Source organism: Hylobates moloch, unplaced genomic scaffold, assembly GCF_009828535.3.
Source record: "Hylobates moloch isolate HMO894 unplaced genomic scaffold, HMol_V3 SCAFFOLD_8, whole genome shotgun sequence".
Lineage (NCBI taxonomy): Eukaryota > Metazoa > Chordata > Mammalia > Primates > Hylobatidae > Hylobates > Hylobates moloch.
This window is the reverse complement of record NW_026652283.1, coordinates 13666248-13810426: the sequence shown is the minus strand read 5'-3', so window position 1 is coordinate 13810426 and position 144179 is coordinate 13666248. Positions and strand designations below refer to the sequence as shown.

The following is a 144179-nucleotide window of genomic DNA, read 5'->3' as shown; positions in this document are numbered from 1 at the left end:
TGCTTATACCTGTACTTCTCAGTTCTGCCTCAAGTATTCCAGTAAAAACTGAGTTGATCTGAGCTGATGTGTTTCTTCCTTTTGGCCAGGTGCAAAAGTCTGCAGTCTACCTCAGAGGGCAAATGTGTTTAGTCATTTTTATAAGAGTTGAAAAAAATAAGCACTAAATCTTTCTTTCAAACTTGAACTGGTCCTCAAAACAATTTTAGGAATTTCCAAAGGATCTTTTTGCTTTAGTGTCCAAGCTGGTGTTTTCACTTGTTCCCATTTTGTTTACTAGACAACCTTAGTCTTAAATTTTAAAGAAAAATGCTTTGAGGATGATTTTATCAGCACTCCATATGGAATATGAGAGAAAATATCCATGACTTTCTGTATCCAGTTTACCTAAAATATTTTTCTAAGTTTTTGGTAGGCAGGTATTCTCCTTTCCACCATAGAACTCAAGCAGTACAGACTGTACTATGGCCTAATGCTAAGATTTACTGAGATGTCCACTTTTGGAAACCCCTCAAGTGTAAATTGAGATTAATAAAAATTCCTTGGTATGAAAGATGCTAACAGTTGAATTTCACTCTCCCATCTACTCGGATATTACTTTGTACTCCTGGATACCCCTCATAACTGCTCCTGATGCCCAGGCATCCAGGGTTAGGTGAGGAAGCATGACCTGGGTTTTCAACAAATTGCATGAGGCCACTCTGGCCAAGAGCAGACTCTCTATCCTCAGGCTCTCAGGAATTTTGAGTTACTTCCTCTCAGCTGTCTGACTTATACGTGAAGCACAACTGCACAAAAATAGCAATTCTTGACACTTTTACAAACACATTTACAGAGTATGTTCTCAGGTATCGCCATAATACAGTAATCTGAGGTAATCAGGTCTGGAAACATAGCCACGTTTTATAGGTAAGGAAACCAAGAATAAGTGATCTAAAAACTAATAGGAGAGTGAAACTGAAACCAGAACCTTGGTTTTCTGACTGCCCGTTGTGGATTCCCCCTCTGGTTTTCTAGGAAAGCCCTATAGTGAAGGCCATATTGCTCTCAATATTTCTTCTTCCTTTCAGTTACCTTTCTTTATGCCCCTCATCCCCGTCTGTCTTTTCCTCATCCAATCTCCTTGTGACTCTCTGAAAGTCCTTACCCTGTGATAGCCAGTTCAGACCTACCCTTTCTAGCCATTTTCTGATGCTCCCTGAGCTGCAGATTTTCCTGAGCTTCAGACACCTCTCGTTCTCTCAATGCCTTGCTAGACTGCTGCAATTTCAATTTATAAGGAACTGATGAGAGATAATAGTTTACTGCAGTGTTTCTCAGTCAGGGCAGTTTTTCTCCCCAGGGGACATTTGGCAGTGTCTAGAGACATTTTATGCTGCTGGCACCTATTGGGTGGAAGCCAGAGATGCTGGCTGCCATCCTGCAATGCACAGGACAGCCCCCTAAATACTAAGTAGAAATACTTTGTGCCAAATGTCAATAGTGCCTCCAATGTCAAGGTTGAGAAACCTTGGCTTAGAGCAATAATCCATCTTACAATGTTTATAACAAGCATTTCCCCAAAGGAGTAACCAATGCCGAGACTTTCTGTCATCATGGTGGTTGAAGAAGATAATAGGTTTCAAACGGGCATGTACAAAAGAGTGGGGTGGGTCCATTAGTCAGGTCATAGAGACAATAGCCTACTTTGAGTGTGTTAACTGATCATTCTTGACAGAGTAAAGTCGCATAAACTACTTTGTGGCAATATAACTAAGACTTGCTGTGAGAGGAAGGCAGAAAAGAGAACGTGAGCACAGAGTTCTTCTCAGAATCACTGAAGGTTTGGTCTGAGTATGCCGCACAATGCGACGCCTGCTTTGAGAGGTGAGCTCGGGGTATATGTGTCCCAAGCAATAACATAAGATTATTATGCGCTGGAAAACAGACTTAAGAATAAAATACACTAAATATTTTTGATGTAGTATCCCACGGTGGGTAACACATGTCAGAGATGTGAGTGCAAATGTGAGATGCCTGATCTGCTCTATCTAGTTCTGTCAGAGTCATGGACCTTCTAATTCCATTCCTTCTGTCAAAAATATTTTTACATTCATTCTGGGATCTGTGTCATGTAAATTTTTAACCAGCAGTGCAAATTTTCATTTTATCTCAAGGACAAAGAACAATTTGCTCTCAGCTACAAACTTCCTTCCTTCCATCTGTAACATCAACAATTCTGTTCTTGGTTCCTCCTCTTCAATCATGTGGGACTCACTCAAAGAACAAAGAAGTCCTTTGACCCTTTGTCCTCCCAACCACTTCCATGTTCATGACATATATTTGTGATATTTTGAGTGAGTTATAATCACTTAATTCTAACATGTTTTTTGAAAGAACATTTTCCTTAGACTTCTTACTTTCCAACTCCAATTCTCTCAACCTAAAGAAATCCTTTCTTTCCCACTTAGCTGAATCCGAGCACCCCTCTTCATTTATTTTCTGGTCCCTTGTTTTTCACTGGACACTTTTCTACACTCCACTTGGGCACTTTCCAGCTGCCGAGGCACTATATTTTTATCTTTTCTCTCTTACTACTTTTTTATGTTAACAAGAACATTATGTGTACTTACATCACTTCTTTTCCTTCCTTTTGTGCTGTAGGACCAGAACTATATGAAGTTCTGAGGACATAATAGCAGTTACAATCTTGTTCATCTACTGAGATAAATGGGCCTGAGCTCTCCTAGCATTTCTTCTTTCCATAATCAATTGTGATTCTTTCCATAATCAATTGTGGTAAAGCTCTCTCTCTCTTTCTGTCTCTCTGTCTCTCGCTCTCTCTCTCTGTCTGTGTGTGTGTGTGTGTCTGTGTGTGTGTGTGTGTCTGTGTGTGTGTGTGTCTGTGTATGTCTGGTTTATGACTATCAGAGGAAGAGAGACAGCTGTAAATTGTTTTCAAGTATTTAAAGGTGATAGAAGTTCTTTTTCTTAGATAACATGCTATCCGGACCACTGGCTAGTGTAGTATATAAAACGTAAAACAATTTCCCCTTGGTCTTTCATTTCAAAGTTCAAAACTTAAAGATCATGCTAAGAAAAGAGGAGTTTGGTGCTATATTAGCTGTAACTTAGTCTTGGGGTCTCTTCCAATGGTTGGCCTTATTTTCCTTTGGCAAGGAAAAATTTATTGTTATGCTTGGAAAATATTTTGCTGTTAGCAGAAGAATAGTCGATATTTCAAAGAAAGATAAAGGGGGTAGAGAGAACTATGTGACAGAACATTTTTCTTGATTGTTTTCAAAATGGAAGGATGAGGGGTATTCAAAACCAGAAAAATAAAGTACCATTTTGACCTCCACAAAGCAGATGCTACATCTATTTTACCTTCCCACAGATCCCAGTAAAATATTCTAGACCTGGTGAGTGTGAAGTAAGTGTTGTGACCTGTTTTGTCCTGAAAGTCTAATTAACATAATCAACTAAGAACTTCATGTGAAAGTATACATGTTGCCTTTGTAATAAATTAGTATTTAGAGATTAGATGAGTCTACGTAGTAGAAATATACACAGTGGCTTTAAACCTTTCAGAGCACTGCCCCTAGTAAGCATTTGTTAAAAAGAAAGCATGGCCTGAGCACCTTGAAGCACAAGCCAATGTCAGGGCCAGAGCCTGTGGGCCAGGCTAGTGGTGATGATGGTGTTGGTCATGTGTGGCCGAGAACAGGAGAGGCAAGAGATCTACCAGGGAGCCTATAACAGAAGACCAGAGACCTGAACTACAGAAACGTCAACTGGGTGTGGAATAACTATTTAGCAGAAGTTTCTCTGATGCCGTACTAGATTTTTGTGGACTTAGCCAGGCCCAGGCCTAAGCTATGGCAAATTCCAATGGTGACCCAGGTCCTCTAGTTTGGAAGCCAGGGACTAAGATAAGTGACTGAGAGGCACTGAGCAAGAAGCTGACCTAACATCTGGTGGTAAAAACCAACCAACCAACCTGACGGTCAGATCCTGCCCAGCTGGGTTGGATGCCTACTTAGAAATTTTCTACCTTCTACACATCACCTTATTCTTCTAAGTAGCACTTTCTCATCTCCTTTGAACCTTTATGATTATCCTGCCTACAAATCAAAATTGTTGTGGGAAAAGGGAGGGCCAGAGTGTGGGATTTGTGCCACGTGAGGGCAAAGCTAGGCCTGGTCCAGGAACTTGCAGGCTCAACACCACACTTTGCCACAGCTAGGATGAAGGTCTGCTGAATCACAGCTTACGGGGGATGAGGAGTCTGGGGTGGGGTGGCCACCTCAGTGAATACTGACATCTTGTTTCAGCATCCAAAGGTAGTCCACTATCCCCCCCCCTTGAATTCAGAGTATGGGATCAAATTTCCTCAAAAATATGTGAAAATGGAGATGTATTTTAGATGCCATCTCTTTTTGCAGTCCTCTTACTCTTTTTTTGCAGCTGTATTATTATTATTAATGTAGATGTTTTTTGAATATCGACTGTGTCTTCCCTTAATCCTCAAAATAACCTTTGATGTAGATTTAATTACCCCAAAACTGCTGCTGAGAGAGCATGATTAACAATCCTATGATTAGTAAACTAGTACATGGCAGCACTGAAAATTGAACTTAGTTTTGTCTGACGCTATAGACCCAAGTCTTTTCACTATGCTCAATTTGCTTTCTGTTCTTCTTTTTGGCAGTTTTTTTTTTTCAAGACATGCTTAATTCTGTTTGCTCTTTAGGAAGATGATTAGTGAAGTTGGTGAATTCCCCTGGCCAGTGGTAATACTCCATCTTGTATCAAGTAAAATGGGCATCTGTCAGCATGGCTTTTTAGAGATAGAGTCAGACCTAAGGAAGTCACTGGACTTTTACAATCGGCTATAAAGTAAGGCTAAAACTATGGCAAAATAGAAGATGTAGTAATTCTAGCCAGATGGAACCATACAACTTCTCTTAAAATAAACCAACATTTGTTCAAATGATAAAGCTTTCCCTCCTGCCTTCTCTTATTAACCCATTGTACTGGGCTGAAGAGTATCTCCCCAAATTCCTGTTCTCCAGGAACCTCTGAATGTGATCTTTTTTGGTAGTTGGGTCTTTGCAGAGGTAATTAGTTAAGATGAGGTTTTACTGGATTAAAATGGGCCCTAAATCCAATGACTGGTGTTTTTATAAGAGAAGGGAGAGGGAGATGCAGACACAGAGACATACAGGAGTCATAGGGGAGAAGGCCCTGTGATGACAGAGACAAAGATTGGAGTGATGCAGATACAAGCTAAGAAATGCAAACAATTGCCAAAAGCCACTAGAAGCTGAGACAGGCAAGGAAGTATTCTTCCCCTAGAGCCCTCAGAGGAGCACAGCCCTGCTGACACCTTGACTTTGGACTTCCAGCTTCCTGGACTGTGAGAGAATAAATACGTTTCTGTTGTCGAAACCATCCAGTTTTGGGTACTTTGTTATGGCATTTCTAGGTAACTAACACACCCATTATTCCTGATGCATTTATGTAGTTATCTCCTCAAACACTCTAAGAGACATAGAATTTAAGAAAATAAGACAGAAAATAGTGAACTTTCAGCGGCTGCTAAAGGCATAGGAGAAGGCATTTCAAGCAGTTAGAGGACAAACATAGTAATCCGGGGACTGAGGGAAAAACAGACAAGGTGAAGAGAAAAGGTCAAAAGTATTGAAGAGACCATGCACTTTTGTCTAAGGGCTCAGGTAATCAGCCTCACTGATTTCCTAAAAAGCATTTGGAAAATTAACATACTTGGAGGAGGTTTTAAAAATTAGCTTAAGTATTTCTCTTAAATTACATGTTAGATATTTTATATAAATAAAACCAATTTTCCTAATAAAAACATTATTTAATGAACTTTGATTCTGATATATTAATGTAAAACATACACTTTAGGTAAATGAATGAATTTTTAAAAATAAACTTCAAAAAGTGATATTCATATGAAAGCCTTCCTAAAGTCAACAATAAATGTACATTTATATTAGCTCCAGTCAGAAAATTATTTTAAAATGGTATTTGTACAAACAATTCTTTGCTTAAAGTTCCATAAAATTCTTAGTGAATACTTTCAAGGCTCTTTAAAAAAAACAAAGTTTGACTTGAAGTTGATTACTTTCTCAGAGTAAGCAAGTAGGAGTCTTATATGGAGTATTGAAATCACTCCTAGTCCCATTCATTATTAAGGAAAAAACAAAAAAATACTTCACAATTTAATAAACGGAGCCTTGTGCTGAGAGTCAGGAGACTTCAACTGAATTATAGCCGAGGCTCTGACTTTGATCTACTCTATGACTTTAAGTCAAATAGTTCAACTCCCACTGTCTCGGTTTTCAACTTATTTATAGCATGTAACGTTTGCCAAGTTATATAATATTGCTCCACCTCAATTTTCTCAACTATTAAATGAAAATAATGATGACATCATTTTGCAGAGTTGCTATGAGGGTTAGATGAGTTAGTATAGTCAATGCATTGAGAGTAATGCCTGGTATACAGTAGCTAGTATCGGTACTTGCAGTATTACGTATCTTCTCTCGCCTTCTAAATCTTATGCCTCTTAAGGGCAGGGATCACATCTTATTTATCTTGGTGTCTCTCAAAATACCTAGTAAAGTATCTTGTATACAGTAGCTGCTCAATAAATATTTATGGACCCAAATTTGCACTTAAAGGACAAAGGCTATATATTATCTAGTTGTTTTGGATAATGGTCATCACGTTTTTTAAAAAAAATCCATTGATCTGGGAAAATAAGAGAAAGGATCTTTTGGGAAAACATCAGTGAGCAAACCATTCCCATGAGAAAGTTTCCATCGGGTTGGAAAAAGCTTTGAAAAATCTTCCATAGTAGAAGAAGAGAATTGGTCTCCCGGGCGCTAGTCTCTGCCTTCTTAGAACAGCCTGGAATATAACTACTGTTTAGAAGAGCTGAGCCTCTCTTCCTTCTTTTTTCGCCTTCCCAGCTCTATACCTCACCCCAACCTCTTTCCCATTCCGCTGGAGACCTCTTTGTCCCAGAAGAGCTAATAGTAAATTCTTTATTGCTTTAGCTTTATTGCCTTTAGCTCTGGAAACTGTGTGCTTCCAGGCTGTAATTACATTCCATTTATAAATATTATCTCTAAGAGAATAGCTAATAGCTTTTTTGTAACGCTATCTGTAATTCTGTTGCTGCTAAATTTATGTGTCAGCTAGAATCTTGAAGTAAACAAAGTTTATAAATTGATTCCTGTAGAATGATGTAAGATCTTACTAAACTCTAATACTGCTCAGATGAGAACAGCTCAGTTAATCAGCTAATAAGCCAGCAGTGAAATTAAAAATATAATTGAACATTCAGAGCAGTCTCCAAGAACCATGACAAATTAAAAATAAAACCCAACATGCAAGTATCAGTTGCTTTGTGAAAAAGTCAGGTTACCCAGACTCCAGAGGTTCATGTAGTTAGGTCAAGTTAGCTTTTCCCATAAAACAGTTCAGATAGAAACAGTCTTTAACCTGCACATCAAAGTTTCAGGAAATGGAATGAAGAACATAAATCATAGTTAGCTCTTTGACTTCCACATAGAGTCAGTAGATGAAAATGTTTCTTGAAAAGAGGTGAATGTCCACTCTGATGTCTTAGTTGTAATGACAGTGTCATAATGAGGATAGGATGGTGGCTGGATTCTATCTTCACACAAAGGAGTTCTGACGAAATTATGTGGAATCGCCTTCCCAAAAAGAACAAGCACAGTAGCAAATATTAGCAAACATCTGCATAGTTTAACTGAAGAGATTCACTTTTTCTCAAGAGGCAGGTAGTCTTAGGTAATGATAAACGGCACGAGCTCTGAGGACGGAACTTCTTGGGTTTATATTAAAAAAAAAAATCCATTTCATTTGGACAATTTGTGTCAGTTTTTTTATTTATAAAATGGATGGAAGTTATAAAGATTAAGCGAGTTAATACAATTAAAGTGACTAAAACAGGACATAGGACATCATAAGAGATCAATAAAAATTTGCTATTATGTTACTATACTTATTATTTAGAATTATTTTATTTAGAATAATTGTTGGGATTGTTTTGTTTCGAATTCTTACATCATTTAGAATTATGAGTCAGCTCTCTCTCAATTTTTGCTACCTTCTTTTATTCTTTTTCCCTTTGGTCAGGGGTTAAAGTGTTGACAAACTTTTTCTTTTTTTTTCAACTTCAACTTTTATTTTAAGTTCAGGGGTACATGTGCAGTCTGTACAGGTTTGTTCCATAGGTAAATGTGTGCCCTGGTGGTTTGCTGCATAGATCAACCCATCACCTAGGTTTTAAGCCCAGAATCCATTAGCTGTTATTCCTGATGCTCTTCCTCCTCCCATCCCCCAACAGGCCCCAGTGTGTGTTGTTCCTCCTGATGCATCCATATGTTCTCATCATTCAGCTCCCACTTATAAGTGAGAACATGCGGTGTTTGGTTTTCTGTTCTTGCATGAGCTTCCTGAGGATAATGGCTTCCAACTCCATCCATGTCCCTGCAAAAGACATGATTTCATTCTTTTTTATGGCTGCACAGTATTCTACAGTGTATATCCACACCATTTTCTTTATCCAGTCTATCACTGATAAGCATTTAGGTTGATTCCGTGTCTTTGCTATTGTGAATAGTGCTGTTCTTGCTACCTTTATATCTAGCTCAGGAATTGCCAAGCTGTGGTCACTGACACTATTGTCTTGAAGAGATATTCTGACAACCTTGTCTCTAAGACCCCAGAAAGACAATTCCATTAGTCCTATGTGGGAAATATTTTTTTTTAACTAAGGACCAAGCAAACATAAAGATGATTAAAATCTGAAAAACAGATAATGCATAACGTTCTGAAGTGACTTGCTACTACTTCTGAGGAAACTGAGGTCCCTGGGGATTCTTTGTAGTCCCTGGGGCCCCTCTATTCCTGGAGGCACAAGGAACACAGGCAGTGTGTTCCTCCTCTGAGCCGTGACTTCCATTTTCGTCTGTGGAGATTCCTATTTCCCAAGGCTGGCTTCAAAATGGATTGCAGTTCTCCCCAGCCTTTTCCTGTTTGTGCTATCTTCCCAAACGAACTAACAATTTTTCATTCAACAATTTTACTACTAATCACTGTAGAAGAAAAGATTGGTGCTAAAGAATAAAATTGGGAAGTTACGGAGTTCCCAAAGTTGTGGTGGAAATGTGAGATTTAGAAACCAAATGCTTTTCTCTGATGGAACAAAGACCCCAGCATCCTCCAGTTTCTCTCTGACAGTCTTAAAGGTAAAATTTAATAAATAACATATATTACTAAACCTCCTCCAAATCCTTTTCTTTTTGAAGATCTCTCAAAATAGGGATAAGAGTATAATTAAGGTAGATTAATTAGGCACTCAAGTGAGTGCCTTGCACGTCAGAGGAATTCCAAACACATATAATCCCTCATTTTGAGCTATTAATATCTCCCATGTTCTTCTACTTCTGTACATGAAAGTCACTTGATGAAGCCCATTTATTTGAGGACTCAATTCCTACCGTTAGTCAAGCAGGTCTCAAATTGTGGTGTACACAACAATCACCTGGAAGGCTTATGAAAACACAGAGTCCTAGTTCCTAGTGTCAGAGTTTCTGATTCAGTAGGTCTTGGATAGGGCTCAAGAATTTGCATTCTCACCCAGCTTCTAGGTGATTCTGATTCTGCTGGCAGCACACTAAAGAAAACCATTGACTTATGGTCCTTCTGTCCTGGTCCTCCCTTTTGGTCAAATGGTGACAGCCTTTCTGCAAAATGAACCCAGTATGAGACACATGCAAATAAAGAGAGAAGGTGGGACACACCAAGAGAGACCAGAACAAGGTTGTTTGGCTCTGGGATCCATTAGGATCTGAAGCCGGCTCTATACTCCATTTTCCAAAGTTACAACTATACATTTTGCTAAGTTAGTGTGAGTTGGGTTTGTGCCATTTGCAACAAAATAAGACAGCCAATAAAATTCCAGTAAAATGCAAAATTATAAAAGTATCCACTCAAGAGCATTTCTCATTGCTCCTATACATCATCAGAGAAGTTATTTCTCTACCTCAGTTTATCACCTTAATCAACAACAAATATCCATTACCAACTTGACAACCACCATTTGCTTGTTTAGAGAGATTTGATGGTGGTTGAAGCAGATGGAAATTCTTCCAGGTAGAGGTAGGCACAGAAGGCAAAGTTGAGCATATGTTTGGCAAGCCCAGAATCATGCATTCATTTCCTTAACAAATATTTGTTAAACACCAATGTGCTACTCACTATGCCAAGTGCTGGAATGAAACAGTGAAAATACCCTGTCTAGTTGGAGTGACAGAAATAAGCAGTCACAATAGAGTTAGATCAGATATGTGAAGTCATCAAGATGGTACCACTGGCCCTGGAGTGAACAAACAGGGGACACCAGGGCACCAGGCCTGTGCTCTGCAAGCCATCACTCTGAGACAAGTTTTGAGTGATGGTAAGAAAACAGTGGATGTGAAGGGCAGATAGATGTTAGTGTTTAGGGCACAGGCTTTGGGCCTTGAATAGACTTTGATTGGAGGCACAGCTCTACTACCCATTAGTCTACTTAATTACATTGAACAGTTAACTCCCTAAGCTTCAATTTCTCTTATTTATAAATTATACTCTTTATGTTAGCTATTTTAGGTAACATTCTGATAAGAATTGCACATTGTTCACAAACATATAAATGTTCTATCCGTGTTTGCCAAATAAAGTACTCCCAAATTACATAATTTTAGAAATACAGTAAAGGAAGCCCAGTCTTCCACTGGAAAGCTACGTACAGAGGAAATGTGAAACCTAAAGTTTCAAAGACTGAAGTGACATGAAAATTAAATAAAGGAGGAACTTTTGAATGATCAATAGCTTCAGAGCTGAACCTCTAAAGGACTTCTTTAAGAATCAATACTGATACCATAACATTGATCCAAAAAGATAAGAAGTGGCATCCTAACTTTTTATGAAAATGGAAAAGTTATATAAATTTAAAAGAAGCTGTGAGAACTGTGCGAGATTAGACACAGTAAAAGACACAAATCGTATTTGGCCCTCATTAATGTAAAGCAGGGGAATTGCCCTGCAGGTTTCCATGTGAGAACATGTTATGCTTTACGGTGGAAGGAGGGGGAAAAAAGTCAAAATAACCAGACTTTACCCCTAGATTTGACTAAGGACTAGCTCCACCACATTCTAGTTGTGGGGCATTTAATTATGAGCTCAAGACTGATGATCAGTGCTCTTATTATAATACCTACTCTACAAGTGTGTGAAGAATCAAGTGCCTAGGATCCTGCCTTGCACCTCGGAGGCACTCAATAGATAGGAGTTAAAGTCATTGCTGAGAGGAAGATAAATGAATTTGTAACTTCTCTGCAGGTCAAGCAACTCACTATACTGATGGCTTCAACCTTCCCGCTGCATCATTTCTTCGTGTTTTGCAGATCATGAGAAAATGCTGTCATTAGCAAAGTCAAACTGGCTTCTGAACCTTAGGTCAACAACTCTGCCACAGAAAGCCTGCTATGGGCATAATCGCGAAATTACACTGAATTTCTGCAATCTCAGATGGCACTTTCTGTCCTCCCTCTGGTCCCACCCCGGGTGTTCTTAATGAACGATCAGCTGTCTGAAAGCTGCCCTAATTCTGCCCCACAGGAAAAGAACAACTTCTTAAAGTGTGGTTCCCAAACTCCGTGTGTCAGCACCCCCTCTTGCAGTGAGCAAACTCCACAGGAACAAGCAAGTGGTCTGTTGAGATTGGAACCTCCTGGAAACTGCTCAAAATATTCCACATGAAAAAACAAAGAAGCATCGTACCTGTGCGGGGATAGGACTATAGTGCCACAGGAAGTTTTTCTCCACTCTACTATCACAGAAAGGGATGCTCTGAGAATTCATGAATGATTGGGGTTTCTGTTTTGCATGTTTAAAAAGAGGGAGTTTGAAAGTAAGAGAACATTGATGGAAATGTGTTAAAAATTGATAAGTAAGACTGGGGCATTTGAATTTTGTGTAAACCTCTATTTGTTTTATGTGTTTAAATACCTACCAATAGAAAAACATTTTTAAATTAAAAGAAATCTCACTATCATTTTAAATTAAATTAAAAGAAGTCCTGCAAGTTTGTGAATTGTTAAGAGCTTTGAAATATAGAATTTGCAGAAACACACATAGCTGTAGGATAAAGAACATGATCCATCAGAGTCCGGGTCAGGAAACTAGAAAGCATAGTAATTATTATAACAGATGGAATGTATTATAAATTAATTATAATCAGTTATAAGGAATTGGCTAAGCTAAATAGAGAAGGTAGAATAAAGGGAAGAAATTGAGGTTCCGTCCCAGGTGTTCCTAACAAACAATCAGCTCTCTGAAATCTGCCCTAATCAGAGAAGATGCCCGGTAGAGCCATTGTCAGACCCGGACCAGATCTCTGAGGAGAGGGCACTGCCTGGCTGCTATGGGTAACTTTGCAGAAAAAGTGTAGAAAGAAGATGGAGACTAGAACCAGACCAATTGCTGCTGCCAAGAGAGGGCGGTTGTTGCTGGGGGATGCCGCTGCCAGGAACAGGGACTTCTCCCTCCCTCCCTCCCTCCCTTTCTCGGCCTCCCAGCAAGCATCCAGTGCCTCCCACTCAGAGAAGCCTCACAGGCAGCCAAAACTCTATTTCCTATCATCCCAGCCCCAGTGCTATAAAGCTGAGTATGGAAAGGTGGGTTTGAAGTAGAGAGACAATAGCTTCATAAATCAGCACACTGTCTTCTTAGGAAACCCTTCAAGTAAACTGAAGTAGATTAAAAAAAAAAAAAATCACAGCAGATGCTTCAACTGGTAACTGCAGTTTGCAAACAAAGAACCGCATTGCTGTAACCCGGGTGGGGAAGCCTCTGCTTATGCCATAGTGATCTTTGCAACTATCCATGCACACAAATAATTTTCTCCTGTATTTACTCACCCAGGAAGTATTTACTGAGTTCCTTCTATTTCTAGGCATTTCCTAGGAAATGGAGTGGGTATAACAGTGAACAAGACAGGCAAATTCCCTGTCCTTGTGGAGCTGATGTTCCAACAGGATAGACAGACAACAAGCATGCTAAAAATAGCCGGTAGTGCTAAGTGTAAGAAGACTGAAGATATGTGGGAACAAAGGGGTATCCAATCTACATCCTTTTCCTAATGCAACAAACATGGGCTAATATTTTACGTTAACTTTCTTTCATAAGCCATCATTTCATCTGTCGATGGTTCATACTAAGCAGCCTGGCTCACATCGTATCTCTTAAAACAATAAGACCCAGAGCCCTAAGTTTCACCACTTGTGGTGAGAGCCAAAGTACATATACATGAGCTCCAGCCCTGCACACTGAGGTGGATGAGCTGCAGGACATTCTCTTTAAGACTGTTCTTGTGTCCCAGACATAGCATGTAGGGGTCTGAAATAATCCCTCTCAAAGAGCTTTAATGATGAACTTTGCAGGAGAAGATATTTGGGAGAAACAGAAAACCAGAGGACACGTTTCAGAGACTGGTCCTTCTTTTCAAACTTCAGGGGAAAATCACCTGTTTGTATCTTAGTGTATAGTTGGTTGCCTGAATGAAATAATTTCAAATGATGGTTATTCTAATTCTGTCATATTTTTTACTTTAGGCAAAATAAATATTACAAATGTCTTGACTCCAATTTGTTTTGCTTCTTCAAGGCACCATAACTACTGAAATATTGAGGATAGTAATCAAACCTGTTGTGTGCATACTTCTTGTGGTGACCTATGTTAGAAAAATAACCGAGGCTCTAGCATGCATTTACTAATCCTTCATTTAAATGCCATGCAGCAGCTGCAGGTTATGTATACTGAATTGTTGATCATGCTGTGGATAGAAACTTTAATTATTTGGGGAGGGGGATTTTTTAAAACCACACTTCTCAGTATGTTCCTTCCTAAACCTGACATTAAAACATTTTTCACTCCTTTTCTGAAAATCTAATAATACTGGCCTCTGTATGTAAATGATCTCTAAAGTGACGCATGCGCTCAAAAGTGTGGCACAATCTCTGGTTTCACATAGCTGGCTTCACTCAGTTCCATCACCTACTTGCCTTCGGAGGCATTTGAGTTTTGCAAACTCTGTACTTAGTGAATAGCTCAGAAGAGATATTAAATATATTTAATAATCAATAAGGCATGGGCAATAAATGGGTGAGGTCCTAGAAGTCCGATGCAGTGTTAGGCATTAGCCCATTAACTTCTAATTGTGAGAAGAGGCTAAGTTGAAGGGATATGGGGGATGCCTGGGGGATCATGACAGGAGTTATTAACCCGTCATTGAAATATCAATATCTGAACTACCTATATGGCCGTATCAACTGAATATCAGATCTAGGTGTGTATTCATTAGGTGAAGAAGTCGTGAAACTCCTTCATGAGTTCAAAATATATAAGATAATTTTGACGTAAGGAAATATATTGAAAAAACTGAGAGGCGAAGTGAAGAAAGAAGGGATGATGCCTTCAGATACACAGAACTAGAAGCAGAGGAAAGAGTATGTGTGCATGTGCGTGTGTGTGTGTGTTTGTACCAAAATCTAAGGAAAGCCTGTAGAGATAACAAATAATATTGTTTCTGAAGGCCTGAGATTTGAATTTTGAGCTGTTTAAGATGCTACATGTACAAAACAGCTGATTTTGCCTTTAAAATGGATAAGAAAAGCAATGATTCCCTCAACCTGGTTCATAGTTCTGAAGTAGTAATGGAAGAATTAGAACAACAGGAACCTCTATCAGATCCCTTATCCCATTTCTCTGTCTCTTTCCACTGGACTGAGAGTTTCTTTCGTCTTTGTTTCCCAAAACCTAAGACAGTGCCTGGCAGATAATGTGCCTTCTCTGGCTCCCTTCCAACCGCAGAATGATTCAGGCGCTCTTTGTGCCAGTTTATCTAGCTCAACTGGAAGGTCTTTAAGGGAATGGGCCATGTTTTCGTTATTTAACATTGTGCATAGTGCCTGACTCAGAGTAAGGCTTAATATATCTGTTGAATAAATAAGTGAATGAATATCAATCAATGAACCACCTTGGCAAACACTTGTGAGAAAAATCTGTAAGACTAAGAATTTATTTACTCAAAGTATCCTGCCAATGTATGAAATAATAGGGCAGACATTGGTGACTGGCTACGCAAAAGTCATTCCTGATCCCTTCATTCTTGTGGTCTTCTTGTATAGCACTTAATAAGTGCATATTACATTCCAGAGCAAATGGAGATCCTCAGTTAGCCCTTGATTTATTGATTGGAAGGAGCAGAAACTATCTCCGAGTTCCTTTGTAAATTCCTACTCTAAAAAGTAGACGTACAATAATTTCCATTACATGAAACCAACATCATAAAGAACATGAAGGAAAGAGCACTTAGTGAGAATCAGAAAACCACATGAGCACTAATGAAATAGAACAATTTAACATCAAAAGAAAGCTGTCAAGTTGTTCAAGATGCTGGACTGGGTACAGACATTTATGTCCTGTGCTTCCCAGGACACAATGAAATAGTTTAGAAACACACACATAAAGTCAAGAAAACAGCAGGGATGGGGGCAAGAGTAACCAGTAGAGGAGAGATTTCAGTAAATCCCTGCAAGACAGAAAACAGATGGGAGTACATTGATGGACCACAGCAGAGAAGTTATAGCCTGGAATATTCCACGAGGGGGCTGAGTGGGGACTGGAATGCCATGATCTGCCAACTAGAATTCTAGAGGGGCTCTGGGCTCAGGAGGGAGGAATTGGTCTGGAGCCTGGAAACAGGCGGATTTATTGAATATATAAACAGAGAAGAGGTATGCCAGTTAAATTCCTCTCTCTCCACCTCCCTCATTGCTTACATTTGTAAGCCATCTGGGGAATTAAGCCTTCGAATGGGATGTTGGCATACTCCAGAGTGAAGTCACCTCATTCTGACTTTTGGGGGAACCCCATCTGACAGCCACCTCCACATTTTCTCATTTTAAAGCTAAACTTGCCATTCCACAAACTCCCCCCTTGTAAACAAAGCTCCCTACCAGAATTTCCGCTTGGTGGAGCAGCCTATCTGGACATCAATACTGGACACCAGTATATCAGAGGAGATGCCTATACCAGATCCCCATCCTTCATTCTTAAATAGGAAGAGACAAACCCAAAGATGATTAGACACGTGAGAAAAACCAGCACCATTAAGAAAAAAAGAAGAGAAAAAGAAATAATGGCTGCAGGAGAAAAAAAGAGAACTCAAGCACTGAGAAATATTTTACATTCACAAACTTTCTGGATGCTAAGAAAATGGGGCAAGCAGAGAACTGTAAAGAGACTAAAAACAGGACACAAAAAAATCAATGGAATGATAGGAAAACAAAGTCATAAAAATATCCCAAAATATGAGCAAAATGATAAGGAGAAATAGAACATGACAGAAAACACAAGAGAACTAGAGAAACCATCACTTGACTTAGAATCTCAGAGAGAAAAAAACAGAAAAAAATGGAGGAGAGGATATTATTAAAGAAATAGCAGGGGAAAAAAATCCCTAAACTGAGAAAAACAAAAGTTTTCACCAGAAAAGAGACCACTTATTGCTGAGTAGGATGAATTTAAAAAACTATAAATTTTAGAGTGCCAGTGATAAAAGATGATTATAAACAATTCCAGAAAGAAAAACACAAATACGATCTAGAAAAAGAGCATGTCTAGGATGACATAGCTATTCCACAAGCTTGGAAAAAAACAATCCAGAGTGGGCCAGTGAGATAGAGGCTCTAACAGGGATGTCTCCCCAAGAACAGTTGGGGGATTTGGTGCAATAGACCAAATAATCGTAAAAGTTGAAAAACTTGAAAATATGATAAAGACATATTATTCTTTTGGTAAAATATTTTTAAAAGAATCAAAAAAATCAGAAAGAAGTAAAACAACAAACTTGACAAGGCTTTACATAATTGATGAGGTGCAAGGAAAAATATTTCATTTGATCTTGGTACTGAAAAGATGTTCCACTGAGGAGCCCAAAAGTGCAGATATTGAATGAATAGAGAAGGGTCCTGCTTTACTAAAAAAAAAAAAAAAAGAAAGAATGCATACGTCATAACAATGTAACTGCTATTGATTAGTTTTGCTTTTATTATAGAATCCAACTATAGGGAAACCATGGGAGGTTTATGTATGGCTAGTGTACAGAATGTTACTACCAATAACCTGGAGAAGGTGGAAGAAAAGTGACTGACAGAATGGGGAGTATAGAGGTTTAGAATGGGGAAAGTTAGAAAGAAGGGTTAGGGGTAAAGGCACTCATCCTAAATAAGCAAAGATTCAAGATAACGGAAGAAGAAAATATCAGTTAAAATTATAACCCATAGGAGATCTAAAAATAAAAATAAAATAAGTATCAAATTTAGGAAATGAGAATATATAGGGAAAGTAGCCAGGGTATAAGTTAATATCTCATTTTTATATTAAGATATAAATATTGTTTAAATAAAGGCATAAGCCTATTATTTAAATTTATAGTGGTAACTATGAGAAGGTTAAAAATAGAAACAGAGCTGCCCTCAGGAGATGGAGAGAATGGAAAAGGTATAATGGAGACTTTTGCTATTTATAAGCTCTTCTTTAGTTTTATTAAGAAAGTATTTTTACACTGCCTTTGAAACACTAATTTTGTAATAAAATAATTACTAAGAACCATCCATCATCCCATTTCTGAGTCTCATCCTATTCCCACTCCAAATCTTATGTCTGTCCAATCTACATCTTACCCCTTCTTACTCCACTACCGAGCTCAAAAGGAAAGCATAGCTGATGTATCACAATGGCCCAGCAAATTGACCAAATCATTTTATTTCATGGGTGACCAGTCATTTTATCCTCTCAGCCTCAAGTGTTTTCTTTTATAAAATCAGGGCATATAGTGAATAATATAAAGTCTTTTCTAGTTTTAGCATTTTTTAAGAATATACGTGCACCTCTCTTGGAGAGAATACAAATTAGCATGACCATGTGGAAAACAATATGGCAGTTTCACAAACAGTTACAAAGAGAACACCATATGGTTCATCAATTCCACTTCTGGGTATATATCAAAGGATATGAAATCAGTATGTCAAAGAAGTATCTGCACTCCCATGCTCATTGCTGCATCATTCACAATAGCCAAGATATAGAATCAACCTAAGCAACAATCAATGGATGAATGGATGAATGGATGAAGAAAATATGCTATATATACATAGTGGAATACTATGCAGCCTTAAAAAAGAAGGAAATCCTATAATTTGCAACCACATGGATGAAATTAAAGGACGTTATGTTAAGTGAAGTAAGCCAGGCACGGGAGGACAAATACTACATGATCTCACCTCACCTGTATATGAAGTGTAAAAAAGCTGAACGCATCAAAACAGAGAGTAAAATGACGTTTTCTGAAAACCAGGGGATGGGAAGAATTGGGGAGATGTTGGCCAAAGGATGCAAAATTTCAGGTGGATATGAGAAATCAGTTTAAGAGATCTATTGTAAATCATGATGACTTTCATTAATAACAATGTATTGTATGTTTGAAAATTGCTTTCTGAGTAGATTTGCAGTCTCACCACAGAAAAATAAGTATGTGAGAGAATGCATAATTAAGTTACTTGACTTGGCTATTCCACAATGTACACATATATTAAAACATCACATTGTACACCATAAATATGTACAATTTCTGCTTGTCAATTTAAAAAACAATGTGTCTATTTCTCTCTCTCTCTCTCCGCCCCCCCCCCCCCCGCGTGTCTCTCTCTCTCTCTCTCTCTCTCCCTATCTCTCTGTCTCTTTCCTCTCTCTCTCTCTCTCACTCACTCACTCACTCTCTCTCTCCCTCGCCTCTCTCTCCTTCCTCCTCCGCCTCCTCAGCTCTTGGGCTAGAATATCTATGGGTCGAAACGTGATGCGATGAATTCGAGAGAGAGCGAAACTAGGACGAGGAGTGCGGCGGAAGCGGCGGGACTCCCGGGCATGGGGGCTTCACCACAATAGAGGCAGCGCCCCCACCTGCCCCCGCCAGCCCCTCCGGAGCGAAGCCCCCAAACCCCCTCGGGAGAAGGATGGCGGCGGCACCTACCCAGATCCAAGCCGAGCTGTATTACCTGATCGCTAGGTTCTTGCAGTCTGGACCCTGCAACAAATCCGCTCAGGTGCTAGTGCAGGAGCTCGAGGAGCATCAGCTGATTCCGCGCCGCTTAGATTGGGAGCGGAAAGAGCACCGAAGAAGCTTCGAGGATCTGGTGGCAGCAAATGCACACATTCCTCCAGACTACCTCCTTACAATTTGTGAGAGAATTGGTCCTTTACTAGATAAAGAGATCCCTCAGAGTGTTCCTGGGGTACAGACATTATTAGGTGTTGGTCGGCAGTCTCTGCTACGGGATGCCAAAGACTGTAAGAGTACACTATGGAATGGGTCTGCTTTTGCGGCTCTGCATAGAGGCAGATCTCCAGAACTACCTGTAAATTATGTGAAACCTCCAAATGTGGGCTGGAGTATAGTCAGCTCGCTGCAGACTCCCTGCCTCCGGCTCCCGTTATTCTCCTGCCTCCGCCTGCGGCCTGCCTGGGATTGCGGGCGCGCGCCACCACCCCTGCCTGGTTTTTCTCCTTTGGCTGGAGGCGCGGTTTCGCCATGTTGGCCACACTGGTCTCCAGCTCCTGACCTCCAGTGGTCTGCCCGCCTCGGCCTCCCGAGGTGCTGGGACTGCAGACGGAGTCTCGCTCACTCAGTGCTCGGTGTTGCCCGGGCTGGAGTGAGGTGGCGTGGTCTTGGCTCGCTGCAGCCTCCGCCTCCCAGCCGCCTGCCTTGGCCTCCCAGGGTGCTGGGATTGCAGCCTCTGCCGGCCGCCACCCCGTCTGGGAGGTGGGGAGCGTCTCTGCCTGGCCGCCCATCGTCTGGGATGTGAGGAGCGCCTCTGCCCGGCCGCCCCGTCTGGGAAGTGAGGAGCGCCTCTGCCCGGCCGTCCCTTCTGGGAAGTGAGGAGCGCCTCTGCCTGGCCGCCCCGTCTGGGATGTGGGGAGCGCCTCTGCCGGGCCGCCCCGTCTGGGAGGTCTACCACGGAGGCCAGACGCAATGTGGGGGCTGGACGTGGTGGCTCATGCCTGTAGTCCCAGCACTCTAGGAGGCCGAGGCGGGTTGATCACTTGAGGCTAGGAGTTTGAGACCAGCCTGGCCAACATGGCGAAACATATGAAAAATACAACAGACAAACCAACCAACCAACCCAGCAACAACAAAACAGGTCTACCCTGGAGTCATACTCTAATTTTTTCTGTTTTCCTCCCTTTCTGATCCTTTATCCCACTTTCTTTTTCTTGCTCTTCCTTCTCCTTCTTCTTTGTCAAATAAAGGATTGAGTTATTATCATTGATCCATACAAAGTCCCTCTCTCATTTATTTTCTTTAATTCCCACCCCCCATTTCTATTCCCCGTCTTCCCATGTGCAACCTTCCTAATATGTTTGATACGCATCTTTTTGTTTGTATGTATTTTTAGAAAATGTTTATTGTTTTGTGTGCAAAAAAAATTAATAAAAAAAGAAAAAAGAAAAAACAATGTGTACACTTTTATCTGTTTTTGTCATCACTAGACTATGAAGCTAAATATCCACAAGATGGCAGCCTAAGCCCAGTTCTAAGAAGAATCCATTTTTTTTTTTTTTTTTTTTTTTTTTTTTTTGCTTTTTTAATTCTCCTAGTCTTGCTGGTAGCAATTACTACACAGCATAAAGAACTAAGAGAAATATTTTCAGGAAAATTTGAGTAAAGCCATAAGCAACACTCAAGAAACCAGGCTTACTTCCTCACCTCCAACCTCTAAGCAGTAGCTAAGCCTCTCCTATAGCATATGAATTGCCTTGCCACAAGTCACAGCAACCCAGATTTTTGCACACTTTCAAAATAACAATCACAAAACCTTATTTCTGGGGTTTGGACCTCCGTCCAAAGTATTGGTGAAAGCTATATCTTATGGACCCTCCCAGTTGGGGTAAGGCAGGTTTTAAGTGATAAATCCACTCCAGCCTTCCCATCTCCCTAAGCCTTTGAATCCCTTCCTCTATGGTAAACCAAGGGAGAGCAGGCTTCGCCAGCTCCCTCATAGTGGGCCACCTTTTTATCCGTGTTTCAACCAACCAACCAAACAGATTGTTAGTGCCTTTCCTAACTCCTCAAGCTGCAACATTAAATGCAGAATCTCTGCTTAGTGGGCCCAAGTAAATAAGTTCAGCTAGATCCAACTTTGTGTTCGTTCTACCATTATCCCACACCCTTAATATCCATTCCACACATGTTCCCTGGATTTCTGCTTGTATAAATTAGAAAACTCAAGTCGTTCTTTTGGAGTGTAGTATACCTTCTCGTGGGTCACACTTTCTATCTCACCTTTAGGGGCCTGCTGGGACTTGAGTCTGGTTATGCGGCTAGAAGCAAAGAGAAGAGATGAAGGTGTGTCCTGAGGAGAATCAGCCTTGTCTTGCTTGGAAACTCCCTCAGAGGAGGCCATTACTGTTTATTCAGACAGTGAAGGGTTAATCCCCTCAGACACAGGTGGAAAGGCCAATATCACTGGGGGTGGGGGTTGAGGTGGGGGTGCTACTGCCACTAGGGATGAGGGTTCATCAGAATTTAGGAGCCCGATGTCTCCAGCCTCATCAGGGTTCTCCCACACATCTCCATCCCAACTTAATAAAACAAACAAACAAAAAAATAGTCTTTCCCAATCAATGTCCTCACTTTAACAGTAGACACCCTGAGATGCTGAGCTTTTCTGTTTATTGTACATCAGACCTTTGCGTGATGAAGGCTTGTTTGATTTTCAGCAATTTCAGCAATTTCCTGTGGTTACAGGAGAGAAGGTTCTTCTTCAGAGTACACTTAAAAGCTCTTAGGCTATTTATGAGCACCTAGAGCCAAGAATTCAAATCCATGAGCTCATCACTTTCTTCTCTCTTTTTTTTTGTATAAATTTAAGGGGTACAAGTGTAGTTTTGTTATATGGATAAATTGCCAAATGGTGAAGTCTGGGCTTTTAGAGTAACTGTCATCTGAATAATGTACATTGTACCCACTAAGTAATTTTTTCTCCCTCACTCCTCATCCACTTTCCTCCCATTTTCTTTCATCACTTTGTCCAGTGGTGTTAGGAGCAACCAACTAGCATTGTTATATTCCTTCGTTTTTCACAAATGTTTGAAAGTATCAGGTACAGGGTTACCAAGTGTCTTGCTTCATATATGTGGTGAATTAGGAGTATCAAATATATTTATTTTCTGTACAACAGTTCATTCCATGGACTATCTGTGCTCTCTGTACTGTTAGAAGCAGAGTCTTTGGCATTTTTATATCTAATCAGATTAGACAGCCCAATTCAAAAACCCTAAAACCAGTTAAGAAAGTTTATCCTTAAAATTCTGTTTCTCAAGAACCACTCCTGGTACCAAAATCTGTGTTATTCAGAGTTCTCTAGAGAGACAGAACCAACAGGCTACACAAAAGGGGATATATATGGGGAGAACTGCCTTACACTATCACAGTGGTGAAGTTTCACTTAGACTGACTTCGAGCTGCAGAGCCAGAGAAGCCAATAGCATGACTCACAGCCAGTAGCGTGGTCAGTCCGTGTCCTAAGCCTCAGATCCAGGGAAGCCCATAGTGCAGCAGTGAAGACTGAGACCACCCCCTACCCCAAACCTGGAGGCTGCTGGTGCAAGTCCTAGAGTCCAAAAGCTGAAGAAGAACTTAGAGTCTGATGTCCAAAGATAGGAAGAGAAAAAGCATCCTGCTCTAGAAGGGAGAGAAGGAGATAATTTTTCTGCTCGTTTTCATGAGCAGGGACCCCAGATGACTGGATGGTGCCCACCCACACCGAGAGTGGGTCTTCCTCTTTCAGGCCACTGACTCACTCACCAATCTCCTATGGAAGCACGCTCACAGACACACCCAGAAACAATGCTTCACCAGCCATCTGGCATCCCTCAAGCCAGTCAAGGTGACATCTAAAATTAACCATCACAATGTCTTTAACTGACATCTCTTGTGTAAGTCTGGTGACTTTCAGAAAGAGAAATAGTATATATGAAAGTTTCAGCTTAACTTACAAACGCTACATTTACAGATGTCCACATCAGCATTACCAATTTTGCCAAGTCAGTGGCCATGAAGACATGGTCAATGTGCAAGAGGGTGCCTTTAGGCAAAGATAGGCATGCCAGGGCACAGTCTTTTAAATCATCACTTATTAATTCAGTCTACATATATATTAATATATTGAGTGCTTGCTATCTGCCAGACTCCATGCCAGACATTGACTACACAGTCAAGAATGATATAACGAGGTCACTTTTTCTCGCTGTTTACATTCTTACTGCTGGGGGAACAGACACGATGGCTACAATTTGAAGGACGAGTTGGGGAACAGGTGTGAAAACAGGAATATTATTTGGAGGCTGTTTTAATAGTTCACCCATGAGATGATGGAAATGGAGACCAGTAGAAAGATTCACCTAAATTACTACTCTTCCTGACTGCATTGCTCACAGCTACACACGTACACACACAACAACCTCCACCAGTGCTGTCGCGTAGCTAATGGTTCCCTTCAATGTGATCTCATAACAAACTATATCTCCATGCTAGGCTATCGTCATGCTGAAAGCAAGAAATTCATAATTATAACAATGGCAAAGAATATAGCAATCATAAATGTGATCACTGGACATTTACCATGAGCCAAGCATTACACGCTTATTTCACGTAACTTTCAAAAGGCATTCTTATGAAATAGATGCTATTTCCTCAACATTGTAGATGAGAAAGTGCATTTGGAGCATTGCAACTTATTCATCTCTGGAGTCCATTTGTTTCTTTTTACTTTTGTTGCCTGTGCTTTTAGTGTCCTATCCAAAAAGTTATTGCCAAGACCAATGTCAAGGAGAGTTTCTCCTATGTTTTCTCCTAGTTTTATGGTTCAAGTCTTTAATCCATTTTGAGTTGGTTTTTGTGTATGGTGTAAGATAAGAATCCAATTTTATTATTTTTTATTTTTTGGTAAATATAGAGATGGGGGGTCTCACTATGTTGCCCAAGCTCATTTACTCCTGGGCTCAAGTAATCCTCCTGCCTCGACCTCCCAAAGTGCTGGGATTACAGGCGTGAGCCACCACACTTGGCTGAATGTCATTTTTTTACATGTGAATATCCAGTTTCTCCAACACCATTTATTGAAGAGACTATCCTTTCCCCATTGTGTATTTTTGGCACCTTTATTAAAGATTAGTTAACCATACATGGGTGGGTTTATTTTTGAGCTCTCAATTCTGTTTCATTGGTCCATGTGTCTGTTTTTACGCCAGTATCATACTGTTTTGATTGCTGCAGTTTTATAATATAATTTGAGACCAGGAAGTGTGATGCCTCAAGTTTGGTTCTTCTTTCTCAAGATTGCCTTAGCTACTCAGGGTTTTTGTGGTTCTATGCAAAATTTAAACTTTTTTTTCTATTTCTGCTAAAAATGCCATTGGAATTTTGACAGTAACTGCATTGAGTCTGGAGATAACCTTGGGTAGTATGAAAATTTTAACAATTGTAATTTTTCAAATCCACAGATACATATCTTTCCATTAATGTTTGTCTTCTGCAATCTCTTTCATCAATGTTTCAGTTACAGTTTTCAGTGTACAGATCTTCCATTTCCTTGATTAAATTTATTTCTAAGTATCCTATTTTTTGAACATTTTTATTTTAGGTTTGGGGGTACACGTGAACGTTTGTTACATAGATAAACACATGTCACAGGGGTTTGTTGTACATATTATTACATCACCCAGGTATTAAGCCCAGTACCCAGTAGTGATCTTTTCTGTTCCTCTCCTTCCTCCCACCCTCCACCTTCAAGTAGACCCCAGTGTCTGTTGTTTCCTTCCTTGTGTTCATCAGTTCTTATCATTTAGCTCCCATTTATAAGTGAGAACATGTGGTATTTGGTTTTCTGTTCCTGCCTTAGTTTGCTAAAGATAATGACCTCCAGCTCCATCCATGTTCTGGCACAAGACATGATCACATTTTTATGGCTGCATAATATTCCATGGTGTATATGTACATTTTCTTTATTCAGTCTATCACTGATGGTAATTTAGGTTGCTTCCATGTTTTCACAATTGTGAACAGTGCTGCAATGAACATTCACGTGCATGTGTCTTTATGGTAGAATGCTTTATCTTCTTCTGGCTATGTACTCAGTAATGGAATTGCTGGGTTGAATGGTAGTTCTGCTTTTGGCTCTTTGAGGAATTGTTGTACTGCTTTCCACAATGGTTGAACTCATTCACGCTCCCACCAACAGTGTATGAGGGTTACCTTTTCTGTGCAACCTCATTAGCATATGTTACTTTTTCACTTTTTAATAATAGTCATTCTGACTGGTGTGAGATGGTATCTTATTGTGGTTTTGATTTTCACTTCTCTAATGATCAGTGTTATTGAGCTTTTTTCATATGCTTATTGGCCACTTGTATGTGTTCTTTAGAAAAGTGTCTGTTCATGTCCTTTGCCCACTTTTTAATGGGGTTGTTTGTTTTTCTGTTGTACGTTTGTTTAAGTTCCTTATAGATGCTAGATATTAGACCTTTGTCAGATGCATAGTTTGCCAATATTTTCTCCCATTCTGTAGGTTGTCTGTTTACTCTGTTGATAGTTTCTTTTGCTGTACAGAAGCTCTAAAGTTTCATTAGATCCAGTTGCTTTTGGGGTCTTCATTATGAAATCTTTGCCCATTCCTATGTCCAGGATGGTATTGCTTAGGTTGCCTTCCAGGTTTTTTTAGTTTTGGATTTTACATCTAAGTCTTGAATCCATCTTGAGTTGATTTTTGTATATGGTATAAGGAAGGTGTCCTGCCTCAATCTTATGCATATGGCTAGCCAGTTATCTCAGCACCATTTATTAAACAGGGAGTCTTTTCCCCATTGCTTGTTTTTGTCAGCTTTGTCAAAGGTCAGATGATCATAGATGTGTGACCTTATTTTTAGGCTCACTATTCTGTTTCATTGGTCTATATGTCTGTTTTTATACCAATACCATACTGTTTAGTCACTGTAGCCTTGTAGTATAGTTTGAAGTTGGGTAATGTGATTCCTCTAGCTTTGTTCTTTTTGCTTAGGATTGCCTTGACTATTCAGGCTCTTTTTTGGTCCTATATAAATTTTAAAATAATTTTTTCTAGTTCTGTGAAGAATGTTATTGGTAGTTTGATAGGAATAGCATTGAATCTGTAAATTGCTTTGGGCAGTATAGCCATTTTAATGATATTGATTCTTCCTATCCATGAGCATGGGATGTTTTTCCATTTGTTTGTGTCTTCTCTGATTTTTCTGAGCAGGGTTTTGTAATTCTCTTTGTAGAGACCTTTCAACTCCCTGGTTAGCTGTATTCCTAGGTATTTTATTTTTTTGTGTGGCAATTTTGAATGGGGTTGCCTTTCTGATTTGGCCCTCAGTTTGGTTATTGCTGGTGTATGAGAATGCTAGTGGTTTTTGTACATTAATTTTATATACTGAAACTTTGCTGAAGTTGTTTATCAGCTGAAGGAGCATTTGGGCCAAGACAGTGGGGTTTTCTAAATATAGACTCTTGTTGTCTGCAAACAGAGATAGTTTGACTTCCTCTTTTCCTATTTGGATGCACTTTATTTATTTCTCATGCCTGATTTCTCTGGCTAGGTCTTCCAATACTATGTAGCTGGCTGGAATTCCAGGCCAATGGGTCTTATCTTGTGAGGTGCCATGGACATGGGGCCTGTGGGCTGTTGTTGCTCAGCCCCCCGGATTCAGCCTCTTTTCTAGGAGTATGTAAAGTAATTCAACCTTCCACTTTGCCAGATCTGTGGCTATTTTGCCAGAAAGCCCAAGTATCTAAGGCTCCAGGGTCTCCATACATGTCTAAGCGGCTGCTCTGCCATGACTCCACATAGCTCTGCTGTCAGACTGAAGACTGAAGGCCCTGGTGGAGTGGGTTCACAAGGAGATCACCTGACCTGAGGGTTGCAAAGATCTATGGAAGAAGTGTGGTTTTGTCACTCATTCACTCGCCACTTCCCTGGGCAGAGAAGGATCACCAGGCTCCATGATGCTCCCAGGTGGGCCGTTGTCCTGTCTTGCTTTTCTTCATTCTCTGTGGGTCAATTTGTTTCCTTGATGAATTCCAATGCAAGTACCTGGATGTTTCCATTGAAGGTGTTGTATTTACTCAACCCTTCTTTTCCTCTCCATGAGAGCCATGCACACTAGTTGCTGATAATCGGCCATCTATCATCTTATTCTTTTGATGCTATTATCAACAACTTTGTTTTCTTATTTTTCACATAGTTGATTACTAATGTATAGAAGCATAACTGATTTTCATAGGTTGATTTTGTATCCTGCAACTTTACTGAATTTGTTTGTTGGTTCCAAGTCTTTAGGCTTTCCTATCTATATGAATATGTCATCTGCAAACAGAAACAGTTTTATTCTTCCCTTCCAATTTGGATGCATCTTACTTCTTTTTATTGCCTAATTGCTCTGGCTAGAACTTTCAATATTATTGTGTTTTAGTTTGAGTTACACAGGTATATTAAGTAATGCTGAGATTTGGGATATGAATAATCCCATCATCCAGGTAGTGAGCATAGTACCCAATAGCTTTTCACCCATTTCCGTCCTTCCTTCCCTCCCCCTTCAGTAGTCCCCGGTGTCTATTGTTGCGATCTTTATGTCCATGTGTACCCAATGTTTAGCTCCTATTTATAAATAAGAACACGTGGTATTTGGTTTTCTCTTCTTGTATTAATTAGCTTAGGATAATGGCCCCCAACCTGCATCCATGTTGCTACAAAGGACATAATTTTGTTCTTTTCTATGACTATGTAGTATTCTATGGAATATATGTGCCATTTGTTGTTTTTTTAATCCAATCCAGCATTGATTGGTACCTAGATTGATTCCAAGTCTTTGCTATTATGAATAGTGCTGTGACAAACATGGAAGAGCATGTGTCTTTTTTGGTAGAATGCTTTGCTTTCGTTTGGGTATATACCCAGTAATGGAACTGCTGGGTCAAATGGTAGTTTGGTTTTAAGTTATTTGAGAAATCTCCAAACTGCTTTCCATAGAGGCTGAACAAATTTACTTGCCCACTAACAGTATATGAGCATTCCCTTTTTCCTGAAGCCTCTCTAGCATCTGCTGTTCTTTGACTTTTTAATAATGGCCATTCTGACTGGTGTGAGATGGTGTTTCATTGTGGTTTTGGTTTGCATTTCTCTGATGATTAGTGATGTTGAGCAATTTTTCATGTTTGTTGGCCACTTGTATGTCTTTTTTCGAGAAGTGTCTGTTCATGTCTTTTGCCCACTTTTAAATGAGGTTACCTGTTTTTTGCTTATGTAATTGTTTCAGTTCCTTGTAGATTCTGAGTATCAGACCTTTGTTTGATGTAAAGTTTGCAAATACCTTCTTGCATTCTGTAGGTTGTCTCTTCATTCTGTTGATAGTTTCTTTTGCTGTGCAGGAACTCTTTAGTTTAATTAGGTCCCACTTATCAATTTTTGTTCTTGTTGCCATTGCTTTTAAGGGCTTAGTCATAAATCCTTTCCCATGGTCAATCTCCAGAATGATGTTTTCTAAATTGTCTTCTAAGATCCTTATAGTTTGAGATCTTACATTTAAATATTTAATCCATTTTGAGTTAATTTTTGTATAGATAAAGACAGGAATCCAGTTTCATTCTTCTGCATGTGCAGCTATCCCAGCACCATTTATTGAATAGGGACTCCTTTCTCCATTGCTTATTTTTGTCAACTCTGTAAAAGATAAGATGGCTGTAGATGTGCAGCTTTATTTCTGGGTTCCCTATTCTGTTCCACTGGTCTATATGTCTGTTTTTGTACCATGCTGTTTTGGTTACTGTAGCCATATGGTATAGTTTAAGTTGAGTAATGTGATGCCTCTGGCTTTGTTCTTTCTTGCTTAGATTTGCTTTGGCTATTTGTACCACAGATATAAGGCAAACCAATACTACCTTTTATACAGATGACACTGATGGGGGAGAGATCTTACAGTTCAATCCAAAGATCCGCTGTTTCATAGGAAAACAGACAAAGCACATGAGCAGACAATTTACTGACAAGAACATAACAGTGACTTTTAAACTTATGAAACGCTGTTCATTTTCAGGCAAAATAAAAATGTAATACTATATGTAAAGGTATGAGTGTTTGGAAAAGTATGCATGAGTCGTATATGTTGTGTTAATGATTACAAATTTTTCAGAGGTGAATGTGGCAATATCCTTCAAAACCTGTCCATTCTACTCCTAGGAATTGGTCCTAGAGATAAACCTGTACAACTCTGGCATAAATATGGAGGCATTTGAGAAAATATGTAGAAGTCTAAAAATATCCAAAACGTCCATCACTACGACACTGGATAAATGAATTAGACCTCAATTATACAAATTAAACATATGCTGCTACTTTAAAAAATGAGGTATATCAAAATGTACAGACAGAGTTTTCTTCAAGAAAAAATAAGTCAAAAATAGTATAGAATAGCAAATATAGTATGTTATTACTGTGCAAAAAAAAGTGTATACATATAAGTGTGTCTATGCACAGAATGCCTCTGGCAGGATTCACAAAAAGCATTAATAGGGATTGACGGAGAACGAGAGAGGGATGTAGGGCACTGGGTGGAAACAAGACTTATCTTGTACTGTGCTCACTTTTATACCCTTTTAATGTTCATCCTCTGTATGGATTACTTTTCCTTAGCCAAGCAATGCAACAGTTTAAATTAGTGAATGAATGGATGGGAAGAAATTCAGAACTAGCTATGTGGATTGAAAAGTCTAATAGAAATGGTTGTCTCCAAGTGTTGAAGTGCTTATTTGTTGCAGCAGGTGGCAGTACTAATACACGATTTGACTTTGTTACTGGACCCTGGAGAAATGTGGAAAAAAAAAAAAAAAAAAAAAAAAGGCGGGGGGGATTAAACAAGCACTCTAGAAATAATTGGAAACTGAGGCTCTGTGCTTTAGGTCTTCTGGTCTAAAGGGAACAACTGAAATATATTTAGATGTATTAGTTGTTTTTTGGAATTTTTTGCTGAAAGGAAACTTGGCAATCATTATGTCTAAGATCCTGTTTTATTCTCAAATATTTGAGGCCAAAGAAGAAAAGTGAATTAGCTGACTATCTAGCAGGTACTTTGTAGCAGATCCAGGCAGAACCCAGGCCTCTCAATTGTTTTTGCCAAAAAAAAAAAAAAAAGATACTGTGTCTGATGTTGCCAATCAACTTGATTGTTGCTTTTTTGAATTTCAGTTTTCATCAATCTGACTCTGCCCTCATATTGCAAAAAGCATCATGCTAGTTTATATATATATATATATATACACAATTTTGTGGCCTGTACAAGCCTTTCCCCCTAGCCTTTTACAAAACATAGTTCCTTTCCGATTTTCCCCTTTAAAACAGTTCAGTGTCATTCTTGCATGGTTCTCATTATATGAGTTTTATAGTGCTCAATCTTGTGTGATCTTTTTTTCTCTTGTGCTAAATATTGGTCTAATTGATTATTCCTCTGTGCGTGTGTTTTCCTTCCACTTCTTTAGTTGTTGAGAAACTCCTCCTTTGTTACCCAGCTTGGGGTTGTCATCTCTTTGCTGCCAGGACTCAGATGAGGACAATGACTTACTTTATCTCTTTCATATGTGTTGCCTATATATTGAGGGGTTTTCTATTTTTTATTTAAAATAATAAAATGATAGGAATAGAAATAATAGGATTCTAGATATTGGAAGGGCTTTAAATTATGTCTACTCCAGCCTACCCCCAAATGCTAGACCGTGGCCTCAAAGACGTCTGCTTCTTCCTGCTTCATCATTACTTTTTTTTTTTTTTTCAGACGGGGTCTCACTCTGTCACCAGGCTGGAGTGCAGTGGCACGATCTCCGCTCACTGCAACCTCTGCTTCCCCGGTTCAAGTGATTCTCCTGCCTCAGCCTCCCATGTAGCTAGGACTACAGGTGCACGCCACCACACCCAGCTAATTTTTTTTTTTTTTTTTTTGGTATCTTTAATAGAGACAGGGTTTCACCATGTTATCCAGGCTGGTCTTGATCTCCTGACCTCATGATCTGCCCACCTCAGCCTCCCAAAGTGCTGGGATTACAGGCATGAGCCACCGCAGTCTTCACCTACCAAAGTGCTGGGATTACAGTCTTCACCACTACTTTTTAAAAAGATCCGGTGTATTCAGGTTGTTACAGCTGTGGGCCGTGACAACTTTTCAAATATTTGCTGGCAATGAATGTTTTCTTCTCTCAGCTAAATGTTATCAGTTCCTTCAACAATTCCCCATGTAACATAGTTTCTAGATCCTTCTTTATGTAGCCTTTGAATACGTTCTTTTGAGTGCATTTTATTTTGTCAATGCCATTGCTTCATTTTTAAAGAAATACTTGAAAAGTAAGCCAAATGTGAACCAGAGTCTCACCCAGCTGGAGAAGAAGCCAGTCCTCCCTAACTGAGATGAACTAAAGCCACTGGTTGTCAAACGGAGCAGCTAACTTGAGAGGCAAGGGTAGCTTTGGCAGGAGAGAAAGCAGGTGCCTGGGTGGAGGCAGGAGTTCCTGCTGAAGGAGGAAGCACACATTTCCACTGGGCCTCTGCGTGTCGTGGTTCCACTTCCGAATCGATACCTCAGTTTTTCTTTTGTACTTCTAATTTTCTGGCCAGAAGGTAACCTGATCATTCGTGCAAAATGGTTAACACAGGCCCTGTAGCAGCCACAAGTCTTTGAATGCTGCACTCCTCCAAGACCACAAAGTCACAGAATTTATCACTACCATGAACCTTAGATTGTCTGATTCAGGAAAACATGAAGGTACAAAGGGTGAGATCTTTGCCCACAATTTTATTGCAATTTACTGGTAGAGACAGGATTAGAACCTGAATCTCTTGCTTCTCTATCATCCTGTCTCTCTCTTCGGTTAATTTACTCCATTCCTTTACCACAGATTTCAAAACTGAAATGAAGAAATTCATACTGTTAGTTCCAAAGCATCCAAGTCACATAGAGGCAGCATTTGAGTTGCACTATTGCCTTGAAAGTATTGGGAAAAGATAAGTATGAGCACATTACATTGACACAACTTCAGGGGTGAGGCAAACCATCATTTTATTTAGAGGGTCAACTGCCCATACTTTGCATATGAATCTAAACCTTATAGCATATAAATCTTTTCAATTGACAGTTTAAAGGTTAGATTTACTACAGATGTACACAAAGCAGTCAATGTATGTAACTCCTGTGACTCCCATTTTAAGTCTTTGGACAAAATAATTTCACTGAAGGGATGCTGTGGAAGGAAACCTTCCTCAAACAGAGTACCAAAAAGAAGGCTCACATTGTCAGAATTCTGAGTTTAAATCTCAGTTCCTCACCAACTTAGAACTATACAACTTAGAGCTGCATGAGACTTCTGGAATAACCTAGTTCAATAAAATTTAGACCCAGAAAGTATGCAATTTACAAACTTACAGAATTCAAATCTTAATCCTATGCTGTTTTGTAAGCACTGCACTTATTTCCTGTATGACTGTGCCTTCTTTGTTTAACTGGTTGTCAGAACACAGCATCAGATATTTCCATGTAGCATTTAATATAACTTCACCAACATTCAAGGTAAGTATCTCCTTTATTAAATAAGAGGAGGTGGGGAGTGACATAAATGTTGTCTTGAAAGTCTACTATTAATCATAATGAATGCCTAGCAAAAATAGATTTAAAGGACTTACACATAAAGAAAACGTAGAGAAATATTGATGACTCCTAACTAGCTGGTAGGAAAAGGTGGTCAAGTTTGAAATGCATCCACTATTTTGAGCTGTACTGCAAGAGAGATTCTGACAGTAAGAGAACTCTTAGTAGTAACTGATAGGAAATGACCTTGAAAGTCAAAGAAACCACTTCCAATCAGCTGAATTTCAAGATTCCAGCAGATCAACAGGGCAAAAGCAACCAAAATTACAGCAGATGTCATTGAGAGTGGCAGAACTTCTGGCACTTCAAATAATCCCAAACTGAGCAAGCTCATGCAATTCCAGGTGGCTGAATGCCTCCCACGGACAAATCACTGTGATATCTGCAAGAGATGGAAGAAGAGCATGTAAGCTAACCTCACCCCAAAGACAGCCTCTTCACAGAAAGACACCCTCCAGGCAGAGACACTTCACTCCTCTCTCCTGCTCACTGTCCCCTGACTGGGAAGTTCCCTGGTGTGGCCCTGTGGCCCAGGAAGGATCAGACCAATTGCTTAATTGTTGCGCCAGGCATCTCTGTTGGTTTCATTCTGCTTCCTCTTTGCGGAGGTGATCCACAGCTTTTGACTGGGGGGTTCCCTGTGGGGTACAGCCCACTGATCATACAGAGTCTCCCCAAACCACAACCACTAAGGAGGAAGCAGAAGTGGAATTCTAGTCAGGCCCAGGGTTAAAATGAGAAAGAGGAGAACTTTGAGTCTCCCTCGTCTAGGTATCCACAGTCTTCCCTACCAATCTAGATTGGTTTCTTCTCTAACTGTTCTTCTATTCCTTTACATTTTGAATTGCCTATATCCAATGACATATTGAGAAATGATCACAAGGCATCTTTTAATCCAGCTTCTTGTTTTAGACAATAAGATATTATTATCCCTGAGTTACAAAGAAGCTTGCTGACACATGGAAAGATGAAATAATTAGCAAAAACCACATAGTTGTAGAGCTGAGACTAGAACCAGGTCAAAGACCTCAGACTTTCACTCCCTATAAACCTCTTTACATTATTCCAAATACACTGTCAGAGTCAAGCATATCTTCCAGATCCCAAAGCAAATTTGCTGGTATTGTATGCACCTTGCCAAAATACGGAAGCAGTTGATCTAAGAGAATAACAAATTTGCTTTATAACATGGCTGGAAAATTCATTCGAGACCCCAGGATTGGTATTTGCCTGCAGAAAGATACACTGAGGATTGCCTAGGAAGGACACTGATTACTACAAGTGATACTGTTTATCAAAGGTGTGTTGGATGAGTTGAAAATATGTCCACACAAAAGCCTGCACATAAATATTTAGGGGTATTTTATTCATTATTGGCAAAACTTGGAAGAAACCAAGCTATCTTTCAATAGGATAAAAAACTGTGTATATCCCTACAATGGAGTATTATTCTATGATTTTAAAAAATGAGCTATCAAGCCACATAAAAACATGGAGAAACCTTAAATGAATATTGTTAAATGAAAGAAGCTAGTCCAGAAAAGCCAAATACTGTATGATTCTAACTATATGACATTCTGGAAAAGGCAAAACTATAGAGACAGTAAGAAGATTAGTGGATGTCTGGGGTTTAGAGAGACAGAGAAGGATGACCAGGTGGAGCATAGGGCAGCGAAACTATTCTGTATAAAACTATATGTACTACAGTATGTACTATAATGGTGGGTACATGGTATTTATCAAAACCCTTAGAATTTTACAACACAAAGGATAAAAATTCTAACACAAGCTATGGATTTTAATTAGCATATTCCATCAATATTGGCTCATCAAATACAATCACACTAATACAAGATGTTAATAATAGAGGAAACTGTAAAAGTGGAGACAGGTGGTAGAGAGGACATATAGGAACTCTGTACTTTCTGCTGATTTTTCTGTAAATCTTAAACTCCTCTAAGAAATAAAGTCTATTAATTTAAAAAAATACAGTGATTGCATTCACTGTATGATACATAAAAATCTGGTAGCCAATTTTTAAAATTATATTGCAGGCATTCAGTATGTAAGATCCTCCTCTGGGTGCTAGAGGATGTGTAAAAAGAGGAAATTGGTAAGGAAGTGGTTTGCCTGGTAGAGTGGAGAGATCTCCAGACCTCACCCTTATTTCCAATAGTTCACTTGGTACAGACAAAAGACTGCCAATTCCTCTATGTCTCAGATTTCTCCCCTGAAAAATGAAGTTTGGTGAGATGAATTATGAAACTCTTTCTACCATAAAAGTCTGTAATTTATCACTGTATGCCCTCAAAAGTTGTTTGACAAAACAAGGTTTATGAAATTTTGGGCCTACCCTGATTTCTTTTAGGGCTTTTGTATCTGGGCACACATGTACTTATTTCGGAGGGTAAATTAAATCCCCACATTTCTATGTCTTCACAGATCTTCTGCCTTGGGTATTTCTCATAACTTTCAACTGCCCCTTGAGGCCTGAAGTATATAAAAAGGCAGAACTCCAAGTGCAAAGTTCTCACTTAAATCAGTGGATGGCTTACCTGTTCCTAGCCCCTCCATTCCTGGAATGTCATCTCCAAATCTATGGAAAAGAATAAAGGGGAAATTAGCTCAGATTAGAGCCAAAGAATTTTGGAGTCACTCACATGGAGAGTTTCTTGATTCAAGGGGAAAGAAGGAGAGGTTTAAGTGTTTGTATTTGAGAGACTCCTTTTGTTTGCACTGAACTGGAGCAAAGAAAATGTCACTCAGGCAGGTTTTGGTGTATCCCAGTGGAGAGATATTTCTCTCCTGTAGGAACTTAACCTAAAACAATTAAGAGTCAGAAAGAACTATCAGTGGGACAACTTAGTCAAGTTTCACTTTTTATAATAAAAATTGAAATGAGAAAGCAATACAAAAGGCATTAAAAATGATGAATTCATCCATTTGTTTATTTATTCAAAATCATTAACTAAGCATCTATTATATACCAGGCATTTTGTTAAGCACAGAGAGTTAAGAAGAAAACAGACAAATTTTCTGAGTGGTCTTAGCCTCAGAGAATAGATACAAATAAATAAATATAAGATAAGATAATGTAAGTTATGATAGCTGAATGTACAAAATGCAAACATGAAAGTAATGATAGTTTGTTAAAGAGAGTCAGGGGTAGCTTCAAAAAGAAATTAGCACGTGAGCTGTGGGTTGAAAAATGAGTAGGATTTTGCCAAGGAGAGGAAGAGGAAAATAAAGAACTGAGGATACAAAATTGGAAGACATAAATATAAGCTATATTTTCTGGAAATGGTCAGTGGTTCAGTGTTACAGATTAACGTAGAGGTTGTGTCATAAAGAGGAGTGGTCATCAAAAGCCTGCAAGGCAAAGTCAAAGTTTATTGTAAAAAGCCTCCATTTGCCATGTTAAATTCGGCCACAGACCTGGAAGTTGAGAAGGAAAGAATTCCAGCGATAAAGACACAATTCATCAAAGATGGAGTTACAGAGGAAAAGAGAGGATGGAGTGGAAATGTTTGTAAGTCTGTTTAATATTGTGAGCACTAATTTCCCAAAACAAAAGCAGTCATGTGGGAAAAAGAAAGTAATAGAAAGTTTTTCTTTTCATTTTGGTCTTACCCTTTCACACCTTTCTTTGGAGGTTTACTCTTGAATTGGCGAGTCTGCCTCTGCTTGAACTTGGGAGGGCCTTTGCGTGGGGTGGTAGGACCCTGATTTGAAGCTGGAGCAGCCAGAGTAGCATTGTCACTCATTTTAACGCCCCCGGGCAGCTGATGTTTCTCTTTCAGCCTCCTTAGACAGTGAAAGATAAAAAAAGAAGATCTTTCAAGTCATGGGGACCATTGGTTATTAGATCTTTATTTTAGATTGGAGAAGAAAAGTACTTCAATAAGAAAGCTCAGTATTTTGTGTTGACACAAAAGGGGAGAAGTTATCATCTTTAAAACAGATTTTTAACAAAACAGAGTATAAATCAATGCAGGCACTTAATGTAATGGAATGTTAACTTACCTTCTGCTATATTACTTATACAATCTATCAGTTATGTAAATGGACAACTGATAGATTTTAAAACTCAGAAATCTAGGTAGCTACGCTGTTCTCATAGATCTGCCACTGAAAAAAATTTTTAAATAAATAAATTAAATTAAAGCTTCACATTAGGTATAACAAATTAAAATTTAAAAATAAATAAATAAAATAGATTCGCCACAAGTGTTCTATGTGAATTTATTATGATTCTGTACTTCTCTGTGACTACCAGTTCTATCAGTTATAAAGAGAGGGAAATGGACTCAGTGATATCTATAGTCTTTTATAGCATCTGCAATTTCTTTAAGCTTTACATATTCTTCCATCCAGATGTAAAATAACCTGACTCAAAATGTTTATTGAGCATTTTTTATGGCCTCTGTTTTTTTATAGTCCTTCAAGTCCTTATAGTCTAAGATAGGATTATTTTGTTTAATCCTCACATGAACCAGAAACTTTTCTCTAGTTCTGGGAGATGACAACATAGTTGTCTGGACAGGAGGACCTCTGAAGCAGGAATACCAACACCCATGAATATATTCAACACATCTTAATACACACACACATAGAGAAGTTAATGAAGGATAATTAAGTAATAAGTTTGTGCTTCAAGTCTACATCGAGACATAAGGTTCTTCAGCCTCCATTTTTCACTAATCTTCAATGCTTTCTTCTATCCACACCATGGACCTATCCAATATGGTGTTCTCAGACTTTAATTTGGCTACAGAAACGCACATTGCCATTCTTCAAATACAAATCAAAGAAAATTATTGAAAAAGATAAATGTAAAGAATGCGTCATTGTGGATGACATTATCTTCTTTCTTCTTTTCTTTCATAAGAGTTAACAAAACTTGCTCTTGGAAGGAAGATCCTGAAAAGCCCCCAAAGAACTCCAAATTGCTTTCGCCTCTTACCCTGAGCCAATCTCTTCTGTAAAATCTAGTGTGTGGGGGCTTTGTCTCCATAAGATTCCTTATTTCACCCATTACAGATTTATGCTAATATTCTTTTTTTTTTTTTTTTTAAGAGAGACAAGTTCTTGCTCCGTCAGCCAGGCTGTAGTGCAGTAGTGCAATTGCAACCATAGCTCACTATAGCCTCAAACTCCTGGGCTCAAGTGATCCTTCCACCTCAGCCTCCCAAAGTGCTGGGTTTACAGGCATGACCCATCACACCAGCCTATGCTAATACTGTTAACTGCAAACCTCCCTGACAGTCTTTGGCTCATGCTAACAATGACTCTCTTTACTGGCTACACTGCATATCCCTCAAACCTCATATTCTATAACTTCCAGTTCATACTGTTTTCTTATTTCTTTCAAAATTGAGTTGCAATTATTATCCTCGCCTCCAAGATTTAAATTCTGATTATTACTAAATCATTATCCTTGCCAGTACCAGGGATGGTGAGATTGGCCAGGACCCTGGGCCACCTGCTCATGCTGTGATTTCTTCCTTTATCCCCTACTGGACTAGCTTCATGAGGCTGCCCTTCCAGTCTCAGAACCTACAACAGTGCATGGTGTATGGTAATTACACCCTATATATTGTATTTGTCAAATGAGTTAATAAATTAATTTAGAAATTGAACAGGCTGGGTGCAGTGGCTCAAACCTGTAATCCCAGCACTTTGGGAGGCTGAAGCTGGCGGATCACGAGGTCAGGAGATCAAGACCATCCTGGCTAAGACGGTGGAAACCCCGTGTCTACTAAAAATACAAAAAATTAGCCGCGCGTGGTGGCAGGCGCCTGTAGTCCCAGCTACTTGGGAGGCTGAGGCAGGAGAATGGTGTGAACCCGGGAGGCAGAGCTTGCAGTGAGCCGAGATGGCGCCACTGCACTCTAGCCTGGGTGACAGGGCAAGACCCTGTCTCAAAAAAAAAAGAAAAGAAAAGAAAAAAAGAAAAAGAAAAAAACAAGAAATTGAACAAATACCGTAAACCTTAGGTCATGAGATCCTGACCCTTTGACTTCTCCATCAGAGCACAGAGAAGTCATTAGCTTTCAGGCTTTAGGAAATGCACTGCCAGTTCCTCTGCTCACTAAATTCGGTTCCTGTTCTGTGGGCCCTCTCTACCCCTGGTGGGCAGGCAAACTTTGTGCCTGTCCCAAGTGTGGTTTGGACCCTGGAAATCGCTGGTGAGCAGCCAAGATCTGCGCTGTGCTCAGAGTGGACCACCAGTAACTGACACATCCCAGCCCTGCCAGAGTCACAGAGGGCAGCTAGAGAATTGCTCTCAGATCAAGGTTTTTGAACTGCCCAGGATTTTCAAGGTAGAAGAAATAAAAAAGTTTCTTTTCTCTCATCTAAAGAATCTATTACGGTTAGAAATGCCAGATTAAGCGAAAAAAAAAAAAATACAAGACACCCAGTTCAATTTGAATTTCAAACAAATAATTTTTTTTAGTAAAGTATATCTCAGCTGTTTCATGGTACATATTTATACTTTAAAAAGTCATTTTTTTTCTGGAATTCAAATTTAACTGGCATCCTTCGTTTTTATCTGGCAGCCCTAATAAGATCCAATTATGTTGGATCCAGAGTTCTATAATGTAAGGGCCTAAAGTGACCCTCATGGGTCAAATTGCCCTTTGATGGTAACATGGTAGAGAGTACTTTTTAGAATCAAATTGGAATAGTTTTATGTTTCTACTCCACAGAACTGACTACGTGACTTAGGATAAGTTTTGTAATCCTCTGTGGGTCTTATTCCATCCATAATATGAATCAATGCCTTCCTTTTAGGGTTATGGGGAAATTTTAGGAAGACAATATAAGTAGAGTGGTACAAAGTGTTCAAAAAGAGCAAATATATGCTAGACCTACTGAGAGAAAAGAAAGCCATGTAAACAAATCTGTGGTTATGACACTTGTTCACCTGGACTCTGCACCTCCTTCCTCTGGGCCAACTGCTGAAGAGCCCTTGCCATACACCAGAGGGGCAATTGTCATCCACCCTTGCTGGGTAATCCTCTGCTTCCTTCAAACACCCCAACTGTTGACTTATTTGTGGTCTTAAAATTCTGTCTTAAGAAGCTTTCCTTGAATTCCTTTGACACCCATCAGCAACCCCGAAGAATTTCAAAATCACACGTGACATCCATATTCCCCAATGATACATCCCCTTTTTTCTTGAAAGTTTCTTCTGCATGTTTACATAATTTTGAAGTTACACCTCTAGGCTTAGAAAGTGTTCATGTCTGAGTTTGAGGCATTACATGAAAGAAGCCTCCTCAGAAAGAGTTACATAACAGTTGCCAGGTTAATCCCTTGATCCTAATGGTGCTCAGGATTTGCACTAGGTAACCGGAACAGTCGACTAATCCCTATGCAGTTTCTGTCATAGATTTACCCTCCAATTCTCTCTGCAAAACCTTTAGGAAGGGTAGAACACCTCTGACCTTTTCCTGCATTGGAAGCCAGTCCTGTTGCCCATAAACATCACCAAAGGCTAACCTCATCCTGACCACACTTTTCTAGAAATTCCAAGGGCATCTGGAGCTGAGTAACCCTAAATGTATTATCAGACTTGATTTTAGCTGAAAGAAGTTTCACATTTTTTTCCTCCAAAAGCATTAAGCAATTTATTCTTTTGTGAGGCAGAACATTTTCCTGTTTTTAAAGCAATGTTAGCCCTTCCCCTTTTGAAGATTACAAACTGTTTTTCTGCAGAAATAAGTGGATGCCACAAAGTAATATTTCAAGGTATACTTTTGTAGGGGACTGGGACTAGGGTCAATTTAACAAAGTTAAAGATTTGTATAAAGCAAAAAATCATCTTCTGTTGCTTTATACAGCAAAGCCCAGCTGTATATAGTGACAGGGGATGATCTTCTGAAAAGCAGTTTTAGGAGGTTCCTGAGACAGCCTCTCTGATGCTGCTGTTATCACCTTACACTTCCAACTCTCTTTTTCTCAGCAACGATATAGACAGATAGACCAGTCCATTGTTGGTGGACAAAGAAAGAGGCTGGAAAGAGCTGGGAAGGGAAGTACTGCTGGGGTTGAGCCCATAAATATCACCCAGGGTCCTGCTGAGGCAGAGAAAATCAATAATTTGAAAAGCAAAGCAAGACCCAAACCAAAGCCATAAAAAAAAATTACCAAAAATCCAGCCAGCACCCTGCTTCAGAATGGAACAAACAAACACTTTGACTCAGGGCTCAGCCACCTGCACTGCCCTGCGGTCATTCTCATGCTCACTCTCAGCTCCCCTTCTCCTTTTCCTCACACTCACACCAGCCTACCAGTGCCTGGGCCAAGTTTGCAAGCACATCCTGGGAGTAAAGAACTGTTTTCTCTGTGGTTATTTAGTGCCACAGATTCCTCCTTCTTCAGAAAACTGTTTACTATGAAGCTGCAAACAGGGAGGTCACTATTGGGCTCCTTCTAAATGAATTCAGTAATCAAGTTTTGCAGTGACCTTGTAATCATCAAGTTTCACTTATCTGCTTGTCCCATGGCATAACAAGAAGGTCTACATGTATCTCCTTCATATTCTTTCCCATTTTCATCTCCAGCCACAGCCCAGGCCCAAAGGTCCAACATGTTGTCTTCTGCAAATTTTCTTTTAGAACCTGACCAACCCCCCAAAGCCCTTCGATTATCCTGCTCAAATTCACCAGAAGTTCAGAAGTACTCACGGAGCTGAATGTTGTTCCTATCAGCTGCCCAGCTGCCTTCTTTGTAAAAGACAAAAGGATCTTTGCATCCTGATTTATCTCCCTGTAATACCCTTATGCTGCTTAATCTCACCGTCATAAGCTCAGAACAGCAACCCAGGTGCAAAGAAGTTAGGAGAACATGGGTTGAGGCTGGGACAGGCTTAGGAGTTTTCCAATAATAGAGACCCTTTCAAAACTGACTTGGGTTCATTCCAGTCAATAATAAAATAGGTATTGTATTCACAAAAACACAAAAAGTGTTGACATCTAAGGGTAAATTTCAGTTTGTGATTCAATATCTTCTGTCTTTTTTTTATTCTCACCTTTAGTTTTCGCTACCCCCATTTCTTCCCTTTCCCTGACAAACACACACCTATGTTCACAATCACACACACACACATATACACAGTGACATCATTCTTATGGGGCTCTAGATAACTGGAGAGAAGAGAGGGAGCCACAGTGCCTCCTGCTATATAGGGACATTGAACATGCGGGCAGTGACATTGGGAAACACACAGTATCTCTCCCTTACTGGTATTGTGTGTATTTCCTCAGAGAAATGGAATCTCAGAGTCAAAACTGATATCAAATTCAGTGATATCTGACACAGAAAGGGCCCAAATGACAGCTAGGAATTGTTAACTGAGGACACTTATTTGAGAATCGATTGCCGGATCTTCCGTACCTAAATGTTTCAGGGTGTAGGGTCTAGGGTACGATCCAATTTACTGAGACTCCTTGACTCAGTCTTCTTATTATATTGATCCACTAGTATTAATTATTAATAGATTAATACTTTTTCTATTTTAAATCGATCTCAACCCATATGCTAGTTATCAGTAAGCTCTTTTGATAAATTTATCATAGAAAGATTAAGTGACCTATTCAAGGCTGCAAATAAAATTAATAGTGGAGCCAGGAACTGGGCCCAAATCTGGAAGTACCTTGCATATTCAATTGTCTTTGTGCTATACTACATCAAAGCAGACATGGACCAACATGTCTGTTTGCTGGTCACTTCCATGCCTTGCCAGTGAATTTCAGTGTTCCTTCCCCAGTTGTTACCTATTAGAGAATTACACTCCATAACATCATAGAGAAAGAAGGTCAATTTATCCTTTCTAGACAGGGAGAGGTTCTTAACCTGCAGCCCTAAGCAGATTACATGAGCAACTAAACAGCTCTAGAGTCGTTCATACGCTCTCCCCTGGTCTTTACCAAAATTCCTCTGAGTTATGAAAGCAACAAATACCTTGCAAAGCCAGGAAAGTGTTTGGTCTCTGGATGGGTCCTTCTGCTCCCTCCTCTGTATCTCCATTACCATTCACATCTTCCTTTACTGTTACATACCAGACACGTGAATGTTTAGATGCTTATCTGTCAAACTTTTACATATTCTCCATTTTCTTGATGAAAGAATACAAATTTTAAGGACAGTGGAAAGCGCCAAAAGCTGAGTGAATGTTCTAAAATGTTGTTACTCAAAGTGCAGCAGCAGCACCACCATCTGTGCACTTGTTAAAAATGCAGCATTTCAGCCCTGCTCCATGCTTACCGAATCAGAATCCGCATTTTAACAAGGTCCAAGATGATGTGTTTGCATATTAATGCTTGAAAAGTACTGTTCTAGACCCATATGCAGGTTTGGGTTTACCACTTATCTGCTATATGGAAAAACTGTCACCTCTCTGAGTCTCAGTTTCCTCATATGTAAAATGAATGATTTAGAATGTCAGGGTTCTCAACTTTTTTTCATCCCAGTACACTTGAGAAAGATAATCTTGTGATTCTCAATGTTGAATATGGGGATGGTTGTGCCATATGTCTTCTTCCTCCAAAGAAAATCCAGGAGAGAGAAGAGTGACAGGTTAGGGGTGTGGAGAAAGTCTAGGTGTATAGTTTGAAAAATTTCTCCTAAAGCCACCCTAATATGGTTCTCAGGGGTTTAGAATTAGAAAATTCTTAAATTACTCTATGGTCTTAAAAATCTATGTTCTTTCTTGTTTTGGACCCAGTAAAGTAGACACATTTCCTCTCATGCCTCTTGCTAAGTATAGCTAAAAACCCTGGATATTATATATGACAGAAACATGGAATATTTCAAAATATTTGAGAGAAGGAAAACCAAAGAGAGGCTTTAGATGCAAGGAACAATATGGCAGTAAGTTTCCTGAATTTTCTCTTTGTTTTGTATATCCTGATGTTGATGCAGGAAAAGACAGTAACCCAAAAACACCAAGAGGAGTGAAAAAACAAAAAACCTCCCCAAAAGCCTGTTTTCTGTAGACAAGTGACCAAGAGAGTAGCAAACTAGCAAGAATGAAAACATTTAAACAAAAACCACCCTACTCCAGTCAAATACCATGGAAAAAAAACGTGACATGACTCAGCAAAGGCTGAGTGGAGAGCCAAGGCTTTCATCTTGATTCAGCTACAACGGGGTGACTTTCTTTCTCCCACCCTAGCTGGGTAGCATCAGAGAAAGCCACATTGGGATCTTGGACTTTCACCTCCAACCAGTCATAACGAGGCCACCTTCTTCTCCCTACCAGAGCAGTATCAAAGAAGCCCAAGTGGGAAATTTCACCTCCATTCAGAAATAACACAGCATGTAAAAAAGCATGAAATAAAGATTTTAGAACTGAAAAATAGAATAACCAACATAAAAAACTCAATGGATAGGCTCAAAAACAGAATGGAGAATAAAGAAGAAAGAATCAGTGAACTTGAAGAAAGAACAATAGAAATCACCCAATCTGAACAAAAGACAGAAAATAAACCCACCTCCCACAAAAAAATGAATAGAACCTCACAGATCTGTGAGACTAAAGGACCTAATATTTATGTCATCAGCATCTCAGAAGGAAAGGAGAAAAGAGGTGAAGCTTAAAAAGTACTTGAAGAAATAATGGCTAAAAATTTTCCAAATGTAGTGCAGGGCATAATTGTATAACACCAAGGAGGTGGAAAACCCAGGTGGGATAAACTCAAAGAAATCTACACCAAAATACACCATGGCTAAACTTCAGAAAACTAAAGACAAAGAAAAAAATTAGAAAGCAGTGAAAGAGAAGCAACAACTTATCTGTAAGAAAAATAACCCAACTGACAGTAGATTTCCCATATGGCACATTTTTCATGTCCTGAGAAAAAGAACTGTCAACCCTGACTTCTATGTCATGTGAATTTATCCTTCTTCGGAATAAGGGGAAATAATGACATCCTCAGACAAAGGAAGACTAAGAGAATCTATAATCAGAAGACCTACTCTAAAAGGATGACTAAGGAAAATTTTTGAAACAAAAAATAAATGATAAAAGAATGAATTTTAGACTATCTGAAAAGAAAAATGGAAGATAAGAAACTCAACCACCTTCAGCAAGGCTTGGTGGAGAACGAAACATTGTTCAAGGCACTATGAGGTTCTAAGGGTCTGGTCATCATCTTGGATCAGGGATTCATCCACTGTTCCCTGTTTCAAGTGGCTGCTCTTCCTGTCTCTACTTCTCTGACTCCTACTGACTCTCAGGGGATTGGTGTAGGCTGGGCAAGCAACAGTCAATACACATTGCCTCTGTTGGATGGAGCAGTTTTACCAGATACCTTCATAGTTCATTGCCTAGTCTAGTGATGGCTGATTTCTGGTCAGTTTATCTCTCATCTTATCAACCAGGTAATCGGGCTATATGGCTATAAGTAAAATGACCAATCTCAAAGGAATTCCTCCAAAATAACTTTGGTGTATTGAACACTCTAAGCTTTCACAGAAACAAGAAATAAAGCTAATGGGAACCTCACTATTGACACATTCAATAACATAAATAAATCACAGAAACATTTTGCTAAATGAAAAAATCCACAGTCAAAAGGCAGTATACTGTTTGACTTCATTTGTGACATTCTGGCAAGGCAAAACTATAGGGTTGGAGAATAGATCACTGGTTGCTAGGGACTGTGATTGAGTGGAGAAGTTGACTCCAAAGAGAAAATTCGAGAAATTTTATGAGCGGTGGTGGAATTATTTGGAATCCTGATCATAGTGGTAGACATACAACTGGATGCATTTGTCAAAACCCATATGTCCATCACAAGGAGTAAGCTCTATTGTATGCAAATTTTATGACTAAATATAATAAGATGATTTTCTTAAATCTGTATTCCATAGCTCTATAACTTTTGGTTCTTGATCCCTTCTGACAGATGGAAAAGTATTATTAATTATATATTGGAAAGTAGAGTGCAGGTACTAAGTAATTAGAAAGTAATTAAAAATTTAGCTGTCCTTTAGCTGCTTACGCAAGTGCTAATCTCTAATCTTTCTTTAGTGCTTCTTAAAATACCAGTGAGTGGGAAGACACATTTGGAATCTCCTAGACTGAACTTTCCACTCTGACTAATGCATAGTGGACTCCAGAGGTGAACACACTAAACGTGAAAAAGGAATGTACAAGCCTGGCCCCTCTTTCCCTAAATACCCTACCGTTTGATTCTCCAGAACAACATTAATCTTGGAAAAAAACTTATGAATTAAAAACACAATATTCTTTTCCAGAAAACAGATAAGAGGAAACACTTCCCAACTCATTTCATGAGGCCTATTTTATCCTGACACCAAAACCAGACAAAGAAAATTAAAAAGGAAATTACAGACCAGTATCTCTCATAAATTTAGATGCAAAAATTCTTAACAAAATATTATCAAATTAAATACAGCAATGTATAAAAAGAACAATACACTAGGGTCAAGTGGGATTTATTCCAGCTTGCAAAGCTTATTAAATATTCAAAAATTAATCAACATAATCCATTATATTAACAAGCTAAAGAAGAAAATCATATGATCATATCAATTGATGAAAATATGATTCATAAAATCCAAAACCCAATAATGATAAAAACTCTCAGCAAACTAGGAATAGAACTAGGAATTCTATGAGAATAAGATTCTCATAAAGAAGCTATGAAAACCTACAGATCAATGAAACAGAATAGAAAACTCAGATATAGACCTACACAAATATGCCCGATTAATTTTTGACAAAAGAGACAAAAGCAATGCAATAGGAGAGGGATGGTCTGTTCAACAAATGGTGCTGGAAAGCATGGACATTTTGTCTATGGGTATCCATAAACCGAGAGGAGAAGGAGAAAGAGAAGGAGGAGAAGGAAGAGGAGAAGAGGAAGAATCTTAAGCCTCACACATTATGCACCCCAAACACCTCACACCTAGTACAGAAATTAACTCAAATGAATCACAGACTAAAATATAACATGTAACACTATGAAACTTTAATTTAAAAATACGAGAGAAAATCTCCACGCCCTTGGACTAAGTGAAAAGTTCTTACACTTGCCAGTGAAAACACAATCCATAACAGTAAAAATGGACAAATTTGACCTCATTAAAATTAAAAATATTTGCTCTGTGAGAAACTCTGATGGGAGAATTGAAAGACAAATTACAAATTGGAAGACAGTGTTTGAAAACCCTATACCCAACAAGGGATTTGTACCTCAAAAATGTAAAGAACTCTCAAAACTCAAGATTAAAAAGGCAACCAACTCAATTAGAAAATGAACACAAAACACGTGTAAACATTTCACTGACGAGGATATGTAGATTACAAGCACACAAAAAGATATTCACCGTAATCATCCATTAGGGAAATGCAAATTAAAACCACAATGAGAAATCACCACACACCTATGATAATGATTAAAAAAAACACAGTGTAACACTAAATTATTGCACAGATATAGGAGAAGCTGGATCACTTGTGCATTGTGAGTGGGAGTGTAAAATGGGACAGCCGCTATGGAAAACCATTTGGCCAGTTTTCCTAAAAATAAACACGGATTTACCATGCAACCTAGCAATTGCACTTTTGGGTGTTTGTCCAGTGAGGTGAAAACTTGTGTCCACAAGTGTTTATAGCGGCATTATTCATACTAGCCCCAAACTGGAAACTATCCAAATTTCCTATAATGAGTGAATAGTTACACAAACTGTGGTACTTTTATACCATGAAAATACTGCTCAGCCGTAAAAAGAAGTGAAGTTATTGATACCTACAACAACTGGTATGAACCTCAAGGAAATTATGCTAAAGGAAAAAAGCCAATTACAAATGTACGTATGATTCCATTTACATAATATTCTTTTTAAAAATTTTTATTTTGAGTTCAGGAGTACGTGGGTGCAGGTTTGTTACGCAGGTAGAGGGGGGTTTGTTGTACACATTATTTCATCACCCAGGTATAAAGCCTAATATCCATGAGTAATTTTTCCTGTTCTGCTCTCTCTTCCTACCCTCCATTCTCCAATAGGCCTCAGTGCATGTTGTTTCCCTCTGTGCGTTCATGTGTTCTCATAATTTAGCTCCCACTTATAAGTGAAAATATACAGTATTTGGTTTTCTGTTTCTGCATTAGTTTGCTAAGGATAAGGGCCTCCAGCTCCATCTATGTCCCTGCAAAGGACGTGATATCCTTTTTTAAGGCTTTTTTATGTTCTTTTTTATGGCTTCATAGTATTCCATGGTGTATATGTACCACATTTTGTTTATCTAGTCTATCATCCATTTATTTAATATTTTTAAAATTAAAAAAATTATAGAGAGGGTGAACAATTTAGTGGTCACCATGGATTAGGGATGGGTGTGAGGAGGTTGGTGTGGCTACAGAAGGGTAGAACAAGTAAGCCTCACAGTGATGGCCGAGTTCTGTATCTTCGTCGTGGTGGTAGTTAGAAGAAGCTTCACATGCAATAAAATTGCATAGAACTACACACACACACACACACACACACACACGAGTGCATATATAACTGGAGAAATAGGAGCAGGCTCTGAATTGTATCAGTGTCAGTTTCCTGGGTTGATATTATACATATTTATGCAAGATGGTGACATTGGTAGAGAGAAAGTGAACATTTCTTTTCAATTTTCTGTAAACCTATAAGTATTTCAAAGTGTAAATTTAAATAAATTTGTCATTCAAAAATTCATAAGAAGGATGCGTAGCAACTTCACCATAGTAGCAATCAGATAAATATTTGTTCAAAGCTGAAATACAGGTGACCTGACTCAGCAGGCAGAGCTGTTTCCCTTTTTCCTATACTCCCCTCTCAAGCCACTCCTCCTTTGCTTCCTTTGTAGGCATCTCTCACTTCATCATTTCTAAATACTGAGGTTTCCTAGTATATTGGCCTTTCTCATTAATTCTGCTGGTATTTTTTGACAATATACTATGTTTTTAGTTAGTGCTCTAGTCTCTGGAAACAGCAGTGAATAAGACGAGGTCCCTGACCTTACAGAGCTCACAGCCTTGTGGAGACATGGATAACAAACAGAAAAAATAATACATGGGAAATATGTCAAGGGATGTTACATGCTAGAAATAAAAATAAAGCAAAATGACGAAATAGAGGCACTATTTTAAATTTAATGGTTAAAAAAGACCTCTCTGAGAAATTGACATATGAGCAGAGATCTGAATGAAGAAAGAAATGAATCAGGTATGATTATTGAAAGGAAGAACATTTCTGCAAAGAGAATGATCCCTAAAATGGGAACCTGTTTCTCATGAAAGGATTAGCAAGAGGGGCAGGATCTGGAATGGAGGAAACAATGGCTAAGTGTTAGCAGATGAGTCTGGAGGATTGCAAGTGGCTAGATCATGAGTATGTTAGAATTCTAGTGCTATGTGACAAATCACCCCAAAATTTAGCAGCCCATAACAATAGATATTTCTTATCTCCCACGGTTTCTATAGGTCTATCAGCAGCGGCATAGCTGGGTGATTCCTGCTCACATCTTCCATGAGGTTAACAGTCATGCTGTCAGCCAGGGCTGTCATCGTCTGGAGCTGAGACCTTCATTTCCAGGATGGCTCACTCAGACAGCTTTTGGTCTTCACCACATGGACCACTCCACAGGGGGCTTGAGTGCCCTTATGACATGGTACCCTGCTTCCCACAGAATGAATGATCTAAGAGAAATCAAGAGAAAAGACACCATGTCTAACAACCTTGGAAGCGACATGCCATCATTTCTGCCACATTCTATTGGCCACACACAACAATCTTGATACAACGTGATCAGGGTTGAATAGCAGAATCACTGGAGGCTGTCTTGGAAGATGGCTACTACAATAAGCCAATTTGCAGATATAGGTGAAAACAGAATTCTATTTTATTTTAAGTTGATGAAAGATCCCTAGAGGTCTGAAAACGAAGGAAAGATGTGATCATGAGTATGCTTTTTACTCTGTTATGAGAATAAAGGTTAAATCAGACTATTATGGAAATAGAAAACATATAAAGAGAATGCTGTAAAAGTCCAGCAGAGGCACAATGATGGTAGGCTAGGGTGCTAATCAAGGAGGAGGTAAGAAGTTGTCAGCAGGTTATTCACTGAAAGTGGAGCTAACAGGATTTCCCCATGCTTGGCCAACTTCTCTTTCTCCATTCCTTCTGGGTGATCCCATCGACTTACATGGTTTAAACCAGTGTTTCTACAACCTCACAGTTTACCTGCCGAGCTTTTTAAAACATAGATTTCCAGGTCCAACCTCAGGGAGAGATTTTGATGTAGGAGGTTTGGCCCGAGACTTTGCATTTCTGAGGAGTTTCTGGGTGATGGTAGTCTGCTGGTACACAGGCCACACTTTGGGTGGCCTGGTTTAAATTACTATCCATAGTCTGATGATATGTAAATTCAGGCTTATATATTTCACTATCTTTCAGACATCATCTCCAACAAACGACACCATTTTTTTTCAAACTCAGGACTAGACACGTCCAAACATATGTCCTTATGTCTCCTAATACATCTATTTCTTCTTTTGTATTCTCTATCTCACTTGGTGGTACCCCCAAGGACCCAATCACTCTAGCAAAAAAATCCAGAAGTCATTCCTGATTCCACATTCCTCCTCACCCTTATCCTTCACATCCCACCAATTATCCAGGCATGCCAATTTCACCTAAATATTTCTCAAATCTGACCATTTCTGTCTATCTCATTATGAATGTTCTAGTTCAAGACTAAACAGTCTCCTAATAGATTTTATTCACCTCAAATCCAACCACATTGGTTTGCCAGAATAAACTAGGTGAAATGCAAAACTGATCATGTCCATCCTTTACTTTCAACGGTTCTCCATCACTGATAGGATCTAGGCCGAGGTCGTTATTAACAAGGCATAAGAGGTCCATGGTGATCTGAACACTGTGCCTGCCCTGCTCCAGGTACATTTCTCATTCACATGTAACTTTCACTTTACATTCCAACAATCTTGAGCTGCTTCCTTATAACACCCTGCATATCCCACATCATTTTGGGAGTCCAGGGCCATGTTGCTGCCCATGTTTCTCCTCTACCTCAAGTGCCTTCTCTTTCACTCCCAACCCTTCACTCATCAACTGCTCAAAACCTACTCTCCCTCTTAACTGAGCACAGTGGTCACTTCCTCCAAGAAGCCTTCCTTGATGTCCTTACATGTACTCTCAAAACACACCATGTATTTTTTCTTCTCCTATGCTCATAAAAAAAAAAAAATCGTCTGCTTCTGTCTTCCCCATTACATCTTTCAGCTACTTGAGGTCTAGGACTGTGTCTTGGTTATTTCTGTACCTTTCCATGGGTCCTTGCATATGACCAGGAATTAAGTATTTTTTGATAATTGGACTCCTTTTAGAACTTTCTAAAATTATGGATGCTCTCTCATCCCCCAATAAATACATTAATCTATAATACAAATCAGTAAAATATATATTGATTTTACAGATTTTTCTGGGAAGGGGTGCTCCCATACCCTCTGATATACACTGGGCTCAGGAGGGAAAAAAAAAAAAGCCAGGTTTGCCTAGTGAGGTGTTCCCTAACAGCATGAGAAATGAGTGGTGGAATATACACCATGCATTTACCATTTTGATTTTTAAATATTTCTTGTTACAATTAATGTATTCTGCCTGTGTTATTTTAATTGTCTCCTCGGTAAAACATAAGTTCCACAGGGCAGCAGAGATGTTGCCTGCGGTCTATTGCTGCACAAGGGAACTAGAACAGTACTTGGAAGAAAAGAGGCGCTCGGTAAATGTTATGGAATGAATAAATGTGTCCCCTCTTGAGGGTGCAGAGCTATAGAATGTGTAAGTTACTGCCTTCTATGTAAGTTAGGGTTTGCTTTGTTTTTACAATAAAGTTATATACATTGTTCAAGGGCTGTATTCTGTCTATGCTATTTTAAAATTTATAGAATAAAGTGGTATTAGGCTTTTAGTATTTTTGCTCATTTTAATTATATACTATTTTTCTTTTCATATTTTTCTAGGCTAATCCCTTTTCTCACACGAAATGACTACCCCCCCACCCTTGATTATTTTGATTTCATTGACTCTAAGTAGAAGGCAAACCCTGTGGTATCAATTTACAAAGCGAAATGAAGAAGATGCAGTACATTTAGGTGAAAACAAAACAAATGTCAATTTCTCCAAATTTGTGTGCTTAGTTCTAAATATATTGATGTAGTGTAAATACTGAATATTGAAATATTAACCTAAATAAGCATTTATTATTGGTAACAGCTATGGGAATATACAACATGAATGTGACTTGGCTGCTTAAAAACTGTTCCTCAGATGGTTTAAACATGGCCTCCGAGACTTGTTCCCATTTAAATTACTTCGTAAACCATTTCCTCAAATATGGTACAAAGTCTATTTTAGCACTTGTTAAGTTGTCACAAATTCTGAGTTAGAAGACTATGAATTAATGAAGTTTTACTTCCTTTTGTAATTTCTTTCCTAGGTTTCATCAAAGACAGTACTTTCGCTTGCTTGTTTGTTTCATTTGAAGAAAAATCAGCAAAAACTATTACAAACAATATTTGACTGTTTGTAGTGCAATACAAAGCTACATCTTGAAATTATAACCAACAAAACTCCAGAAATCTGTTTAAGGACACATTTCCAAATTTAGGACCAAGTATATGCAGTTAACAATCATAATTTCTTAGCACTCTACATTCACTGCCAGCACTACTTTCAACGTATCTGGTTGATAATGAAGCTGGCGGGGACCCAGTGGGAACAGAAGTGAGTGGTACAAAGTAAAGCCGATATGAATTTATTGCTACTGGTTTCAGGCTCCTTGCCTCCATAGGCTTATGCACTGAAATGACCTGATTATCAGACATACCCTCACAATTATTCATAATACCCATAGCTATAGGCTCCACACTCTTGCGTGTACATTCATGCATCTCCACGTCACACGGGCTGTCATGCTCACACATGTGCCGTTAATTGACAAGAATGCTGCTCAAGTTGGCTGATCAAGAGATAGGCAGTACAAAGGAACAGGATTTGAGACAGCCCAGGGTTTCCTCTTCAAGTTGGTCTAAAACATTTTTTTTCTCATTAACTTCCTTCCTGTTCTAACTGCCAGTACTCAGAAGTCAGAGTTGAGAGACAGAGGCACCCCGGACAGAGACGTGAAGCGCTGAATGTAAGTTCAAATACCTCGGGCTGGGGAGGCTTCAGGTGGGCACAGAGCAAAGTCGGAAACCTCTAGACCAGGCTACCGCCCTCGACAGTTTATTATTTTTTTAGAGGGGCAGTTCTCCTTTAAAACAAACTTTATGATAAGAAATTGCTAAGGAAGCTGCAAAGAAGGGGAAGTTAGAGGAGGGAAGGGTAGTAGTGACTCAAGGGAGGAGGCTTAAAGAAGGAGGGTACAGGGTGCGCTGCAGCCCAGGAGGTGCAATCCTGAATATTCTGAGAAGGGCTCTGAGAACACGCACCGGGAGTGCCTGGAGGGGTTTCCTGCAAAGTAGGCGCAGGCACCTGGCCAGGCTCGGAAGAAAAAGGCTGTAGATCCAAACTGATACCGTCTGTGCTGGTGGATGGTGGGTTGTGCTGGGGTGGAGATATGTGGTTTCCTGTTTTTAAGCAGACAATGTGAAAAGACTGGTTGAAAGAGAAAAAAACAATGGTTCAAAGTTGTCAAATATTAAACTGTCTTCCACTAAAGAATTTTCTGGTGATATAAGAAAAATGCATAATGAAATCCTCCCTTAGAGTGCAGGGGATTTAGCCCTCAAAGAGGAAGTATGGTATAGCACATTGTATGTACTCATGAGTCATACAGTGATAGAATTTCTACCACTGACAAAGGTTGTGTATTAAATTCCTGCAGTCGGATGGGCAGATTGTTGCTGTTGTTGTCAAAAATAATAATAGGGCTGGGCGTGGTGGCTCACGCCTGCAATCCCAGCACTTTGGGAGGCCGAGGGGGTGCATCACCTGAGGTCAGGGGTTCAAGACCAGCTTGACCAACATGGTGAAACCCCGTCTCTACTAAAAATACAAAATTAGCTGGGTGTGGTGGTGCATCCCTGTAATCCCAGTTATTTGGGAGGCTGAGGCAGGAGAATCGCTTGAACCCAGGAGGCGGGGGTTGCAAGTGAGCCAAGATCACGCTATTGCACTCCAGCCTGGGCAACAAGAGTGAAACTCCGGCTCAAAAAATAAAAATATTAATAATAATAATAGCCCTTTACGTATGAGATAACTAACAGCAAACATGGAAAACACCAAATAACGTATTAAGAGACAGGTTTTAGAAAAATTCAAGGGGGCCCAGCTAGGACAGCTGATCAGTGGGCCTTCAAAATGTCAAGGGCTGAATTTCAGCCACCATTAGGAGAAGTGCTTTAGGTATGACCTGAACTACTTTCTTCCCTTTTAGAGGACTTCCCAGCCAGCGTGTTTCATAAACGTAATCTGTAATTAAACTCTAGACCTATGGTAACTTGAGGTGTGTGTCTGGTAAGCCCTGGGCAGTTCTTCATTCAGAGTGGGGAAAGGCAGACTACCCTCACCCAGAGGGCTCATGGTCACCCCTTCACACGGAGACCTAGAGCCACTGGAGTCAGGGTTGGCCTGGCGATCCTCACTGCAGGGATGGTCAGGCACAGGCGATCAAGAGGACCATGTCACCTGTTGGTCTGGGGAGACGGGGGGCAGAGGTCCAGTCCCTAGCAGGCATCGTAAATCTTGCCACTGGCTTTGTGTTTTTTTAATTTGTAAGAATATATTCCCTCCCAAAGCAGATATAGCACAAGCTTAGTAACAAGAGCATCTTACTTTTTTGTGAGATGTGTGAAATTCCAAGAGAACAGTTCTTTCTCCATCCATGCTTCACAGATGCAAAACCTGAGGACGAACAATGCTGTCACTGAACAGAAACAGGCAAGCATTTTTCATGGAGAGCATGAGTTTGTCCCTAGGGAAATAAGCTCTGAGCAACATCAAGGTTCTGTTTTCAGTAGACACTCAGCACCACAAAGTCATTCTGAGGGAAAGATGTGGGTCTGAGCTGATTTGGGAGAGCACAGTACATGACAAACATCAGCTAGCAGGAAAAGAGAAGCCCTGGGGATTCGAAATTATGCAGACAGAAAAAGAGAACCAACATTTGTTGAGTGCCTTCTATGTGTCAGGCCTGGTGATAGAAACTTTCAAATTTTGTTCCTGAGAAGAATGCAGAAGTGTTCAATAATTTGACTAAAATTACATACTGATACAAAAAGGATCAACAGCCACAATGCCTCTGAACTGCAATTCACAGGGCATGGTGGTGCGTGTCTGTAGTCCTAGCTACTCAGGAGGCTCAGGTGATCCTCCCGCCTCAACCTCCCCAGTAGCTGGGACTATGGGCGTGCATCACCACGCCGGCTAATTTTACCATTTTTAGTAGAGACGGGGTTTCTCCATGTTGCCAGGGCTTGCCTCGAATTCCTGGGCTCAAACAATCCACCTGCCTTGGCCTCTCAAAGTCCTGGGATTAAAGGCATGAGCCACCATGCATGGCCTATTATTATTATTTTTGAGACAGGTCTCACTCTGTCACCTGAGCTGAAGTGCAGGGGCATGAACACAGCTCACTGCAGCCTTGACCTCCTGAGGCTCAGGTGATCTCCCACCTTCTTTAGGAAGAATCACATGGAAGAAATTTTCTCCAATTCCACATTTTGAGAGTCCTTATTCCTGGTTTGTGTTATTGCTGCCCGGGATCCTGTATTCAGGGCTACACTGGCATACCCAGAGATGAGTCTCATGTTGCCCCTGAAACGTCAGCAACATTTATCTGTGCAATAAGCACATCCTGAATTACCCTGTGTTGTGTTACTCTCTGGTGTCCTCAGCCAAGGAGTGAATTTTGCCGCTGGTAAAAATTCACTTGGGCTTTCTTAAACAGCCTGATAATCTTAGCACAAATGGTCATAAAAAAATTATCTCACTTCTGTCTAACTTTTCATGCTAATTTAAAACTTTTGTGAATGTATTGAGATACTGAAGGCAATGGCTTCCTTAATGCACAGTTTTCTTTGAGGATTATTTAAAATAATATTTGTAAAGGTACTTGGTGGCATGACTTCACACGTTGGGCACTCAGCAAAGCTCACGGGATCTCTTGAGTTCTCTCTCTTTGTGCATATGAATGTGGGTTAGAAAAACACACTATGAATGCACAGGCAAGAAATAATAAGCTGTTTCTCTCACAAAGAGAAATGGTAAGAAATACGTTTCTAGTAATTTGTGCCCTTCTCTGGATTGATTACAATATTTATTGTCTCTTACAAAATAATCTTGTCTTTGGTTTTTCTCACCCAATTTTGAAGTTTTCATAGTCCTTCATGGGGCTGAGGTGGTAGAAAGCAGCACCGCAAAGTGGGGAGTATGGATTCCTCCATATCACCGGGGACAAGGGCGGTGGGGAGAGGGTGGAATCCTGAACCAAGAAGGCTTCTGGTGTCCTGAGAGACAAACTTGCAATCCCGTAACACACCAAATTGCCAGGCAAGCAGCACAGCACATTCAAATCCTTGACTAGCTCTGAAATGCCACCAGTGTTTTAGAGATGGCCTGACTCTCCAGACCTGCACTAGACCCACAGCCCGATTTGGGGGAAGTCAGACATATCCTAGTGAGCAGGGAAAGTGGAGGTAACAGGACTTACAGAGAATGCTGATGCTCACATAGGAACTTTTCTGATAGAAATCCCCTACTTCTGGTATTTCCACTTTTCTCTCTCTCTCCCCTCTCTCTCTTTTTCCCTTCTCCCTCCTCTCTCTCTCCTCTTTCTCCTCTTTCTCTCTCTCTCTTTCCCCCCTTCCTTCTCTCTCTCTCATCTCTATCTCTTCTACCTAATACATTAATATCCATGCCCTGTGTGTCTAGATGCATAATCTAGCACAATTTTGCAGATTCAGCTTTGGGCCATGAGTTAAGTCTCTGGTATTTTGCTCCAGAGCCAGAGGGAATTCTCTTAATTAGCTGTGCCTGTGTTCACTGACATTTCTCATCATTCACAGAGTGACCTCTGGCTTCAATGAAGAAAGGGAGCAATAAATAAAACCTAAAATTAAATTGTTTACATGGAAGTTTTTAAAAGAAATATAATATCGTCTCATTTTAAGGTTGATTCAATTTTTAAACAATCCTTTCAATTCCCCAGAACTTCTTATCTCTTTAATACTCCTCAAAGACAAAAATCTATTTTTAAGGAGGAAGGAGTGGGGACAAAGCTCCCATCGAGGGGAAAGTATTTGGTGTGGAAGCAGTTACCTAGCTTCACTGAAGCCTTGCAACAAAACAGACCACGTCGGGGCAGGGAAGGAAGAAGAGGAAGGGAACGAATATTCATGGAACATCTATTCTTGACCAGTATAGTCCTATAATTTTTCACGTGTTTTCTCCAATCTTTCAACCCCATAAAAAAGAATACCACCCATTTTAGTGGTGGTAAAACTGAGGCTCAGCGAAATTAGCAACTTGATTGAGTCCTGTAATAATGCAGAGCCTGGTTTTGAATCCCTGGTCTATCTGACTCAATCTATGTCCTATGAGACATGAAAGTCACCTTTCTCTGAATTACCCAGGTAATTTGTTTAATCTAAACTCAGGAGTTCTACCTTTTCTTGTCCTCAGTTCATTTAGAGCTGCATTAATCAAACAGATGATGCTCTATCCTGACATGGGTGTAAATTTTTAAGTGTAATTCACTTTCAATGTCTTGGAAATTTCACTGAATTTGCAAGCAAAAACACTGATTTGTGCTATGTCATATGCATGCTGTGAGTAACCATCCTAATTTAATTTGACATTTTAATTGAGCCTGAGAAGATTAAGTCCCCATCTCAGCACATCTAATGCTTGCCAATGCTTTGCTGAATAGCAAACATGGGGATGTGAGGGCACCACTGTGAAAGTTAACCTGTATGGGCATCTGTGAAGCAGAAAATAGAGAAAACTGGAGTAGCAAGCCTGTGTGAAAAAATGATATCTGCTTTGGGGCCTAAAAAATGGGGTCCACATTAACCTGGTTAAACATATAATAGTTCATTCTCCCATTTCATTTTTCCTGTGCAAAGGACCAAAGTCAAAAATAAACAAAACTCAACTCTGCCCTTTGTAGAATGGGGGATGAGCAGCTGAGGAAGGTGAGGAAAGCCCATCCAGAAGATTCTATGTTGATGGGCTGAGTCCTCCCCAATCTCCCTTTTACTTCCTCTTTTCTTTTCTCATTTCACAAGCTTCTTTAAATTAGGGAGCATTTGAGTCATTAAATTAAGAAGGGGTCTCAGAGATCCTCTCATGCCACGGCTTCATTTTGCAGAGGATGAAACTGGGGCCCAGTGAGGTTAAGCAACTTGCACGAGGTAACGCAGGAACCGAGTTGTGCTGAAACATCGTTATCTGACACTTCCCTGCTTTGTTAAAGCTGTCTCTGCAGAGCTTGCAAAGAAGCATTTACCTCTGCTTGCGCACCTCCGGGTAGATTCCCAAGATGACTAACAAACTCCAATTTTATTATAACTTCTTAAAGACAACTGAAGCAATAAAACATAGTGCTTAAAAGTCAGACAACCTGGGCTCAGACATTAATTCTGCCTACCACGTGGTATGTCTTCTTCGGCAAGTTACTTAACCTGAACTTTAGTTTCCTGGTCTGGAAAAGAGAATGATGATGCCAACAAAGTTATTGTAAGAACTAAATGAGATAATCCTCTAGAAAGCACTTAGCACTACATGTGATAACTATTATAATTTGTATCAATAATATCAATATTATCAATAGGAAAATCAGTTGTCCTTTAGATGATGGGATTGGAAAAGTCTGTAGAATTTTCATAAAATTCCTATTCTCATTTCAACACGCATCCATAAAATAGGAGGATAAAAAGAGAAAATTGTTGTTTGTGGTTAAATATGCACACAGATAATTTGAGAAATCATTGTCAAACTATACATGCCATTTATGGCTGGGGCTTCGGGAGAAACTGAGGTTACCCAGAGATAATGTTAAAAATGCCATACAATGCTTAATAATATTGTACTGTACTTGAGTTTTTGCTGAAGAGTAGATTTTAGGTGCTCTTGCCACACACACAAAAAAGTGGGTGAGATGATGGATATGTTAATTTGCTTGACTATAGTAACCTTTTCACTATCTATGTATCCCAGACATATTTTACCCTTTAAATATATACAATAAATATTTTTTAAGAAATTGATTCATAGGAGGTATTTATGTATTCCAGATATTAATCTCTTGTTAATATATGCATTGGGAATGTCTCATTTTTAGAATCCAGACCATTACTCTTTTCACTATCTATAGGGTGATATTAGGAAAAGAAATTTTAAATACTTGTGTAATTGAAATATTTAATATTTTCTTCTATGTCTCAGTTTTTGCACTTGTAAAATGTAACTAATTCTGCCTACCTCACAACATTGTGATGACTGAATGAAATAATGCATGCAAAGCACTTATCCCATAATAACTGAGTTTTTGGCTCACAAGTGTTCAGTAACAACTTGCTGTTACTATTATGGTACCCTTTATTATGCAAAGACCTGTTCGGTGAAAGAAAAATAATTTTATGTCTGGAAGAAAAATAAGTAAAATAAAATAAAATTAAATATGCAGCATCTTTTGAGGATTCCCATACATTTTATTTTTTAATTTTTAAATTTCCTTTTAAAGATGAATTTTATTGCATATATTTAAGGTATACAACATAATGTTTAGGGATACACATCAATGGTAAAAATGTTACTATAGTGAAGCAAATCAACATATCCATCATCTCACATAGTTACCCTTTTTTTGTTTCTGTGCCAAGAGCAGCTAATGTCTACTCATTTAGCATGGGGATTCACATACATTTTAAATAACAAAACACAGACAGATATTCTCTCATATTCACAGGTGAAATAAGATAACTGAATGGTAACTTAGCTGACACATGACTGCAGGTCAGGAGAAATATGCGGAGGCCTTAGAAAAGTAATCACCGAAAGATGATGTGCTCTAATCCCTCATCTCCCAAGATGAAGAAACTCAGATCTACAGTGGTGCAACATTCAGTTAACAGGGAAAAGCTAGTTAGTAGGAAAGCCAGAACCCAAACCCAGGCACGCATAACAAGGCCTAGTTCAGTGAAGAGATCATTATCCAAAATCAAACGGAATGACCACGGAATTCTCCTAAGGGGTTACTTCCTGCACCCATGTGCACCTGGGCTTCTCCGCCAGGCTTTGTGGTCATGCGTCCTCAGACACAGGTGTCACTTGAAAGCTTCTGCTTCAACATATTCAACATTTTGAGCAGGTGGACATGACTCTCTGCTTGAGACTAAGTTGTGTCAATGATCTGGTGGAGCTCCAGGAAAAAGCAAGCTTCTGCCCAGGCACCTGTAATCCCAGCACTTTGGGAGGCCAAGGCGGGTGGATCTCTTGAGCTCAGGTGTTCAAGACCAGCCTGGGCAACATGGGGAAACCCCATCTCAACCAAAACTACAAAAAATTAGCCAGGCAGGTGGCTTGTGCCTGTAGTCCCAGCTACTCGGAAGGCTGAGGCAAGAGAATTGCTTGAGTCCAGGAGGCAGAGGTTGTAGTGAGCCAAGATAGAGCCACTGTACTCCAGCCTGGGTGACAGAGTAAAACAGTGCCTCAAAAAAAGAAGGAAAGAAGAAAGGAAGGAAGGAAAGAAAGGAAGGAAGGGAGGAAGGAAGGAAGGAAGGGTGAGAGAAAGAAAGAAAGAGAAAGAGAGAAAGAGCAAGCAAAAGCAAAAAAGCAAGCTTCCTCTGTAACACTCCACTCTCTGCTTCATGCTTCCATAGTTTTGAGGTTATGTTCCTAATCTGGAGATCTTGAACCCAAGTAAGTCTATAAAGGACTTCAGGGGTCCACAAACCCCTAGATCATATGCACAATGTCATGGGTTTATCTGGTTTTTTTTTCCTTGAGATAATTACCAGAATGTTTATCAGATTTTTAAAAAAGAGACCTGTAATCTCCAAAAAAAAAATAAGAAATCAACCAAACCAGGTGGACCCTTTTAGTATGGTTAGACTGCCCAACTTCCACCCTCTTCTCTACTCTGAAGAGTAATTTAAACATCAGTATGGCTAAAGTACAGTGTCTTGTAAACAGTGGGTGCTCACCAAATAATCATGACCCTAATTTTACTTTAAAAGGCTTTCTCTGAGAACTGCTCTTCCAGTCCTTTATTTGTTGTATTATTACTTTTTCTAATCAGCTTTCTAGAATGAGCTAGTTTGGGATCACCTGGTCTCATCTCTCTTTTTCTTATACTATAATTAAACTAAATGATTTTAATGTGGCCCTGAATTTCCCCCTTTTGACTGCAACAAAATTTTATACAGAAATCCCACAGTATCCTCCACTCTTTAATGTCTAGGTAAATTTGTGTCTCGTTTTTGTGAAACAATTGTTATATCTGTTTGCAATGAATCGAGAAAATATAGAACATAAGCCTCAGATTTACTAATGAGAAGATCAAGACCTATATGTTAGATAAATGGACGTGCCAATGGTCACACCGTTAGAAGGTGGCAAATCTTGTCCTATACCTAATCCCTCTCTCTCCCTCTCTCGCTCTCTTTCTCTTTTTCTCTTTCTCTTTCTCTCTCTTTCTCTTTCTCTCTCCTTCTCTGTTCAACATTGAGATTTGAGGCTGCATAGTTAACAATTTCCTGGAGGTTACTGAAATCATCTTGAGCCAGTGACTGGATGTAATGTTACCATCTGATGGCCAGGTTTCATTCAATCGGGCGACTTGTTAGAACCAAGTGATACAGTTCAGAAAGGCCTGACCATGGGGGCTGGGATGTCTTCCTCTATAAATAGTTGTTCCGATGCTCGGTCAGCAGGTTTGTTATGTGGCCCCTATCCTCCGGGGATCACCAGGGTTCTGGGTAGGCCCCTGTCTCATCTGATTAGTTTTATCTGGCCTGTTCTTCATTTGCCCCTTAATGATTGTCATTAAATTACCCACAACCTACAACATCCACACGCTGCCTCCTTCGTTTTTTTCCAACCAGTTCATTCACTTTCCCTGAGTGTTGTTTGGAATACGAATTGCGTTAGTCACTATGTTTATTCTGCTGTGCTCTAGAGTCTCATCTTTGAGTGGTGCTGGTTCTTCTGCTAAAGCAAGAGTTGCCATGGGAACAGGCCTACATGTTTTCTTCCTGTACAGGAAGTGAACCTGGGCATTGCAATGCTGTTTTCAGAGTTGGTCAAGGCTAGCTCATAATGTTTGGCTGCTTATTTAGATGGAAGAGAATTGATGAGCCAAGGGATATTATTTCTTTGTTTCTCTCTTTTTTTTTGGTTCCATTAAAATTGCTCTCATTTGGCTTTACTTCCGAATTATTTTTCTTCCTCTTGCCAATAATAGTGACATTGAAACTCAAAACTAGAACTGATTTTGGCCAGAGATATCTTCACTCCTGGGAGACTTTATTAAGGTTTGCAGAGCCACTCAGGATGTGATGTGACAGACATTTTCTTAGTTGTGTCACTTAGGAGCAATGAAGGCTTTAACCACAGGCAGGGAAAAGAGTTGCCCTCAAGATAGAATTAAGGAAATCAGAAAATGATCTCCTTGCCCAAATATCTCCCCGGCAGCCATCTCATGTGGCTGTCAGCCACAGCGCCTGAAATTCTTCCCAGAGGGACTTCTTCCTCTTGGTTAGTATACTGCCTCTCATCCAGCTGTGTGAACCTGGGCAATTCTCTTAACTCTGGATCTCAATATCCTCAATGATTACATGAACCCCAATGGTTCATTTCAGCTCTGAAAAGCTGTGACTATACATCCTCTAAGAGTAATAATTTTTGAATCTACTATTCAGTCATTAACCCTTAACAGGTAAATAACTTGCCTAGATTCCTCCTCAATGTTTTAACACAAAACAAGTAAATGTAGATAATGAGAGATGAAGGAAGACTCCAGGGTATGCCCAGGTGGGGCCTTATAAGGTCAATAGAAACCTGGGAAGGGGAGAAGGGGAGAGGCTGAAAGGGAAGTTGATCCAGAAAAGGGAAATGGATGGACAAATGCTAAGGGCAAATTTGTACTTACGATTTTGTCTGGAGGAATTTAAAGTGTCCTTTGCTATTTTTGCAGCATCTAAAAAGAACAGAATATCGTTAGATATAAAACCTTATATATCAATCAAGGAAATTTTATAAAGTGCCAGAACTATGCAGGTGTTTTGGGGGAATTCAAGAAAAACAGCAAACCTAGTACCCACCCTCGAGGGGTGATTAGCAGTGTTGGGTGTGAACCATGCAGGCACCTGAGGCAGGTATCATAAAGGTCAACAGTTCCTCATGAGTCATCTTTGAGGCATTGCTGGAGTTCAGGGACAGATTCCATTGATGGGGAGGAGCCAACCATTTCTTTGGCAAGTTCTCCACCTCTCTCCTCTCTCTCCTGCCTCTCTCCACTATTATCACTCAGACTGTGCATGCTGCAAGCTTTGACGCTAGCCAGGCTGGCTAGATTTGGAGGACTGTGATAACTCCTACAGCTTTTTGACTGGGTTTTTGCTTCATTTGTTCAGGAGTCTTTGTGCCATGTTGCTTCACTCATAGTATGTTATTCACATATGAGTGATTTCTTTCTTGTCAGTTTTGTTCAGTGAATAGAAGATACTACAATGGTACAGAGAAATTCAGGCAGGTCAGAGAAATTACTAGAATACATTAGATTATTATTTCATAGAATTTAATGAGATTGAATTAGGAAAAAAATCAGGAAAGTGACGGATGATCAGAGAAGTCCATGGGGGTAAGGAGGCCGCTAACAGCAGCCCCACAAACATCTTTTATATCCATGACTTTTGAGTAATGGGCTGTCATTCTCTCCCCCAGAAATAGATCAAAATGACTGAAAAAGCCCCAGAGCCACATGTGGAGGAGGATGACGATGATGAGCTGGACAGCAAGCTCAATTATAAGCCTCCACCACAGAAGTCCCTGAAAGAGCTGCAGGAAATGGACAAAGATGATGAGAGTCTAATTAAGTACAAGAAAACGCTGCTGGGAGATGGTCCTGTGGTAACAGGTATGTGTGTACAGAGAACAGGGTGGGTGGAAGATCCCCAAGAAGGAAGAAGACATTTTGGCTGCTCAGGAGCAGCAGCAAAGGGAAGAGGACCAACTGCTTCCAGGAATAAGTGAGCGAGGCACAATTTATATATGCTGATTAAAGTTATGAACTGTATAATTAAGTCTTCTTAAGAGATAAGATGCAAGTCAGCAGTGAGATAGGCACGCATAACACACGGAGGGGATTTAGAAAGAATTCCAGACTACCACTTAGAATTGTATTTCCCTCTCTCCATTTTCTCTCTCTCTCAGTCCTTACCTAACCATTCATCTCTTCCACATACACCGTGGCAGAACAAGACATGGCCCAGAGATATAAATGGACAGTACCCAATTAGCAGAGTACCTGACCCATAGCCATTCAGGAAATGTTGAATGTCAATAATTAGATGGACCTACAAGTGCCTGAAGCTGAAATAACATTGCTGTAATTTACAAGGCCATCAAGACCAAGCATAGCAAACCTGCCACATCCATTTCTATTTCTACTCCAGATAGAAAGATCACTTTTATTTTCATACTCTCTGTCTCCCACTTGAGATGCACACACCCACTATACACATGTCTCTTCTTGGTACTTACATTCCCTTTGGATCCTGCAGATCCGAAAGCCCCCAACGTCGTTGTCACCCGGCTCACCCTGGTTTGTGAGAGTGCCCCAGGACCAATCACCATGGACCTTACTGGTATGTAGACACATCTGTCAAAGGGGACCTAAGATATCACAAAGAAAACTTGGTCTCTGTCTCCTGTTCCAATAAAAGAAAACTGGTGAATCAGAGAGATATATATGCTAGGACCAGTTAACAAATCATTGCTCTTAGAGTGCACAGTATTTACCATGTTTCATGAAAAGCCCAATCTTTATCTCTAGTTAATTGAAGAGAGTGCAGACATATGCATTTGATATATTTACAGATTTTTGTCTCCACATGATAGTAAGAGAATTGTTATTTATGCAATAAAGACTGCTGATGGAAATATTAAGAAACAAATTGTGTGCTTCTGAAGTTGTAAGGTTTATACAATCTAAACATCAAAGTACTGATCTTCTATCAGCTACAAAACTTACTGGAAGGCGAGAAGCAATCCTGAATTATACTAGAAATTCCACTGCTATAGATTGAATTGTTTTAGCTTGAAACTCTGATTCTTGTTAAATAAACAACGTCTCCTACTAAAGGCATACAAATTAAGATGTTGTTATTTTCTTTCACCTTATTGTAACTAAGGGTCAAGCCTTCCCCTGAGACTTAGGGCTTGAGGAGAAGGAGAGAGACTGGGAAGGGGGTTATTGTGGAGGAAATGGGCATCAGAGGGGATATGAGAGGAGAAGCAGTAAGCCAGGAGACTGGGGCCATCAAAGGCAAGTTTTTGGTGGAAAAAAAAGTTACCAAATGAAAAAATTGGACTCTTGTGAGACAGACAAAGCACAAGTCTAGAACAGTTGGCTTAGTTAGCAGCAGAGTAGTTCCCCTCTCACAGGACATAGCCAGTCTTTACCTTATATGGGCGTTTTTGTCAGAGGGAGGAAATCAGAGGCTGAGAAGGCACACTTCCTGTTCAACTGAAATCATTAGAGCAGGCACACACACGAATTCAGCTACCCCACAATCTCACGTCTCTCCAGGAGAGAAACTCACACTCTCTCACCAGAACTCAGAGTCTTCCTAATATTACCAGGTACAGCTGCCAGTTTGCAAGATAAGGTCTGAATTAGCGCTAAAGAAATCTGTTCTCTTCAGCAGGACCTGGTGGTATTGCAAGGAAAACTTGGTCTCTGTCCCCTTTCCCAGCAGAGGAAAACCAAATTTGGTTTTCTGTCACAAACAAGCTGCTATGCATGAAGAAAAGCATAGACAGTGATTACCTCCTTAATCAAGGTACAGGAATTAGGGACAGATCCTGGTTTTATGGAACCTGAAGCTTTTATAACTTCAGTGATATTCCTTAAGAAAAATAGTATGAAATTGCAAATGAAAATACATGAGTAAACACAAAGGTGAATATTTTCTTAAAGTGATAAAATGAATAAAAACAAGTAGAATTTTAAAAGCTAGAAAATGCCACAAACATCACCAAATCCATAAAAACAAATAGCTGACACTCCTAAATAATATTTTTCTTATATTTTTTATTTGAGGTGTAGGGGCATATTCTTTACTAACCTCTTCATTTGACCAGTAATATAATTCTCAATGAGAGAATAAATTGACCAAAAAAAGATTTATCTTCACAACTCATTACTGGTAATGTCTTGTGTATTTTTAGCATTGTCACGAAACTTGGGGGCAGGGATGCTCTCGTGTTTTTCATAACAAAGCTGTAAGATTTTAGGCATTATGTGTGTGTGTGTGTGTGTGTGTGTGTGCACGCGCACGTGCACCAAGGACTAAACACAAATACTCTGTGAATTGGGGGCCCTATGAATCATGTTGCCCTGGTGGGCCCAACAAATTTCTCTGGGGCTTTAAAGTCATTTATTAACTTGTGTATCTGCTTTTGAGGGTAAACTCTCTCTGAATCTTCTTCTACAGGAGATCTGGAAGCCCTCAAAAAAGAAACCATTGTGTTAAAGGAAGGTTCCGAATATAGAGTCAAAATTCACTTCAAAGTAAGTATCCTGCCTTGTGTGTTTTTGTAAAGTTTAAATCTTTTCTTTAATCAGTGACTACATTTCTTGCATGATCATGTTGAGGTACTTTTTGTTTGTTTCTCTCCCAGTACCCCCAAGCCGGGTCTGGAATGTCCTCTTCCCAGCCCTGAGGGCTACCTGTTGAGACCCACCCTTGCTTCCTGTCTTTTCCTAGCCAGGACTTCTTAAACAATTCATTATCGCTTAAGCCAGTGGGATCCCTCTGTCTGTGAACTCCGAATACATCCACGAGGCACACACTGCTTTGTGTTGTACCACCTGTGTCATTTCTTCTTCATCCAATATAAGCACCTCAATCTAGGGTGAAATTGTGCATCCCTCCTTTCCAATATTTCACACAAAACTTTGTAAATAGAATATAGTGCATGAATATATATTGAAAAGTGGACAAACAAGTGAATCAACCAATAGGAAAAGAAAATGGAACAGACAGGGCCTCAGCTCTAACTGCTCAAGGATTATATAAATCCAGGGAGTGTGATCTTTGCTAAAGAACTGGAAATTACAATTATATTTGTGGAATAGGTAACCAGGAAAGAGGAAACTAAATAAGAAATAAACTGACATCTAATATATCCCAATGAGCCAAATATCCCAATGAACAGCCAAAATCACAAGAAAAATAACTTTGACTTTGAAAACAAATAAGTTAGAAATGCAGTGTTTGCACTTAGTGGTTTATGTTTGCTTTGGTGGCCTCTCATTCCCACTTAGCCTCAGTCTTCAGGGCCTGGGCTCCACCAAGGAAGACTCCATCTGCTTTCTCTATTTGCACACTGGGAACTTTTTTCCCCACGGTACAGGATATGATTCAGGGTCGATGGATGACCCCTCCCTACCCCATACAAATATACCTGAAAATAATTTCATCCTGGAAATATTTGTTGATGCCTACTCTATAATGGACACTGAGCTATGGTTCACTTACTTGTTTCCCGTCATATTATTTATTATTGAAGCACCTGAGGGTTTGGTAAGGCATTATATCAAAATATGCCTAGAATGGGTTGCACATCAGTTTCATTTTTAATCATTGATGCTATTGCATTAATTTGTCTATTTGGTAAACCAGTTTTCCTCAAATGAAATGTGACAGGTAAATTTTGATGTGACTAAGATGAGAAGGAAAGCTCTGGAACAGGGGCTTCTCCTCTGGATGGGGAGGTGGAGGAGGAATGTGGTATGTGGGTCTGTGTGGTCAGGTTTACACATTAGGATGATGCAGGAGGAGGCCACAGAAAGGGGCTTTTGAGTACTCTCTAATTCAGAGGTTTGATGGCTCTCTGAGTAACCTACATAAAGTTGAACCATCCTGTGGCTTGTCCCAGCATGGTGCTACAATTAGAAGAAATGCCAGATCAAAGTCAAAAGTCCTTGAAAAACAACTTAAATCTTCACTAAAGTCTCTTGAAAAATGTCCAAGAAAGTTTGCATTTATAACACTAGTAACACACGCTAAAGTCCTCTTTCACGATCTCTGTTAGTTGCACTCAATGTTCTTTTTCTCCTCCCAAACTTCTTAGCACTTTCTAAAAACCTGGCCTAGGATTGTTATTTTAGGTTCTCTCCAACTTTTTTTCTGCCTCCCAAGGAAATGTGGTATCTCTGACTTCCACAGTTCTCACTTTGATTCATAACACCAAGGCTTCTTCCCCCTGGAGTGGGAGACACAATACGGATGGGGATGTGGGCAGAAGAGAATTCTATGAATATTCATAGTTTTATTTCACCCACCCCAAATGTATTTATATTAAATGGACCCACTGTAGAGCGCTGGTGAGATGGTAGACTCTGTGTCTTGAAGTCCTTATTGCTTTACCTATATCATTCTTCTTCTTAGGTCTTTCTCCCACTAGGTGAAAGGAATAAGCTTGGGGACATCTAGAAAGGTGCATTTATTTTCCCTATTCCTATGAGCTACATTTGAGACTCAGAGTATTAGAAAGTCTGGGCTTTATCACGGTCTCTTTGATGATGCTAATTTTTTTTCTGACAGCTTTTCATAGGTTTATACTACAAATTTACCCTGTGACAGTCAAGAATCTAAGCTGGCAGTGTTCACTGCTCTGCCACCTCCCTGCCAACAAAACAAAAGATAGCACTGGTTGATTGGTTGAACTATTGTGTCCAACACAAAAGGACAGCCATAATTATTGTTGAAGAAAAATTATTTGAAGATGCTTTAATTCTTCACATTGGTGAAGAGATAACCAAGCTCTTCGGCTAATGATGCAATGTCCACTTTAATTTGTTTGTATAGACATAACCACTGTGTAAAATTAACAGACAACCCAGGTCAGTCCCAGGTGAAATGAATCATGGAAAAACGAAGCTCTTGGGCTGTCCACATTTTCATTCTGCATTACTGAATTTTCTTTGAAAGGCTTGGGAAAATAGCAAGATCTCAGACAACGTCTGAAAATGACAGACATCCAAAATACTTGCCAGATACAAGTGAATTTCACCCATTATTTCAGTTATATTGCAGACACAGCCATCTTCTAGACATGAATTTTCCATTACAGCTTTCCTCCTTGCTGTTTGTTTTTTATATGGTAAGTGGATCATCACTGACGTTGTGGTTTTCCGATATTTACATAATGTGCTCTACTGGTATCTTCATAACTTTTCCTAAGACAAGGATGTTCTCTTGGTCAGTAGTATTGGAGAGGGAAAGCTCAAGGCCATTCTTGAGACCGTTGAGAAAGGAGAAATACAATGAAGAATACTGAGCCAATGTTTTAATGAACCACTTCTCTCTCCTGAAATGGTAAAAATCAAAATGTTCAATAATTAAACCAGTTTGGCAATGTTGCATTTTATTATTTCCCCTCTCTAATCTTTGCCTCACAGCCATGCTAAATAATTATAGAAACACCAATTCTGAACTAAATCTTTAGTTTTTCCATTGTCAGAGAAGATTCAGCTGGGCAGGATCAGCATGAAAGATGAGAAAAAATGAAAGACCCTCTTAATCTGAACATCTTCGTTCCTTCCCACCTGCAGGTGAACAGGGATATTGTGTCAGGCCTGAAATACGTTCAGCACACCTACAGGACTGGGGTGAAAGGTAAGGGAACCCACATTTCCACACTGTCCCAAATTGCTTCTCATTGATACTTTAACTTCTGGTTATTAGCAATTTTTAGCTATAGACTCAGATGAGAATATGATAAAAGCTGTGGATGCCGGCTCTAGGAAAAGGCACAAATACACCTCTGATCTAGACATTGACAAAGCCAGTGCTCAAGGGACCTCGTTTAGACTGGGTCAGTTGCTAACCTTCAGCAATCAGCTTTTTGGATTCAACATTATCACTCGTAAAGGAGAAGAGTAACCAAGATAGGTTTGAAGGAAATAAAGTATATAAAAATACGCTACAAAGTAAAAAAAAAGCAATTCACAGGTACAAAACCCAAGTGTCAGAGAAACCCAAGAAAGAAAAAACTTGCCCAGTGCTATGTGTATCTGGGGTGGGAGTAGGTGGGGGTGGCATTGGAAGGAAGGGGGAGGCAATGCTCAATTTCCTAACAAAGAAATAGAAAAAAAATATTTTTTAGGATTGAAAAAGTCTATCTAATTAAAATAACATGACAACATTACTTAATCTGCAATTCTTCCTGACATGCCTTGGGAACCTGCCTTCAATTTTCTTTCATTAATATAGGCAGGGAGAAATGAGAGGCGGGAAGGTGATGGAGGCACTTTACAGTTCCTTTCTACCTGAGGGTCTGTCCCCTCCAGAGGCGAGAAACAACAAAGCATGTCTCAGTTTCCACCCAATTAATAAGCAAGATAGGGGAGAAATTGTCTGATAAATTTGGATGACATAGAGGACCAATCAATTTCTCAAATCCCAGAGAAGACCATTGACCTGAAAGATATTGATCGGCCTTTCCGATACGTAGTCTCATGAAAAAAAAGTTTAATTTCCTATTTTCCTTTGGGCATAAAGCCCGTATCGCCTCACTTAGACAAAAGGACAGTGACATGTCTGCAGCTGTTTTTTCAAACTTATTAGCAACACTTAGCCAACTACATGCCACCTATCTGCCTATGTATACTTTTCAATGCCCAACTATTCTTAATATATATTCCAGTTAACCACCTATAAATAAACTTGATTGGCTATTTTCACCATTTGTCCTGGTTCTTCACTTTTTTTTTTTTTTTTACCAACTTACGGCTGTTGTTGATCCATCCAATTATTCTATCCATGAATTCTGATCACCATCTGTTACTTTATCTCCCCCAACTGAAATGTTCATACAATGATAGTTTGTAGATAGGAGATCCTTAAAGTCCATCATATACACAAAGAAATGGAGGCTCAAAAATGTTATATGACTTAGGCCATTGCAGGACTGAGATCAGAACTGAGGTCTCAATTTGTTTGAGTTTTTTTAAATGGTGTAATCTGCTATATCTCCATTTAAAAAAAAAAAAAACAGGCTTAATCCCCATTGATTTAGGCCACTGGTTCCCCAACCTTACCTCAGAATCAACTGTGTAGTTTTTTAAAAACACTGATCCCTGGGACCCACAGAAGGTTACTGAACCATAGCCTTTGGAAGTAGGACAAAGGAAACTGTATTATTAAAAGGCACTCCAACTTAAAAAATGTTTTGAAGAATAATTTTTTTAAAAAGATGCCTCAGGGCCAGGTGTGGTGGCTCACACCTGTAATCCCAGTACTTTGGGAGGCCAAGGCGGGCGGATCACCCGAGGTTGGTAGTTCGAGACCAGCCTGACCAACATGGAGAAATCCCATCTCTACTAAAAATAAAAAATTAGCCAAGCGTGGCGGCCCATGCCTGTAATCCCAGCTGCTCGGGAGGTTGAGGCAGGAGAATCACTTGAACCCGGGAGGCGGAGGTTGTGGTGAGCCGAGATTGTGCCTCTGCACTCCAGCCTGGACAACAAGAGCAAAACTCCACCTTAAAAAAAACAAACAAACAAAAAAAAAAACACACCTCAGGTAAATCTGATGTTTATTTAGGCTTGGAAACTATTGCTCTTGGCTTTAATCACTGTAGGCTGTAGTCCAGATTCTCCAATTTGCAGTGTGTGTTTTTCCTCTATCAGGCTCTTACCCTAATGAACTCTTTCTTCTTTCTTCCTAGTGGATAAAGCAACATTTATGGTTGGCAGCTATGGGCCTCGGCCTGAGGAGTATGAGTTCCTCACGCCAGTTGAGGAGGCTCCCAAAGGCATGCTGGCCCGAGGCACGTACCACAACAAGTCCTTCTTCACCGATGATGACAAGCAAGACCACCTCAGCTGGGAGTGGAACCTGTCGATTAAAAAGGAGTGGACAGAATGAATGCATCCACCCATCCCTTTCCCCACCCTTGCCACCTGGAAGAATTCTCTCAGGCGTGTTCAACACCCTGTCCCTCCTCAATGTCCACAGCTGGGTCCCTCTTCAACACTGCCACATTTCCTTATTGATGCATCTTTTCCCACCCTGTCACTCAGTGTGGTCCCCAGCACAAGAGGCTTAAAACTGGGCTTCCACCCTGCCTTCTCCCTTTGATCCTCCATCAGGGCCAGATCATCCATGTCTCCATCTCAATACACAATCATTTAATATTTCCCTCTCTTATCCCTATTCGAGCAACTAGAGGCCAGGAAATGGGCAAACTATCACTAACAGGTCTTTGACTCAGGTTCCAGTAGTTCATTCTAATGCCTAGATTCTTCTGTGGTTGTTGCTGGCCCAATGAGTCCCTAGTCACATCCCCTGCCAGATGGAGTTCTTCTTTTGTGAGAGACACTGTAAACAACACAAGATAATAAGAATAAAACAATAACTGCGTGTGTTCTGACTGAGACCTTCATTTCCCTGCTTTCTTCCTTTGAACAAATATGATAACTAGATGGTTCACATTCTTGAGTTCCCTCAGAGGGGATGGGGATGAGGAAAACACACTGGAGGAGATATTTACGTCTCTGGGAACAAATTGGTCCCCTATTACACTGTAATAGGCAATGCACATTCAGAATACAGCCAGTGGGAAATCTACATTTTACTTATTTAGTTAGTTATTTTTAATTTCAACTTTTATGTTAGATATAGAGGGTACATGTGCAGGTTCATAACATGGGTATATTGCACCCAGGTAGTGAGCCTAGGACTAAATAGGTAGTTTTTCAAATCATGCCCCACTCCCTCCCTCACCCCTCAGGTAGTCCACAGTGTCTACTGTTTCCATGTTCATGTCTATGTGTGTTCAGTGTTTAGCTCCCACTTATAACTGAGAACATATGGAAGTTGGTTTTCTGCTTCTGCATTGCTTTGCTTAGGATTATGGCCTCCAGTTTCATGCATATTGCTGCAAAGGACATGATTTTACTTTTTTATTATGACCATATAGTATATCATGGTTATATGCACCATATTTTCTATCCAATCCACAATTAATGGGCAACTACATTAATTCTATGTCTTTGCTATTGTGAATGGCACAACAATGAACATACATGTGCATGTCTTTTTGGTATAATAATCTACTTTCCTTTGGATATATACATAGTAATGGGGTTGCTGAATCAAATGGTAGCTCTGTTTTAAGTTTTTTGAGAAATCTTCAAACTGGTCACTCTCCATATGTTAGTAAAAATATTATGCCTTGGAATGCTAACGTTACTCCTAAAGACTGGAGTACTCTCCTTGGCCTTAGTATAGAGATAAAAGGTATAGATGCCCTCATTACTTAGAGTTGTTTCCACAGTGGCTGAACTATTTAACTGCTTAAGTTACATTCCCATGAACAATGTATAAGCATTCCCTTTTCTCTGCAGTCTCACCAGTGTCTGTTGTTTTTTGATTTTTTAATAATGGCCATTCTGACTCCAGTGTGAGATTGTATCTCATTGTGGCTTCGATTTGCATTTCTCTGATAATTAGTAACGTTGAGCATTTCTTGTATGTTTGTTGGCCTCTTGTGTGTCTTCTTTTGAGAAGTATCTGTTTATGCTCTTTGCCCATTTTCTAATGGGGTTATTTGTTTTTTGCTTCTTGATTTGTTTAAGTTTCTTATGGATTCTGAATATTAGACCTTTGTTGGATGCACAGTTTGCATATGTTTTCTCCCATTCTATAGATTGTCTCTTTATCAATAGTTGCTTTTGCTCTGCAGAACCTCTTTAATTAGGTCCCACTTGTCAATTTTTGTTTTTGTTGCAGTTGCTTTTGAGGACTTAGCCAAAAATTACTTGTCAAGATTAATGTCAAAAAGAGTATTTCCTAGGTTTTCTTCTAGGACTTTTATGGTTTGAGGTCTTAAATCTTTAATCCATCTTGAGTTAGTTTTTTTATGTGGTGAAAGATAAGGGTCCAGTTTCATTCTTCTGCATATGGCTAGCCAGCTATCATAGCACCATTTATTGAGTAGGGGGTCCTTTCCCCATTGATTGGTTTTGTAAACTTTGTCAAACATCAGGTGGTCGTAGGTATATGACTTTATTTCTGGGTTCTCTATTCTGTTCCATTGGTCTATGTGTTTGTTTTTGTACCAGTACCATGCTATTTTGGTGACTGTAATCCTGTAGTACAGTTTGAAGTTGGGTAATGTGACGCCTCTGGCTTTGTTCTTTTTGATTAGGATTGCTTTAGCTAGTCAGACTCTTTTTTGGTACCATATAAATTTTAGAATAGTTTCTTTTCTAATTCTGTGAAGAATGACATTGGTAGTTAGATAGGAATAGCACCAAATCTGTTAATTTCTTTGGGCAGTATGGCCATTTTGAAGATACTGATTCTTCCTACCCATGAGCGTGGAATATTTTTCCATTTGTGTCACCTCTGATTTCTTTCAAAAGTGTTTTGTAGTTCTCCTTGTAGAGATATTTTACCTCCTTGGTTATCTGTATTCCTAGGCATTTCATTTTATTTGTGGCTATTGTAAATGAAATTGTGTCCTTGATTTCACTCTCAGCCTGGACATTATTGGTATATAGAAATGCCACTGATTTTTGTACATTTATTTTTTTCCTGATACCTTACTGAAATCATTCATCAGTTCCAGTAGCCTTTTGGCAGAGTCTTTAGAGCTTTCTAGGCATACAATCATATTGTCAACAAGGAGAAATAGTTTGACTTTTTCTTTTCCTATTTAGATGCCTTTTATGTCTTCCTCTTGCCTAATTGCTCTGGCTAGGGCTTCCTAATTTCTTTTGTAATATTTTCATATGAAAATTCTCCTAAGCTTAAGACTACATATCCCAATGCCTGTGGAAATCTCATCTTGGACTTTCTCAGGCACTTGTGAGCAAAATCAAACTTTATCTCTTTCTTCTGCTTAAGACTTTTCAGTGGTTCTCATCACCTACAGAATAAAGTTGATGCTCCCGCGCTTAAGACGGAGTCTCACTCTGTTGCCCAGACTGGAGTGCAGTGGCGCTATTTTGGCTCACTGCAAGCTCTGCCTCCCAGGTTCACACCATTCTCCCGCCTCAGCCTCCCGAGTAGCTGGGACTACAGGCGCCTGCCACCACACCCGGCTAATTTTTTGTATTTTTAGTAGAGGCAGGGTTTCACCATGTTAGCCAGGATGGTCTCTATCTTCTGACCTCGCGATCTGCCCGCCTTGGCCTCCCAAAGTTCTGGGATTGCAGGCATGAGCCACCGCGCCCAGCCTGTGCTTTGATTCTTCACATGAAACTCCCTTTCTACCTTGTGTTGCCTGGCAAAATCTTACTTACCCAGGACTCTGCTCAGGCATCCTCTGCAGGAAGAACACTTTCATTGAACCCTAGCATTGTCCCTAATACCCTTAATCTGTACTGTCATAGCACCCTATGAATTTTTCTATATCACTTTCCATCTTATATTTAAATAATCTTTTTACTTGCCCATCTCTCCCACTGACAATCTAAGCTGGCAGAGGCTGGATCAGATCGTAATTATCTTTCTACTCCTAGTGCTAGGATCAATGCCTGGCATAGCATATTTACATTTTTTATTTAAATAAACTGACCTGACTTTCTTCTGGTTGGTTATGTTCTGAGTCCCTATTACTAACCTTGGTCTTTTATCTCAGAAGTTGAAGGCTCCCCTGGAGCCAGCTGCAAAGTTCCCAAAGCCCTAACAACCCCACAGCCAATCAGCTACAGAGTGGGCTGCCCTGAGTCGGCCTCCCAAACACAAAGTCCAGGGTTGGAGCAGGAGCAGGAGAGGGACGATGGAAGCTGCCCCATCCAGGTTCATGTTCCTCCTATTTCTCCTCATAAGTGAGCTGGCTGTAGAAGTTGCTGCAGAAGGTGAGAAATCCTCAGGTAAAAGAAAAATGTAGTTGGGTGGCTACAGTGTGAAAGTGTTATTAGGAGAAGGAAAGGGAGCATAGTGGTTCTCTGGGAACTTTTCCTCCACACCTAGAAAGCTTTCCAGGAAATCCTGGATAAGATGCATTTTGCCTAGCGGAGAGCAGGGAAGTCTGGCAGTATCCTTCAGAGACAGACCATCAGTAGGGGTCACCTTCCATATGTTAGTAAAAACATTATGCTTTGGAATGCCAACAGTACTCCTATAAATTGTGCTCTTCTTGGCCTTAGTATAGAGATAAAAGGTATAGATGCCCTCATTATTTAGAGCTGCTTCTTCTCGCCTCAGTATCCTGACATCTTCTGCTTCTCTCTCTAGATGGTCCTGGTGCTGCCCAGGAACCTGCGTGGCTTGCAGATGTCTCAGCTGCCATGGAATTCATTGCCGCCACTGAGGTGGCCGTCATAGGCTTCTTCCAGGTTAGTTCAGTTACCCTACTTGCAATTCCCCCAAGAGCTAGAAATGTTCTACCTCAAGAGAACCACAGCAGCCACCTGCTGGCAGATGACACTGCATTAGAAGTGGGGGTAAAGGGAGACAGCCACACAGTTTGCTTTCATCTTGTCCATTGGGACCTCTTACTTTCAAGACATTCCCAGTCTCTAAATTATATCTTTCTCATACTTACTTCAAGAGTTCTGAGCCTGTGGGCTGCATCTCCTCATCTATGGATGCTTTGAAGCTCAAGTCAGTATCTGCAGAAAGAATATCTTCATGGAACCCTACCATTGTCCTAAACACATTTGGTCTGTACTCTCATAGCACCCTGTGAATAGACAGGGGCCAGAGTGAACCCAATTTATATCATCCAGCAACACTGTTTACAGGATGCCGAAGATCCTGGACATTAGTCAGTGCACAGCCTTTTAAAGCCTTTCCCCCAAATAAGGTAGACTCTCCTTCTTCTTTCTCTTTGCCTTGTCTGAAATGTTGGAAAAGGATGGCATTTAGTATATTCAAGGTGTTAACCTCCATCTTCCAGATTAGCTTCTTGGCTAACAAAGGCAGCCATAAATGAGACTGCCTCATTCCAGCATTTTCATCTTTCTCTGGTGGTAGCATCTGGAAATCCTCACAGCTGATCAAGCCCCTACTCTCTCATAGCAGACCTTCTTGTCTGTTTCCATTTCTCAGTTACGACTCCTGATTACCCTGTCGGTTCTGTGTACACAGCTGGAAATCACTGCAATGAGATGCAAGTCAGGGAGAAAGACGGGGACTACACTTTTCAGGAATGAGAAATATGAGTTGTAGACAAAAACACCCTCAGAAAGACGGGGAAGGGGCAAGAGCATGGAACTGGAGGAGTGTGCAATAGCTTAAACAGCGGCCAGATGCCATCGTTTTATCCTTGAGCAATTCCATCTGAAGGAGCAGAATAAGAGAGGAGGCCTCAATTAACTATTGTTCTCGGCCTCTAGAAGAGTAAATACCAGCTCCCTCTGCTTGACCCCAGATGCAAGACGGGTGTGTTAGTTCATTCTCATGCTGCCAATAAAGACACCCAAAACTGGATAATTTATAAAGGAAGGAGTTTTAATCGAATCACAGTTCAGCATAGCTTGGAAGGCCTGAGGAAACTTACAATCATGGCAGAAGGAACCTCTTCACAGCATGGCAGGAGAGAGAATGAGCACAAGCAGGGGAATGCCAGATGCTTATAAAACCACCAGATCTTGTGAGACTCACTATCACGAGAACAGCATGAGGGAAACTGCCCCCATGATCCCATTACCACCACCTGGTCCCACCCTTGACATGTGGGGATTATGGGGATTACATTTCAAGATGAGATTTTAGTCAAGGACACAGCCAAACCACATCAACTGGCCATCTTCTTTTCTCCTTGCACATCTCCTCCTTCAGGCTGGGGACTTGCAGGTAGAACATGTTTGTTCCTGTTAATTTCCTGGAGCTACTATGGATAAAGGTCCCGTGACAGCAGGGAAAATGATGCCAGCCTCTATGGAAGGCCTGGAATCACTGTTTACAAGTGGCTTCTCTGCTCCCTCCTGCAGGCCTGGGCTGCAGAGTTGAATGAGTGAACAGCATCTTCATGTGCAAAGCTCAGGCTTATCTACAGTGGCAAGAGAGGGACTGTCCTCCCATACCCTGCATAAACTTTTGTTAAAACTTGTAAGCTTTCATTTTAATTGTTTTATTTTTCTTATTTTTTTTGGCCCTTTTGATGGCACCTATTTCATATTTTTGCATTTTTTCCTTTCCTCCACAAAAGTAACCAAAGCCAAAACTCAAGAGGAAGAGCCAGTGAGAGGAAAAGCCAGTTTATCTGAAGATCCAGTAAACCAAGAAGACAGTGGACTAGCATCCTAAAGTACATCTTGGCCGGGCACAGTGTCTCACACCTGTAATTCTGGCACTTTGGGAGCCTGAGTGGGGCGGTTTGCCTGAGCTCAGGAGTTCGAGGCTGGCCTGGGCAACACGGCAAAACCACATCTCTACTAAAAATACAGAAAAAATTAGCAAAGTACGGTGGCGCACACCTGTAGTCCCAGCTACTCAGGGGACTGAGGCACAAGTATCCAGGAGGCAGAGGTTGCAGTGACCCAAAACTGCGCCACTGCACTCTAGCCTGGGTGACAGAGCGAGACTCTGTCAAAAAAAATAAATAAAGTACACCTTAAGTCACTACCAATTTTAGGCTCTTTGTATGTTAACGGCAGGGTGAAGAGGAGGGAGTTGGGATCAAGTGAAAACCGGCAACCATAGGCATCTGGGCGCCAGCAAGGGTCTCAGGAAGTTGGGAACTTCTTTGTCCTTGGTCAGGTCACAGGCACCTATAAATCTTTAGCACAACATAGTTAGTTGTTTACATACTTTTCCTTTAATCCCAGAGTTAGTTTTAAAAACTATATAACTGCTGTTTTTGCATATTATCTCAGTGCTCTAAAATTATTCTAACCTACATGCAGGAATGAGTAAATAAATGCCCTTTAATAGAGTTGGTTATGTTAGTTTGTTTGCTGTTTCACTGTTAAACAAATTGTTCCCAGAACAGTTGCTTCTCATGTACATCTACAACAGTGCAGCCAAACTAGGCAGGCTTTTAAGATTTTGAGGCCTCTCTAAGCTCCTAGTAAACTTCAAGCCTATGACAAGGCCTGATAGGAGTCTCAGGCTCAGCTACAATTTCGTGGCTACCTATTAACTCACAGAGGCTGGAAAATTCAAGAATGTCACTGCCAGTTAAACCTGAATTGTTAAGAGGTAAATCATGTGTTACTGGGCAGTAAATCAAATCTATGATTTCTGGTAAGCATCATAGCATATTTCTTTTGCCTATCGTTTGTCTCTGCCATTCAAAATAACCACTGTGGTATTATTTTTTCTCTTGTTTTTAGGATTTAGAAATACCAGCAGTGCCCATACTCCATAGCATGGTGCAAAAATTCCCAGGCGTGTCATTTGGGATCAGCACTGATTCTGATGTTCTGACACACTACAACATCACTGGGAACACCATCTGCCTCTTTCGCCTGGTAAGTTGGGTGGGTAGCTTGAGCTTTCTCCCACATTTTCGTTGGGTTGTGGACTCATAAACTTGTGAGACTGAAAAGGATGCTATGTCTTTTACACTAATGATGGTACCAAATTCACGGACATTGTTGACAAGGATGATGACTCAATTCAAGCTTCCCAAACAGATACTGTAATGAAATGGAAAGAGGACAGGACTGAAAGCCAGGAAATGGAATTTGTGGTACTGTTTTGTCGCTCAACAGCCACATGACTTTGGGCAGTCACTTAACATTTTTTATCTCCAATTCTTTCCTTCATAAAATAAAAGAGTTAGACTGTATTATCTCTAAGGTCACTTTGAGCTCCAAAATTTTTATATTAAATATTTTGAGGAGTTCATTTACGTTCTTCAAACATTTATTAAATACTTCCTGTATGCCCTATGCAAGATACTGATAATAAAAACATATTAAATATATTCTCCAGTCTCATAGACCTTAAAGTATAGTAGGTATTGTATACATAATATGCAAGTATCTATAATATAAAGAGAATCACTATGGGTAAAGTTTTATCACAGTTCAAAGGATAAAAACAGTGTGGGAATTCTGAAAAAAAAAAGAAAAGAAAAAGACAACAGAATTGAAACTTAAAGGATAGATAAATTTAGACAAGCTAAAGAACTCATGGCCAACGGGAAAAAACTCAGGAAACAATAACCAGGCCAATCTCACTGGATCCCAGTGTATACATTGGGGAAAATGAATATAAGAGAAAGAAACTTGATTAAAATCATATTGTGGGGAAAAAATAGAATACCACTTTAATGAGTTTGCCCTGAATTTGGCTGTTACTGGAAAGCCCCTAAAGCCTTTACAACAGGGGAGTAACATGAACAGGAATGTGTTTTATTAGATTGTTTTGACTGCAAGGCGGAGGATGGATTTTTAGGTAAAAAGGCAAGAGAAGAGGAGGCTTTTGTTAGGCTGACAAAATAGACCATGTGAGAAGTATTAAGAGTCTGTAGTAGAGAGGTAGCAACAGAAATTAAAGAAAAGGAAGATCCTGTGATCATTAGATATCACAGTTATGGAAAGGAGGCAAAGCTCAAAGCCAGGGTGTCTAGAAATAGGGAGGTCATGTGCAGAAATAGGGATTTCTGATGCTTTCATTGGTCACTGAGTTCTACTTGTTGGTTGAATATCAAGATAAAGATGTCAAGAGTCCACTGAAAAAGAGAAATTGGTGCAAAAGAAAAAGTTTTCAGTATTTCAGGACTGAATGTCGTGCCCCTTCTAGTTTCCATCCTTTCTTTCCCTTTCATTTCCATTGAAACTTATTTTAAGTGTATTTTGTACTGTCTTTCTCTAAGCTAGACACTACTATCTAGTTTATGCCCCATCACACCATTAAAACTACATTTATCCAGGTCTGCATGGCTTCCATATTGCCAAACTCAATGAACCCTTTTTAATTCTTATTTTACTCAACATTTCTGTCATGTTTGATGTTAGTGATGGCTTCTTTCTTTTTAATGTTCTCTCTTTCCTTGAATTCTAGGAAACTACTTCTCCTGATCCTCCAGCTGCTTTTATAGTCTCTTTGAGACCTTCTCTTCCTGTATCTACAATGCTGCCTGACTCAACACTTTTTATAATCTAGGTCATGGAGCCCATGCTCTGTGAAGGCGGAGACTGTTCTGTTCAGTGTATCCACAGAGCCTAGAACAGCGCCTGCTATGCAGTAGGTGCTCACTAAGTATTTGTTGAGAATGAATATATGAATGAATCAATGAATGAATGAATATGTTCTTCTTAAGAAGTACAATTCTTTTGCATATTCCACTATTATGTGCTTGCTGAGCATTTAGAATATTTTATCTCTAGTCTGGACTTTTCTCATGATTCAAATGTTTGCTGGGTATAAGCATTTTTATACCCTCATAAGCACTATACTCTTAAAATGTTCAAAACTGAATTTATTGTCTGCACGTGCTAATCATATTCCTCCATCTAAGACACTATTTATTAAATGGCTATGCTCATTTGGTCTTACATTTTTGCCAGTTGTATCTTCTATCTTGAATCTATATTCTCTTCCACTCCTTCTACCTCATTCTGTATTCAGGCTCTTAGCCTAAGCATAAGCAATTTCATTAGCTTCTGAACAGATCTCCTTTTACTACTTTATATACAGTTTCTAAAATGGTATCACAATGATGTATTTAAGATAGAAATTTGGCCATAGCACTCCTCTCTTGAAGACAGAGAAAGACTCTGTCTCAAAAAAAAAAAAAAAAAAAACTCTTCAATATTTCTCATTTCTTAAAAAATAAAAAACGAGACATTTAATATTACAAATAGGCTTTGCTGGCCTGCCCCACTGCCTGCTTCTCTAGTCCTTTTTCCATCCAGCTTCCACCCTGGGCTTTACCCTCTCAGTAGCCAACTATACACATAATGATCATCCAATTCCATGATTTTGCCTAGACTATTCCTTCTGTCTAGAATGCCACCACCCACCAAGGGTCCCCTTTCACCTATCCTCACCTGGATGACTCCTTCTCAGACTCCAGTGAATCAGTTCAGGAATGTTACCCTTCAGGAAGTGTCCCTGGAATCTCCAAATGGGCCTAAGCATTCCTCTATATGTAACTCCTTATCTCTATTTTCTTTTCTCATTTTATAGTTCATATCATATATTTATGTATCTGTCTCCTCTATTACCCTCTTAGGCCATGACCTATTCAAGGTTGGAAACTATGACTTATTCATCTTTGTATTCAAAGGGCTATAATACACCTCTGGCACCTTGAAGGCACTCGGAAGGTGCTTGGGGAACTGAACTCACCTCCAAAAGCATGTCTAAGTTGTGTGAGCTCCCTTCAGCAACCCCTTTCCCACCTGCACAGTGGTTGCTGGTTTGCATTCTCACCAGTGTGAAATAAGATTAAATCAAATTCTTCTGTGAAAAGCTTTGGTGAGGAATATATGGAAGGTTAGGCAAATGCCTTTCATGTTGCCATTGAACCACTGGTAGAAATCCTTCAATACAAAAATTCTAATAAGCTACACTCCACACGTACTTCTTTCTCAGTTTTTTGTTTGTCGGTCTTATAAAGGCCTGATTTAAAAGGCTTAGTACCACCAAGATAACGCACATGGGGAAGAAAAACAAGTGCCGTTGCTTCCAACATCCCTACAGGTTTAACATCCTCTAACAGGAGCATTGGCGTTGCTTACAATTTATTCCTCATAAAGCCTCACTGATGACTTCTCAGTTTTTCAGTCTTCTTTAACATCTGTTTTTTGTTTACTGCTAGTGACAGACCTACTCTAAATGAACTCTTGGGACCTCTGTGGGCAAGATTATTTATGTGCCATACCAGAAAACAAACAAACTGGTTCCTGTCCTACTTCATTGGCAGAGCTGGAAGAAGCTCAACTTTTGTCATGCCAGCTTTCAGATAAATATTTTCTTCACAGTTTACACTTTCAAAAGTTCAGTACATATTTTAATAGGACCATTATTCAAGAGTTTGGAGTACTTTTTTTTTTTTTTTTTTTGAAAAGGGAACATCAACCAAGACTACCCTATTTTACACTGGGAAACGTGAACCTATTGAAAATTTTCTGGGACCTTCTCTGTTTTTAGATCCAGTTTGTTCGGATTGCTTGTTTGTTTTCAGAGCCTAATCTATGATAGGCACTATTACAATATTTGACCATTTAATTCACACAAGAATCTGATGAAGTAGTTTTTATTATTCCTGCATTTTCAATAAAGAAAGTTCCATGAGAGATTGGTTTAGTTGCCCAAAATCTCACAACTGTGAAGTAACAGATGTCTGATTCATACCCAGCATTGCTGACTACAAATCATACCCTTTTTACTATACTATAGTGGCTTTCTTAAGCACTTGACCCTGAAGAAAAACTTTGTTTTTACACTGAATTCTATCTAATGTCCCTCATTCTAAAGCCTACTTTTTTAAACTAATTTTCTCTTAAATTATTCCTCTAGCCTCCTAGCACTCCTTAATCAAACTGCAGAATTATTTATCAAGACTTAATCTAGACATTATATATTGTCTAAATTTACAAAATTTTCCATTTTAAGAACATATCTAGAAATAAGCTGAAATAATTGACTAACTGAAAAAATAACAATAAATTGATATTACTCATGCTTGAAATGTTGGAGCAATAAAAGGCCAGCCAATGCTGTGTTTATGCAACATAATATTCTCCAAAAATAGTGCAGGCCAACTATATAAATGTAATCAGGAAGAATTTAGGTAAAATTCATGAAACCATAATAAGTTGCATATAATAATCTTGCTGTGTGAGGGCACAGCCTGTCATTTGTGAGTGTAACAGCAGATAAACTCTCAAATTTTTCAACAGGGCTCTTATTGTTGCCCTAGCAGAGATGTAATTCCTAGGTTAAATAAACTATGAGCCTGTCCTACAATGGAATTTGAAACATTATTTGAATGTTTACCCCGCTTTGGATTTTTTCAGTCACTACTATTTAAAGAAACATAATTAACCTAACTTTGACCTAATGGGATAGTAATGAAAACACAGTGCAGTCATCCTTTGCTCCTTTTACAGTTGTTTATTGGGTGACTATTATAAGAAATATACCTCACCAGACAAAGAGAATCAGAAGAAACTAGTGCATGAGAATAAACTGATAAGAAATGCAAGAAGATATGTCAGATTATAAAACATTTTTTATTTTATTTTATTTTATTTTACTTTAAGTTCCAGGATACATGTGCAGAACATGAAGGTTTGTTATATAGTATATGTGTGCCATGGTGGTTTGCTGCACCTATCTACCCGTCATCTAGGTTTTAAGCCCCGCATGCGTTAGCTATTTGTCCTGATGCTCTCCCTCTCCTAGCCCCCCATCCCCCGACAGGCCCTGGTGTGTGATGTTCCCTTACCTGTGTCCATGATGAAACATTTTTTTAAAGTATATATTTACTAAATATATGATAAGCTGAACAGCTTAAAAAAACAAACCGAGGACGTGAGGATCTTTGTTTAACAAATGATTTCTCAGTGCCACCAAAGACATTTTATCCCATAACTGTGGCATAAACTAAGACAATTTTAATACATTTTATAGAAATCTGGGTTGTTAGAAAATTCCATGGGAATTCAAATGAATATAGCTGAAATACTAATGAATAGAAAATCAGTGATTGGTATGATGTAGTGTCTACAACAAAAAAAATCTACTTCAGATACTCTTGAGGAAACTCAAAATTATATTTTAAGGTAGCAATCTTTCCAGTTTACTATTTCTGTTTTTCTTCTGGTGCCTCTTTTCTCTGATATAAAAATATGATATTTTAAGTAAAATTCTTTCCATAGAACTGAGAAAAGATATTTTAAAAGGTTTTTCCAACTCTTGGTTCCAGGGTTGGATTTTCTTTCCAGTGCATTATGCAAATAATTCCCTTTGCAGAGGGAGATTTCCTGTTCAAATGTTGTTTCCAGAAGCCCTAAACATGAATGTTCCAGAGTTTATTAGTTTAAGAAATAATGAAAGATCGGGCATGTTTTCTTAAAAGAAGTACAACAAACTGGAGAGACTGCAGGAGGGTGGCTTTTATTAAAGCTCTTTTGCTTCTTAGAGAATGTTATCACCACTTAACATCCTCTGCCTCCAATTTAGTGCATTCTTTAAGTCCAGAAACACCCAGAGTAACTGGCTTTTCCTGTTCTCTCTGTTCTGGGAAGTATGAAGGACTGCCCGGAAAAGAGTACAGGGAGGGGGGGATTCTTGGTCCATGCATAGCGATGTCAGCTGAGGTGCAGGCGCCAGGCCTAGGAATTCCTAGAAAAATAGTCAGGAAGCATTTAGACACATCAAATATTAAATGAGTCCTGATCGTAATGATAATGATGATGATTTTGGTGGCTGCAATAGCAAAGCCTTAAGTATGAAGGAGAGATACCAGCTGGAAATACAGGTCGGTAGCAGCATTAAGTATCCAGAAGAGCTGCAAATATTATTTTTTTGTGTGCTCATTTGATTTCTCTACTCACTCTTCCTGATACGGGCAAGGGAAGGGGAAGGAGGTGGTAGGAGGATGAGCAAGGATCCACCTAAGACCTTTTCTCTTGCTTTCATATTTTGTTTTGTTTTTTCCCAAGCTTTCTACTCAAAACTTTGTGAATTTTTAAACAATCAAATATACACAAGTAGTTCATTTTTACCCTGTGGTTTTGATTTCTTTCAAAATTCTTTTTTAGAAATACAAACTTTTCTGTACCTCAACATTTATTTATTTCATAAATTTAAATTGTGTAAAGCAGTCCCAAAATAAAGAGTGCTTAAATTGTCATCTGAATGAATGGCTGCAATTTTATGCCTCAGTGCATACAGCAGGCACTCACCAAATAATTATTAAACAAGTGGATTGTAAGAGAATCACTAGATCTATCCAGAATTAAAATTAACCATAATGGGTGCATTGTGCATCTCCAACGTTCTTATTGCTTTTAGTCACCCCAATGGGAGACCCTCTTGAAGAAAAGAGGTGAAATAGGAATCATCACTGGGATGACAATAAAGAGCAATCTTAGATTCTTGCCGTTTAGTGACTTTAATTTCCCTTTGCCTGAATTCCCTCCTACCTTAACCTACATGAGATTTGCTTCTGATTTTACTGGGTAGACTAGGAGAAAGTACCTTGGGGACAAAAGGGTGGTTCTGATCCAAGGCAAGATCTGATTGGGCAGGACCTATACAGATAGCACATGGAGGAGAAAGGGTTAAGGAGATGTCCAAGGGCAGGTGGCCCATGGATCTCAAAAGTGATGCAAACGATTGTAGGAAATGGACAAAATTGTTCAGGAGCTGATACTAATAATTTTATCTATAGGCTTGGATCTATCTATGGATGGTGGAGGCACTATCTTTGTGTTTTTATGGGTATGAGTAGATTGGGGTGAGGAAATAGAAAACTGAGAACAATGATTGGAAGAATGAAGTCCTGTCTTTCAGTATATCTGAGTGTGGTGGAAAGGTTGTTCTGAAATACAAATCTGGGATAATGGATCATGTAGCTAGACAATCCTTTCCACCAAAGACTATTTTTAAAAGTTAAAATGTGTGTGCATGAATGTGTGTGTAAGTGTGTAAGAGAGTGTGTGTGTGTGTGTGTGTGTGAGAGTGTGTGTGTGCCTGAAGGCATTAGAGAGCTAGTAAAAGAGGGAAAATATCTAGGTCAAGATCTAGAAGAAGATGAAAACCCAAAAAGATGAACCCTGTATTGATGACTGCTTTTTGTCTAGACGGCTTTGGTCAGTTCTAGAAGCAGCCAAGAAGCTAAGAAATAAATTCGCATTTTGAGATCCTCAGGAATTGAAAATTCAATGTTGGAGTCCAGGCCTCACAAGGGGAAATAGGAGGTGAATCTAGTACAACACCTTTCACATCCCCTTTGAATCCTACAGAGCTGTACCTAAAAACAGGAATGAATCATAGTAGATAAGCCCTCTCGAGGGCTGTAGCACAGATGCAAATCATTTCAGCCCCTGAAATTGAATTAGAGTGATTTTATATATATATACACACACACACACACACACATGCACACACACACACACACACAAATATACACACATACACCTACACATATGCAAATATATATACATGTGGAATATGCATAATCCACTCTTAGCCATGCCATAGTACATCTAAAACTTAACAAAAGATAAAATGTTAAAAGAAGTCAGAGAAAAGAGAGATTATCATCAAAATAATCTCAAAGGGACAACCATAAGGTTCACAGCTGACTTCTCAATAGCAACAGCGGAATGCAGAATACAAAGCATTATATCTTTCAAATACTGAAAGAAAATCACTGCCAACTCTAGAATTCTACCCCCAGCAAAAACAGCCTTCAAAAATAAACGGGGAATAAATATATATTAAACAGCCAAACTAGGAGAATTTGTCACTCAACACCTCCATCTCATACTAAGGAAAATAGTAAAAGGTCTTCTCTAAGCAGAGGAAAGAAAATCCACATAGAAGCTAAAAAATACAGGAATAAATAAAGAGAAGCTAAAATGTAAATATGTACATTAATGTCAGTGCACATTGAATATATAACAAAAATAATAATATCCTGTGAGATCTGGAATTAAAACACGACACTAATCGTGTGTAAATCTTGAATGCAGAGCCAGAAAATTGAATTTAAAAGAGGTAAACTGTATTTGAATATTCTAATGTCTGCATTGTCCAAGAAGAAGCTGAAATTGCCAATTAATATTAGGTTCTGAGAAGTGAAAAAAAATGCATGTCGTATAATGTATTCTGGCAATCCCTGAGGAAATAATTAAAGCCTAAGTAACTTCTAAGCCAATAAAGGGAAAGAAGAAAATAATATAAAGTACTCAGTCAATTCAAAAGTAGGCCAGAAATAAAGAAAAATAGCATTTGGAACACATAGAACCAATGGAAAATGCATAATTAAATACATCAGTAATTTCATTTCGTGGAAATAATCCAATTAAAAGACAAAGATTATCAGGCTGGATTGAAAAATGCAACTAGGTGCCTTCTACAAGTGACACAACTAAAACACAGGATGGAGCTATACCATGCCAACACTTCCAAAAGAAAGCTGATATGAATATATTAATACCAAACAAAGTAGACTTTTAGGCAACAAGGATTCCTAGAGATAAAGAATAACAGTTCGTAATGACAGTTTCAATTTGCCAGACAGATTTAATAATTCTAAATTTGCATTTATCAAATACATATCCTGATACTATATAAGCACAAACTGACAAAATTGAATAAAAAGATGGTTAAAGCCACAACATAATAGAAAAATTTAACACTTTTTTTTTTTTTTTTTTTGGAGACAGAGTCTTGCTCTGTTGCCCAGGCTGGAGTGCAGTGGTGCTATCTTTGCTCACTGCAGCCTCTGCCTCCCAGGTTCAAGCAATTCTCCTGCCTCAGCCTCCTGAGTACCTGGGACTACAGGTGCACGCCACCATGCCTGGCTAATTTTTTGTATTTTTAGTAGAGACAGGGTTTCATCATGTTGACCAGGATGGTCTCGATCTCCTGACCTTGTGATCTACCCACCTCAGCCTCCCAAAGTGCTGGGATTACAGACGTGAGCCACCGCACCCAACCCCAACACTCTTTTAAATAAAATAAGCTGGTTAAAAAAAAAGAAAGATATAGAAAATTTCGACTATAATATTCACCAAGTGACCTGATAAACATTCATAGAATACTGTATTCAATACTGTAAAATATACTTAATTTTAAAGACACAAATAATACAAATAAAATATAAAAACAAAGCTAGAAATCAATAAGAATATAACCAGAAAATCTTACATTTTAAAATTAAGAAATACACTTCTAAATAACTAATAGTTTAGAGAAGAATTAAGAACAAAAAATTAGGAAACGTTTTGAACTGAATGATAAAAATTCTACATATCAAATTTATAAGTGCATTTAGAGCCTTCTAAGGAGGAAATGTACAGAAATCTATGTATTTTTTGCTACTTACAAATTTAAAATTGGCCAAATAATAGGATTTGATACCTTGGAAACATAAAAACATGGAATGGCCCTTAATTTATGGTGTAACTGAACCCCATCACTTACCCGAAGTTAGCCTTTGGGTCAGGGGGTTTCCTCACTATAGTTCCTTCCATGGTTTCCAGAAAGATGTTAGTGAAAAGGGGTCCTGATCCAGACCTCAAGAGAGGGTTCTTGGATCTTGCAAAAGAAAGAATTCAGGGTGAGTCCACAGAGTAAAGTGAAAGCAAGTTTATTAAGAAAGTAAAGGAATGAAAGAATGGCTACACCACAGGCAGAACAGCCCCAAGGGCTGCTGGTTGTCCATTTTTATGGTTATTTCTTGATTATATGCACTAAAGGGTGGATTATCCATGCCTCACCTTTTCAGACTATATAGGGTAACTTCCTGACATTGCCATGGCAGTTGTAAACTGTCATGGGGCTGGTGGGAGGGTAACACGGAGGACAACCAGAGGTCATGCTCATCACCATCTTGATTTTGGTGGGTTTTGGCCAGCTTCTTTACTGCAACCTATTTTATCAGCAAGGTCTTTATGACCTGTATCTTGTGCCAACCTGCTATTTCATCCTGTGACTTAGAATGCCTTAACCATCTTGGAATGCAGCGCAGTAGGTCTCAGCTCATTTTTCCTAGCCCATATTCAAGATGGAGTTGCTCTGGTTCAAACATCTCTGACAATGATAGGCTCCTTCTGGGGAGAAAAGGAGCACATACGTCAGGCCAGGGGTTGCTTTCTATATTTTTTTAATTAAAAACTGGAAAACCACAATAAGATATCACCTCACCCCAATTAGAATGGCCATCATCAAAAAGACAAAAATAACAAACGCTGATGTGGATGTGGAGAAAGAATTTTTATACACTGTTAATGGGTATGTAAATTAGCATAGCCGTTATGGAAAACAGTATGAACACTCCTCAAAAATTTAAAAATAGAACTACCATATGATCCAGCACTTTCATTATTGGATATACATCCAAAGGAAATGAAATCAATAGTATGTCGAGGAGATAGCTGCACTCCCATGTTCATTGCAGCACTATTCACAATAGCCAAGAAATGGAATCAACTTACATGTCCATGAGCAGATGAATGGAGAAAGAAATTGCAGTACATATACACAATGGACACTATTCAGCCATAAAAAAGAATGAAATTCTGTCATGGGAAGGAGCACAGATAGACCCAGAGGACATTATGTTAAGTGAAATAAGCCTTGTACAGAAAGACAAATATCACATGATCTCACTCATACAAGCAACCTAAAAAATGGATCTATAGAAGTAGACAGTACAATAGTGGTTATGGAAGGCTGGGGAGCGGAGGGGGAAGTGGGGAGGGAAGAGGGAAGTGGGGAGGGGGAGAAATTGGTTAATAAGTTCAAAGTTACAGTTAGATGAAAGGAATAAGTTTAGGTATTCTATTGCACAGTAGGGTGAGTATAGTCAACAATATTGTATTGTAATTTCGTAATAGCTAGAAGAAAGGATTTTTTAATGTTCTCATCACAAAGAAATGACAAATATTTGAGGCAACAGATATGCTAAATACTATGAGTTGATTATTTACACAATGTATACATGTATTGAAACATCACACTATACCCCATAAATATGTACAAAACTGAATAGTAGGTTAAAAGTAAAATATAATAAAATAGGAAAAAGACTTCAAACACTAAGAAAAGTTTTCACCAATTTGTCAATAACAATAATAGTAGTAAAACTAATGGCATAGCAGTATTATTTGCAATATGGTTGGTTCTGTTTTTCTGTTTCTCTGTTCACCAGAGAAACAGAACCAACAGGAGATAGATGATAGATAGATAGATAGATAGATAGATAGATAGATAGATAGATAGATAGACAGACAGACAGACAGACAGACAGATAGATTATAGATAGATATTACATAGTAAAAATTACATTTTTACATTGTATTATTTTTATAATACAAATTACATATATATTATATAGTAAAGATTATATATATGAATATACATACTAAGAGATTTTTTAAATAAGATAATGGCTCATACAAATATGAAGGCTGAAAAGTCCCACCAACTACTGCCTGTGAGCTGGAGACCCAGATGAGCCAGGGTTTTAGTTTGAAGACCTGAGGGCCGAAGCACCAGTGGTATAGATTCCAGTCTGAGTCTGAAGGCCTGAGAGCCAGAAACACCCAGGACAGAAGACTAATGCCCCAATTAATGCAAGCAATCAGAAAGAAGGACTTTAATATTCACTTTAGAGAAGAGTAATACAAAAATCAAGGATCTTAACATTCCTTTTATTTTTATTTTTTTTGAGACAGAGTTCCACTCTGTCACCCAGGCTGGAGTGCAATGGCATGTTCTCGGCTCACTGCAACCTCCCCTCCGCCTTCTGGGTTCAAGTGATTCTCCTGCCTCAGCCTATCGAGTAGCTGGGATTACAGGCATGCACCACAACGCCCAGCTAATTTTTGTACTTTTAGTAGAGATGGAGTTTCACCATGTTGGTCAGGCTAGTCTTGAACTCCTGATCTCAGGTGATCCGCTGGCCTCAGCCTCTCAAGGTGCTGGAATTACAGGCATGAGCCACCGCGCCTGGCCTACCTTAGCATCCATTTTAAGAAGTAAGAAAAATGAGTTCCAAGTGGATTTTAGATCTATTGTGAAAGACAATGTTTCTAGGAGAAAACACAGGAGAATATCTTCATGACCTTGGTGTAGTCAAAGATTTCTTAAAACAAAACAGAAAAGTACACATTAGAGATAAAGATGATAACCTTGACTATGTTTAAATTACCTTCTTTCATGTGCAGTCACCATTAAAGGAGAAGCCCTCGTAAGAAAATATATATACTGTAGAACCAACAAAGGACTCATATCCAGAATGTATAAAAACACGTTGAAATCAGAAAGAAAAAGATAGACAACAGAAAAATAGGCAAGTAACATGAATAAACACTTCATAAAGAGGATAATTATCTTTAATTGTCCTCATATCCTTAAATTATTATTAAGTGGTTAATGAGAGAAATGCAATTAAAACCACTGAGACATAACCATATCCATCAAAATCAGTAAAATTAGAAAAACTGACAATAGTAAGTGTTGACAAGGATGTGGAGCAATGGGACCTTTCACACACAGTACTGGCATGTGTAAATTATTATCCACTTTGGAAGATAGCTTGGCATTTTCTACTAGTTAAATATATACATATCCTATAATCAAAAATCCCAATCTGAGGTATATGCTCAGTGGATACAGAGGCATATATATACCAAAAGTCAAGAAGTGTTCATTATGGCATTGTCTTAATGACTAGAAACAAGCAAAATGTTCATCAGTAGTAAAATGAATAAATAAATTGTGTTTATTCAGACAATGGAATATTATACAGCAAGGAAAACGGACAAACTACAGCTACATGCAATAACATAAATGACTTATAATCAAAATGTTAAGCCAAAGAAGTTTGTTTACATGTATTTAATGTGAAAAATGAGGTAAAACTAAACTATAGCATTAAAAGAAGCATCTTTAAGTTGTAAAACTATAAAGGAAAGGATGAAAATGGTCAACATAAAAGTCAGCATACCTTTGGCAAAAAAAAAGGATGAATTATAAACTAGAAGGAAGCACCAGGACTTCAGGGGTTCTAGCAATTTCTATTTCTTTACCTGGGTGGTGGTTCTACAGTAGTTTTCTCTGTGATAATTTGCTGAGCTTTACAGCAAATGTTTATACTGTTATATTTTTCTCTACATGTGTTTTATTTCACAGTAAAAGGGTACATAAATATAACAGAAATCTGACCTTGCCAATGGCCCCCCTTGCCCTCAGATAGAATTTAATCTACATGCCTTGGCTTCAGAACACTTCCAAATTTGCCCCTCCTTATCCCTCTAACCTCATCTCTCTGCAACCCTCACATCACATCTGCTAGGGTCACAGTGAACTAATGGCAGCTTCCAGAACACAACCTCTCACATCTCACAGTATTTGCAAATGCTGTTCTCTATTTAAAGCTCCTTCCTCATCCTCATTTATCTGATCAAGTATTAGCCACTTTTCAGGAGGAACTTCCTCCTTGAAGCTTTTCTGCTCTTCCTTAGGTGACATGCAGGCCTGTGATTCTCCTGTGATGACACCTGCCACATCATGTGGGACATTTCTCTTCACTTTTTTGGATTCTACAGGACAGTTTTTCCCTCTAGGGCAGGGAAACTTTCTTACTTATCTTTTGATCTTCAGAGCTTTAAACAGTGCCTGTCACATGGGGGTCTCAAGACATTTATCAATACATGAAAAAAAGATGGAATAGTGACTTTATTCTTTTTTGTGTTACCCAGGTAGACAATGAACAACTGAATTTAGAGGACGAAGACACTGAAAGCATTGATGCCACCAAATTGAGCCGTTTCATTGAGATCAACAGCCTCCACATGGTGACAGAGTACAACCCTGCGGTAAACAATACTTCCTGTTCTTAGTCCCTTCAGAGCCTGAGTCAAGGAAGGTACTGGTCTTCATAACAGAGGTCTCTTCCTCCCAGAGTTCCAATTCTTCGACCAATACAATACTGTATTGTTTATGTTACTATCCTTCCTACACCTTTTTAAGATTTAACTTGTTCCTGTTAAACAAAAAACAGAGAAAAGTTCAATGAACTATCACACTGCTAGTAAGAAAGAGAACCAGAATGCACAGTTAAGGTGACTTACTCAAGGCCAGGTGCAGTGGCTCACAACTGTAATCCCAGCACTGTGGGAGGCCAAAGCGTGAGGATCACTTGTGCCCAGGAGTTTGAGACCAGCCTGGGCAACATAGCGAGACCTCGTCTCTACCAAAAACTTTTAAAATTAGCCAGGTATGATGGTGTGTGTCTAAAATAAAATAAGAGTAAATGAAAGACAACAAAATTTTAAATGAAGCTCACTGATCACATATTTGGATGTCACGGCAATGTAAAGTTTCTGTAATTGTTTCTAAACACCCATTTCATTTTCTGTATGTACCTCCTTGTAGACCAGTAACAAACAGCTCCTGGTCTGGCAGCAGCTGCAAACTATGCTTTGACTAGCACATGCCTACACCCTCAGCATGCCTCAGCCTTCTCTCCTGGTGTCTTCCTCTGGTGTTGCATGCTGCATGCAATCTGGGTAAAGTTGGTGCTCCACCTGTCCTGATCACCAAATGGCCTTCTAACACTCTCTATAGACTATAACAGTCTACAGTATTATCTTATGTGTCCCATTCTTTATTTTCCCTGACATAGATTACAGAATCTTACAGAGTATTAATTTCTAGTGGTCTACATCAGCTCAAAATGCTGTACCTTCTATTCTCCAATACCAGTACTTTACATGCATGGTATGATTTTTGAGAACTTACAGAGCCCTTTCATCCTCATTTTTTTCATTTAATCCTCACATTGTTTTTTTTGAGGTAGAAGAGAGGAAATTATTGTGTCCATTTTATAGAGGAGAACATTCAAGATCCAAGTGATGACATTATTCAAGGTCACATCATGAGTAAATAGAAAAGGCATAATTTAAGGGACAAAATGTAACTGATGCCATTAGCACATTTTGCCAACTTCCATTTTACAGTAGAGGAAATGGGAGTTCAGAAAATTTAAGTAACTTCTTCAAAGCCCTATGGCTAGTAATTCGAGCTTCAGAGACAGCCTATGTAGTTGCCCTTGCTTTTTTATGACTGGTTCCTGTGACTGAATCCTGTGGTTGTCTATTGCCCTACACTGCCTTCAACAGAAAACACCCCTTTTCTTGTTGACTAAAATCTGGCCTACCTCTCACACCATCTTTATCTCTGTGGAGTTGGTGACTCTATTTCCACTTCTGCTAAGGCTCCAAACACATATGCCCCTGGGGTATTGGCAGTAATAATCAAAAAGGCGTTCTGCATGTGGGGCCAGAAAAGATGATCTTATGGTCCCTGGGCTATGGCCTCCGTGTTGTGGCATTTTGCAAGCTAGCTAAGGCAGGGAAATGCACTAACCTCCCTGGTTTCTTATGCCTGATCTGTCTCTCATTTCGCAGAGCAGTGACATATCTTTTTTAAGTTCCATATTATTAGTGAAGGCAGATTACATCAAGAGAAAATTCAGTAAGAACTTCTTTAAAGAAGCAAGTTCAATTTGTACTGTTATTTTTTTTATTTCCTGAAAGTAATATTTTTCTCATTTGGAAAACTGCCCATTCTACTATAGCTGTTTCTCATCTGCTTCTGGTGCAAAGGTTTGCACCAGTAGCAGCTGGGCAGAAAATCCCAGCCGTGCACCTGACCTGCCATGCACTTTTAATGCACACACTCAGTACTTGGCGTCAAGGTGTCTGTTAGGATTAAACTAATCCATTCAGCTATGGTCAATCCCTTCTGCTAAGATAACTGTACCTTTTGACATCTTAACTTTTATTTCTTTACTCTTCCCAGGAGTTATCCTCCATCTCAGCTTTAGAATAGTGAATGAATGCTCTAAATTTAAGTAGCAGGATTTAGTAAAACAAGAGTAAATCATGTGTCATCCAATCTCCCAAATGAAAAATCTAAAACTTGATTTTAAACTCCATGGAGAAATCTTCAGGAAAGGACCCATTGGGCCCTCCTTGCCTACATATTGTAGGCAGCCAAAAGAGCTGGAGAATCTCTACAAAAGTGTGTAAAAAATCAGGAAGAATTCTACCTAGCTGCGCCCTTCCCCATCCTCCTAAGACTCTGACCAAAGATTTGTTAACCCACCATGTTCTCTCTCTTCCTGTGTACACACTAGTTTTGTAGCAATGCTTTCTGCATTTAGGAAAGGTTAAAAGAAATGAAATTGATTTGAAATAGACTTGCGGCATTATTTCAGGACAGTGAAATGAAGGGAACCAGTGCCATGGATTCCCCTCTTTTTCTTCTCTCTCTGACTGGTGGCTGTTCCACTCCTCTAAGTCATTGACAACTTCATGGAAAAATCACCATCCCTAATCAGCAAAATAAGGTCAATGCTTCTGGTATCCTGAAGAGCTCACCTTCTGCTGACCTTTGGTACATTTGTTCGGCCACATTTGGGATTGAGTTGGTTTATATGGGGTTTTGCTATCCACTGTGCATGAGTCCATCCTGATGATCAAGAGCATGGACTCTGGAGACAGACCACCTGGTGTGAATCCCTGTCTGCCATTTATTTGACTCTGGGAGAATTACTTAGTCTATCTATGCCTCAATTTCCTCATTTGAAAAACTGGGACCTTGAAGATTAAATTACTTATTATTTGTTAAGAGTTGGAGACAGTGCCTTCCACATAATGAACACTCAATAAGTATGAAGTGCTAATATGTACTCAAATAAAGACTACATTTTAAGTGTCTCTGACTAATCTTGCAACAAGAAAGGGGGCTGAAATAAAGTGACTAATATGTTACATAGTGTATTAGTTGTCTATTGCTGCAAAACAGATGACTCCAAATCTTAGGAGTTTCAAATAAAAAACATTGATAATCTCATGCAGTTTCTGCAGGTCATCCAATTTGGGGTGGCTAGGGCTAGGTGCTTCTGGTTTGAGGTTGCAGTCATTGGTCAGGGCTGCAGTCATCTGAAGGCTTGACTGGAGCTGGGGATCTGCTTCTAAGAAGGCTCCCTCACATGGCTGGCAAGTCAATGCTGGCTGTTAGAAGGACTTAGTTCCTTGCCATGCGTTTCTCCTCAGAGGACTGCTTGAGTGCCCTACACTGGGGCTGGTATTCCTCAGAGTGAGAGATAGAGAGAAGAGCAGAGACCACAATGTCTTTTAAGACTTCACCTTGGAAGTCACACTCCATCATTTCTGCAACATTGTCTTGGTTACTCAGTTCCACCCCATTCAGTGTGGGAAGGAAGGATCTACACAGTTGCATGAAAAAAAGACGGTAAGACTTAACTGAGAGCCATCTTGGAAGCTAGTTCCATTTATGTTACCAGTGGCCAGCTCTCACTTATGTTTCAATCTACCTATTCACTCCTTCCCAGGTACTAATGCATTCTTTCTCTCTTTCACTCTACTGTAACACATTTCGACTTGCCAGACTGTGATTGGGCTATTCAACAGTGTAATCCAGATTCATCTCCTCCTGATAATGAACAAGGCCTCCCCAGAGTATGAAGAGAACATGCACAGATACCAGAAGGCAGCCAAGCTCTTCCAGGGGAAGGTAAGGCAAGAATGGGAATATCCTATTACATACACACCTCCAGGACACTAGGAAAAGAGTGACGGGGCTAGGAAGCAGAGATAAACAAGGAAAACAACTATGGTTAGGAGATAGCAAAGCAAGAAGTAGAACATAATAAATCACATTATTTGAAATTAGAGATGTCGTATTTTATCATATTAAAGGCATATGTAATTATATCTTCCTGTAGTGATTAAGTGTGGGTTTTTTCCTGCATTGATTAGTAGAGAGAAAATAGAGATCCAAAGAGACTGAAAGCAAAATCACCTCTAAGTCACCATTTGTTTAATCCTTCCCATAATTGTATAGAGATTTAGACCTCAGGGCTCATTTCTCATATAAAACACCTACCAAGTACCTGGTGCCTACTCAATATACAATGAATATTTCTTTCTTTCTCTCCCCTCCTTTGTGAAGTTCTGCTTGATATTATTGACATAGTAAAACTGCAACTACTTCAAGGCTATTGTGCCTGACTAGTGACTGTTCTAATGATGAGAACTGTCTGGTAATAAAATAAGCTGCCTTTCTGATGGTTGGTTCTCTAACACTGAAAGTATTTAGTGTTACTGAAAGTAGACAATCATCTGATCAGAATATTATAAAGAAGATTTCTACTTTGGGTTGAAGGCTTGATTTAATAATATAAAATAGTTTACATTTATCAAGCACTTACTATAGGCTAAAAGCTGAATAAAAATATTAATGCGTTACCTCATTTAATTTCCCTCACCAAAAGCCCATTTTGCCAATGAGAAAACTGAGTTTCGGAGAGGCTGAGTAATGTTCCCGAACTCACGTAACTAGAGAGTACCAGAGGCAGAATTTAAAACGTGTGCCCTGCTCCTAACCATTAGGCTATACTTCCTTTCTTAGATAATCACTAATTTCCAATTCTATGTTCTTAAAATTAAATCAGTCTCGTCAAAGGGATAAAACACCAAAGCAACACAAAATAATAGGAAATTCATTGTTGTTTAACTTTTATTTTAAGTTCAGGGGCACATGTGAAGGCTTGTTACATAGGTGAACTTGTGTTATGGGGCTTCGTTGTACAGATTATTTCATCACCCACGCATTAAGCCCAGCAGCAAATTGTTATCTTTTCTGCTCCTCTCCCTCCTCCCACCCTCCACCCCCCAAGTAGACCCCAGTGTCTGTTGCTCCCTTCTTTGTGTTCATGAGTTCTCATCATTTAGCTCCCACTTATAAGTGGGAACATACGATATTTGCTTTTCTCTTCCTGTGTTAGTTTGCTAAGGATAATAGCCTCCAGCCCCATCCATGTTCCCACAAAAGACATGATTTCGTTCTTTGTTATGGCTGCAAAAACTTATTTTAACTCAAGATTTCAATTGCATGGTGCAGACCATAAATTCAATCAGAGTAAGCTGCAACAATTACAAGGTATCTCTTTATCCCTGGACCTCAGATAGAACTTTTTCTTTCAAACTTTCCCAACTGCAGATTCTCTTTATTCTGGTGGACAGTGGTATGAAAGAAAATGGGAAGGTGATATCATTTTTCAAACTAAAGGAGTCTCAACTGCCAGCCTTGGCAATTTACCGGACTCTAGATGATGAATGGGATACACTATCCACAGTAGAAGTTTCTGTAGAGCATGTGCAAAACTTTTGTGATGGATTCCTGAGTGGGAAACTGTTGGTAAGTGTGAGACTGCAGGTAAAGCAAATTGTTTTCTGTCTATGTCCCTTGTATTTCCTGTTGAATAAGAATTCTTTGGGCTCAGAGAGGGAGGAAAGCAAAATGTCGGTTAATGGATACCAAGTGCAGATAGATAGGAGGAATGTCTAGTGTTCTGTAGCACTACAGGTGGCTGTCATTAAGAACAATGTATTATATATTTTCAAATAGCTGGAACAGTAGATTTTGAATGTTTCCAACACAAAGAAATGATAAATGTTTGAAGCAATGGATATGCTAATTGTCCTGATTTGATCATTACATGCTGTATACATGAATAGAAATATCACTCTGTACCCCATAAAAACGTTATTATGTGTCAATTAAAAACAAAGATAAAAGCAAAAAAATTAAAGTTAAAAAAATTATTTGGGCTCTACTAGATTTGATTAAAAGCAAAAGTCTATGAGGATGTGGTGGCCAGAGTCAGGATGCTTGTTAGGATATATCGTGAGACTCGAACCAGAAAAGCACGTTTGGAAAGGCCTTGCATATTCAGAGGCTGAATTTTGGACTTCAGCACTTAGTTTAAAGTATTAATGGGCAACAAATCAAATTTCATATAAAAGGGTTCATGAGATAAAATTAAAGAAGGATTTAGGATTTCCAGGAGTAAACAGCTCAGTTTACTAATCTAAATATCATTGTTATAATGTTTCCCAGAAAGAAAATCGTGAATCAGAAGGAAAGACTCCAAAGGTGGAACTCTGACTTCTCCTTGGAACTACATATGACCCAGTATCTACTTTATGCAAAGTAAAAAGGCACAACTCAAATCTCAGAGACACTAAACGACAGGATCACCAGGCCTGCCAACCACACGCACGCATGCACACGCACGCGCACACGCACACACACACACACACACACACACAGAGCTTCATTCCCTTCCTTAAAATCTCATTTTCTGTTCTTCCTTCTTTTAAATGTCATATCCTCACTCCCTACCCAGTTTCCTTATTATTATGCATTCATACTCTGTAAGCCCATCTTTAACACACCTAGATCAAGGCTTTAAGAGACTCACTGTGATGCCTCTATGAAAGAGAGGCATTCCTAGAGAAAGATTGTTCCAATTTGTCATTTAATATCAAGTTTGTATACTGCACATGACTTACACACAACATAGTTCCTGCTCTTTTAAGGTTACCTAAGGGTTGAAACTCTACCTTCTTTCATAAGCACATGTCCATCTCTGACTCAGGATCAAAAACCAAAGGATGGTTTTAAACACCTTTCTGAAATTGTTTTTTTGCCAGAAGTTAAAGGCTGTCTCCAAGTCCCTGAACTCAGCAGAAATAGACCATGTGAAAACTCCATGCTTGGTTAGCATCTCCAACTCCCCATGTAAATCAACAACCTGCATAATAAATAAAAGGCAATCATGTTATAGGAGAAGGCTGGCATCTCTTTGTAGGCCAAACCTTTTGTAAATACCCAGCTGCCCAACTAAGCAGCATGTTCCTCCCTCTGCAGTGCCCACTGTTTAGTGTCGGGCCATAAGCCACTAACATGTTATTGTTCACTCTGTGGGTGGGATGGGTGGAAAATAGAGACCGTCCTGCATGAGGATTGGAACAAATGTGGCAACTGAGCTAGGAAGCAAATTAGGTGAAAGGTTGGGAAGCAGATAGGAAAAGCAGGGCACTGGCAGTGGGATAGGCTGAGGCTGACTAAGCCTTGGATTATTGCAGGTAAAGTGTGTGATCCAGCTCCTGTGGGGCGAAAGGAGAGCTTGGCTGAGTGACTCTGGCCCACAGGTTGTTACTATCAACACACAGATGCTGCATTGTTCCCAGGAGGCCCTTGGCTCAGGAGGAAAGTGCCTAAGTGCTGAAGAGCTGAAAAACCACACATGTACCTAAGGACTGGTCCAAGTGAGGAACAGGGAGTGAAAGGCTCAGTTGTTCTTTCTGTGGGGAAAACTCCACAGCCCCTGGGCGGGAGTCAGCTGCTGGCAACCACACTGTGAAAGCCCCAGTGTAAGGCGTGCCCTTCAGCAACGAGACCAAAGGATTTTGTGGAGGTCACCCAGTCCATCCCAGGGCTGCAGAAAACCACCCAAACAGCTTCTCACTTGAGGCTGAAAAATATTCCTAAGATAGGCACATCCCACAAGGCTCCTTTTGATCCTGTAAACGAGAGCTTTTGACATTTACGGTCAGGAAATTCTTCCTGATATCCAGCTGAGGTCCTCTGGCCATGCAAGCTATTTCTTCTTGCCCACCCTTTGTAGAAATTCTTAACAGCTTCCAGATGCCCTCCTCAAACCGCACCTTTAACCCCTTGCTGGCTGCACTGAAGCCCCTTTATCTAGCCATCTTTCCCCCATACTCACAATCTAGTTCTCATCATTTGGTTTTTATCATTTGATTTACTTCATTGTTTTTCTCGCCCCATTCTTTCCCAACTTTTCCTCTTTCTTGCTTAAAATAGTTGGAACCCAAACTATAGTAGGACCCATGAGCTACATTTTGTTTAATATTGTGCCAATTTTTCAATTATTTTTCTTGAAGTGTTCCCCTCAGAAACAATAATCAATACTGACCACATGGGTCTTAACATCTTTACAATGCATTTTTCTACTTGCTGACATTCAATAACAATTTTATTATGTTATTTTATATGCTTATTTGTATGTGTATAGTGTTGAACTGAATTATTCCTTCTCATCTTGTGGTTCTTCATAATTGCCTGTTACTTTTGCCAGTCTTCTTCATAGGCAGTCCTGTTCTTTGTAGCTCCGGGGGTCTCAAAACCAAAGAATGGGACTTCAGAAAGAAGAAATTTGTAAAGATTTTCACCCATTTATTAAAGATCAGATCTTTAGCCAGGTGCAATGACTCATGCCTATAATCCCAGCACTTTGGGAGGCCAAAGCGGGCAGATCACAAGGTCACGAGTTCAAGACCAGCCTGACCCACATGGTGAAACCCCATCTCTCCTAAAAACAAAAAAAAAATACAAAAAAAAAAATTGGCTGGGCATGGTGGTGCGGGCTTGTAATCCCAGCTACTCAGGAAGCTGAGGCAGGAGAATCAATTAAACCTGGGAGGCGGAGGTTGCAGTGAGCCAAGATCCTGGATCCTGCCATTGCACTCCAGCCTGGGCAACAGACCGAGACTCTGTCTCAAAAAAAAAAAAAAAAAAAAAAAAAATCAGATCTTATAAACATCTGCAATTTTTTCTCTGTCTTGAGAATCTTTTGCCAGGTCTCCATCCATTTCCCCAGGGCTATGTTATTGTTCAGATGTCTAGATACATCTCAGCTATTTTTCATTGTGGAATCATTCAATGGCCCTCACTGACAAGACTGCCATACTTTTTCTTTAGAGTACGAAGGAAGTGATAATATTATACAATATAAATTTGAAAAAGATGTTAACATATTTGGAAGACTATGATGGAAGGAGAAGGACTGAAGCAGGATTCAAAGGAATGACCGGAAAGTTTGGGTTTGAGTCTCACCTATTCTATGTATGTGCCTCTATGACACTGGAAAAATTACTTTTATCTTTGAAGTTTGATTTATTAAGGCTAATGTAATAATTATTAGGATTGCTTGAGATCCCAGGGTGATAATCCATATTAATCAAAGTTTGGCTATTACTTTTCTCTTAAGTTAATAATACATTGCCTTCTCTGGGAAATAATCATTTCTCTAATTGTTAGAACTTTGGGAAGGCAGAGACTTCATTCAGGCTGTTTCTTTGAGGCTGAAAAAGTATTTGAAATAACAGATTTTAAATGTAGGTTTTATTGTTTTCTAGGTATGGGGTGGCTAACAGATCAAAAAAGATTGCCATTTGAAAGATAGTTTTACTCACAGTTCCCAAGAGGAGGAAGCATGCCATGCTGTGCAGGGCCACATGAGGAAGCATCAGGGTCAATCAGAAGGCAGAAGGAGTAAAGGGGAAATGACAAGGGCCTTTATTATGGTTTCCATGGGAAGAAATGGGAAAGGGTTAGGAAGGTAAGGAGGCTTAGGATTGGCTGGTTTCGATAATTTCAGCAGGCTCTGGGGCATAGGAGATTTCCCTTGTTGCCTGGAACCTGGCCTTGCGTTGACTGGCTGGGTGGTAGCCCAGCATGTGAGAGCCCCGTGAGAGTCCAGTAAGGAGACAGTTGGGGTATGGACTCTGGACTGATGGGTTTGCATATAAAAGCTATACTAGCAGGTGAGTTTATTACTATCTCTAGGAATTGGCTATCTCTAGGAGGGAGGGGCAATCTCTCCAAGGTAGGCAAAGTCCCAGATGTCAAAGCATTAGAAATACATAGACAGTAAAATAGCTCCAACATCCACTTGTCAGGGGGTTCCTGTCGTTCCTCACCTATTGGGTCATGCCAGAAGGGAAGGCTGCCTTCATCAGGCCCATCTTAATACACATATACCTTGAGCAGTCAGGGGTAGGATGAGGGCTATGTAGCATATTGAGAGAGAGTAGTTTATTTATATACTCATTCACTCATTTAAATATTCATTAAACAACTATGAGTGTGCCAGGCAAAGCTGCCCTCTGAAGATAATGAGCTGTAGAACAGAGACATTTCAGTTGTAGTGACAACAGGCAACATGGAAGCCACCAGAATGGTTCTGGGTCATGGACAGAAAGCAGCCAAACAGGGAAAGCAATACACAAGGAAAGAGGTATGTTGTGGAGGGGACTGGGCAGGAGGCTGGCCGTGGGCTGAGGGGGCCCCAGAGCTGGGGGAGGAGGAGCCACAAAGGAAACAGTCCACAACCATCATGAGCAAACTTTATTTCACAATTGAATTTGGAACCAGTCCTATTTATTTCACCTTTCTGAAAATATCTGGTTTTCTAAACAGAGAAAAGTAAGACTGGAAGTGGGATGGATCTGACTCATGGCTCCTAATTGCAGAAACCTTACATGGAGAGACATAGAGAATTGGAAAAGGAGGAAGTTAAACACCAACACCTTTTGAGTGTTGAACCTTCGGAAAAAAGGTACTCTGGAAATCAAAGAAGCAAGTGAATTTTAAAATCATACCTCTGTAAATTTGAAGGTGATTCACCCTCCTTCAAATCAGTTCTAAGATAGGTCTCTCTTTTTTTTCTGTTCTGGAACAAGAAGTCATTGTTTTTGTGGCCTTGACAATGAAATATGAGTCATTCTATGAGTGGAAGGATATGGGTGAGTAAAGGATGAGGGTGTTAAGCCACTTCTATAGGTTATGAAAAGTTGTGTGGAATCCAGGCTTTAATGTTTAATTATCCAAACAATTGCACTAAATCTTAATAGCAGAATTTAATTTCTACATTAGCCCACTGGTCTTAAAATGATAATATGGTGTTAGCCTACACTTAAGGAAGAGAAAATAGAGCATGTTTGACATAATTCAAGCTGTGGTGAAGTAACAATTTTAAAATTAACATTGTATTACAGGTCATGTTTTCCAAGAAGACTCTGCAACTAAATTCCATTGCAAGGAGTTTATTGGGGAGCGTCTGGGGATCTGTGAAGAAATAAAGAAAGTAGGGTTCCCCAGAAATATAAGTTAGGCTGTGATGCAGTCACAACAAAGGCTTAGATTATCCCATGTGGATATTTGGTGCTGAGGTTCCTTGTAGAGTACCCCAAATTGGAGAATGAGACCCAGGCCTCTATACCCCAACATTGAACATTTGATGATGCAAGCTGCACATAGGAAAGGTATGTGCTTGTGGGCAAGATGGCTCATTTGAGCAGAGGGAAATTTCTGGGCTGGTTGGTGGGTGGGATTCATCTAAGAGCTCTTAGCTGTCAACATACTCAGAGCTGGGAGAAGCTAATGACTTTGGGTTGATCTGTGCAGCTCACCACAGCATCCACTACGCATGTCTAGAATTGTATCTCCTTTTATACCATCATAGTTATTGCACCAATGCTATGCAAAAGAATAAGGAAAGGATGGATTCACTTTATCAAATAAAAAATGTAGCACCCTCATTAAGTTTGTGCTGGGGGAGAACACTTCTATGTTGTCTTCACTAAAAGGTAATCCTGCCAGGGCAGTAAAAAGTATTCACTTTACAATCATTCACTCATTCATTCCCTCACCAAGCATTTATTGAGTGCCTACTAAGAGATAAAGATTTATCAGGAAATAGATCTGGCCAGGTGCAGTGGTTCACAACAGTAATCCTAACATTTTGGGAGGCTTAGGTGGAAGGATCACTTGAGGCCAAGAGTTCAAGACTAGCCTGAACAACATAGTGAGACCCTGTCTCTACAAAAAATAAAAATAACCAGGGTGCGGTGGCATGCACCTGTAGTCCCAGCTACTCAGGAGGCTAAGGTGGGAGGGTTCCTTGAGCCCAGGAGGTTGAGGAAATAGATCAGACTCACAAAGCATAATGTCGACTTCACATCTCTCCAGCCATCTGGATCCCTAGTGTAAGATAAATATGAAGTTCACTGGCAACTTGAGGAATGGCCTGAATTTCTAATGTACTTAGTAGAGAGTCAAATATTTTAATGATAATAATGATGATGATGATGTATACGCAATAAGAATAAGGAAAAGACTTGTATAGTAACTTGGGAGTGAGCAAAAAACGATGTTAGATTTAACTCCAAATTCTGACCTTAATGCTTATTTATGCCAGCTAAATTTCATGGAGGTGATCTTATTTGTTGTTAAATATCTCTTGTCTTTATGTCCAGAGTTGATAGTGCCTTACCTTCCTGTCTTCATTTCCTGCTCCTCACTCCTGCCACATCCTCCTTTTTGCTAATAGTTGCCCACCCTGTGGTCCATCCTTTACTACTTTCCTACCAGTTCATGGCCTCTATCTCTGCTTCTCCCTCCATCTCCATCTCTTCAAATAATGTTGCTCTAGGTCACTACATGGGACAAAAGTTCAGGCAGACTGAGTGATAATATGAGGGCTGAGCACAAACGGGAATCATCAGGGAAGGAAGTCTCTGAAAGGAAGTGGATACATATCGAACAGTATGTTGAAAGTTCTGGCCCTGTCCTGCAATCTCTACCTGGTACACCATGACCATCAGAATCTTATTGGTTCCAAAGGGCACTCTTTTGAGACCTACATACCCTTTACTCCACCACACTTTGGCAAACATGTCACAGAATGAAAATGGGAAAGAATGACTACTTGTGACCTAACTCCTCAGACCTGCAGCCTCTCTTGGATTGACGCATTCTCTTCACTCCACACTCTTTTTTCCCATAACACCACTAATAATATACCGAGGCTGAGGAAGGGAAGAGGCTAAGTCAGCCAACAAGTGGTAATGTTAGGTGTTCATGGGAGGGCAGGGTGGCTTGTGGTAGGATATTTACATGATTGTGAAATACAAGAATGGTGGTGGGTGGTAACGTGATGTTGACTTGTAAGGTGAGTGCTAATGGGTCAGAGAATCACTGCTCTGTTGAAGCCCCTTGATGTTTAGGAAAGAATGGTAGCCAATATAGTTAAGGCTGGAGATAATTATGCAAGCCAGACAAAGTGTTAAAATGGCAATTTACTAAAGGCTATCTATAGCTTGAGAACTGTCTTACGACCCTCTAGTTCCTCCACTTTCTCATTTTCCAATTTTCTAAGTTGCAAAATATTCAAGTTCCTCAAGGTTTCCTCAAGAAGATTCATCATTTCTGTCTGTGTGATTCTAATTACAACTTTGTATCTTAACATAGCCGTTTCTGGAAAGCTCACGTCACAAAACACAATTTCTACATGCCTCTCAAAATGTCTGATTTTAAGTTCAATGTTATCAAATTCTAAGCAGAGGTGGAAATTTTAGGAATGAACTTAAAAGGACTTTGTCACTTGATAACTAACGAATGAATGAGGAAATCTGTGATAACCATCAAGCAGGCTCTTAAAAGAAATGTATTTGGAAGAGGCCATTATTAGTTATGATTCTTAGTCATCAAAAACAGAATAGAACCCAAACCACAGCAAAGGCTATTTTGTTCATAGAGCTAATATTAATTTCTCATCATCCTCTATGAGTTTCTATGTTTCTGTAAAAGACACACCCCTTAAATAAAGATACTAAAAAATCCTTTAAGATAGAAGGTTTTATTTTATTTTATTTTTACTATAAGATTGAGCCTCTAAGATCTGAACAAAGTGGTCACAGTTGTATGAAACGGAAGAAATTTCAAGGGAATGGAGAAATCTCCTAAGGATAAAGTCACTTTTCCAAGCAGCCATTGTCTTCACCAGTTATGGTGCTCAGCACTCAAAGGACTGTTAGTGTTTGGTTTACTTGAAACATTTAGTTTTTTGCAGTCTGCCACTGGAAAATGATTGTGCATTGGAAGAGTCAAGGAAGGAGTATCATTCATCATGAAGGGGCCTGTGAAAGAATCTTAGTTGCTTTGGGCATGAAGAGTTAAATTTTAAAACAATGAGTCTTAGAAATGAAGTGACTGTTCTGGTTCCAAATGTTGTACATCTCCAAAATTAGCCCAACATGTTGAAGTAAATTAACTAGAAGCACCTTTTGTGAAAATGAACATAGTATTTAGTATTCATTTACTGTACAACTTCACTACATTTCAGTATTCATTTACTGTACAACTTTCCATTGTACATTTCAGGATTCATTTACTGTTACAACTTCTCTAATTCCTATTAATGGAGGGGATTGGTGGGAGATCATGGCCCACTGTAAAGAAAATTAGAGGAGGGATATTTGGGTTCTAATCCTGACTTCCCTATGAAACTCAATATGCCATTTTGGGAATATCACTATATCTCATTTTCTCCACAGGTGAAATAGAGTTCAAATTAATTTTCTTTTTTGTTTTTTTTACAATTTTTTTCGTGAGACAGGGTCTTACTCTGTCACCCAAGGTGGAGTGTAGTGGTATGATCATAGCTGTAACCTTAAACTCCTGGGCTCAAGCAATCCTCCTGCTTTAGCCTCCTGAGTAGCTGGGACAATAGGCACTTGCCACTACATCCAGCTCAAATTAACTTTCTGTCTCCTTATAAGTATACTGTAGGGATTAAGCGAGATGAGGAATGGAAAGCATTCTGAAATGTAAAAATACACATTGACTTTGGCCTGGACTCAGACATTCCTTAAATGCTGATTAAGTACACACCTACCTGCATCTAAATGCTGAAGCACTACTGAAGGCACCCTAAAATGGCTGAGAAGGAGAGGGGAGAAGCCGGATCATCTCCAAACACAGAGTCTACCAGTTACTAAAGAGTTTACTGTGGGCCGGGCACCATGGCTCATGCCTGTAATCCCAGCACTCTAGGAGGCCGAGGCGGAGGGATCACAAGGTCAGGAGTTCGAGACCAGCCTGGCCAATATGGTGAAACCCTGTCTCTACTAAAAGTATAAAAATTAGCTGGGTGTGGTGGCGGGTGCCTGTAGTCCCAGCTACTTGGGAGACTGAGGCAGGAGAATCACTTGAACCCAGGAGGTGGAGTTTGCAGTGAGCCAAGATCATGCCACTGCACTCTAGCCTGGGTGACTGAGCGAGACTCCATTTCAAAAAAAAAAAAAAAAAAGAGTTGACTGTAAATCTATGCTCAACTGTGTGCAAATTGAATTGTTGCCACATTTATGTTCCCAACCCACAGGAGCCAAAACTAAATCTCCCCATTTGTAGGTACTGTCTGGTAATTTAGTGATACATTGCTTTAATCTATGGCTGTGAATGTGGAGGCAAAAACATCTAACTTCTCTGAGACTCAGTTTTCTCCACACAAAGTTATGAAGAAAATGCCATAAGGGTCCTTCCTAGCTCTAATCTCTTGAGTTGTGAAAACTGAAGGAAAAGGAGGTCAGAATTGATGGACTAACTAGTTCACGTCCCAGGCACCAGGCCAGACATTTTGCCTCTCTATTGTCTCTTCATAATGAAAATAACTTCAGTTCAGTTACGGCCAGTGTAGCCTTAATCTACTGCTGGTTTGTAAATCAGTCACTCGCCCCAACTCAAGAGCAGCCGATTCTATTTCTGTATGACTTTCTGTGCCAAAACTCAACCCCCAGTTTGTTTGGTTTTAATAAATGTATTCTGTTGTTACGGACATTGTGTAAAATGGAAAAAACAAGTCTAGACTGGTTTTAGTTCAGGAAGTTAGGGCAGGGTCCCTTTATTAAAAATAAACATCCTCCTGCTTGCTTCCTTTTCACTCTTTTCTCACAAATCTGTTCCCAAAAGCCCTTGGAATCCGGGACTCCAACATGCAATGATTGCCCCAGATCTCTGTACTACACCTGACCACTTCCTGAAATATCTGAAGCCGAGAATACAGGAAGTTCTTAAAGGTAACAATACAGGTTGTATGTGACACAAAATTAATGATCTGATAACTACCCTGATAGGATCTTTTGGCTTCCTATAACGAAAGTTGGCACAATTATCCCAGCAAATGAGACACATTTTTAGTTTGAATCTTGCATTCCTTGTTTTTTGGCACTCACTGCCTTTGTAATTAAAGATGGCGGCCTGTAACACTTCCTGTCCCGTCGAAACAGGAAAAGTACCCTTGTCACCCTAGCAGGGTGTGCGATGCGGGTGTGGCTCGCTTCTTCATTGTCCCGCTGCTCAGACCTCTAGGGTAGCATGCAGATGGGCGGGTTGTGGGGCTACGACCCCATGGCAGTGTCTAGGGGTGAATGTTTACAGCTCCTGAAGCCCCAGTGGGTATGTGTTACAGGGTGCTCTTTTAGTTTAGCCATCCGTAGTCGGCTTGCGTTAGCTCAGTTAGACCCTTTACCTTCTGCAAAGACAGAGGGCTTTCTGTATCCTGGGTTCTTGCCTTGGTGTACCAGAAGAATCAGATCACACCGAGGCTTGGAGAATAAGTGCAAGGTTTTACTAAATGGGAGTAGCTCTCAGCAGATAGGGGAGCCAGAAGGGAGACGGTTTTCCCCTGAAGTCTGGCTGATCAGCAACCTGGACTCTCCTCTAACTGTCCCTACCAAATTTGTGTCGTTCTGCCTCTGCCGGTTGGTGGCCTGCAGGTGTGCCAGTGTCAGCGTGTTCCTCTCGACCCCCAGCTGCGTCTGGTCTGCCTGCTAGGGTCTTGGGGTTTTTTATAGGCACAAGATGGGGGCGTGGCAGGCCAGGGTGGTCTTGGGAAATGCAACAGTTGGGCAGGAAATGCCTGTCCTCACCTAGGTCTGTGGGGGTGGAGCCCTAGGGAGGGACCACGCTCTCCTCTACCCAGCACTTCCATATCACCAATAGGGTATTCGATGCTATAACTCAATCCAGGGTGGAGTTTGTTTTCAGTCCTTGTCTTTTCACCTTTGGGGTTTTCTTTTTTTTTGGTGGGTCTGCCTGTTTCTTTTCTTCTAAGGGGATTTTGTGAAGTGCCATTAAAATATAAAAGTTTCTGATTAGTGAAGGACACAAGTGGCCTGCAAGAAGAAATACATTAATAAATATTTATTGTTCCTTCAGCAAACACTTGGAAGAGCATAGTGTGGCAGTTAGGTGCAAAGGCTCTGGGGTAGAGAACCTGAGTATTTACCTACTGTGTGAACCTTCACAAGTCTCATTTCTCTGTGCTTCTGTTTCTGCAATGGAAAGTGTGAATAGTAACAGAACTAATCTTATAGCCTTGTTGTGAAGATTTAAATAAACAGCACAAGTTAAGCACTTGGAAGGTGACTTGGCACAGAGCAAGACTCAGTTATTACAATTGAGGAATATCCCAAAGTGCTCAGAAGTCACATACGTCTCAAGCTTTCTGTGTTTTTTCTTTGTTTCTGGTCTGTGCTAAGGCACTAGCTGTTCATTCTACCTAGAATACACTCCCCACCTTCCCTTGCTGGCAGCCTCTCATCAGTCATGAAATGGGTCTCTTGGAACCTCCCTCATGCTCCTGGGCTCCCCTAACACATGGTGATACACCTGACTAATATAGAATTAATCACATCTTATTACTACCATTAATTTCTATATTTGCTTATTTAAAAAAAACCGTATAACACATATTGGGAACTCAATATATAGTTTAAATATCTCTGGGATACATCCAAACACTAGTTCCCAATAGCTTCTTTCTGCCACCCTGTTCATGCTGATCTGAAAATGTGTGAACACGTGACAGTGACCAGCCAGAACGCACAGAGCTGTCTGAGGCATGAAGAAGGTCTTTGAGCACAGAGCTGGGGGACAGCAAGTGGGGACTTGAGCTTCAGGACCAGAACTGAGCAATTCAAGAGACTCCACAGAGTTTATCTTTTCAGTTTCCAAACTTAGTTTACTTAACTTCACGAATGAATTTGTCATACCCTATTGGTTTTCTCCCCTAAGAAAGTGTGTGTGTGTGTGTGTGTGTGTGTGTGTGTGTGTGTGTGTGTGTGTGTGTGTGTGTGTGTGTGTGTGTGTGTGTGTGTGTGTGTGTGTGTTTCCCTAGGAAGACCATACAAATTAGCCCCCTATGGGCAAATCAACTTTTTTGGAATTTAGCTAGTTAACTAAAGAACCTTTAGGAAATTGTAAGCTTAGGTTAGACCAAGGCATTTACTCATATAAGTAAACAATATAAGAAAATAATTTTTTAATAAATGAATGTTTTAATAATGAAAAAGAATATAATAATAAATAAGAAATGAATAAGGAATAGGGCCAAGAATTAAAAAGGCAAAAGGGAAGACAGATAAAAACTAAAGAGAGAAACTAAAGCTTTTCTCCCTTGTGAAATGACAAGGCACAAAATGTGGTTTCAATATCTCCCTCTCTCTCTCTTTCCTCTCCTCTTACTGGCTCCCAGCTAGTCAGGCTCTGGGGATGATCACGGAAGCCCTAGGAGGTAAAGGACATAAACTGTGTAACCAACAATTTAGATTAATCAAACCAACAAATATTTAAGGCTGTGTGGAGTTATGAAGAGAGCTCAGATCTGAGTTCTGATTACAACCCCAGCATGTATTGGTTCTATCTCTGAGCAGGTTAGCCTTTCTAAGCCTAAAACGGAGGTAACACCCATACCTGGAAAGGTTTCTGTGAATACTAGAAATAGTATAGGTAAAGTAATTAAGCATTTGATAATAGATATTCTCATTTTATTAGTCTAACCAAGTATATAAAGCAATGCAAATAAAACATGGCTCCTAACTTCAAGCAGGTTCACAGGCAATAAACATGTGACGCATTACATTTAAAAATAGGACTAAAACACCTTAGGTAACTGTTTCCTGAAAATCCATTAGAAATTTTTCAAAAGCAAAAGAAGAGAAAGATTCTTTAGACTTTCTAGGGGAAGGGGGCAAAATGCTTAAGACATATAAAGGTTGCAAAATTTGCCTCCTAAAACAAACATGCTATAATGACTGGGCATTTTGTTAGAAAATAGATTTTTACCCAAATATTTCTCAGGCTAATTAAATCCTATATCAGTGGTCACATGTCCACAGAAAACAGAATTGAACTGGCAGGCAAAGGCAGGAAAAGGCATTCCAAAAGAATGGAGTGGTGTAATGCAAAGGGACCCGGGTATCTGAAATGATCTTGAGCTTTTAATCACGTCCCCTACAGCTACCCAGCCCCACTGGAAGAAACTCCTGACACCCTTGTTTATTCAGAGCTACCTTTCGGACTTTTTCCATTTTCTTATAACCTTGCACTAGGCCTAGAGGCCTATTGCTGATCTCAACTCTCGAGTTCCTGCCACATTTCCCATCTACAGTCTCACACTCTAAGATCCAACATATAATATTGTTTCCCTGGTCCTATTCCTTGGTCCCCTTCCTTGATAATAATTTTAACTCGCCTCTTACATTGTATCTGTTTCTGGCCCCTCCAGAGGACTCAGCCTGATCCCTTGAGACTATTAAGACTAGAGTTCATGTTGAATCCTTGGTCCCTAAAGAGAGAATGGAAAAAGACGTGGAAAATACAAGATATTTGTAAATTAATTTGCCCGAAGCAGAGTATTTGGGAAGTTGAGTGGTTAAAAACATTGGCAAAATTTTTTGCAAAATTACAGAGTTCTTTCCACATTGCCTCTCTCATAAAATACTTTGTGTTTGCCAAATTATATTAGCTGAGAAGGCCCATGGCCCATCAAAGTCTCAATGACAGCCTGAAGCTGTGGATCTGAGGTTATGCCAGGTCACTGAACTGCCTTTGTAGCCAAAGTCAGCCTCCAGGGTGAGAAGGGCTTTCTGTTGTCTGCTCAGGGAGGAGTACAAAAGTATTTATGGCTACAGTCATGTTTCTGACAACAAACCCAATTATAAGCCAACATTAAGGAAGTGATTTAGCAATACTTTTAGTGTGACTTGGTCAAACAACAAATATGTATTGATCGCCTACTCTGTGCAAACCAACCCAATGGACTTATGTGGTTTAAACTCTCTCTATATAACTCAGTTTTATTGATATTGTGCAATATATTGTTTGGTCTTATTACTGTTACTCATGAAAGAGTTGAAAAAGAATAAGCAAAGGGAAATAATGGTCATTTGCTCCTAAACGCTCATTTCTTTCATCTATCCCTGAGTACCAAATGGTTGGTTCTATGGTGGAAGATGGGTGGGACCCATTTAGGGAAAAGGGTATTGCCATTTATTTTGAAAAAATAAATCGAAGTCTTTTATTTGCATGGGATGATGACTCTCAAGTTTGTATTTCCAGCTAAGATTAAACACGGAAATCCTACTGCTTACTCTTTCTATCTAGATATCACAAAAACATCTCAACTCTTTATACTAGCTTATATTTCTCCCTGCAAACCGTGAGCTGCTCTAGATTAGCATCAATTGTGCAATCCAGAACAAAGGACCCATGCTTGACACCAGACCTTTACTCCTACATTCACTGGTTCACCACCACCTTCTAAAGAATTTCCATATCCCTCTTCTTCTTTCTTCCTCTTACACTTCATCTTGGTTTAAGTCATGATCACCTCTTACCTGAGCTGCTGCAATGCCCGACCCCTAGCTGGTCTCCCTGCATTAACTCTTACCACTCTCTAATCTATTCTCCACAGTGCTTCCAGATTCATTTATAAAAAACACAATCTGTTTATGCCTCTCTTGTCCTTCTTAAAGTTCTTAATCATTTCCAATCACTTTAAGATCTTTTTAAAAAATCAGTTCTTTTGCATTTTTACATGGACCTGCCTAAATCCCCTGCCTCATCATGTGTCTTTTAACACTTCAAGCCTTGTTCCACCTTACAACTTACATAATTACTGTTCCTTCAGCCTGTAAGACTCTCTCTTTCTGGTCTTAATTCCCCCTTTATCCATTTAACTCTCATTTATACTTCAAATTGCAGATCAAATATTCTTTTTAGGAAATTTTTTTCTAACCCCCTAAACTAAGTCTGGATCCTCTGTCATGTACTTTCCTAACTCTATACTTTTCCTTCATTAACTTTATCAAATTTCATAATCGCACATTTTTATGATGATCTCATTCCACAAAACTGTGTGTCCCACCAGGGTAGCGATCTACCCATCTTGTTCATTAACACAGCACAACACACAGATGAACATCTATTGGGGGTGGGTATGGTAAGCTAATCCAGACAAACATCCTAATGACAACAAGTGAGCTGAAGATTATGTGGAATCGGTGCAGACCCTCAAAGTAATTCCTCTGATGCTTCTGTTTCCTTCTAGCATCTGCCACTACCTCATATAAAATTACTTACTTATTTTACTACTTTAGTGTTTGCCTCCTCTGTGAAGCTGACCTCAGATTTTTGAAACAGCATTAGAAGAAACCAGAAAATCATAAAAAAGAATCTTCAAAGTATGAGGGAAACCAAGTTTAAAACTAAAATTGTATTTCTAAGTAAACTATCATTTCAGAGCAAAGACAAAATAAGTCTATTTTTAGACAATTATTGTGATTGCTTACCATTCACAAACCCCTGCTGATAGAAGCTTTACTTCAGAAAATTCTACAACCATAGAAAAAATTGAATGCAAAGAGATTGTAGGCATGCATGTACATCAAAGCACATGATGAATGTATAAAGTATTAAGGATAATAGTGAGTAATTATGGCAGTGCTTCGTCATTAAAACATTTAAACTTTCTTGTATTGCTCAAGAGGTATATAGAAGTATTGACTAATTTTTTATTGTGTTAAGAAAATATAGATGTTAATAATTCAAAAAACTCTCTTAAAAAATTAGATAAGCTGGATGTGGTGACATTCACCTGTTACCCAGATACTCAGGAGGCTAAGGTAAGAGAATCCCTTGAGGCCAGGAGTGCAAAGCTGCAGTGGGCTATGATCACATCATTGTACTCTAGCCTAGACAACTGAGCAAGACCTTGTCTCCAAAACAAACAAAGAAACAAAAATTTAGATATTATATGTAAAATTTACAAATTAATAAAGGGATACAATTAAATAAACAAGTGTCACATAAACCAATAGAAGTCTGAAATTACTTTTTAAAAAGATAAGCGTTAAAGGCTTAGCAAATAAAAGCACAAAATAATATCTTAGAAATAAATCTAAATATTATAATGAGAATAAATGTAAATTACCTTAATTTTAAAATTCTATTGATATGTATTAACAAGACAGCTAAATAAGATATAAGGATTTATAAAAATATAAACAAAAGAGTTAGAAAATAATGACAGCAACCAAATACTTAGCTAAAGAAAACTGTTATAGTAAAATTTAGTTAATATAAGTTACTATAAACTTTAAGGGAGAAAGCATTGTTGTAGACAAGAGACACATTGAATGACAACTGAAGGAAAAATTAACTGGGAGTCCATAAAAATTCTCAACTTATATGTAGTACCTAAAAGTGTATCCTCAAAGCATATAAAGCAAAATTGGAAAAATTGCAAGATTTGAAAAATCTATAATTAGAACTACAGATTTTAATCATTAATGAGCTAATCAAGCACACAAAAATAATTTAATAAAGCCAAGGAAGTTTTGAGTAATACAATTAATTAATAAGCTTGCTAAAATAAGCATTTATACAGCTTTGCATCCAATAATTAAAGAATAAACCTTTATGCAAATATGAAAACTTTATAAAAATTGACCATGTATTAGGCCATAAAAAGCCTTGAAAAATACCAAAGAATAAATTTAATAATCATCACATTCTCTAACTAATATGCAATAATTCTAGGAATCAATATCAAAATATTTTAAAACCCATGCATTTAGCAAGTTGTAAACACTACTAAATAATTTGTAAGTCATAAAAGAAATAATATTTAATATATTTTTAAAATTTAAAGATTTCTCTTTTATATAAACTGCACCAGAGAATAGAAAAAAGTAGAAAGTCTTCGCAACTCATATTATAAGGCTAGCATAATTTTTCTATCAAAATAGGACAAGAATAGTATAATAAGAGAAATGTATTTCAAATCTTGCTGTATCTTGTATCTTAAATGTTTCTCTTAGAGACCACACATTAGACCTCCTCACCTAAATGGTGAGTTTGGCCCATTTACATTAATTAGAATTGCCACTATATTAGGACTACTCTCTGTGGTAAAATACTTTTTACATAATTGATTAAAGATTTTCCCATGTACTTATAATTATTTGTTTACAAAACTTTTTATCCCTCTATCAAGTGTAATTTTCTTGAGGAAAGGGATCAACTCTAACAGTATTTGGCATACAATAGACAGTTTGTGTTTGTAGAATAAATGAGCAAATGAATGAAATATTATGATTATGCTCAGAAATTCCCATCATGGATATGTTAACTTGTTTTTATAAATTCAGTTTAGCAAATAATTATTAAGTGCTTACTATTTGCCAGGCAATGTAGCATGTGTTATATTGGAGTACAATTATGAGTTGAACATAATCTTCACTCTTTAGATATCTATAATCTAATATAAACAATATACACACAAACACATAAATATGCACACAGAGAACTATTCTAAGTCAGGTAAAGTCCAAGGCATGAAAGCCCCTAGTGTCCCTCTGGACAAAATCAGTTGACATCTCTGAGCCTCCATTTTCCCATAAGAAATTTATAAAAATAAATTATATTATTTATATCAAGATAATATTTTAAACTATGTTTTATAATCATGTGCATGTGTGAATTTTTATTATGGATCTGCTCAGTTGTTTGCATACATTTTATTCCTGGTCCTCTTCAAAGATGCCTATATAATTCATAGAAATTGCCTTCTTTTATGCATGTATTTTATTTTTTAAATATCTGTGCATGCTGTTAGTAAAATTTTTTTCCTTAAAACATCATTTAGGCCCTAGATAGTTTAAATAATATGCTATGGCCTATATAAATTTATTTAGAGACTCACTGAAGTGTTTTAATTTCTTTTCCTTTCTTGGTCTTTTCTTTCAGGATACTTGAAATACCTTAGGGTTCTTTAACTGCCATGTGTTTGAGCAATTAATTCTAATCTTACACCATATGGAAACCATTCCTACCAGTCAGCCTTGCCAAACCTATTCATGGCAGCTTATGCTGTTACGATCTTTCTGTGCAACAGAAAGACACGCTGGCAAGATGAGCAGTGAGTCAGATATTTTACTTATCTTTAAACCTACACAGGAAAAATCCCAGCCAGATAAACTGTGTCTGGCCCTAGAAAGGGTGAGTTCAGCCACAAAACATAATTTAGAGATCAAATGTAGGCACTGAGAAATCCAAGCAAAATTGCCAGATTAGCTAAGGTCAAAACTGACCTCCAGTTGTTCCAGGAACATTGTTATTTTTGCACCATTGTCCATTTGATTTATTTCTGGCAACAAAATGCTAAGTGGTGAAACACTGCTGTTCTCGAGATTCCATGGTATAGAGATGAGCCAGTATTTGTATCGGAGTTCGTACTCCTTCCCAAGAATCACTGGCTTTAAAACACATATCCCCAGAAATCCTCTTATCTCTCGCTGCTGACCCTGTGAGAAACATCATATGGCATCCTCATCTGAGGATCAGATGAAAGTACTGAAATTTATTCCAACAAATACAGCACAACTTCTCGGAAAAGGAAAAATGATACAAAATTGTCTTCCTTTCAGCTATTTGGTAAATGTTCTGCAAACATATAAAATTTGCAGAGAGACATCTTGGGATAGCTATACTCTTTTTCACAAATTAACTTTTTGTTTATTACTTATAGATAATACATTCATACTTTTCTTTTTCAAACTAAAAATTGTGCTTTGTTTTAAGCAATCTGGCATAGATAAGAGGCTTGTTTTGATGGACCAGAAAAAAAGTGGAGAAAACAAAGAAATAAAACACTACTTAATAAATATTAGCTATTCCTACTGCTGTAATGCAAAATTTATTAAATCAATTAATTCTATCCCTTGGCAATCTTTCAAATATTCTCGTTTTCTTTTCATTGAACTTCTAATATTCATAACTTGTTTGGTGCTGTACCCGGGATCAGCTTCTTTACACAATTTTATATGGCATGCACAAGTCCACTCCTGTTAATCAATATGTGAAAATACAGATGCAAAGAAAAACACGTGTTTATATCCAAACACAGTAAGGGACTGTTTCTTATTTTACCCTTCCAGAGGAATTCTTGCTATTCAGGTAGTTTTACTAAGATTTTTCTTTAAAAAGAGTGAATTTTTACATGTATTTATGTCATAATTTAATTTTATGACATTATCTGGAAACTTCTCAGGAATATTGCTATTTCATAAAAAGGATAATCATTTAATTTAGTAGTTGGATTGCTGCATAAGGCCAGGGTAAAAAATAACAGTGAAATAGCATTTTTCTTTTATTTGACATACAATGTAGTTATTTAGCATTTCAAATTACAGCAATTTCCTATCTTCACAAAAGGCAGAGAGGTTTCCGTTAAAGTTCTTAGACTGCTGTAGTGGATTGTTAAGGGTAACTTCATTGAGCTTTTGTGGTGTTTAAACATTGCACTGGGTTTGCAGGATCAGCTCAGTTCAAGAAACATAAATAAGCACTTACTGTGTGCCAGATGATGTGTAAGAAATAGAGAATGCAAAGATGAAAAAGATACAATCCCTGACATCCCCTGTGGAGCTTAACGTTCTGTATTGAAATCCAGTAAGATCTATGAAAAAGTATCATGACTAGTATGAAAAAACTGAGGCATCTAACTGGAAATGCAATTCAGCAAGAGAATTCTTTCTTCTTTCAGCAAGAAAGAAGTCTTTCTAGAGATGACAGTTTCCTAGATAAAGAGCTGGAATCTTTTGGGTAAATGAATACGGGGTGAGGAAGAAGAGGAGACAGGTGATTGATTGTACCATGAATAGCTGGGAGGAGTGTGTGCACAAGATGGGGCACAGAAATGCCTGTAATTCAAAAAAGAAAGTATGTACCAGTAAAGAAATAAAAGTGCTAAGGGAGGTCAGGCGTGGTGGCTCACACCTGTAATCCCAGTACTTTAGGAGGCCGAGGCGGGCGGATCATCTGAAGTCAGGAGTTCGAGACCAGCCTGATCAACATGGTGATCATCTCTACTAAAAATACAAAATTAGCCTGGTGTGGTGGCACATGTCTGTAATTCCAGCTACTCAGGAGGCTGAGGCAGGAGAATCACTTGAACCCAGGAGGTGGAGATTGCAGTGAGCCGAGATCGTGCCATTGCACTCCAGCCTGGGCGACAGAGCAAAACTCCATCTCACAAAAAAAACAAAAACAAACAAACAAACAAACAAACAAAAAGTGCTAAAGGAGTTTTTGAAGGGAGGAGAAATAACACTGGGTTGAGAAGCTTAAGTAAGACATCATGTAGCAGGTGTATTTGAGCTAAGCCTTAAAAGATACCCAACTTTCCTATAGACAGAGATAGGGAGGCAGAAAAAGAGGACATCATAAAATGAGCAAACGTGTGATAGCAAACACTGAAGGGTGTGTCAGGAACAAGTTGCTCAGTTTGGCTCTAGGATTGGTTACATGAAGGGAAACAGTGAAAGAAATGAATGGGAAAGACAACTGGGAAATAACAATTAATGAGCACCTATGACATCACAGACACCTGCTGGGTATTTTACAAAGAATTCCTCATTAAATCTTTACAACAATTTACAAAAGAATTATTGCTCACATATTACAGTGAAAAAAATGACTTATTCAGGGTCACATAATTAGACACTGTAATAATAATAGCTACTTTCATGGAATGTTTACTGTATGCCACCACTGGGCTAGCCAGGCCCTCACACGAATTATCTCATTTAATCCTCACTACAACTCTATAAGCTACTTTCCATTATTGCCCACATTTTATTAGATGAAGAAAATGAGGATTTCAGAGACAGCAGAGATCATTCAGTGACAAATGGAGTGGGATTCACATGTTCTTTTCCACTATCTCATTATGGCACCAGAGAATTTAGGATGTATGTGAACTTGAGAAGGATGTCAGCTTAATTCTGTAAGCAATGAGAAGCTGTTGTGTGTCTTAATAAAAGATGACTAAGAGCCAGAGGCTAAGCTCAAAGAACTTGCTGTCTGGTAGAGAAGCAAGACAAACAAGCATTCGTATCAGACTCTCATCCTTCCTAATCCTTCACCCCAGCCTGTATCCATTCCCCTGCCCTCCTATTGCTATCCCAAAACAGAGTAAGACCAAAAATTACATCTTGTTCCCTTCAGCTTATTGTCTCTTCCTTTTGATTCTATTCTTTTCCCCACCGGTTTATGGCTTACCAAAAGACAAAGAACCCCAATGAAAACTCCTTTTATCCTCTCAACAAAATAAAAGTCTCTTTCAAAATTCCATAAATGGCATAAAAAAATTAGCATGGGATTATGAGAAAACAGGAAACACAGAGAATGATAGATTAGAAGAACTGGAGTCAGAGCAAGGCCCCTGAGATTCAGACAAACTCTGGTTACAGGACCTCTTAAACACATGCCAGCAGGCGGGGCTGAAATAGATTTCCACAGTCAGTCCAGCCAACATTTCACTGCATTTTTTTTCCATCAGGGAGAAATCAGATGTGGAAACAATCACTTATTTGACAGCCTGTTCACTTCTTAGCTTGATCAGCAAAGGCATTCCCTGTGCTGTTCTCTCTCTCATGTTAACCTGGACATTTTTCCTCTATGTCCTCTCTAAACTTCCTTTTCTGAATCTCATCTCATTTCCATGGTTTGCAATGAATAGGCGATGAGACAAAAAGAGTTGCTCAGTTACTGATCCCTTCCACGAGGAGGAGAGTTTTCTCTCATTGACCAAATCCTGGCTGAAAAGATTGACTTTCTTCTCCTAAGGATTTCAAAGTATATCAGCATCCAACTCGAACGAATCAAGTTATTTGACTACAACTGGGAAACAACAGCAGACATGGCCTATTGGCAGGCAGTTATTTGAATGAAGCTTTTAAAAGGCATCTTGCTAGTGGTTTGTCGGCTGAGGGGTGGACATCCAAACACCAATCAGCCCTAGAAACACTTGCAAAATTTCATTAAGAACAAAGTGTTCCTTCAAACACTGAATTATATAATTTCTCTATCGTGTTTATTCATTTCAAGGATGAAATAATTTAGAAGCACAAAATTATACAGGTCTATTCCAGCTCTTCTGTTTAAAAAGGCAAATGGCTTGCTCAACAGTAACGCAGCCATTGGGTGGCAGTGTCAGAACTACACTGAGCTTCAGCCAGTTCTACAGTTCCCACTGGACAAGGCTTTGCTGATTCAATCCCTCCCATGTTTTGCGTTCTCTCCTCTGCTTTGGTTTTCAACAATCTATTCCCTCGTTACTGGGAAGAAGTGGAAGTAACACTAGACCAGTGGAGTTGAACCTATTTTTTGAAATAATATTGTGTGTGCATGTACTCCACAGCATTACATGTACGTAGGCCATTAAGCTAGGAGCTCTGCAGGTATTGCCTTATTTAATTCATCTAATGGTCCTCTGAGTTAGAGTCCTCTAACACTTAGCGAGCATCTACTATGTTGCAGACACTTATAATCCCTACCTGTGTCACTGAGGCTCAGGAGCTTAAACAGCATATCAAATGCCACATGCAGAGTAAGCAGCAGAGGCCAGGCACAGTGGCTCAAATCTGTAATCCCAGCACTTTGGGAGGCTGAGGCAGGCGGATCACTTGGGGCCAGGAGTTTGAGACCAGCCTGGCCAACGTGGTGAAACCCGGCCTCTACTAAAAATAAAAAAAAAAATTAGCTGGCCGGGCGCGGTGGCTCACGCTTGTAATCCCAGCACTTTGGGAGGCCGAGGCCGGCGGATCACGAGGTCAGGAGATCGAGACCACGGTGAAACCCCATCTCTACTAAAAATACAAAAAAAAAAAAAATTAGCCGGGCGTGGTGGCGGGCGCCTGTAGTCCCAGCTACTTGGAGAGGCGGAGGCAGGAGAATAGCGTGAACCTGGGAGGCGGAGCTTGCAGTGAGCCAAGATTGCGCCACTGCACTCCAGCCTGGGCGACAGAGCGAGACTCTGTCTCAAAAAAAAAAAATTAGCTGGGCATGATGGCACAGGCCTATAGTCCCAGCTACTCGGCAGGCTGAAGCAGGAGAATCACTTGAACCTGGGAGGTGGAGGTTGCAAGGAGCCAAGATTGTGCCACTGCACTCCAGCCTTGGCGACAGAGCAAGATTCAATCTCAAAAGAAAAAAAAAAAGAAAAGAAAAAGCAGCAGAGCTAGAAGTCAAATCCAGGCTTTCTTATCCTAAAAACTACATCCTTTGGCCAGCTACTACAGAGCCTGTCTTTAGAGTCCTATCAAGGTTATGTGACGACTGTTTGTTAGAGTAGCTACCAAAAGTATGGAGAGAATATCTAGATGAAGTGAAGGTAGGGAATGCTCACTCCCCTCCACTGTCTGCTTTTTTGTTGTTGTTATTGTTTTGAGAGAGCAACAGAACAGATGAAATGGGTACAGGCTGGAATATGGAAGGAACGTGGTAGATTTGACTCATACAACTACCAGATATTCTTCTAGTTAATTTATTACCTAAACTTAAAATCACCCTGAAAGAGATTTAAATTTCCATTTCAAGGAAGCATCCTTAGGTTAGACATGGGGTCCATTCAGATACGTACCTCTGACTGAAGGATTTCAAAGACAGCATATTTTCATTTCTCATGTCAACTTTAAAAGTTATCATCAACTATTTTTAACTTCATTTGGTAACGAATGTTATGTTTACTTAACTTTTAAAAATTATTCTCTGTTGTTTAAAGCATTACTTCTATCTTCCCTAAAACCACTTCTTATAACTCATACCGGTGTTATCAAGTTCTTGGGTACTGTGATTTGCTGAATTAAGCTATCATTCTCTCTACTCCCTTCATGTCTTCACAAGTGGTAAACATAATCCCATTCTGCTTCCATCTCATTCCTAGAGACATTATATCATTATTCTCATATCCTCTCTCCTCACCAATCCTACCTTTAGGATCCTGTTTCTGCCAGTCACCAATAACCCGTGCAATTCCTGCAAGTTACTTGGCTCCATTTCTTGGGGTTGTAAATGTCTTGAATATAAAAAGGAGTATTTTATTTTGGTGATTTGGAATAATCAAAGGAGATTACAAGGATATCCCAAAGTGTGAGATGACAGTAGAATTGATACAAAAGGGCGCCTTCTTTTCCAGCTGAGACCATGGTACTGCAGGAGAAATTCCTCGGACTGTCTTGATCGCACCTCATCCAGAAAAGGCAGGCAGAGTCTGATGACTAAATAGACAGCCTTTAGTCAAGACATCTTCATCTTTAGTCAAGACAGGAGACATAGAACCTGCTCTCTATTTTGCTTTAAGTTGACAGAGCATTCTATAAATTAAGCTGAGATTTCCACTTTTCTGGGGGCGGGGAGGGGGGCGGTGGTCTAAGTAACTATAGAAATTGGCCTTGTGGGCACTGGGAGATGACATTCTTAATATGTCAGATACACCAAACCAGAGCGAGTGTCAGATGACAGCAAACAGCGTTCACAGACTGGATGAGACTTGGTGATTCCTGAAGAAAGCTGAAAGGTTTTGGAAAGTACCATATTTGAGTTGGAGCTTGTTTGGGCAAATGTTTAGTGTGCAGTGTACTGGAGAAAGAAACAGGGGACTTAGGATCCAATACTAAAACTATCCCTCTCTCCCATTTAACTTACTGGGCTTAAGTGTATGTAGACCTTTAATTCGTATTGCACTATTTTAAAGGATATTGAAACAATTATCATTTTAAATGTGTATATCTTAATTTTGTGTAATTTTGTCTCTAGCTATGAAATTTGAAACTCAAGGAACCCTGTAAGACGCAATCACAAAATTATTTAAGCAGGTGTCAGAACCTGGAGGGATCTCGCATGGTTGTATCATTATTAAAAACATATGATTTGACATCAAACAGTCTTGTGTTTTAATCCTGTCTTTGTCATTTAGTTGTTGTGTGACCTTGGATAAACTATTTTACCTCTTTGAGCTTCCATTTTCTTATATATGAGATGTGGGTCATTATACTTAGCTTATAGGATTATTAAGAGAAGTAAATAACAAAGAGTGACTATCAGAGCATCTAATATATAGCAAGCATTTGACATATGATAATAGCACTTGGATAGATGTATAATTTTTATTTGATATTTGCTATCTTATTTAAGAATTGAAGCTTTTCTTAAGAAGGAAAGGGTGGAGGAAATAATCAATAGAGGAGAAAAAGAAAAAATCCCAGCCATTCCCAGCCAAAAGCTCTCCACCTCTCAGACTTCTCCACCTTTATTTTATTTAATAATCAGGCATCTCCAACTTTCCCTGGAAGTTTCAGCCCATGAGTCCCTAGATGCTCCTCCCATGCCTGAGTTTGACAAACATTTATTCTTACATAGTTCTAAGACAAATTAAGGAAAGGAAAGAAGGATTCTGTCTGTGCCTAGGAAGTTATGTCAGTTAAGGAATCTGACACACAGAATCCTCTCACGGGGCTTCCCTTAAAAGAAAAGAACTAAGAGCATGGCACTGTCCCACAACATTGGCTGGGCTTCTGTCTCCCAGTTCACTGTCCTTTGATGTCCTAGAGAGTGATTTCTGTTTTTGTCTTCAGGGCTGCTTCTTCCTAACTCTTCATTCATTTGCATTTTTCCTTTACTGGCAAGGGTAAGGACTTTAGTGCTGCCAGTTTAAAAAATATATATATAAAATCAAAATTCAGTAAATAAAGCTGAATTTCATGGAACAGCAAAAAAGAAAAAGAAATCTGACTGGAGCCAGGAAAATTCCTCAAAGAGACAAAATGCCTAGCCATCTGAAAAAGAGTTAGTTAAAGGATAAGCAAGGACAGAAAGAGAAGGAGGTAGAATTGATAGGGAAATATATTACACTTACTACCTCTGTGCCATTATTTTAGTCACAGAAATACCATGTGAAGGGGATAACTCTTTTGGTATATTCTCTGGCAAATACACTTTTCTGAGAAGCTTCTCCCCACAGTAATTCTCAGAAGCTCTGCCAATGTTCCTCTCCTGCATTCCCTCCCTAAATTCAGAATTATCTGAGCTGGTCACTAGCACCTTTCTTGATGCTTTGGAAACAGAGATACTCCTGAGTGCCCATAAGAATTGTCAGCCCAGTGAGAAAGCTCATCACTTGGTCTCCTTTAAGGCCAGTTGGCTGCCTAACAATTTTTTAAATTAGATTTGTGTTCAAAGAGCACACTTGATGCATGAGGATAGGGCCCATATCTGTATTTTTCTCTACTGTCTTTCCAGCCTAGAGTTGACACACAGTAGATGCTCAGTACATTTGTTGGCTAGATAGATAACTTGATGGATGGTTGGCTGGATGGATGAATCGATGGATGGATGGATGGATGGATGGATGGATGGATGGATGGATGGATGGATGGAAGAATTATGAAATCACGAAGCTCCTTCTGGCCCTGACAGGCATGGTCATTCTTCTCTTTTCTGCCTGAGAGTAGGTGGAATAGGAGATCTGTATTACTCCATGGCTTCTCTTGCTTCAGTTCCCACGTTGCCAACTTCACATGAGGAGATTCCAATACATTTTTTAAAACTGGCAATCATATCACTATCTCATATTTCTGTTATCACTTCTGGGAGTATCTTCAAATATTCTCTCCTCTGAATAACACTTCTCTTTTATTAAGGGAAAATGTCTATATAAGTGTCTTTCATAATTATCTAAAACCTAATTAGAATTTAGAGTTTCATGTGGTCTCGTCTTGACAAGATATCCCAATTAAGAAAATGCAAACTAGCTGGCAAAATTAATTTGTTTAAATTTCAATATTTTCTGAAAATTTTCAGACAGTGTTCTGCAATCTCAAACAATGCTATTCCTAACCAAACCAACTTTTATTTCTCTGTTCCCATGTCTCGCTTTTAATATGTCTCACCTTCTACAACTGCCTCCGTTTTTCTCTGTCACTCATTCTCTATCTAAAACTCATCCAGCAAACCAAATTGGTAAGGCTCTTCTCATTTCCTCTTCTCCGTTTTTTTTTTTTCCCTACCTCCATTCTTTTCTTCTGTCTTCTCTCAGATGAGTCAATCTTGGTCCTTTCTAATGCAAAGCTCCCATCCCTGCTTTAAGAGTTAGTCCAAGTCCTCACCATAAAAACATATGACTGGAGCTGGCATTCACAAAGTTGTCTTTGAAATGGGGAGTAAGGTCACAGAAGAGAAAAAGAAGGGCTCTGGATTCTCAGACATGTTAATAATTTTTACATATCATATATAAATGGGATTTTGCACAGAAGAACCCAGAAATAGATGGAGAGCAATGGACAGGAAAGGCAGATGAAGGACCAAAAAGACACAGCTCCCAAAAGAAAGTTAGCCTTACAAAGATCAAGACAATAAAGAGAAATGCTTAAGTTTAAGGAATCCAGTGGAAGCAGTGATTTAACGTGGACAAAAGGTGAAGCTTCAGTTGAAATGAGAAGTGTAGGGTTTTCAAGTTTAGCTTCTGGGACTGTAAAAATAAACAAACAATTGTGATGTCAGAGGCTGAAAGATTATAGTTGTCATTTGAACTTGGGGATAGAGGAAGCATCTATGACTTGGCTGGAAAAGACAGAGCTAATGTACATTGCAAAGCACATATTTATAGCATGAAAATGGGAAGATTTCTCTTTAATTCTGGAGATGGAGTGGGGACGCAGAGAGTAGACTACTCATTTTAAGGGTGAAACATTGGAACTCAACTTGTTTGATGTTATATTAATTGGGGGTTAATTACTAAGCTAAGTACATATAAAACTTTTATCTATGGCTAGCTTGTCCCCCCAAAATCATGCAATATAGTGAACTGGCTTTCACACTTTAAATTTTTCATTGATCGTGTAATGATTCAGGTGATTCATCTTGCAAGATGGACACTGAAACTAACACTCAGAGTAGGTTGTGGTTTAAAGAGTGGAACAACTGCCAATCTCATTAGTGGAAATTGTGATGGGTGAATTTATCAAGGATGAACATACATGGTCTTCTTTCTGAGATTTTCTTTAAGATTTTCTCACAGATAATCTATTTCTTAGGTTTTGGAGAGAAAATTTGAATTTTATTGATCCCTCAGGACTCAATCTTTCAGATTTCAAAAGAGCTATTTCTTTTAATGGGGACTCTGTTAATATTTGTAAAAGGTCTTCACAGGATGGAGGGTGGGAGGGAAACTCCATCCCAATAAGACAAAAAGAATGAAGCATGAGGCTCCACCTAGTTCATCACTACCCCTTGAAATACATCAGTATTGAAAGATACATCCACCCCACCCCCAACCCAGCCCTATTGCTGTTCCAGCCCAAGAGTCAGAGGTCCCGAAGCTGTAGCTCTTCTACAATCTGCTGCCCTGTGACTCAAGTCTATTGTCTGCAAAGAAAACTATTGGGTTCCCAAGCAACAGAGGCACATCTGGTAGGACAGATTTTGTGACTGCAAAAGAAAGGGGAAAAAAAGAAAGAAAAAAAAAGAGCTCTCTATACAAGATAACCAGAGGCATCAAACTGAAATCCTCCTGTGGAAAATAAGCTAGTATTCTGGGCCTGATGGTGTGGTGAAAACCTGTGCTTGAGGATACATTACAGTAAAAGAGCAAAGTGAATAGTAAGTAGCTATTACTTACCTCCTTAGGGAGGTGTCTTGTTTGCCTGTACATCCCCCACAGCACCTAGCACAGTACCTTGCATCTCATCTGCTACTCACTAAAAAGTCTATCAGGTTAGTTAATTATTGAGACAACGCCCTCAGAAATGAGAGAACAGTACCCTCTTATCCTTGCTGCACTTTCCACCACTGATACACTGCCTAAGAGAGGACTAGGGCACAGATTTGAACTAATGTCACAAAACTGGATGGGCAAGTTACAACGGTGTCGATTAAGGAAACAGAACTCATGGGGCACCAGATATCTCCACCCTGATGAACCCTTGGAAAAATGCCAAAGATGCATATCCCCAGGCAAATGCCTGATTAGTCTGGGATTGATAGATTGGTCTAGGATTCAGCCCTACTGGGAAGATGTCTAAATTATAATCAGCATAGAAAGCAAAGTCCTCCTAGAAGAAGAGGCAAAGGTTAAAAAGAAGAAAAGAAAAGAAAGTGAAGTCCTTCCTCCCCCAAAACCTCTCATCAATCAATCAGGGTAACAAACAGAACACTAGGGCTCTGTCTGTGGACCAAACCCAAAAGGCCTGCGGTCAGGGCCAGGAGGGTAGATCATGTGTTCGTGGCCACTTCCTCTGTGGGCTTTTGCCCAGGTCTGTCCCCAAGCATACGATGGCCAAAACTTCTGCACCAGAGCAGCATCCTGCTGTAGCACAGTCAGGTCCAGGAGTGAGGGAAAACTGCCCACTCAGAGTAGATAATATCTGGAAGGAATGACTGTTTGGGAAAAGTTCCAATGCTAGTTCAGTGCCAACCCTTCCCCACCTTCTCCGGCCCTCTGCCACTGGTTCCTCCCCTCTCAACTGCTCTGGTTCTTATAAAAACTTCACAGCCTTCCACTAACATCTCATAGGAGCCTCTCTCCCTACTGCTGCTACACAAGACCCTGAGACTGACCTGCAGGACGAAACCATGAAGAGCCTGGTCCTTCTCACCATCCTGGCCGCCTTAGCGGTAGTAACTTTGTGTTACGGTGAGAAACTTTTCTCCCATTTCTCTGTATTTACTTTTCTGCCTCTGACTTTGGCTTACTTCTATTTTTCCTCTCCCTCCTCCTCTTCTTCCCCCTTTCTCTGTTATAATCTTAAAGTACCATTACTTTCACATTTCCCAGTCTCCACAGAAACTGATCTGTTCTATTAAGTCTTTTTTATATCCTAAATATCCAGAGTCTTGTGCAACTTAACAGGCAAACCTGTTCAGTGGTAAGTCTCTAAGAAACTCAGATATTACAGAAAGAAGATATCAAACTCCCAGCCCCCTGCATCCTCGTTTTTAAGGATATTTATTTAGACTTTGGTATCAATGGGTTAAGGGTATTGTTTAAACCATTTGCCTTTGAGAAAATCCAATTTCTTGTGAAGTATTAAGTATAGCCCTTTCTAGGGACTGGACAATCTCATGAACTTACTATGTTTGTTCAGTTAATTAATTTTAAAATAAAGTTTTACATGAAAAGAATTTTAGAAAAGAATCATTTTCATAACTTCTGTTGTCAGAAAATAAATTTTGCCTGTTTTCTATATGTTGTTAAATATACCTGCATTTGTTCAAAGCTTATAAAAGGAAATCTGAAGCAAAGTTATTTACTTATTTCAGTCTTTTGCTTCAATTACTTGGATATTTTCACTGTTTTTAAATTTAAGTTACATTAACAACCATAAAGATTATGCTTGTCACTCTTGTATTACAAATTTTCTGTATCAGAGGATTTGATTTCTTCACCTCCTTTTTAACTTTTGAAGAAAATTCACTTGCTAGCAAATATTAATATAAGTTTCTTATTCCAAAATTTACCTGCTGTGCTCAGGAGAGTGGCAGAAAGAAGAAAACTTCTGCTTTGATATCATTTCAGTTCTCTCTCTGAACTGGCATCGTGCCCAGAGTGAGCTGTCAGCTGGAGCCAGTGGTTTCTGTGGCTGCCAATTTAACACAGGTTCTTAAGAGGCTTTCGGAACCCTCTTAGAAACCTGTCCTAGTAAGCCCAGCAGAGCAACTGCCCTGTAGTTCTCTTGCCTGGAGAAACCTGGCTGTCTTCTGGATGCTTCTTAATCCTCTTTGACCCTGTTCTCAAACAGGGTCTGAATAAACCAGAGAAGAAGGTTCTCTGGAGACTTCCGTACAGCACTTAAATTGTCGTATTTTGCTTGTCTGACGACGTCATAGCCCTTGGGAAATTTTAGCTGAAAATGGCCACTCCCTCCTTCAACATCAGAGAAACTAAAATATAGAGATACCCACAGCAAGGCCAGAGCTAGGGAAAAACCTCATAAATCCTAAATTCCTGAAATTTGTAATAACCACACTGCTAAATATATTCTTCATGTTTAGACTCTTTCCTCTTCTTCCATCCCTGTATTTAAACTATCACAGTGTCTAAATTGATAAATAATAATATAATGAATCATTGATAAATACTGATATAATGAATCTTTTTTTTTAAACTCCAGAATCACATGAAAGCATGGAATCTTATGAACTTAGTAAGTGAATATTTAACTTCTTTATTCAAATCCCTTGCATTAAAGAACCTCTTCCTATTTTTAAATAAACAAGATGGAAAGATATATAACAGGGAGGGAAAAGGGGGCCTCTTTTGGAAAACTAAAGTAAATTTTTAAATCTAATGACTATAAAAATTGCCAAAGGAGTAATTTTTTAAGCTTGAAGTAGTGCAATATGGGATTTAAGCTACAGGCAACATATTTAGAAGCCACAAAATCTCATTTGGAAATTCTAAATTGGCACCACGTCAACTGCACAGATGGAAAACGAGGAGTAATGACAAATGGTAAAGCACAGAGTTGGACGCCAAGTCAGCTGGGAGACCACAGGCGCCACGTTAAGCTGAGTGCCGTTTTGTTTTTTTTGGTTTTTTTTTGTTTTTTTTTTTTTTGAGACAGCGTCTCACTCTATCACCCAGGCTGAAGTGCAGTGGCATGATCTCAGCTTACTGCAACCTCCACCTCCCAGATTCAGGCAATTCTCGTGCCTCAGCCTCCCGAGTAGCTGGGTTTACAAGCCCACGACAGCATGCCTGGCTAATTTTTGTATTTTTAGTAGAGACGGAGTTTCACCATGTTGTCCAGGCTGGTCTCGAACTCCTGGCCTCAAGAGATCCACCCACTGCAGCCTCCCAAAGTGCCGGCATTACAGGCATGAGCCACCACACCCAGCCAGCTGATTGCTGTTGAATAGCTGGGCTTATAAAGACTGAGCATAGGAAGAAATGGCACATCACTCTCATTTTTAATTTATTCATTATTTTTATAGTGTTTAAACTGTTCATGTACTGGCAATCTAGAGTTATGCTTCATAAATCCTCAGGACAGAGAATTTCTCCTCAAAAGGAATTTAAAATCTACCAAGTAGAAATACAGAAATTAAGAAAGGCAAAGTGATCATCTGAAGGCAAAACCAACAAAGCCTATATGACAAGTCTCTAAGACAGATGGATTGATTACTGATTTCATTTGATCAGGAAGTTAATGAAATCTACTTTATACTCTCCTTTAATTTTGCCAATCTCTGTTTATATGAGTTGCAGAAGTTAAGGCACTTTCAAATATATTTGTGTCAAGGAATATTCACGGAAATATTTTCAGCTATGTGTCATTAAAACTGCATTTATTTATTTTCTGTTCTAAGATCCCTTCATTAACAGGAGAAATGCAAATACCTTCATATCCCCTCAGCAGAGATGGAGAGCTAAAGTCCAAGAGAGGTCAGTAACAAAACTTCATGAGGAGCGGTCATTTTTCCCAGTGTAGATCACAGAGCTGAACTGGAGTGGGAAACAGCTTTTTCATCATATACATTATTTCTAATTGTATCTTTAAAATCAAAAAACTTAAAAACAATATACGGAAAACAACTGAATTATTAGACAACTATGTGGGGAAAGATCCGGAAAGGAGCGGGAAGGAGGAGAGAAAGGAAGACAGAAAGAAAACGTCTATTTTCATTTAAAAAAAAAAAAAATCTGTTCTGCCTTCCCTCCCTGGTTTTTTTGGTTGGTTGGTTTGCTTTTCTGAGACAGAGTCTCACCCTGTTGCCCAGGCTGGATTGTAGTGGTACTATCTCGTGCCTCAGCCTCCCAAGTAGCTGGGATTACAGGCACGTGCTACCATGTCCAGCTATTTTTGTATTTTTAGTAGAGATGGGGTTTTGTCATGTTGGCCAGGCTAGTCTTGAACTCCTGACCTCAAGTGATCCGCCCACCTCAGCCTCCCAAAGTGCTGGGATTACAGGCCTGAGCCACCGCACCCAGCCTCTCCTTGTTCTTTAAATATCTCTTAATATAGGGGGGCATGGAGAGAAAGTCTCTCCAATATTTTCTTCTTCTTTTCCATTTTTGTATTTTTCCACTTTATGCTTCTCAATTTTGGCCTCTTTTTCCACTTTCTAGGATCCGAGAACGCTCTAAGCCTGTCCACGAGCTCAATAGGGAAGCCTGTGATGACTACAGACTTTGCGAACGCTACGCCATGGTTTATGGATACAATGCTGCCTATAATCGCTACTTCAGGGAGCGCCGAGGGGCCAAATGAGATTGGGGGAAGAAAAAAAATCTCCTTTTTTCTGGAGGCTGGCACCTGATTTTGTATCCCCTTGTAGCAGCATTACTGAAATACATAGACTTATATACAATGCTTGTTTCCTGTAAATTCTCTTGTCTGGCTGCACCCCTTTTTCCTGCCCCCAGATTGATAAGTAATGAAAGTGCACTGCAGTGAGGGTCAAAGGAGAGTCAACATATGTGATTGTTCCATAATAAACTTCTGGTGTGATACTTTCATCTTGTAAATCTGCTTTCTTTTGGGAAAATACTGAGATATTTAAATCATGGCCCACCTTACCCAAAATAGGAGATTCTGTTCATCTCATATCTAGTATTGATTAGAAAAATAACTACATAAAAAGATGGAAGCTTAGAAGGCACTCAGCCATAAATTATCTAAACCCTCTCTACCTTGGAATCCGTGAATGGAATCTGGTATGTTTTTTCCAGGATTTTCCTATTGTAAATTGTGGCAAATACAGGGCTCCCTTCATTTGCTTTTCATCTCTTATGCATCAAAGTCAAAAACATTTCTGAATCAAGATAATCTAGAAGAGAAAAAAGAGGAAAAGGAAAAGAGAAAGCAGAAGGGGCAAATAAAACCAATTGGCAAAAACTGTCAATAATAGTTTATATAACTATAAACTAGACTTAACTATATCAATAATCACATTATATGTAAATAGTTTAAACAATCCAATTATTTTTTACTTCTACATATGTTATATTTTTACTTCTACATTTGTTATAGGTTCCACGCTACATGTTTACTATTCTTGCTTTAAATAATTTTAATAATTTATTTTAAAGTTTAGATAATAAGAAAATATCCCAGGCCAGGCACAGTGGCCCACACCTGTAATCTCAGTAGCCATGACCATGCCAATGCACTCCAGCCTGTGAAACAGAGTGAGACTCTGTCTCTATAGAAAAATAAAAAAGAAAAGATCTCATATATTTACCCATGTAATTTTCATTTCCTGTTTTTTTCATTCTCCTTTCCATCTGGTGTCACTTCCTTTCTGCCTGAGGACTTCCTTTAACATTTTTTATAGTTCAGGTCTGCAGGATTCTTTGTTTTGTATGCTTGTTTTTATTCTTGAAAGATATTTTCACTGTATATTGAATCCCAAGTTGCCACGTCTCTTTTAATTATTTTAAGATATTCCACTGAATTCTAGCTTGCACAGTTTTTCGATATAAAATTTGTTGTAATTCTTACCTTTGTTCCACTGTATATACTGCATCTTTTATCTCTGGCTGCTTCTAACATTTTTCTCTTTATTAGGACTTTTGACCAAATTGATTCAGACCTATCTTGATTTGATTTTTCTTATTTTTCTTGTTCTTGAGGCTTATTGACCTTCTTGGATTGCATAAAATTAGAAATATTTTCAGCCATTATTTTTTCAAATACTTCGATCCCTCACTCCTCCTCTCCTGTAAGGGGTCCAATGACATGCACATTTGACCACTTGAAGTAATACAACTCTCTGATGTTATTTTAATTTTTACAAATTGCTTTTCTCTGTGTGTTTTATTTTTGACACTTTCTATTAATGTGTCATCAGGTTCATTAACCTTTTCTTTGGCAATATCTAATCTACTATTAATTTCATCTAGTGTATTTTTCATCCCAGACATTGTGGTTTTAATCACCAGAAGTTTGATTTGGATGTTTTCATATCTTCCACGCCTCTACTTATCTTTTTAAATGTCTTTGATACATTTAATTGTTACAATAACTATTTTAACATAATGTCAGTTATGGGTTGGTTTGATTGGTTGATTATTCTACTTATGAATCACAATTTTCTACTTTTCTGCATTCTTGCTTAATTTTATTTGATGCCAGACATTGTAAATTTTACCTTTTTGTGTACTGGATATTCTTCTGTTTCTGTATGTGTTCCTGAGCTTTGCTCTGGGATTCAGTTAAATCATGTGGATAAAATTGATCAGTATTTAATCTAAGGCTAATTATTTCCCCACTCTGAGGCAAGACCTTTCTGAGTACTGCGCCCAATGTCCCATGACAATAATCGTAGCCCTGAGTTAACAGCAGCCACTGTTTCCTCTATTCCTCTTGGATGGTAATCTCCCCACACACATATGCCAATCAGTTCTCTGTGTGTACACAAGAGTGCCCTCCACTGATATCCAGGGATCTCTCTCACTCTCTCCTTTGCAGTATTTTGCTATGTGAAATATAGTCACTGTGTTTTTCTAGAACTCTCAACTCCATCTCAACTCAAAATGCCCACTGGACTCCACCTTGGTTCCCTCTCCCTAAGCCATGGCCTAGAAACTCCCTTAAGGCAATAGGCTGGAGAAGTCACAGGACTTACTCTGTTTTCCATCTCATAGGAACGCCATCTTTAATTGCCTATTGTCCAAGGTCTTGAAAGACATTTTTTCACATGTATTGCCTTTTTTTTTTAATTATTATTATTATACTTTAAGTTTTAGGGTACATGTGCACAGTGTGCAGGTTTGTTACATATGTATCCATGTGCCATGTTGGTGTGCTGCACCCATTAACTCGTCATTTAGCATTAGGTATATCTCCTAATGCTGTCCCTCCCCCCTCCTCCCACCCCACAACAGTCCCCGGAGTGTGATGTTCCCCTTCCTGTGTCCATGTGTTCTCATTGTTCAATTCCCACCTATGAGTGAGAACATGCGGTGTTTGGTTTTTTTAGTTGTTTCTGAAGGGAAGGTAAATCCCCCTTTCTTAGAGGGATCCTTAGTTCCTTAGACTCCATCTTAGCTAAAAGTCCATTAAAACAGGCAGGACTATTTAAACAGTGATCCCAACCTCAAGAGTTCCCCGGTAAAATTGGCTGAGACATATACTGCAGTTACATCACAGTTCAAATGCTCACTCTGGCTAGCCCTACTTGCCTCACCCCTCTCATGTGTTGTTCCCCAATAAATCACCCACACGCAAGTCTCTAAATCTTAGAGTCTACTTCCTAGAGAACCAAATCTGTGACAATCATTCAGGTGGTAAATACTGAATAGTCAACCAGCATCTTCTAGCTCCAGAATCTTCTCGCTCCAGCTTGTTTTATTCATTACATAACACTAGTTTTATAGTTTTTGAGTTGGCAAGAGGTTCAGCAATAATCTATTTCAATCCCCTGATTTTTCAGTTGAAGAATTTGAGAGCTTAAAATCTAAGTGACTTAAGTGACTGTCCCAACGGCAAGTAATTCTATTTTCTTGAGAAATTTACTTGTAGTGACCTCATAAAATCTAATTCTTTAAGCCAGTTTCTTAAAGAGCTGTGTACAAATAGCCCATATATTTTTACTAGCCTCCCATTGTGTATAGTTACACTTTCCAATCTGATGAAGCTATTTTTAATGTAGTTTCTACCTCAGTCAAAATTTTATCTATCTACCATCTCAGCTCTATTATTTCTTTTTTTGATATATCCTTGTTTTTCAGAACGAAGACACATAAAGTAACATGTTACAGGTCTTATTCTCTTCCCCTTTGCTCATCTTGGTAAGGTTTTTCCATAGATTAATTTAGCCTGAGAACCAAAGAGTGTTTAAACATAAGCAGATTACTCTGCCACCACCCGTAAAAGCAATGTGCATCTTAGAAGGGTGTCTAAGAATAAGTACTTTGTAGCTAGGCCTCCTAGTTTTTAATGCCAGCTCTGCCACTGAGAATGTGTCAATCTTGGACAAGTTAAGTAATCTCACTGGGCCTCAATTCCCTTATCTGTAAAATAAGATTATTCCAGCACCTATCTTAGGGTTGCTGTCAACGTTAAACAAATTAATACATGTAAAGTGCACAAAACACTGCCTGGCATGTAGTAAGCACTCAATAGTTGTTAGCTATTTCTATTGTATTGTACTTTTACTATAGTCTGGATATTAAAAATGGCAAGACAATGACTCTTTGGAGAGTCACACTTACACCTCAAGCATCTATAATTGCCTATGAAGAGCGGGCAGAATTCATAGCCAAACATTATAAACAGCACTGGCTAGTTTGTACTCACTTCACTCTTCCTCTCCTCCACCAGGCCATGGCTACCTATGCTGAGCAGCATGCAGTTTCAAAAAAGACTAGAAAATTAATGATCTTCATTTTTGTACCCAACTGGGTTTGAAATTTTTGCAGCCAAAGTAGTTCATACTAGAATGGAGCTAAACTTAAATTCTTATATAGTAGTACTAGGAGGAGGGGTAGTAGTAAAATATATGCAAGCACCATGTACCCTTACCCTTTCAATGGAGGGAATCTGTAAATAATCTGTTGCTATATGTACCTTAAGTTCTTGATGTCCTTAATTATCCATCATTGTAGCCTTTCCATCAGTTCTTCAATTTTAATGCTTCCTTGTCATAATATAGAACTCTAATGAGAGTGAATTCTATCCTAAACTCATGTTGATTTGGAACCCTGAAACTTTGCCTCTATTGCCTCTGCTTTGCCTATATTTGCCTCTATTTACGAACTAGGGTTCTATTTTATCCTAGTTGGCCCTCCTCTGGAACCCAAACATCGCTACCCACCTGATTATTCCTAGATATACCTTCTGCCATGTCCCTTCCACCAGTAAGTATCCCTGGCCATTAATGTCAGTTCAGAACAAAACACATTAATCTACTCTGCTTCACTGGCAAGAAAGAGACACCTTAATCCACGATGTGTTACATACCCTAAACTACCAAGCATTGCATAGGGCTGTGTCCCCAGTAGGTAGACTATATGTGTCCCATAATAAGGTGTGGAAGCAGGAGTGGCCTTACTTGTCATCATTTGTAAGCCATATGAGGAATTTATACTTTAAATCCCTACAATTCCAATCTATAGGCCTGGAAATTGTGGTTTAGAAAGAGGAAATATTTTCACCATGGAACACAGGAAGAGTCTCATTTACGTTCTAAAGCTTCACAGTAACTTCAGGCCCTTCATGCCAGGCAGCAAATGAAGGAGTCATCTTCCTAACAGGGGTAATTGACATCAGGAGAAGGTAGGGCTTCCTAACAGGGGTAATTGACATCAGGAGAAGGTAATTTCATCAGGAGGAGGTAGGGCTTCCGTTATACAATCTAAGGAGGGAAAGTGAATCTGATACCACTGAAACATCTCTTGATATGTCTGTGCCCAATCATGATAGTAAATGGACAGATATATCAGCCATGGTCTAGAAGAGCATAGTCCAGGAGCTCCCAACTCTCCAGAAAGGTGCTCTAACTCCCTTACCAGTTAGACACCAAGACCACCAGATACGCTATGAGTGAGCAAAATCTAGAATGGGTAGTTTTTAAGAGGGAAACAATGAGTATTAGCAGTGGCCTTGCAACTATCTGTACCAACACAGGCTATAATTAGTCCCACTAACCTTCGTACGTGTTCTGGCTTGACCCTACAAGTAAATTAGACTTTAAACATGAGAATATGCCAAAGGAGAAATTATAGAGCTGGGAAAAATGAGATAGTTGTCACACTAAAACTGGGAAATACATTTGCATAAAACAACCACAGTATCCAGGAAAGTAGGACTAGAACCTCTCTATTAGACCAATCAGAATCTTGAAGAAGCTGTTTCTGGAACAGTTTGTATGAAGTAAGTTTAAGTATGATGGGTAAGTGTAATGAATGATGTGGTGCATTGCCCAGATCCCTTCAGACTGAGGCACTCGTTTTCTCAGCTGCCTGAGTCTCTTTCCTGAAACTGCTCTTAGCTGAAGAAAGTCATCTTGCCCCAGTTTGCATCTCTCTCCAGAAGCAGCCTGTATCCAAAAACTCGTCAATGCAGGGATATAAACACCTAGCCCTCTTCCCCTGACACTGACATTTTTCAGTCTTGTGATTGCATCTTTCTTATCTACCCTTCCCCTGCCAGCTCCATGTTGAAAAGCCAAGATCTATCATGACTTAACTGCTCAGTTTATGACTTTACACATTCTGAGTAATGGGAAAGCAGAAGTAGGATATAGTAACCTCTCTTGGTGGTCTCTAAATTCATCCTAGGACTGAAATTGGCCCCAATATTTCTGAATTTAAAATGAAACCCCCGGCCCGTCCTCAAGAATGTTAAAACCAGGGACTACATTATGAGATTCATCTGTTAATTCCTTTAAAGAAATCAGCTGGGTGACCTGTTGGGGGATTTTTCCATCTCTAATTTTTCTGAATTCAGGCATTGAAAGCTAACCAACAATTAAGAAAGCCAGAAACGTAAGTCATCTGGGGTTGTTCAAACATGAGGTTAAGCTTTGAAAAATACTGTTCAAGAAATGTGCTCTTTGCTCATTTGGTTAATACAGGAGACTTCTATGGTGTTTGCCTAGAAACCCTCTGACTCCTTTACTTTGGGTAGAGCAATACACGAAATTTGTCCCTACCCATTTCATCTAAGGATAACGACTACTCCCTGTGACCACAAACCTATAATAAATAAAGTAGGAAAATAATTTGCGTACATTGATGTTTTCTAAACATTCTGAGAGAGAATTTTCCTCCTTAGGAGGAGTTTTGGAAAGGCCTAAAAGATAATAATTTTGTATAAAAAAGTATTCCAAGAAAATCATAAATGTTGGTACTTACTCCTAGGAGTGAATTAGACTTCAAACACGAGAGCATACCAAAGAAGAAATTACAGAGCTGAAAAAGAGGAGATAATTTTTTCACTATCCTGGTTAATAAATTTCTATAGAACAGCCACAGGATCCAGAAAGATGGGTCTAGAACTACAGAGTTTACTAGAAGCATATGGGCAATCTGCATCCATCTCTTTGAAAACATAAAAGAGAATTGGAAAAAATATAAAGCAAATTTAGTTCGATGTTCCCCCAACAAGTATTCCAGTAATAATACTCCAGTCCAGTGTGCTGCCAAAATTGTACTATGCCCAGACAAGTTCTACTGTCTTTGTATATCTCCTCTTAGAAATATATATATGTGTATATATATGTTTAATATACTAAATGTAATATATCAAACCTTCTGTGTGGTACATAAGTAAATGAATATGTTTGAGTCTGTTTAGCACAGGGGTTTGCAAGATACTTTGACAATATAATGTTTTTTTCAAGGGGCATTGACCAAAATCTTGCAGAACACTATTTAGAACCATTAATCAAGCCCAGCCTCCCACTATTTCTTTCTACAGCATTCGTGGCATTCCACCTACATGTATGTAACATTTAACAAATATTTATCATATGCCTACTCTATGCCATATGATGTGGCCAATGTAGCAGATGGTCATTCAGTTTGTACTTGCAAACATGTGTTATGAAGCGCTCTAGGCCACATGATGCCCTAGTTTTTGTATATTGAATCAATTTAAACATTTTGGCCTTAATTCTTCTCTCTCAAACAAAACAGAATGAGTTTATTCTACTCACTCATTTCTCTGCTCTTCTTTTCAGTCTTCCACATTGGATATGTTGCTCAGATACCTTCACACTCCTATGCATCTTTTTCTGATTATATCCTAATTTATCAGTGTCTGTCTTGCAGGACCCAATGTGAAGCACAACACATTTTCTGATAGTCTCAGAGTGCAACTAATTATGACTGTTCATGATCCAAGTCTTATTGCATCTATGAGGAATCTAAGACTGTATTTGCTTTTCTCATAGTTGCTTCTCACCAATGGCTTTGTTAAAATCTTCAGGTGTTTTTAACATAAAGCACTAGCAAGTCACATCTTTCCTCATGCTGTACTTGTGAGCACATTTTATCATCTAAATGCAAAGTGTATTTTATCACCATCTAAATGTCATCTTGTTGAATTCAATAGTTGAGATAATATCATCATTCATTTTATTAGCTATCTGTTGGAGATATGAATCTCCTGAAAATTTGATGGCAATGCCTTTCTGTATGCCTTTGAATAAAATATGTTAACCAATAGGGATTAGAAACAGACATATCAACAGCGAAGAGCCAAAAGGGCGGGGTGAGGGAAGGCCTGGGAAGGCAGTGCCAGGGAGAAGTGCTTGGCACTAAAATTCACTTCAAATTTAATTGTATTCACTGCTGTTTCACATGCATCCTCATTAGTCTAGTCTGCTACATCAGAAATCCCAATGCAGATTTAGGAAGCCAATAAATTTGTCACATGCACTATGTATGGTCAGTCAATTGGCCCTGCTAGCTCTGTTCCCTTATTCAAAATGCCTAACAAGTTGCCAGGTGATGCAAAATGATTAGCTAATATATTATCCAGTATAAAACCAGCTAACTGGACCAAAAGGACAGAAAGTAGAGGAAAGCTCATCAAAAGCTTACAGTGAATCAGATGCAGTGTCCTGTATGCAATGCTATTTACCGCACTTCCCAGGCCAGGCTTCCTCACTCTTCCCCACCCTAGAGCTTTGAGTCCATGTTAGGCAGGTTCTATCATGAGCTTTGGCATAGGGGGCCTGACATCAGGTCAGTCTGAAATAGAACTACGACAACCAAAAAAAAAAAAAAAACTTGTCTAATCATCCAGACTTTCTCATTCTAGAAAAAAAAAAAGTTAGACAAATTAAATTTAGCAGAGTTTATTTGAGCAAAGAAACAGTTCATGAATCAGGCAGCATTCTGAAGCAGTAAAGGTTAAGAAAGCTCCATTCAGCAATATGAGCAGGCAGTATTTATAGACAGAAAAAGGAAGTGACGTGCAGAAACAGCCTGATTGGTGACAGCTCTGCATTTGCCTTATTTGGACATGTCTAAGCAGTTTACAGGCCCTGATTTGCTGAAAGCTCAGCTGCTATGATTGGCCAAAACTCAATTAGTCATGACAAGAATATACTAACTGCAAGTTACATTGCAGTGTATTTACATATTAAGTTAGGTTACAGTTTGCTACATATGGAGGCAGGCTTAGGCCAAATTTCATTTAATTTAACACTAGTGTCTCTTTTTCTGTCTACTCCCTCCCCACCTACAGACCAAAACAAGCTGCCTTAGTCTTCCCAAGGAAATGTCTGCTTTGTAAAAATGGAATTTGGAGAGAACCATGTTGACCCAAAGAAACTGGCGTCAAATAGTGACCCTAAAGCCAGCCCAACAAGCTCTGGAACAAGATTCTTTGGAGCATGGGCCTCCAAGTACCTTTCAAATCATATTATAAAGTAGCAACCTAGGCTACCAACTCGTAAAGAGGTTCTTTGCTGGCTGAACAGCAATCCAGGTTTCTCAAGCTGTCAACCAAATACAAGGGAAAAACAGACCCAGAACAACGTGGTTTCTGAGAGATTTCCCAAATGAAGAGAAACATGAAGTTTATCTGGACCCCTCAGAATTACTAGCTCCTGGAGAACCTGCATTTGTCCAGGACTAGATTGAAGGAGAAGCACACTAGGCCTAACCACTAGAATGTCAGTTGCAGACTTGGACCTAGAATAGAGATGAGGTGTGTGGGTGTACATGTGTATTTGCAATGAGAGAAAGAGGAGACACAATCTCAGTGCAGTATAACCCTCCTCTGACCCAGCTCAGTAAACACCCAATTCTTCACACAGACTCTACTCATGAGTCTGCTATAGCAGCCCCAGGTGTATAGTGTTAACGTCTCATTTTTAAAAACGTATTTACTTTTAGTGCTGTCACATAGACACTTTATTTCCACCGGTTCTGACTGCATCTATGGGGAGTAGGAACAGTATTGTTTGTAGTCAAGAGGTGTGGGAACAGTCAGGTAGGTTAAAGTCACTAAAAGCAAAACAAGCACTGGAACTCAAATGTCAATATCTAAACACACGCTTTGCTACTAAAGGTAAGAAGCTTGGAAAGTCTTTTTGCAAAGGGAAGACTAGGGACACACAGCAATGTGTGCAAACAGATCAGACTTGAAACCATATAGAAAAGAGAAGACCCAACCCCAATGCTAGAAAACATGTTGAGAATGAAAACCTCCTTTGCAATCATCTTTCATTTCTAATAAGACTTCCATGGAAATTACAAAGTCAAAAGTCACAGAAGTAACATGAAATCAGTCTAAAAAGCATTTTTGAGTGGTAGAGAGTCGTCCTCTTGTCTAGAACAAATTAGTTCCCTTGGATAAAATTAAATAATTCAATTTTAATTTTGCAAGAGGGAAAAATAAACCTGTGCTTCAAAAATATTTACAGGGTTTTTTTTTTTTCCTTTGCACTCAGTGACCTGGAAGATGAAAAGAAGACCCTGAGTCAAACCAAAATCTGTCCATGGTTTTCCACAAGCTGGACTGGGTTTGTAAATGTTGCAGTGAGAAAACTTCAAAGTCATAATTTAAGTCTGTGCTGCCTGGTATACACATACCTTGCAATTTTAAACCATGACATGATTTATTTCCTTCATGTTAAAAACAGATATTACTTGTAGAGGCAAAAAAGACCTTGATATGATAAAGTGAGTTTTTAGATATTCAAACTCTAGAATGGCCCTACACAGTCTACAATGTTTTTCTAGTATCCATATTCATAAGCCTCTAGGTTTCCAGGATCTTTCATGAGAGGCCACCTCATAGCACAGTTAGTGGATCTACTAAAGATGCTTTCCTGGCTTTGCTAATGCTGGTACACACAAACCTGGGCTTTCAAAAAGAAGTGACAAACTGCCTTCCTTATGGCTTCAACTGCGAAACGACCTACAGAGTAAGTTAGGATGGGTGGATGCACTAAAATGAAGGCTTCTCGATGTTCCCAATTTGATGGCGTCACTCTGCTTTTTTTCCACAACTCATCATTGGCTGATGTTCCACTAAACATGCATTCTTTGAGAAGGATGTATTAAAATGTATTAAAATACTCCTTCCTGAAAGGTGAAATGTAAATCACCTTCATCTCCACTTATACTTCTCTAAACCTAATTGGGACTGCTTTTCAGTATCTCTTTTCATGTCTTGTCCTTGTGCCCCAGTCACTGGAACCAAAGAGGGCCAAAACTGGAAGAGTAGACTCTTTCATTTGTTTAACATTTTCTCACACCATAATCTCATGTAACCCACTTCTCCCTTTAGAAAGCTTAGGTGCATGTATCTCTTAAGTTAGTGTGGTCATATATATATCCTGCTCATTTCATGGCTCCATTTTACAGCCCAGAGATGGACTCTGGAGACCAGGGGCACTGTATCTAGAGGAGAATAAATACAAAAAGGAAAGGGGCTTAAAACTAAGCTCCATGACAAATGGTGAAAGAAATGAATACTATTTGATCTGAAGCAGAGAAGGCATGTGTGCCTCAAGGTAAAAACCTACAGAGGTCTAACATGTGGAAAGGAAAAAGATATGCTACCCTAAGAGTAGAACTATGAACAAAGGATAAAAATTACAGAGAGAAAGATTTTGGTTCAATGAATGAAAAATCTGAGAGAGAAGTTCCATTTGAAAATGTCTACTGGAGTAAGCTTATCATCACAGGACATGTTTAAACAAGCGGAAACGCCACTTGACAGGGACAAAGAAAAGGGAATTCCTGGAAAGGATGGTCAGGCCAAATGAAACTTCAAACCTTAAAATCCTATGATTCTT

The 144179-nt window shown here is 39.2% G+C and overlaps 4 protein-coding genes and 1 long non-coding RNA gene across 6 annotated transcripts; 3 read left to right on the top strand and 2 right to left on the bottom strand.

Annotated features, from left to right (window-relative positions):
- Window positions 1-32058: 32058 nt before the first annotated feature.
- PDE6H (phosphodiesterase 6H) lies at window positions 32059-133248 on the bottom strand. Its single transcript, XM_058443573.1, has 8 exons — window positions 133108-133248; window positions 131815-131914; window positions 100268-100458; window positions 89247-89360; window positions 63089-63136; window positions 36535-36708; window positions 35460-35500; window positions 32059-33286 (listed from the first exon to the last, which is right to left on the bottom strand). Exons 2-8 carry the CDS (start codon window positions 131818-131820, stop codon window positions 33210-33212), a joined length of 651 nt encoding a protein of 216 aa, XP_058299556.1. The 5' UTR covers window positions 131821-131914; window positions 133108-133248; the 3' UTR covers window positions 32059-33209.
- Window positions 52914-72609, top strand: ARHGDIB (Rho GDP dissociation inhibitor beta). The gene is made up of 6 exons (XM_032159708.2): window positions 52914-53131; window positions 63883-64075; window positions 64722-64805; window positions 66657-66733; window positions 69782-69845; window positions 71899-72609. The coding sequence occupies exons 2-6, from the start codon at window positions 63895-63897 to the stop codon at window positions 72096-72098; spliced, it is 606 nt and encodes a 201-aa protein (XP_032015599.1). The 5' UTR covers window positions 52914-53131; window positions 63883-63894; the 3' UTR covers window positions 72099-72609.
- Window positions 75961-100080, top strand: ERP27 (endoplasmic reticulum protein 27). The gene is made up of 7 exons (XM_032159714.2): window positions 75961-76054; window positions 76419-76519; window positions 79463-79600; window positions 93530-93646; window positions 97248-97373; window positions 98862-99059; window positions 99762-100080. The coding sequence occupies exons 1-7, from the start codon at window positions 75961-75963 to the stop codon at window positions 99807-99809; spliced, it is 822 nt and encodes a 273-aa protein (XP_032015605.1). The 3' UTR covers window positions 99810-100080.
- Window positions 111689-114970, bottom strand: LOC131384149 (uncharacterized). Its single transcript, XR_009214717.1, has 3 exons — window positions 114926-114970; window positions 112835-112920; window positions 111689-111860 (listed from the first exon to the last, which is right to left on the bottom strand). It is a non-coding gene; the product is annotated as an uncharacterized LOC131384149 (long non-coding RNA).
- MGP (matrix Gla protein) lies at window positions 128931-133126 on the top strand. Of its 2 annotated transcripts, XM_032159707.2 has the most exons (5): window positions 128931-129108; window positions 129946-130020; window positions 130586-130618; window positions 131784-131859; window positions 132544-133126. In XM_032159707.2, exons 1-5 carry the CDS (start codon window positions 129048-129050, stop codon window positions 132683-132685), a joined length of 387 nt encoding a protein of 128 aa, XP_032015598.1. In that variant the 5' UTR covers window positions 128931-129047; the 3' UTR covers window positions 132686-133126. The 2 variants fall into 2 exon arrangements, with proteins under 2 accessions (XP_032015598.1, XP_032015597.1); XM_032159706.2 differs by lacking the exon at window positions 129946-130020 and having other exon boundaries at window positions 128948-129108.
- Window positions 133249-144179: the final 10931 nt, after the last annotated feature.

Excerpts from the sequence above, each read along its gene's own strand:
- ARHGDIB (XM_032159708.2), top strand. The coding sequence starts at position 63,895 with ATGACTGAAAAAGCCCCAGAGCCACATGTGGAGGAGGATGACGATGAT. Across the intron at positions 66,734-69,781 it reads GAGTCAAAATTCACTTCAAA|GTGAACAGGGATATTGTGTC; the intron begins GTAAGTATCCTG and ends TCCCACCTGCAG. Across the intron at positions 69,846-71,898 it reads CTACAGGACTGGGGTGAAAG|TGGATAAAGCAACATTTATG; the intron begins GTAAGGGAACCC and ends CTTTCTTCCTAG.
- PDE6H (XM_058443573.1), bottom strand. Across the intron at positions 89,361-100,267 it reads ACATGTGCTTATGAAAGAAG|ATCCAAGAACCCTCTCTTGA; the intron begins GTAGAGTTTCAA and ends TTCTTTTGCAAG. Across the intron at positions 63,137-89,246 it reads GACCCAAAGGCTAACTTCGG|ATGCTGCAAAAATAGCAAAG; the intron begins GTAAGTGATGGG and ends TGTTCTTTTTAG.
- ERP27 (XM_032159714.2), top strand. The coding sequence starts at position 75,961 with ATGGAAGCTGCCCCATCCAGGTTCATGTTCCTCCTATTTCTCCTCATA. Across the intron at positions 76,520-79,462 it reads CCGTCATAGGCTTCTTCCAG|GATTTAGAAATACCAGCAGT; the intron begins GTTAGTTCAGTT and ends TCTTGTTTTTAG. Across the intron at positions 79,601-93,529 it reads CCATCTGCCTCTTTCGCCTG|GTAGACAATGAACAACTGAA; the intron begins GTAAGTTGGGTG and ends TGTGTTACCCAG.
- MGP (XM_032159707.2), top strand. The coding sequence starts at position 129,048 with ATGAAGAGCCTGGTCCTTCTCACCATCCTGGCCGCCTTAGCGGTAGTA. Across the intron at positions 129,109-129,945 it reads GGTAGTAACTTTGTGTTACG|GAGAGTGGCAGAAAGAAGAA; the intron begins GTGAGAAACTTT and ends TGCTGTGCTCAG. Across the intron at positions 130,021-130,585 it reads GAACTGGCATCGTGCCCAGA|AATCACATGAAAGCATGGAA; the intron begins GTGAGCTGTCAG and ends TTTAAACTCCAG.